Raw genomic sequence first — 144179 nt, 5'->3', positions numbered from 1 at the left:
GCGCTTCCTGCTTCCTTGCTGTGTTTTTCTCCATATTTTCCTATTTTCAGAAGTAATTTTTCAAGCAACAGTGTCTGAGCTCATTATTTACAGACAAGTCAGAAGAACAAAAGTTCCATTTTTTCTTTGTGATGTTCATATTTTTAAGATTAGTGCTACATATTCAAGAATAGGGAAAGTTCCTGTTGGCAACCAAAAGACACAGATGAGAAAATAGCTCCTCAGGTTTTAGAACACATATGCTGTCAAAATTGTTCTACAGAAAATGACTGGAAATGAGTTTTAGGAGTGTGTTATCTGAGTTTAAGAGCTGGCATGCCTATGTTGTGTGAGTAGCATCAGAGGCTGGGAGTGCTGGCAGCAGACCACTGACCGGGAGCTCAGTGGAGCAGTGAGCAGCGGAGACGCACTGAGCAAGGCCAGTGGAACACATGAACGGAGCTTCTAACATGTGTACAGATGACAAAAATGAGCAGTGGATCCAGGTTGGAGCTAAACCCAAATGCCATGCTACATATGTTCCTGCAGTCTTGCCTTCCACCCCCCAGCATGACCCCTTCATCAACTGCTAATGCAAATGCTCAAGCAAACACCACTACTCAGAGACTGCAGTACAAAACAAGATCACTCCATTTGCAGAACAGATTTGAACCACTGCAAAGTCTTAGTGTGGATCCTCACAAAGGCATTGAAATTAACCCTGAAAGAACAGTAAATGCCAGCCAGCCTCAGCGCCCCAGCAAATTATTAGGGCCTCAGTCTGTGGACATAGCAGGCACCCTCATTATGCTGGATGACTCAATGGCATAAAATATAAGAAATTCATAGTTCCATGTAGGACATTACAGTCTCTGAGTTAAATGAAAAGCTGCCAAAAATGCTGGCTGACTACACAACAGTGAATCGGATTATTGTGCATGTCGGCAAGAATGACATGAGAAACCAGGAGTTAAAAATACATTCTTCAAAAATACCTCTTCAACACAATTAACAAGCTCAATGTTCAAACATTTTTCAGTGGTCCTTTGCCTACATGGAGAACAAATATATTCCCAGGGCTACTTGGATCAAATATTTGGTGAGACAAAAGATTTAGCTCAACCAGCCCCAACTCTATTGACAACTTTAACCTTTTTTTGGGGAAGAGAGAATTTTTTAGACAAGATGGACTGCACGCAAACAAAAAGGGTAGCAAAACTCTGACAGAGAACTTAATTTTCTCAATGCACAATTTATCCACCTTCATTAGTGGTGAAGCATTGGCACAAACACCCAAGGACTCCTTTGCATCAATGGATTTTCTCACTCCAGAGCCACAACATCTTCCACATCTTGATTGTGGGTGTCCTGACAGAGCTGCAGACCTTGAATGAGAGCCATGATGATGGCTGCTTAGGAGCTTCCAGGGACACCACAACCATGTGAGGACTCTATACTGTCCACTCCAGCCTCACCCCACCTGAACCTCTCAGCAACAATGAAGAAGCTGCTATCAGCTAGGATGAGGCTGTCAATTTACATGTCAGCCAGCTCTCATCTACAGTGTAAAATCAGCCCAGCTCCTCCTGTCCCCTCATCAAATTAATTTACTTATATAGCGCTTTTTACAACAGATGTCACAAAGCAGCTTTACAAATGTTTGATGGTCTACTGCAATCCCCCAGACCATAACTTACTAAGCATCAAGTTCCTCCACCTTCTGTAGCTCAAAGAAAGATACAAGCTCCTCAACCACTGGAAAGACAGCTTCACTCTCTACCCCATCACCAACAAGAGTCCCACCAAACCCTCCAGAGTACAGAGATGATGTCAGCAGTACATATTTTTGAAAGGAAACTTGGAAGCAGCATGCCAGTTATCTCTTCCATTCCAGTGCTTATCAGAAATAGAAAACACAGAGTACATATCTGCTACTGTAAATGTGTCCAACCTGCAGTATGTAAGACATGAGTCATAGATTTTGGAGGAAAGAACAATTTACTAGAATTTGTGAATACAAATGGCCCCTGAATTAGTGTCAACTGAAGTTAATGAGTTTACATTCTTTTTTAGCATTAAAATTGTCAATTTTAGACAAGTCTGTCTTTATCTACCAATGAGCCTATCCATCACCTTGTAAAGTTATCATGAAAATGTTCCAGTTTATTGCTGTTAACAATCATTAAATTATCTACTTGTATGTACTCATGTAGCAATTGCTGCTATTTATATATCATCATGTCAAGATGGAGCCTAGATGCAATTAAACGTGAACCGTTCAAACAAAATTGACTCAATTGCTCCGATCAGATAAAATGTTTTGAAACCCAGGTTTTACATGTGTTCTGACTTGAAACATGATATGTTACTTATTTTATGGGATCTGAAAGCTCAGTTTAAAGCTAATTATATTCACTCACTAACAAATACTTATGTCTGTGCATAAACCTATGACTTCTTACTAAGACAGTTCCCAAATAGCAATATCAAAAACTATATTTGCAGTTAAAAATCTGTTAATTTGAGTATTTTGTAACATACACAAACACAAAATTCATGTAATCAGAATAACTGTATAAACAGAAGTAGCATTGGTGCAAGTTGCTTGGCAAAAGTTTTCTCTCACGTTCTCATTGGCTGTTACTCATTGCTGCTTTTATTTCTTGTTGTGGCGCTAGTCAGGCCAAGCTTGGGCATGATTCATTTCAAATGAATTTCAAATGTTTGAACATGTTGTAGGGTCTGCAACACCTTGCAGAACGGGAAAATTGCATTGCTGAACCATTTTCCGTGACAGCAAAATTGGGGGAAAATTGTGTAGTGCGCACACTACAACAAATGACTTGTCAAGTGATTTCACTGTTGCAGACAAATTTCCCCAAGTCCTAAGAGTAGGTAGTGCTAGAAATGTGCGTTACTGTCACCTCGATTGTTTGGTGGATGATAATAATAGCTGTCAATTGTCTCTTTTCCTTGTCTTGACATTCTGATAAAATCAGGTATGTTTAGTATTATTATGAGTTTTTAGTCTTTGCACTCACAAAGCTTCATAAATGGCCATTTTTGTACTATGTATTTATTAATTGGGGGGGGGGGTTCTTTTGAGAACAAATCACTACATGGACAAGGGCAGCTGTGATCAAAAGCTATAAAGTGGGCTCAAACCCAGAACAGCTAAGTAATGACACCAACAGCCTACCAGGTGAGCAACCACACTAACAATGGTAGGCCCATGTGCAGAACAGTTAGATGTTGGATCGGGTAAAACAAAAGGAAAAAACTAAACACCATGCCAAGCATGGAAAAAGGGAGAACAAAGGACACCATGGGAAGAAATGGCAACCCCGATGCACTGGGGAAAACCAAACTAAAACTTCCCAAACAAAACCAGAAAATGGGGAGGAACTTGAATGGCTAAGGGAAGCCTCGGGAAAGAGACAGACTTGAGAGGGAAAAAGCAGAGCGTGCACTCCAAGTCCTGATTAACCCTTTCAGTCCGGCCATTGGATTGGGGGGTGGAAGCCAGAGGACAAGCTAGCTTCTGCCCCACACCGACAGAAGGCCCCCCAGAACCGCCTGGTGAATTGAGGCCCACGGTCTGACATGATGTCGCTAGGCAGCCCATGAAGATGGACTACCTGGGTAAGCAATAACTTAACTGTCTCCTTTGCAGATGGCAGTTTAGGCAGTGCAAAGAAGTGGCCAGCCTTGGAGAACCTGTCCACAACCACGGAAATCACCGTGTAATAAAGTCAAGTGACAGGTGAGACCAAGGGTGAGAAGGCACAGCCAGTGGGGCCAGCAGACCTTTTCTTGGGGTTCTTGCACTGAGTGCAGGTGCGACAGGAGTTCACAAACACTCGGATGTCGGGTTCCATGCGGGGCCACCAAAACCGCCAATGGAGAAACTCAAGCATCCGTGTGACTCTTGGGTGCGCTGAAATAAGGGATGCATGTCCCCACTTGAGGACCTGAGCTCTAACCACCTTAGGCACATACATCCATCCCAGCGGGCCTCCACCCAGGTCTGGTCCAGTAAGGAGAGCCTGAGGTACTGCCTCCTCAATCCTCCACTGGATTGGTGCTATGATGTGGTCCCCAAGGATAACGGTCGAGGGTGGAGCAGAAGGCAGCGAAGATTCCCACTGGCGGGAGAGGGCATCCAGTTTAATGTTCATAGTGCCCAGCCAGTATGATATGGTCAAATCAAACCGGGTAAAGAACAGTCTCCATCTGGCCTGGTGCGGATTAAGTCACTTGGCCTGCTGTATGTAAGACAAGTTCTTGTGGTGTGTCCAGACCAGGCAGGGGTGTTTTTTCCCCCTCCAGTCAGTGCCTCCATTCCTCAAGTACAAGCTTGACTGCCAGTAATTCACAGTTGCCCACATCGTAGTTCCATTCTGCTGGGGACAGACGTTGAGAGAAGTAGGCACAGGGATGCAGTTTTTTGTCCGCTCCAGACCATTGGGATAGAACTGTACCAACACCCACCTCAACGACAAATGGAAGCTCGGCATCAGGGAGCTGCAGAATATGGCCCTTGATCAGATGGTGTTTCAGTTCAATCAAACGCATGCTGGGCTTCGGTGGATCAACAGAACCGACCCAACACCTTCCTGATCAATGCGATCAGTGGGGCTACAACTGCGCTAAAAGTTCTTAACAAACCTGCAATAAAAATTCGTGAAGCCCAGGAAGCGTTGGGCCAGACGCACCAAGGTGGGTCTAGGCAAGTTCTCTACAGCCCACACCTTGGCGGGGTCCATGCACAATTTATTGTGGGAGATGACAAATCCCAAAAAGGAGGTGGTACGGGCATGGAAAACAGACTTCTCCAGCTTGAAAAAGAGGTGGTTCTCGAGCAGAAGCTGGAGGACCCACCTAACTTGGTTGACATCTGTCATCCAAGTCGACAAACCTGTATCTGTCAAGGGTCTCCCTTAGGACCTCGTTGATGCACCGCTGGAAGACGGCAGGTGTGTTCATCAACCCAAACAGCATAACCAGGTATTTGTAGTGTCCAGAGGGGGTGAGGAACGTCATCTTCCATTCGTCTCCCTCTTGGATTCTCACTAGGATGTAGGCACTGTGCAGGTCCAATTTGGTAAAAATGGAGGCCTGCTACAGTGCCTCAAATGCTGAGGTCATGAGGGACAACAGATAACAGTCCTTGACAGTCACCTTGTTAAAGCCACGATAGCCTATACAGGGGCATAACTCACCATCTTTCTTCCTGACAAAAAAAACCCTGTACCAGCCAGGGAAGCAGATGGCCAGATGAATCTTAGGGCTAAGGTTACCTGGATATATTTCTCCATTGCCTGACATTCAGGACAGCCTCTAGGGGGACTGGAGCCCGGGAGGAGGTTTATGGCCATGTCGTATGACCGGTTGGGGGGCAATAGTTGGGCTTCCCTAAGGTCCCAGTATTCCTGGGGGGCTCAAGACAGATCCAGACCACCGGGATTGTAACCAGCCCCAGACTGGGGTTTGGGTGGTTGCAGACAGGAGGTCTGACATGTCGAACCCCATGACAGCACCGACTGGCTCAGCTGGTCTACCTGAGGATTATGTTGCTGAAGCCAGTGGTACCCCAAAATGAGTTGCAAGACGGGTGCATGGATAATGAACAGTACAACATGTTTGGTGTGTGCTCCGACTCGCAATGTGACTGAATGGGTCTGATGACTAACAACCCCTGGCTCAAGGGACCAGCTATCAATGGTAGCAATGGGTAGGGGTTCGCCAAGTGGGACCAGTGGCAGACCTAACTTGTTGGCCAACCCAGTGTCGAGAAAATTGCCTACTTCCCCAGAGTCCACAAATGCCTGTAGACGTATTTCAGCTGTTCCCCAAGCCATTGTGGTGCTGAGGAACAACCCCTGAGCTCTGGTTGGGTCCATTTTTTTCCTGGAGATGACCCGAGCTTCCGCAGTACAGACACCTCCCTTCCCACATCCGAGCGTCGTGATCACTTCAGGAAAGGTGGGTGTGTCCAAGCTGCATTGGCTGGGACTCCCCCATGCACATGAACAGGGCTAAGGATGCATGGAGCTCCACAAGAGCCTCAACTGATCTCTGGTCCCTGTGTTCTGCGCCTCTGCAGCATGCGATTGTCAGATCGATCAGGTCATTGAGAGAGTTGGGAGTAACTTTCAGGGCTTTGTTGAGGCCCTGGTGGAAAGCTGTGAGGTTCCATCCACTCTGCCACCACCACAGTGCAGAATTCGATGGCATAATCAGCCACTGCTCTTTTTCGATTCTGTTGTAGTAGAACCTATGTCAGTTTGGTGCTCCCAGAATGGGGTGGCCCATGCCAGAGCCCGCCCAGTCAGAAAGGAGATGATGTACGCCACTTTGTGGGGAACCAAGATGGCTGCTGCTTGAAAGCCAGTGAGCATTGAAGGAAGAACCCCCTACAACTTTCTGCCTTAGCCTAGCAGATAGCCTAGGGCATCGGTTTGATGCTGTTTGGCGAAATTCATACAACCATAAGAATGATTTTACCAATACGTTTGGACATCATGGAAAGGAAGAGGCTTATTTTAGCTGAAGTTTGTGGAGTTGTTTGGGTGCTGCTAGCTTGGTGTGGTGTAGTGGCTCTCCGGAGCTCTCTGTAATAAAGGCGCAATTAATTGTGTACCCGAGTGTGTTTGAGGATTGTGTTTCTTCTCCCCACATACACGAACACCTGGAGTAGGGTTGAAACTCCGCAACACCAAAAAACCCAAAGGCATTTAATGTTTTTTTTGACATTTTCTTCTGTATTAGATGAGCTCAAATGGAACCTAAATGATGGACAAATAAGCCTGGATGTGAATGGATGTCTAATCCCAAGTGTCTACTCCAATTTGAATCCTGAATGATCATTGTGCAATGTATACAATTTCAGATACCTAGTTTTAAAGTGAACAAGTACAAATCATTCAAAAATGATCTTAAAACTGCTGGTGCGTAAAGGTTAACAACAGAAAACGTCAAGCACCACCAGGCTTTAAAGCAACAAATCTGCTCTTCTAATCAGCATGACAGAGTTATATCAGCTGCCTTGTCCTCATTAACACTTTCTCTTGTGCTAACGAGATCACTGAAATGATGTTAGCAGGCCATTTTGTGGCAGGGTTGAAATGCAGGGATTAAGTTCATTTTTATAGGAAGCAATAACACTGCAAATAATTGCAATTCATCTGATCACCCTTCACAATCTAGAGTTAATGCAAATTACCACCATAAAAACTGAAGCAGCAAACTTTCTGAAAACTAAAATTTGTGCTAGTCTCAAAACTTGGCCACAGCTTCCTATAGGGTATATAGAAATACCTACTGTTATCAGCAAAGCAGTGACACAGCCATATCAGTCAAGTTCCCTGGAGGTTTTGCTCTCATACAATATATTAATTCAAGAACAAGGGGCCAAACAGACACCATGTGCTTATTATAGCTTTTGATTTGGCGCTGTGGCACAGGACTTGCTAGTCGGTCTGCAGCATGTGCTGCCTTAATAGTACAAGCTGACTCTCAATTACTACTTGACCGCCCCAATGTCTGGCATCCTTTTCATGCATTATATTTCAAGTTTGGTTTATTCGTCACATACATAGTCATACACAGTATAACTCGCAATGAAATGGTGGAGAGTGCTCTGTCCAAACTGAGGAAAAGAAAACAGGTGTGCATAGAGAAATATAGATATTCTATATATGTACAAAATATATTAACAAATGTATGTACAATATATGTATATTATGATTATATACATAATGTACAATGTATATGGTTGTGTATATATGTACACAATCTACAGAATGTACAGATCCATATTTACTACTGTCCGCCACATTACATATACTACTCCAGCAACCCAGGCATAGGAAATATTTCTGTTAAGATGTATATAGACCTTAAAGGTCTCTTTGTATTGATCTAAGCTTTACACTATTTGGGGTGCTTAGTGAATCATAAGCACATAGGTTTATGTAGGCAAAAGGGTAGCAAACAATAAAAAGCAAACAACTTCTTTGCACTTTCACCTTTTCAATATTGTGCTTAGTGCATTTGTCTTCAATATAATTCAGGTAAAGCAAAAAATATATTTCCTATACATCAGCGTCCATCACTGGGGCTGGTTGCACCAATAAGTTTTAACTAAGATTTGCTAAACTGGTCATAACTAAGACCATTTTTCAAAGAGAAGTTTATGCATGTTGCATCAAAAAAGCTTACAACTAGGCACAACTACACTCTATCTTCAGATTTCAGTGTGCATTGTTTTGTTTTTTTCTCTTGAATTATCATCTGGTTGGTTAAGGTGGACTCTGAGTTTATTTATTTTTTCCTTAGATTCTGTTAAATTCAAGGCTTGTTTTCTGAATCTAGTTGCTTGTTTGCTGTTAGCTATAATTATTCACTGCAGATGTAGTTTTGCCTTGGCATTAGGTGTGAATTGGGGGGAGGGGGCAGGCTCAGCACTTAGTGAACTGTTAAATTAGGATGACTCCGCTACTCTGCCACAAGGGCACTGACTTCCAAGAATTGCATTACCCACCCACCCAGTCTCATCTGTATCTCATTATCCAATCCTATCCTATAACCCTTTTTGCCCGTACCCCTTTGGCTTTGCTTTCCTTACTGGATTGACTTTGGTTAATTACTACAACTTGGATTGCCCTTATTGGAATAAAATACTTAGTTTTACTCAATTTTAAAATACTCTGTTTTATTCAATTTTGTCCCTGTTTAGCAAACATCACAGAAGGCTTTGCCAATCATTGAGTCAGCGGGTACAGGTCTTTGTCTGGACAAATAGCTCAGGGCCAGCTGTTAGGTCAGCATCATCAGTGACTGGAAACCTTGAGTAACATGGTAGAAGAGCTTACAAGGCAAACACAGCAACTCGGTGCCCATGGTAACAGAGTTACTGCATCATTTGGCTACACTAACTAGCAGCGAGGTAGAAATTTCCAGTGCATTCATGCTTCCTCCATCTGCAGTCAGTAGCTCTATTTTTTTGTCTTGCTCTACTCAAGACACCATGGGGCTCCTGCAGGCTGTAAAAGATTTTTGTTACAGACAGAAGGCAAGAATACTGTTCTAACCATGCTAGACCATTTTTCTAAGGCAGTGAGATTTGTATCGTTATCTTCTCTCTGTTTTGCCTTTGAGACAGCAGAAATCATGTTCTGGTATGTGTTCAGGATTTATGAAATATCTGAGAATATTGTCAGACCGAGGACCTGAATTCACATCCCAGGTATGGAGAGCTTTCATGGAGTAGCTGGGTGTAAATATCAGCTTGACTTCTAGTTATCACCCACAAAGAAATGGTCAGGTAGAATGAGTGAACCAGGAACTGGGAAAGTTTAAGATTATACTGCAAAGATCAGGAATGGTTTAAGTATATAATATGGGCAAATATGGAACAAAACTCCATCGTACATTTTGCTACTGGATTAATGCCATTTCATTGCATCCTAGGCTACCAACCACCATTTGTGCCTTGGAATCCTGAGCCCTCACCATCACTGACAGTGGATGAATGGATGAGAGTGAACAGGTATGGGAGAACATGCACCAAGAAATCCACCAAGCCATATTTCCTTTCCAGTGTCAGGCCAACTGAAGAAGAGCATCTGCATTGATGTATTCACCAGGAGACAGAGTATGGTTATCCATCAGGAATATGTGCCTTAAAGGTAGCCATAAGTTACAACAACCTAGGCCCTTTCTTAGTTGAATGGAAGAGAAGTTATTTACCATCTAAAGTTACACAGTTCATATCGCATTTCACTATTTCATGTGTCACTTTTGAAGCCTATGTTGCAGAACCATTAATGGCTCCTGTATCTGAGAATGCTCCCCCACTTCTAAGTATTGATGGTTCCCCAGCTTGCACCATAAGAGCGATACTGGATTCCAGGAGACAGTATCTTGTTGCCATATCTCATAGATTGGGAGGGTTATGGACCCAAGGAGAGATGCTGGGTCCCCAGAAGGGATGTGTTGGACCCTTCAATGCTCCTGAACTTTCATACCTCTCATCATGATAGACATGTTCCTTGACCCAGGGGTTGTACTGCATTTGATTCTATTTTCACCAAATGTTGCAATATGTAATCACCTGTAGAGGTTTTATTTATATAGCACCTTTCACAGACTTAAGGTATGTTTTAAGTTGTAATTTGAAGAGCGTAGATAGAGAGATTGACATAAAGTGTTCCATAATTTTGGGGCCATGATGCTAAAGGATCTGCCTCCTACAGAGACCAATCTAAACTTATGGATGGAAAGGAGATCTACATCAAAAGACTGAAGTGTATGGGTAGGGCAGTATGAGTGTATTAGTATCAGCTTCATGGGGAGAGCAAGACCGTGCAGAGCTTTGAATGTAAGGAGGAGTATTTTAAACTGAATGTGTTCAGGGATGGGGAGCCAGTGTAACTTATGTACACTAGGGGTGATGTGGGCTGTTTTCCTAATATGAAGGAGGATTCTCATGGCTGAATTTTGTACTGAAGTGATATTGAAGTGAGCAGATGATTTAGTTTGCGTATCATCAGCATAGCGGTGGAAACTACCACAGTGTCTACATATGTCTCATAGAGGTAGCACATATACATACATTATTTATATATATATGAAAAAAGCAAGGCCCCAGAACAGATGCTTGTGGGACACCATAGCTAACCTTGTTGTATGCTGAGAAGTCTCCATTTGTTATCTAGCTGGGTGCTACCAGTTTAAGATTTTAAACCAGGAAATGGCAATTCTCCTAATCCCAACATTGTTGAGTCTATCTAGTAAAATGTTGTGCTCTATAGTGTCAAATGCCGCACTCAGATCAAGCAATATAAGCCAAGACATAACCCTGGTGAGAAGCCAACAACAGGATCTAATAAATGGAAGGTTTGAGATCAGCCGGTAGTTTGACATGGTTATAGGTTATATTTTTTGACAGGTCTCTGATAACTGCTAATTTGAATGATTTAGGAATGTAGCCAAGGTTCAAGTTTATTAAATTTACTAAGGTTCAATTACTTCAGGTAGAATTTCCTTAAAGTGTGTGGGCAGTGAATCTAGTAAGCAAGAGGATTTTGAGATCAAGTTTAACTTCATTTACCTGATGCATTTTTCCAAAGCAATTTACAATTATGACTGAGTACAACTTGAGGGTCTTGCTCAGGGGCCCAACAGTGGTAACTTGGCAGTGGTGGGGCTTGAACCAGCAAGCTTCTGATTACACATTAATCAAGTACCTTAACCATTGAGCTACTACTGCCCTAACTTTGCAATATTTGCAAAGCAATAGCACTTAAAAAAGAGTGTTAAGTGCTTTTCTATACATGAGAAGGCTCTCCTTCCATATAAGCTTAGTGTGGTGCCATTTCCATTCTATTTTTCAAGTGTTTTGTTTTAAATTGTGAATGTGGTCATTATACCACATTCATTATACTAATTTTTGTGTCCCTAATTATCTTCTTTTTTTTAATTCTTAAGTGCGGCAATATCATTGGATGTTCAGCAGAATAGCAATTCTACGTATTCAGTCAATTGATCAAGTTCCGTGGGTTTTGAGGGTATCCTAGTCACAAATGATAAGTCTGGTAGATTCACATTAAATCTAGGTGCAGTGGCTGACCTGATCATACATCTTGTATGATAGCGAGGTGAGATTACTATATTGTGGCTCATGCATAGTTCAAATGAAATTAGGGAATGGTCTGAGATGGCATCCCACTGGGTTGGTGTTCTCTGTCAACACTGTATGTCAGTACTACAATCATGGCCAAAAGTTGAGACTAGCACAAATTTTGGTTTTCACAAAGTTTGCTGCTTCAGTTTTTATGGTGGCAATTTGCATTAACTCTAGATTGTGAAGTGATCAGATGAATTGCAATTAATTGCAAAGCCATTCCTTGCCATGAAAATTAACTTAATCACAAAATTACTGCATTTCAGCCCTGCCACAAAATGGCCTGCTAACATCATTTCAGTGATGATCTTATTAGCTCAGTAAAAAGTGTTAACAAGGACAAGGCAGCTGATATCACTGTTATGCTGATTAGAAGAGCAGACTGGTAGTGGCGCTTGAAGTTTTCTTTTGTTAACCATGTTTACCTCCAAAGTAACATGTGCTGTCATCATTGCACTGCATTGCATTGCATCTAAAGGGCATTGCAGCTTGTAAGATGGCACCTAAATCAACCATTTATCAAATCTTCAAGGAGAGAGCTTCAATTGCAGTGAAGAAGGCTTCAGGGCACCCAAGAAAGTCTACATGCAGCTACAACATCGGGTCACCACCAGTGCAGAGCTTGCTCCAGAATGGCAGAAGGCAGGTGTGATTGCATCTGCATGCACGGTGAAGTGAAGGCTTTTGGAGGATAGCTTGGTGTCAACTTTTGGGTCCATGACCAGGAAACTCTCCAGATCTCAATCCCATTGAGAACCTGTGGTCAGTCCTCAAAAAGAGGGGGGACAAACAAAAACACAGAAACTCTGATCAACTCCAAGCACTGAATAGGCAAGAATGGGTTGTCAATAAAAAGTTAAAAACGTATGAAATGCTTAAAATTGTACTTCATTATAGTGCATATTAACATATGCAAAGGCATTGTGTTTGTCTCTCATTCTGTCCATTTGTAGTAAAGGAAGCACAGCCATTGGTCAACCTGAAGTGGGGACATGATCTGGAGCCAGTGGACAGGGTGTTGGTAAACATTAAACTAAAGGATTGCGTAGAGCTAAGGTAGTGTGGATCGTACTAGAGGTTACAGCTGTAAAGGTGTCGGGGCAAGATTTGTGGATCCATATTAGCCATACCAAAAAGACTCCCCTATCAGGGGAGGGAGGAGACAGGGAACCATATAGACTGACATAAAAGCCAGAAGTAACTAGGTTGCCCGGGAAACGGGGAACGCTCCGGTCTGTGGACATGACAGTAACTCACCCCACATGTTATAGTTTAAATGACATGTATTTCTCATAACCAAATATCACTACCTATTTGTTTTATTCCCCTTTCTTTTCTTTTTCATTCTTTTTTTTACATGCCAAAGCCTGAGATGAGAAAAAGGCATGAATATGCATATGCAAACCTGAGAACGATCTATTCCACTCCCCAAGTAAGAGTTATAAACATCAATGCTCAGGAACAAAGGGTCAGACAAATAAAAAGTTTTTTAGGTGGTTAAACATGAAGAAAGTTGAATCCAGAAAAGGCGAGAAGAATTAAGTACTTAGTATCGTGTCTATTTTATGTTCATCTTATGTCTATTGTGTTAGTCTGTCTTAAACCATTTAATTTGTTTTCCACTATTCTGTCAAGATTACCCTAACCCTAACCTTTTGAATTTTTGTTTTGCATCGTTGGTAAAGATAAAATGAATCCTGTTTGGCCAACAGTAACTGGTACTAATTAGCCATCCTTCTTTCTACAAACTATGTCTAGGATACACTCTCGAATTGACACCTGCGAAGTCAAGGAATCATCCATCTTAGCTCTACATTCTTGATGATGCTCAGGCTTGCCAATTTGCGACAACTTTTGGTACCAGGTCTTTGGCAGAACACTGGAATATTAAGGATTAGGTGTATTTCCATCCTACCATAGCTAAACTTCAGTGATCCCTTTTGTGCAGATGGACCGGCCAAATTAACAAGTGTCCTTGGAAATTGACAGAAGGGCTATATTTGTTCCATTTGTATGCTATCTCGGGGTGTCTACAGTAAGTTGCATCTCCTAGATATAATCCTGTTCAGGGTTTCTCACCTTGTTAGTTGATACAATAATAGGAATAGGAATATCCTGCTCTTTTAGGCATCCCTCGAGTAGTGACTTTCACAGCTAGCTCTGTTAACTTTTTGGGATAGGCTTGTCTTATTTAGAACCCTAGCTAAACAGTTCTCTGGCTTGTGCAAAAGTTCTTCCTTCTCATCCCAGTTCTTGTTTTTGTTGGTGGTTTATAATTATTTGATTCATTTTCTTTATCTCCTCTGCCCCCGTTCTTTTCTCATTTAGTTGTCACTCAGTAGGTATTCTGTATACCTGAGCCAAGACAGTCATAGTAGTCTATAGCACCTGTTTCACAATGTCAATAATTTGTATATACATTGTTCAATAAACATTTATTCAACAAGTTGGTTGTCGTGGCAAATATATTTGAAGCAATGGTATTCAGTCACTGCACAAGATATGAACTAATTTAGGTATGAGACTAATATAATGTTAATAAGCCATCGATACCTCACCATTGATAGTTGATGTATTTTCCTTATTTTAGAGTGGTGCCCTTTTTCAATAATTTATCATTTTTTGTTTGCTACACATGGTCTCCAGTATTTGGTATGCATTGTGTGATGGTGTGCCAATCTTGCCAGTAGACAGACAATACAGAAAGTGTTATGACATTGCATCATTTGTCATTGGCATGAACTTTATTTTGCAGATTTATTTTGCAAAATATTTATTTATTTTGCAGATTGTTTACATGCAAAAAAACTATATGACACATAAGAAGAAAGGGCAAAGCAGAAAGCATCAGATCCCATTTAAGTATCTATAAAAGCAAAAATATTTTCTTTTTTTAAATGTTCATTGCACCAATTAAAGTATATGGTAGAAAAAACAAAAAGAAGTCATTGATGTCCTACACTTCTGCATCCTGATGTGCTATGAGCTTGTTTTACGGAACGCTGGGAGAGTAATATTTTCCCAAAGGCATCATTTTTTTTCCTTTCTTTGACACATTGGAGTAGCAATATATAGACTTTATTGCTGAATATTATTCTCTGGTTCATTTATGTTATCAATTCAAGATTATATTATACCTTTAAAGTTGAATGTATCTTCATACCTAAAATCACTTCTAAACACATGCAGCACCTAATACGTGCCTGTATAATCATTTTGTTACATATTTAGCTTGTTTTTGCAAACAAGGAGGGAATTATGGACAGGTTTGATGTGTATCAAATAAGAGAATACAGGATTCTAGTGATGTGTTACATTATGCCCACTATCTCCACAGTGCTAAATTGATACTTTCCATTACAGTGATAATTTTGTTCCACAGCCTACTTTGCCTACTTACATTACACCAAGCTCTAAACAGTTTTTTGTTTTTTGTTTTTTGGCTATTTTATGGCTGTTGTAATAACAGTTGTGTCACCTGTTAGATAGTGTTCTACTCCTCTAAGCATTTAATGCTATAGAGCACTATAGTCACAATTATCATGATCCTTGTCCTTAAACTAAGATATCAAAGATGTCTGGCAGCCAGAGATGTTACAAACCATGTTATTATTTTTTGGAGACTCTTTTGGGCTGCTCCAATATGCTCCAATATGTCACTGAGATGTAAATACTAACAAAATTGGTCTTATTTTGATCAAAATATTACAAAATTATTTTTTTATTATTCTTTTTGGATGTACATTAAAACAGTTGACATGTTATACCTTTTCAAAAATTGTTAAACTAGATTGTGAGAGAAAAACTACTAATTTTGATTATTATATGACTTAATACTATGACAATATGTCAACTATATGATTAGCATATTGTGGACATATTTTTAATTGACTTTTTTGCTCCTCTAGGATCCATTGAGATTGTTAAATCTCTCAGTAAACCAGACCTTGGAGTTTTTTGTTCAGGGCCAATATGGCCAGTATCCTTGCTACAAAATGGATATTCTCCCATTCTTTCAATGCAATGTGCATATCTTACTTTTCTGAGTGAGATATTATAGCAGAATATAAGGAACACTTATTTTTTCCAAAGCCAAAGTGGATTACTCGAAAATACTTAAACACTGTAATGATGCCACAATCTTATGAAAATAAGTTCTGCCAATTTTAATAGTATGTGTATCACATGCTTAAAATCATATCATGAATGTTGCTCTTCCTGAGATTTTAAACTGAGAAAACAAGAGGTAATTTTGCCAGGAAAATGTGGGCTTCAAGTTGAAAGAGGGTCTTCAAAGATGATTGATTTTCCAGCATAAGAGGTTGGGTTGCACAGTTACAAACTATGGGGTTTGTGCAGCTAATTACAGTTATACCTTGTTTGTCTCCCTTCAGCAGTCTGTGGAAACATAAAAGAACACAAAGAAAAAAAGTACATACAATTTGCAATATACATGAAATGCATGATAAACATTTGTTTCTTTGTTTTTTACTTTTTTATTTATTTTTAATTTTATTCTGTAACTTTTTTAAATGGAAAATTACATTATCTAGATTTATATTTATGTACATTTTATACATTATACATTAGATTTATATACATTTATATCATAAAAAATCTATGTGATCGATGTGTGCGTCCCTTTTCATTTTATTGCTTGCAAAATGCACAGTCTCTGGAAGTGTTTTCCGGAAATGGCAAGGACTGGTGGCAAAAAAAGAATCAGTCAAAACATGGGTGAAGTTCAAAAACATCTTCCTCCAGGTCTTGATATTCTACAATTATGAGGCAGAAGGCAGAAGACACCTTCAAAAGATGATATGAGGAGTTTGTGAGAGTAAAGGGGGCATTTCTGAGAGAGAAGCTATTCTGAGCAACTGTGATCCCCAACTCACAAGCTACATGAAAGGGAATGTGGGTAAGTAGATATGTTAACTAAAAGCCAGACACTACTTGTACAAAGCCAACCAAGGGAAAAATGCCAAAAGACCCACTTGTAAGCCCAACACATGGTCCAAACAGTGCCTCAACAAGAAGAACAGCTCATTTTACCTCCTGTAATTCTTGCACTGCAGCCATCAGCAGTGCTGGACACAAGAATCACCTATTCCCTCATTCATGAGACCAATTGAATCCAAGTAAAGAAAAATGGTGAGAACTGGAGGTATAGTTACAGATGGACCTGGACAATCAGACAAGTGATTAAGGGCAAAGTGGAAACTGTCTGGCTACCTACCAGACTTTGAGATCTAAGTCTCATCTCATAGTCTCATAATGGCTAACCAATATTTTCCCTATTATTATCAGCATTGAGTTTTTATCCACAACTAACTTTGAATTTTCTGGATGAAATTCACTCCATACCCTCTTGTGCCAACGGCTCTGGCAATAATTTACAAATATATCTCTAACTATCCCAAAACATCACTTCATTTGGTAACACTGAGCTGCACAGTTAGCAATTAGTGGCAGAACCACAAATCTAACACCACAAACAAGCAATGTTGATAATAAATAAACTATTTGGAACAGTGGCCCATTAAAAAAAAAAAAAAAAAATATATATATATATATATATATATATATATATATATATATATATATATATATATATATATATATATATATATATATATATATATATATATAATGTTATGGTTTATTTGAGGAAAACTATCATGCATTGTCAATAATTACAAATTAATTTTATAATTGCACATAAATAACTTTACCACAGTCTTCTGCAATCCAATCCCTATACTTCCTGCAGAATGTCAGTCTGTCCTTGATGTTTTTCTTGGAGAGAACTGGTTTCTTTTCTGCCCTTTTGACACTAAGCCATCCTCCAAAAGCTTTCACCTCACTGTGCATGCAGATGCACTCACACCTGCCTTCTGCCATTCCTGAGCAAGCTCTGCACTGGTGGTGTCCTGATCCTGTAGCTGCAACTTGCTCTTTAGGAGATGGCCCTGGCACTTGCTTGACTTTCTTGGTTGCTCTGAAGCCTTCTTCAATGCAATTGAACCTCTCTCCTTGAAGTTCTTGATGATTCAATATATGGTTGAATTAAATCAGCTGCCTTGACCTCGTTAATTCTTTCTACTGAGCTAACTAGAAGATAACTGAAATTATTTTAGCAGGCCGTTTTGTGATGGCTAAAATGCAGTGGCTGGAATGCCGAAGGCCAATAGTTTAAAATGGCATCGTCCCTCCACTACTTCCAGCTGGGTAAATAACATGGAAAAAAAAAATCCAGAAATAACAAAGTAACATTTTAACACTTGATTTTTAAAATCTGATAATGGTTAAAATAATAATAGACATACAATTAGAACACTTAATTTAAGTCAATATTCACTTTTAAAACAACCCCCTCTTTAGCAATTGTTATCTGTAACATAGGAGAGGTGAAGAGCAAACACACTTGCGAAGTGATGACACTACTAACTAGGGAAGTCAAAATGACCAAGATGGATTGAATAGAATAAATAAATAATAAGTTTAATAACTAGGATAAATTTAAGAAGTAGGCAACAAAGGAAATAAACACTTAGGAAAGACTAACAGAGAATAACAATGAGGTATGAAACTAGGACAAGTGGGGAATACACAGAACTGGGCTTCATAAAAAAAAAACAATCATTAACCAAGACAAAAGACACAGGTAATTAGAACTGAAAGGGAAACCAGACAACAATTGTGTATATGAAAAGGGGAAGAAAAACGTAAACAGAAACGAAGCGACGGGAGAGTACCTGATGCAGAAAGAGAGCGGAATAAAACACAGGGAAAACAACATAGACGAAAACACAGAGAAAGTACAACAGACGAGTGAACAGCAGAAAACTAGTGAACATGAACAGGAAAAGCAACACAGACAGGGGTAACAACTTGGAACACGAGGAAAAAGTACATAGGAAAAAGAGAGCTCAAGCAGGATATAACGAAACAATGACCAGCAAACAGAAGACAAAGAGACAGCGTTTAAATAGACACTCTAATGAAAGATAAATGAGGATCAGCAGATAAGTGAGAAAACAAGGCAGTGATTAGGTTGCCAGGGAAACGGGGGACTCTACGGTCTGCAGGCATGACATTATCGATAAATTCAGCCACAATGATATAAATCAGACAAACGCTTTAAAACATCACAACAACAATGAATAACTACTGACGCTAAAAATTGTTTTAAACCACAATGCATGTTTGAAAACATACTTGCTTCATGACAAAAACAATAGTTTAAAGCTATTGTTAAGTAAAACTATTAAACATTTAGCTAAGAAGGTGAAGCAGGGCTGAAAATGATATCTTTTAGAATCCAGTTAATTTTTTTTTTGCTTATCTAGATGGACATAACTAGCTTTACAAGTCAGAAAAGGGGTCGCTAGCTAGGTGGCTTGGTTGACAGACCAGTAAAAAGATGACATCTTCCAACATCACTTCAGCTAAGTTGTATAAAAGTGTTGGCATTTATTTCTTACAGAATGAATAGGTTTTCCCAGTAAAACATAAATATATAACAGTAATAATTCAGACTAGGTTTCTCCTTTGTAAAACTGAATATATGATGATCTCTCTTGATGTCTTGTGTCTTCTATGGGTGTGACCCATAAGCTAGAGGAGTGGCTCTCACAGATCCCAGGTATGACAACATCAATATCAGTCTAGAAGAGTGCAATCCTGGGAACAAAGAAAATACTGCACCACACTCTCAAATTCCCAGCACCCGGTAAAAGACTGAGGAAAAAAGATATGACCACCCACTAGAAGGATAAGATAGGCATGTATATACGCATATATGAGGTTTAATAAATGTAACAAATGTGCTGGATATTTCAATCTCTCTTCTCTTTCTTTGTATACTTGCCTGCACTAGGAACCCTCTGTGCAAAATTCCCAAGGTGCAGGCTTTGCAAAACCTAGTTCTATTCATGGTGTGCCTTATAATGATAGCTTCCTGAAGCATGTGTCTCTTAGAATGAGTGTAGGGTTAACTGCAGGCACCTACTGAAAGATGTATTTCCTTTTTCAGATCAGAAAATTAATGATACTATGTCTATTGAGATTCAACTGTTTGTTTCCATAAGAGGAATGCACTTGCCCATGTTTATCTTTGTGAAGTGAAAGGGTGTGTTTCTGCATCATGGACTCATATATGTAATGAGACTTTATCTGAATCCATTAGAAGTAAGGGGAATTTTCAAAGTCAGAGATATAAATATCTGTAATTTAAGATAAAGGTAATGTTTTAGTGATAGTTTTCCCTTCCCTTTTCATATATACAATGTTACTATTTTAAATTGGATATATGATAAACTTACAACCTGCTTGTGTCACGGTACGGCCCCTCTCCCCTCAAGTGTGTGTGTGTGTGTGTGTGTGTGTGTGTGTGTGTGTGTCTGTATTGCCATGCCCTCTCGTGTCGTTCACCTGATCCTTGTTATGTGTAATTGTTTTGCGTGTATATACACTTCGTGTCATATCGTTGAAGTTGTCAGTGTTTGACCCACGTATTGTGTTTGTGTGTGTTGAGTCGTGCATGTTACATTGATACTGAAACATATGTTTTTGTTTAACGTGCCTTGTTCCTGCATCCTCCTTAACCCGTAAAACATTACAGCTTGATAATAAAAGCTGGAAATCAGTGAGTGTCAAGACATAAATATAGAATAGCAGCTTACAATTAAATATGAAGGTTTTTAAAATTTAGAAATTGTTTTGTTCAAGAAAATCATGATTTGACTAAACTCAACTGTGAGTTTTTACTTTATTTTCTCTAAACATCAAATATCTTGTAGCTTTTATGTGTTTCACCTACTCTAGTCATATAATACTCCTTTATTGATAAGTGAATATTTTCAATAAGAACAAAATTAATCCATTTTATTCTGTCTTTTTCACAACCACTCATATGGCATATGTGGAATGTCAGGACTTTCATTACAATATGGCCTGGGGCTATATGGCAGGATTTGTGACTGGCATCAAATACCTTTCTTGCTTTATGTTCCCTACCTTCAGTAAATGCACAGGAAGTTATGGCCGTTGTAAACAGATTTCTTCTTTTCATGACATTCTCTTCATCACCAGTAATTAATAATTTATCACTGGCTTATTATCTCAAAGGAACCACGGCATTGACTTATGGCTTTAAATGGGAGCAAGAATAAGGGCACGCCATATGCTCTTTGAGGGTTTATTTTTTATTTTTTTATTTTTTTATTTGAAAGATATTCTATATGAAGTATAAGTTAACAGTCTACAAAAACTACTAATATGTTCAAGAGGGTTAAGTGAACAAGAATAAGAAGAAAGTATGCTCTTTTGCCATTTTTCTTTCAGCATATTTTCTTCAAATGTTTTTATAGAGCACATCTTAAGTAATAAGTTATTTCCTGTAAGTGGTAGAAAAGCAACCCACATAAATAGAAGTCTTTTGTTGTGTTTTTATAAAGATATTCATATCCTATCTGTTAGTACAAAAACTAATGTAGTGCAGTGATAACTATTGCCACCTGAATGTGACACAACTTAATGCAGTGATTTTGTACAGCTGACTAATGAGTGTTTGCAGGTACAAAGACTTTGCCCTGTGGACAGGCAGACAAGCATGCAGGACCAGGAGAGTTCAATGACTTCACAAGGTAGCCAAATCATGCTTGAGGTCTCCCAACTGTTATCTATATTATGTCTTGGTTCTTTGAAATGAAATGTTTTGAAATAAGCATGTTGATCCATGTTCACCAAGAAATAAAGAAAAAAAATCAATATCACATGAAAAGTGTGATGAAACCTTGATGAATGATTGGACTGGAGAGTACCATATGACCCAAAGATGGCAGTTTACTGACTCTACTGTTTGTTTGCTTGTTTGTTTACTTGCTTGTTGTTTGCTGGTAAAATCTTTGTTAAATATGGAAGTAAATTGTATTGCTTTTAGTCAGTGGTTAACGATAAAGTAAGTGCTTGCCAGATAGCAAGCATCCAAGGGTCTATTTTAGTAGTATAATTGTTAATTACAATGGTTAATTATAGACTTATCACAGGCCATAGAAAGGCCATTACCATCTATATGGAAACATTAAATAAACTAACTGTGTTTATCATTTATGTCACGGAACGCTCCCCTTCCATTGGTCATGTGGTATGGCCCGCCGTGTGATGTTGGAGTTCTTCGTTGACTGTGTTGTTAGTAAACACGCCTATGTTGTTTAGCATACACTCGCATCGGCTTAGTCTTGTCACGTTTGTATGTTTTTAAACCCTTGCCAGTGTATGCATTATTGTTGGTTATTGATCATGTTCACGTTCACAGTTTGTGTTATACGTGAATGCCGTTGTCTGTACTGTATGTTAATAAACATTTGTCTCCGTTGAGTGAGTCTGTACGTCCTGCTCCTTGCCCTGCAGCACTTGGGCCATTACAATTTAGACTTTGACATGATTCCATGTATTGTTTTAACACCATATATTAGGTAGTGAATATGTAAAGGCACCTCATCGTGTTGATATTGAAAATTTGAATATAAATCCACTCAAGCGCAATTATGGGAATCCATCCAAGTATCTCTGAAAAACTTAAATAAGCCTAAAAGTACAAGTAGATTTGGGCTTCTCAAACTGGAAAAAATCAACAAGGTAAAGTTCAGCCCCAGGAAAGTTTGCATAGTCTATCTGATCAGTTCACACCTATATAACAGTGAATCCTGGAAAAAAATAGCCTGGTGTGTTCCAGAGATTTGCTATTGAAGTATATTAGGCTGACTGCTTTTAACAAAAAGTCTATCACTATTAATGGTACATATGATGTGCTGTTACACTTGTCAGAGATGGAAATCATATGTAGAAATTATCCACAGGCAGCCTCACTGGTCTTTTACTCATCAAAAATACATCAAAAATTATTTTTCCAATGTGTACATTGATATGCAGTCATCCCCATCTTTCTATGTCTTCATAAAGTAATAAAGGTCATTGTTCGAAATCCAAAATGCGTGAGGTATGATGTGTGAGCATTAGAAGGTACATTTAATCAGCAAAGGAGAGTTTTCTTATAATCATAATTAGATTTGTGGGCTTTTGGTTGTAGAGAGGAAAACAAGTGTTAAGAGGCAACAATCTAGCTTCCTCAAGGGATTAACAATTTCTACTGTTTCCCTGGTGATGGAGAGAAGGCTGCATTTCCTCTGTCACATAAACCTTATTTACCATCACAGCTGTTCAATTTTGCACCACCTACTCTTATTCTCCCATTAGGTATGTATACCCTGAAAACCAAAAAGTTCCTTTACATTCATTCTTCTGCCAGCACATTAGACAATTGGTTTGCTGATCAGAAATCATGCAGTTATATGCAAAATCAAGTTTTTCTCTATACAATCAGTACAGGTAATAAATAAATAAATAAATAAATATAACAAGTTATTTGTTCTTTTTGTTTTGTTGTTGGTGTTGTTGTTGTTGTTTTTCTTTTGACCAACATACATGCTGTACATATATGTATACTAACGTAATTATGGGTCATATAATTATAGAACCTAAACGTATTACAAAAATTTATTGAATTTGTCTGTTGTTTTAACACTGAAAACATTATCATTCATTCCTCCTTTGTTCTGTATTACAATTCCTATCATTTCAAAGTACCAGTGTGTCAAGGACTGCTGATGCTTAAGATGAACATCATGCGACTGAAATGGTGTATAACTGCATAAATGGAGCCAGCATGGAGCAGGGAAGAGGACACCTTTAAAAAGCTACAAAGCCACCCAAGCACTTCTTCTCAATTTCAGTCCCCTGTGTAAAGTAGACCTGTACAAAGTGCCAATGCATTTTGTGCAATGGATACTTTTAAAAATCACTGGCCCTTTTACACTGGCTCCTTGACTAATTTTAGATAACTATTAACTGTACACAAAGAAATTAGATCATCCTAGGTATCGGTGCAACTCAAACTGGATAATATAATAGTGATATCCTGGAAAGCAAGTAAAGATGTTATTTTATTTGTTCAATAATAAACAAAAAGGGAAAAATAACACATCGGTCAGATAATATATCCTATAATTTATTTGATATTGCCATGATATAGTGAATAATAAATGCACATTTACAGTATTTCTTGTCATCTTACTTGATATAGGGCTGTTGGATGATATATTGCTTTGCTTGAAAAATTAGTTATTGGTTGAAGCAAGATATAGTATTATAATTGCTGATATGTGTTTGAAATTCACTGTTTCTTTTTATTTCTTTTTCTTTTTTAAGTTTGTGTGATCAGCCAGAAGTATGAGACATCTAGATTACAAGCCTGAAGTCACAAAAGGTCTGACTATAAATTAATTTTATAATAAGTGACATGTTGAATTAAAAGGCCCAATTGTGGAAAAGCAGGACAAAGAATTTCTAACATGAGAAAGGATTTAGCACTTAATAAAAACATTGACACCACACACAGGATAGTAGGTGGTAGTGACTGACTTCAACTATAGCTTAAGAACCATTATGGTATAGAGTGCTATACAATTATGTCTGCAACTACTTCTGTCCATGTAACTGCTTTGTGAAAACAGCCCTTTAATGTAAAGAATACATCATTTAAATGGCTACTTCAGAACAAATAGAGATGAATACAGTACCACAGTCAGGATATAGAAGAAGAGAGCATTAAAGGATTGTGCTTGATCGGATATATTGATGATGGTGCCCAGGAGGTGATTCACAACCTTATCACTTACTTGAAACCCATGGAATGTGAAAGAGAACATTTAGACATTAAAATAAGGTAGCTGTTGATTTGTAGCCCATTATAAAGACAATCAAAAGGTTAAACATGTGATTATGTGTAAATAATATTAATAAGGTTTTTGTCATATTAATATGTACCACCATGTGAATATGAAGAACTATTTATAAAAAGTGAGAGAAATGTTTCAAATAGAAGTTTTGATGAGTCAGAAGATCCTCTGGCCCTCCAGGCCAAACAGAGAGCATAATTTGTATTCTACTCATCAGAAAGATAACATCTTTTTGCCTTGAAGTGAAATTTTCTGTGTAGTGCTTTACTGTACAATAATTCAAGAAATCTTAAATACACTACATCAACTTTGTTCCTCCAGGTTATACCATTATCATATGATTCTAGAATGAATGAGTCTATCAAATAGATAAGCAATATGGCAGACAATAATCCAGTGGAAACTTACTACCATTAATATGAATATATGAAAAATATTAATGAATTTAAATATACTGTTTTTGGTCATAGTTTCTTGACCCTGTTCATGTCCAGACATAAAATTAATTATTTATTTTACGATATGACTCTAAACAAAAAAATAATAAAAACAATTAAAGACTCCAAAAATTATAATTAGTGCAATACTAAGCTTTTTCTATGTCTGGCAACCCATATGTAATGTATGAATAACTCCAAACAATAAATCAATATTTTATTTTAAACATGTTTAAGAAAACCCTATATAATGTTTCTGGAAACTGGAAAGTTAGCATGGAAAGATATGTGTTTTGATCAGTATTTCTTAAGAAAACGTGTTCAAGTTTGCTTATATTAATATCTACAGATATTAATATGTGTATTGATTCACACATATGAAAGCTAGATTTACACACTTTATGAGGACATACCCTCAGAAAATGTCATTATAAAGGCATTAAAGGTCATTATCTTTGCCTTCCCTATATAGACTTTAATTGTAGTATTAAGGAGATATGCTTCATTGCATTTAGGTAATATCCATGAGCTTTTTCCCTCTACTTGTGACTGATATAGTCATTAATAACACATTACAGCATAATGACTCAAATTACAGCTATGTCACATATTCAGTAACATGGGACATTTGAATTGTTAGTTGTTACATGGTCTTTTCAAATTTTATTTTAGCACATTTCACCTACTTTCCTTTATATGAAAATGGAATGAATGTGATAATGTATATATATTTATTTGTTTGTGCTAATGATAGCGGAGAGTGGTAGATGTAAAACATTGCGAATTTTCTGGAGCTATTCTTGGAAGCAAAATTAGTTGACTTCCCTTATTATATTTTCTAAGATGTTGATACTTTGGTAATTGTGCTCTCACAGGTGCAAGCAAACTATGTCAAACCTAATATCAGTTACAGACTTGGAAGAGTATAAATCCATGAAGGAAAAAGGGATGGCAGATTTTCCTCAGTCTCTGCTCCATCTTGTTAATTGAACTTTTATTGTTTGCCTGTTTCTTATGCACAAAGCTGTGGTTGACTTCAGAATGCCCAGTAACAAATACAATACACTGAATTCCAATGATTATGTGGAAACCTGGATACTTATTGTATTTCCAGGCCTCTAAAGGCAATCAAGCTATATGAAGGCAGACATGTCCCCAATAAATGCTTTTTGTGGTAAGAACAAACAAAGCAACAAAAATAGATAGAGGTGGAATGTGAGGAAGACTGCACGGAGGGCAATTTTAGAGTTGTTTCTGGATTTTAGAAGTGTAAAATATTTGCTGCTATGTAATTTGGGGCATAAAGGATATAAGACACAGCTTTTAGATTTGATACACAATTGATACACAAATTGTCTTGGGACCTTTGTTTTTTTTATGCAATTAATAGTACATATAAATGAAAGTGATGTATTGTGTAGCATTATCTAATAAACGATATGTACAATTATGTATGTGTCCAGTCATGTGCATATGTTCAAGGTAGCATTTTGTTTTTCAGTATCTGAAGAAGTAAGGGTATAATTACATTTTAGTCTTTGCCACTGGTACAGTAAAGCGTGTTTTTTTTTTTTTGTTTTTTTTTTAATTTTAACTATACATTTGATTCTTCACTCACAGTGGCATTTGGGAAATTACAGGTCGTAACCCTCTTTGTGCTCAGTGAATTACGATGTCACACAGCAATCTTCTAGTACTTTCCAGTGAGGAATATTAGTAGTGGCACCATCACTAGAAGAAAGGCAGAGGTCACCTTTAATACTGTGCAACAAAAGACCATCCTTATATGTCCGACAAGCTATTGAGTTGGGTTCAGGAGCACAGAAGACTAAGACCAAAGAAAATTCCTTTCATGTTCATGTGATTGAATTCCTTTACGTGTCAGTGATTGAATCAAGCAAAAGGAGATTGGAGATTTTTCCTGTAGCAAAACATGCCTTAATTTGATAAGGTTTACAACTGAGTATGCTTATGAAATATGTCAGTTCACATATTACATTTACAGTTTCACCACATTTAGATTTTAGAATGACTTCAGCTGGCCAATAGCCTGATTTGTGAACTAATCATGAACTTCAAAACTTAATCAAAACTTTAATCTGTTTAAATAAAACTCTAAAGGACAAATGGCTTCTGAAGGCTGCAGACTTTTTCAACCTTACTCATAAAGAGGGAAAAAAAAGCATTTTTTCACAAAGCAATATTCACATCACACAATCTGTGTGGCTGACACCATTAAATAAGTTCATGCAGTTTGGCAGGCAAAACTAGATGTAATGGTGAGCGGTAAGGAGGCGGATGCATATGCGGAGAAGAGCGAGATTTATTATGGACAAATCCAAAATCAGTCATTAGGGCAGTCCAGGGTCATAGAGCCAACACGGAGAGCATGGGGATACATGATTAAATAAAACACATGAAGGCAAACAGGGGAAGCAGGCTATAACAAAGGCTAGGATAAAAATAAAGGCATGGAGTACAAAGAAACACAACCAATCGAATAAACAATGAACAGCCAAGACACAGGGAACACAACAGGGTACAAATACATGAACTTAACAAGATGGAAACAAGGGACTAGTGTAAGCACTCAAACGAGGGGCGGAGAAAACTAAACTATGGCATTGAACTAAAATACACAAGATAGGGAAAACACAGAACACGGAAGCTGGGCAGGACTAATCATGACACAGGACAAGAATCTACTCCTTCCTGCCCTTCTGCTGTAGTCTCTTACCTTATCAAACTGTTACTGCACTAGATTTACATTCCTGATTAAAAAAAGCCTCTAATTTGTGTTCTCTTGCCACTGCTTCAACATATTTCTAGTCATTACCAAATATATCAGTTCATACTTTATGTATAAATATTCCCGTGTTTGTGTTAGCAATGATAGACACAGTAATATATTGTGGTGCAGCTCACTGCATAAGATTTTAAAAACCCTTTATGCTGTGACTGTAGTTATTTATTTATTTGTTTACTTCATCACAACATAAGCTTCTGTAAATGTAAAAAACCCATTACTAAGTACTGTAATATCAAGATTACAATTTAGAATGCACCCTTATCTTGTTTCCTATACCAGGTCAGACACAGTCTGACAAGTGTTTCAGTTTATCAGGAGACACGGATATACTGTACAGACTTCTGAGTCTGCCCCTCAACACTAAGCAGCATTCTAGAAGAGTCACCTGACAGTTAAACGAATGCTCCCTTGCTCCTTGTAGGCACTGGGCTCATGTGAGTTGATGACTCACATCAATGTAGACCACTAGGACTGTCAGCACTAATTGAAACACCAGGAACCAAATACATTAACTGCCCTCCACAATAAATAGCAGAATCTGTTTTTTAACTGACAATGTTTAGCTAAAAAGACATCCCTCTGCATAGTAACCCTCAATGACTCTCTAGAAATGCAATTTCCTTTCTGATTTGATAGAACAAGCCAATCCATTATTTAATTGCCATTATTTGTTCTGACAGGTGCACATGCAGAAGCGCCACTTATTGCATTTTCTATTTCACTTACATGATTAAATTTTGTAATGTGTGGCTAAAAAGACTAGCAGCACAAAACACATTTTCATTTCTTGTTTTAAGCGAGAAGTATAAACATGCATATATTTGTAATGCAACTGAGCTTTCTTTTGTTTAATTACTCATCATATAGTGACTATTACTACAAAATGGTTACATTTAAATGACAGCCAATAGTGGCTAACAAGAAATAGTAGACGCCTGTAAATTCTGAGATTTATGAATTAAACAATGCTCATGTTTGTTTATTTTTTCTAAAAAGACTGAAAGTAGATTACCAGCTTTTATATCATATCCTGTCCCCCACAGTGAAAAAACAATGATAACAACTCATTAATTTTGAATCACTTTTTCTTAGTGGATTTTCTTACAATCTGTTGCCTTTCATATTACATTTATCCTTAACATAGGTGCAAGGAAAAGATATTATCTATAAAAACATGAAGCAGGAGGGGGTGAACACATTTTGGAGGGATCCAAGAGTGATCATGCATGTGCAGCCAGAGACATGTTGGCAACATCATATCAGTATCTCACTCGGGCAGCATTTAAGCTTGCCAGTGACCAACAGCTGAGCAGCTTTCTGAAGGGGCTGTCAGAAAGCCATCAGTAAGGCTGACTCCACTGGCATACCTGTCAGTGGCTTGGCATGATCAGCACACACCACACTAACAAGGGCGACCCTGTGGTTCTGACATTGCCCTGCTACCACGGCGCATGCAGTCATAATCTGTGAGCACCATCGCAGAGGCAGCCTGCAGTTTTCAGAGGGCGTGCAGCAAGGAGAGGTCATTGTGGTGCGTCCTTCAAAGAGCTCCTCACAGGCCCCCTATCCTGCGCCTCTGCTCCCAGAGCTGGGAGCTTGCTGCACATTTTTACCAACAATTTACACACCCTAGAAGGAGTGGTTGTGTAAGGGCATGGATCCAGGGTGCAAACTTTGAGGAACCAGGTCATATATGAGAGACCCAGTGCTCTTGTACTCAGTAAATGACTGTGAAAAAGTGGCATCCTCACTAATTATACTTCCTCAGCCCTACTAATTAAACAAGTCACCATCATGTTGCTCTCTGAAAAATCATGTTGGCTTGTATTAATGTTTTGACATTTCAGTGAAATGAGTTTAACATAATGTAGCCATGGAAAATGGCAGCCTAGATGATCAGTGTTATATTTAAGATCATTCCTCAGTTCAAAAGTGAGGGGACATCCTATTATTTTCTAATCCCCTAGTTTTTGAAGAAAAACAGTAATGACAGTCAGTTAATGTTTGATAAGTAAATCACTGTGTTTCTTACATCTGTTTCTTATATGGGGCAGTGGTTATGGTACTTGACTAGTAATCAGAAGGTTGCTGGTTCAAACTCCCCTGCCATGTTATTACTTGTAGGCCCCTGAGCAAGACCCTTAACCCTCAATTGCTCAAATAGTTTTCAGTAATAATTGTAAATTGCTTTGGAAAAAAGAGTCAGCTAAATTCTGTAAGTGTAACTCATACCAGCCCACTCTCCCACCTTATTTCCTAATCTATTTGATTCATGAAGATGCCAGATAAGGTTTTTGAACTAGTTTAAAATGGCAAAAATGAAATATGAAGATAATTTAAATAATAGCCATTGGCAAAAGCTGAAAAACCCAGAGAAGAGCCACAGGCCATTGTTATAGAGACTACAGGCTACATATCTAATATCAAAGGCTTTCTAAGTGTGCCTGTGCAAACTATTATTAAAATGGTTTAGCTTTGCAATAGATTTGATAGTGATAATATATCATTCATTTATTCTTTTCAGCATGATTTTATGCACTGTAAAAAAGTAATCTAAATTGTTATTCTAAACCTTTTAGCTGAATTACCATTTTGATAAAATGCTGAGTTAACACATAAAAGCGGCTTTAATGTTTCTTGCCATTAGCACAAAGTATCTAAACAAACTGAGAAAGCTTGACATTTCTTACATTTTTTATTTCTATACGTTTTTAAGACTATTGTGCACACAGTTTTTTTTAAATAAGGAACATATTTGAAAGAGCAGACTTCTCTCATTGAGCAACTATAAAAGCATGTTGTATTTTTTTAAAATAATTCAATTTTATTATTTTTTCAAGAATTCTTCAAATAAAATGTACTAATCAAATACCCTTGAAGGAAATCATAGCAACAAGTAAATTTTGCATACTATTTTACAATACATAGATGCTAATAGAAGTGTAAAAGGATGTTTAATGCATAAGTTTAATTTAAATGCACTGTAAATGCTCTAAATTAACTGTAAATGCTCTACATAAAAAAGAAGAAACAAATTCAATGGGCCTAATACTATAGATGAGTTTATTTTAGAAGTCTTACCTAAACATTAAGGTAAAAGAAATCAGATATTTACATGATATATTATAAAGTTTAAAAGGAAGATTAACTCCAACTCCAACTCCAATGCTGCTTTCTGGCACATGGAAGACATTTAAATACCAATATAAATGCAGCTGTGTTTTATTTATAAGCCCTAAATTTACATTCTGATAAGTACACATGAATATTCACAATGATTCATAATTCTCAATGTTTTAATTTTTTTTAGTAGTTTGAATATCAAAATAAAATAAATAAATAATATTACAACTTCAAAAAAACATTTTCACACTAAAAATTAGGCCTATAGTTGACCCAAAGGCATTTGCAGCCAGTTGCTTTGTTGTCTTAATTTATTTTTTTTATAGTGTGGGCTGCAAAATGATAAAATAAACATATGTTCTTACAGATTAAATAGCTGTTTCCCTCTAATTTGTGAACAAATCTTATCTTGAATCAGACCTTTAGTTCCTGGAGGTTGAAATTCATGACAGGTTGTAGGCAGTAAAGAGAGACAGGGTTGAACAGGGTATTATTATCAATATAATATTGATGGTGTTGATAAAATACCCCTAATCTAGCACAAACTGACTGGACACTCTTTGAATAAATATGAGGTCCTCATTCCAACAGGCTTTTCCTACAAAAGCCTGATTTGCAATCAGTAAATCTATTGGCACTTGCTTTCTATTCATGGCGATCAGTAAGGCAGCACAGAATGTTTGACATGTTGGGGGTAGATGTAATAATTTGTTTCAACTGGTCTGGAAAAAGTGAAGTGTTGACTAACAGACTTTGCAGCAAAGTTTAAATCTAAGAGTTGATGACTAGTTGAGGGCTCAAGTAGTTCCAAAATAATGAATCATTAGGAAACATCAGGTGTGAGTGTGATCTGTATAAAGTAATAGACTGTTGCCCTCTATTGGTAGGAATTCAGCCTACATTTGAGGCATGTCCATTTGAATTAGTTGGGGGAAAATAGCAACAAAAATCAATAAAGAAATAAATCCTAATCACAACAATAGCTATTGTTGTGTTATTTTACATGTACATATGGTGTTTATGTTTTTAGAGCTTAATAGAGCTTCCACAGAGCTATAGGCAATTGTACTGTTTAAAGCTGATATTTCCTTATTACGCCCCATGATAATGTCACTGAGTAAAACAAAATTGTGAATGGATAATTGTACAATTATATAAATTGTACTGTAACCTCAATTGTTTTCTTGTGCTTGACTATAAATGTTGTGATGCCTAGATGCTGCGAAAGCTGTGAGTGTGAGGATCTCCTATTAAAATATCTGAAAGCACTTCCCTCCACTTTGGCAGATTCTCTCTGTGCTGTTGAGGTTTTAGAGGAACAGGTTTGCCTGGACTCTCCATCTAAGGCTTTTCTTAATGTAGTTTGGTGGGATAATTGGATAACACAGGTTTATCCTCTGCAAGCACTTTGTATGAGCAATCCAATTTCACATTCTCCTGAAAGGAAAGTCATTATTCCTCACCAAAGGGCAATGCTGTAGTCACCCTTGCACAAAAGCAGCTTGACGTTTTCCATAAATCCTATCAACGCTTAACCTTGTTATCAGCCAATCTGTGCTATTGCTGTATAATTTTAGATTTTGTCCCATCTCCATTGTGTTATTCATCTAAAGAAATACAGGCCTCTATATTTATAGTTTAGAGCATTCAGTAAATGGTTATCTGCGGTAAAGCCCTGTGCAAAGATTTTTGTCAGGAGAGTTCAGTGGAATAAGACAATTATAACAATAATTATAATCCTAACCTTGAACCCAGTGTTTACAAAATTTAGCATATGAAACATTTATCTATAAAGCCTCACACCTTGTAATGGAAAGGCTCATGTTAAGCCTTCAGATCAAATATCTCTGAAACATGTATGAAGCTTGGAGCCATTGAAACTAGAATGGGATAGTTTGCAGTATGCTAGTTGTAAGCACCTGAGATACTGGACAGATCCTCAGCCAACCAGCCTGCTGACCAATTGCTGGAGTTCTCGTGGTGCAAAATGTTTAGTAAATGTTTCAGAAACACATTGGCTACTCTGTGTGTTTTATTTGCTGATGGCTCCAAATTTAAATGATTCCCAACAGCTTGCACCTTTGACATTTAAGGCTTTTTCAAAACCATGATCTGTGGTTCTGCTTTATTACCTACCTTATTCCAGAAAACCACAAAATCATCTTACTATTTCATCACAGTTAAAGCAAATGCTACTTAAGTAAATATGACTAATATTAATATGGTTAGAATATTAAGAAAATTTAATTTATAGAGAAAGCAAAAAATAATGACTAAATAAAAGCCATGCTACAGCATTATCCACTGGAGAAAACTAGGCCTTTAAGACTGTGATACCTGTGCAACATTGGTTTTATGAGTGGTGAAATTTCCATTCATGCTAGTAAGCAAGGTACTGTACAACAGTAAATGTTTCTCTTGAATTAGTTTTGCTGTAGTTTAAATCACTCCTAATGTACACTAACTTGCACCTTAGATACATTGTTGGAGTAAGCAGTAGATTTTTGCAATGTGCATTTCTATACAATGTATTTAAGAATGTATTAACTTACTTCTTTACTCTGGTCTGTGTTTTCCTAACTCAAGATTTATTCATGTTGTTTTGATAAAGCTCTGCTAAATTTACATAACTTTGATATGACACATAAGGAGAATTAACAAAAACCTGCACTAACATTCTTGAACATAATTTTCCATGTGGATGTTGTTCCAAGCTTTGACTAAATGGAGACACTTAAGGTGATTAGAATTTGGAGGCATTTGATTAAATTCAGCATAATCTGACACAGGAAACTCCACTATTTATGTTTTATCTGAAGATCCCTATCATACTGTGCAGGCATCAAACTAGATGCTTGAAATTTGCCTTGTAGTTACTTAGCAAACTGAGAATTTTCTAATTAGGGAAATGAGCATGCTATTTGTCAGTCCAGGATCACTTCCTCATGCTCAACCACAGGTGCTGCATTGTCTATTTGTTTTATCTCCACCACCTGGAGATCCCAGCTCCTCTGTTTATCGGATGGTTCTCTTGACTGAATAATTGTTTAAAAGAGCTAACTATTTCCCATGTGTATCAAGCCTTATTGTGTGGTCTAGTATGAGTAGACTTCATTAGATAATACTAGCAAGAAGTCTGATAGCAGACACAATATTTTTCAGTACTGTCATAAGCAACACAATCTCAGACATCATGTACTGCAGCACTGAGTTTCTGGCCAGTGAAATTGCCATTATTTTTTAAATAAACAATTTTGCATCAACCTTCCAATGATCAGGGTTGCCAGTTCTGTGACACATGCCTCTCACCTTTCTTGGTAAAATGTTCATTTTGGTGAAAATAACACAAGTGGTATGGGAAATCAAAATGGGCCCCAACATTCCTATTTATGGTCCATCAGATATCAGAATCTAAGATGCGGCATCTCCAGGGTTAGTATTATCACAGTGAAGTCACTTTTGCTCTTGAAGAGATTTGCAAGTAAAATGGTAGATAAATAAATCAATGAATATTTAAATAGTGCAACTTTAAAATAAGTTGTAACAAGGCTTGAATAGGCTCAAGTGTTCCTGTGCTTCTTTGGATATTTGAATGCATGCTCTTAAGCCTTTTATTTATCAGGTCTGTATGTCCTGTGTAGAATATAAGCATATAATTATGTGTTTGTGAGTGTTTTGACTGCTAATTAACCCACTGTCAGGAGATGCTGTGCTGAACTGGTTGTGATAATATGACCATGCATCAGACAGATGAAAACCTAAAATGGGCAAGGTACAAATGTACATTTTTTGTAAGCAGTGTTCAGTCTAATGTTTTTGTGTTGCAGCTCAAGTTGGAACCATTTCCAGATACCTGCTGAATGCAAGGTAGCTGCAGAATGTAAGCTGTCATTGTGAATTCTACATGGCATATTTCATACATAGTTTTGCCCAATTTATAGCAAGCAAATCTGTGCTTTTTTATATCTGGAAAAAAACTCAAAGGTGCCTACCATTTAGTCTACTGTTAATTATCATCTTCACATTTGATCTTTATTACAACAGCTCTATCTGTTTTGCCCATTTATTTCTTGTAATTCCTTGGGAGATCGACCTGCTGGAGATGTAGGTTTAAACATATTAAAAATGGATTAGAAGTATCTGAAATCCTGGAAAAGATATGTGCTCTGTAACCTCTCCAGTCTTCAGGTCTTTAGGGATGGGGTAATGATTCCAAGCTCTAAATTCTAGTTTTTATCCAGTGCATTAGTTGCTGAAGAATAGTATCAAACTGAACTGCCACCTCAACTCTTCAACCTGTCACCTTACACTTTGAAATTAAGCTTTGCTCACCTTAATCTGTACACATTTTCTGCTCCTTTGCCAATGTTTAGCTGTTAAAGTATATTACCAGCCATCAACTTGCAGTCTGTAATACATGTAAAGTAGCAGTCCACCCACCCCATTACCTAATGTGATCATTGTATTCCATTACTGTGGATAAATTCCTAACTGGGAGTAACATACATTTTTTATTTAAGTAAAGATAGCATGCATAGTAAACCAGTATCATCTGAAGGCTGTAAAATTATGCTCAGGAATCAACAAAGTGTTTGATGGGAGGCCAGAGTGAAATAAAATCCTTGATGTTGGGTTCAGAGTTATTATTATTATTAGTCATTTGAAACAAATTAGAACTAGTGCACTTGGTCCAGTTAATTTGTTGAATATCAGTTGAATATCAGAAGTTTACTATGAATATCAGTTAAATATCAAATGTTTACTATGCAGGTATTCTGCTCCATTTTATATATATATATATATATATATTTTTTCATATGATTATAAATTTAACAATGTGCCTGCAGTTAAGACAGGTATTGATTTGATGGTAGACTTCCATAAACCTGTCTTTTCTAATTAAACAGATGGTTTTGACAAAGAAATTAATGAATACATAATTACTGGCAGATTAGTCTGCTACCTTTTTTTCTGTGCCCAAAGAGTGGAACAAATACAATTTGATTGCTTTTTAAAAAGCTGTATATCTGTGAATTAGCTATCAGACCTGTGCCTGTCTTTTTTTCTAGGACAGTTAATCAATCTGCCACACTTAGGTTAGGTTTTTTTGGATGTATATGGGCATAACAAATGGTTCTATAAGTAAGCATCTGACCTGGCTCTCTATTTTAATTAGTAAAAAAAAAAAAACAGACAAAAAAAAACAAGACAATGCAAAAGACTGTTCAATTCACTGCATAGATTTCACTGGTGAGAATATTTTCTCTTTATATACAGGAGTTTGCTTGAGTGCATCCCATTTTCAGAGAGATATCATTGTTAATGCATGGCAGAAATAAACGGACTCACCACAATCTCTCCTGGGACAAGGCTAATTACGTGTTCAGAATCTATAGCATGGTTCCGTGGGCTTTTATGCTCTCATCACTTTCAATCCACTGAATAGGACTGGACATATCCCAAGAACAACCTCTAGTCATGGTTCTCTTATAAAAACAGGTCACCACAAGTTCACAGAAAGTAGAATGATTCTAATTATTGGGGTACCAATGTACGCAGAATGCTTAATAGATCCCAATCCCCTGACCCACTGTAGTGAGTCCGTGCAGTTTTCAATAGAAAGGCCGACATGTTTCCCACTTAGACAGAGTTCTCTGACTGAAATAGAACCCCCTGGGTGGAAAACACTGTGGTGCAAGTTTGCACAGCCGAAGTCATCAGGGCAGCAAAAAATGCAAGGCCTCCCAAAGTCCCACAAGCAATGTGTGGACAAACCCAAGGATAAATCTTTGTTATTCCACTGGAGACGCACATGGGTAAAGTATATTTAGGGATACTTCTTGGTATGTGAAAATTGTGTGTACTCTGATTACCTGTCTTGGGCAATAATATTCCTATTTAAGTAATATCAATTGATTTTTGTAACGTGCGGCCCGAGTGCCGAAGGGCGTGCAGAATGACACAGACTCTCTCTACGTATGAGACATTTAATAACATAAAACATCAATGACTACGGGGCACTCACGTGTAACACAAACAATGTGAAGAGTAATGCAGACTACATGGACACCGACGATGACTAACATTAACAATTATTGACATTAACATTAACACAAGTTAGACTAACAGTTATGAATGCTATCTTTAAACACCACCACACAAACAACATGCTACTTCAACAATGACCAACACACTGCACACTTTGATGAGGGTTTATATACATTTAGACAAGACGAGGTGCAGGTGTGTGCAGGCATGGCCACAAACACAGATCCTACCACTGCATGTGGCAGGCCAAACCACGTGACTCATGGGAGGCGAGCGTTCCGTGACAGTTTTGGTGAGTTCACTGTTTGACAGCTGTGGAAGTCTAAAAATATGTTGAAATCATGTAATCAAGCATTACCCAGAACATGTGTAATTAACATTTTATGATGTGCTCCCAGAATACTGTTATCATGTTGCTTTATTAAAGGTATGTGATGGGCATGTGAAAATGCAAAGCAGACATGACTGAACAACTGAACATACATAAGAAATCACTAATTGATTCAGGGGGACTCTGCTTTTTATGAAAATTTTACATGACTTGTTTCATAATAACAGCACACAGTCCTCTTAAAGGTAATATTAGCTTTTCCTTCACCAAAATGAAAAGGAACAATAAACATACTCTGACAATGGCTGATAGTACTGTTAGCAATCAAGCACTACAATAGATAATGAAATCTGCTCTAACTGCAGTGTCTCTAATAATGGTTTGACCTTCACTCGTGTTCATCTTCAAGTGCAGATTCAGTCATGAAACACACAAAAAAGACAATATGATTTATTGTAATGGTGTATAGTTTTTGTCAATTGCTGAAGACGTTTAAATGAAGTCTACATGGCTAAAACAATATCCTAAATGATTAAAGCAATGAGATTCTTTGCAGGAATCATGTTTTTGATACTCAAATGTAAAATTAAAGAGAGACTAGAATACAGTTCTTGATTGTAAATACAGTTATCATCTGTATATAGACAGAAGAAAAACAAAAGGTTTAGAGTATCAGGGTCCTAATTTGATAATAGGTTGTGAGCTGGGTATTGGATACAATATTAGAGAGGTTAAAGGGCAGTGTAGGAGTAGTAGTCTTCTACCATATTTTTCATTATCTTCAGCACTGATAAATTGTGCTCAAAGATGGCGAGGTTGGCTATGGCAATCAAAAAGATCTATCAATAAAGAGCAGCCAGATCACTGAAGGCTTTATGAGTTAATAGCATTGTAGGCAAAACAGCTTTGTACTGGGAGTTAGTGCAAGATAACTACAAGAAGGAAAACATATTTAGATGTTCTAGTGAGATTTCTTATGATTATAAGAGCATGCACTAATTCGCTGTATCTGGACATTTAACTTTTGCTTAGTTCCTTTCATGTGCATTGTGTAGGAGGTTGGAATGAAAAAAAATCATACTTAATCATATAAATATATAATCAAGGTTGCTTTCTTTGTGCATTTGTTGCATTTTTGATCCTCCATGCGTCATCCTTAATTGAGGAACAAATATTAAAATTTTGCAAGAGGACTTTGCCCCTACTAAATAAGGTACATTAGGCTGGTAGAGTTAGGTGCAAATTAGTGTCTTCTTTTATCAGGAAAATAAAAGAACTCTTCCTGCTCAGTGCCACATAGCATTCTACATTGCTTAACAATATCGAACAGAAACCTTTAGAAATAGTAGAGCACTGCAGTCAAGAGATAAAAATTAATAGTGACATTGAGGTCTTAGATGGCTTCAAACAACAGAGCAATCAGATGCTAGCATATTTCTAGAGGCAGTGGAAGCTAACATTGGAAGAAAATCTTTTCATTCAGACCATGGGATTTTTCCTCTAGGGGACTAATACAGAAAAAGAAGCTGGCAACAGCCCTTATTACAGTAGAAGATTAGAGTACAACATACTTTTATATCCCTCAAGAGGTCATTATTAACATTTGCAGAATGACAGTGAATAAAGCAAAGGAGAGCTAAATAAAGCATATGCTTGCAGATATATGCTCTGAGCCTATCTAGGAGATTATAATCTTTGATATCAAAAGCAGCATTTAAATATAATAATGTAAAGAGAGCAACAATTAAGGACAGTAGTTAAGCCGTTCAACTCCTGTTATCTTAGGACTGTTATGATGAGTGAATCCAACCTGAAATATATTATTTCAGCAAGAAAAATAGTACAGTAGCAGAGCATTTAGGACTTTAGGAATCATTAGAAAAGGGACAGTGATTTGACATTTCACTAGGATCAGGGTTTGTCTCCTTGAGATAAGGATTTATAATGTCTATTTATTTGTGTTAGTCTTGGCTAAATAATCACATTGTTATATTTAATAAGGGTTTCTAATTACTGCTCAAAACTGATAATGTAGGTTGGCAAGTATACATAAAGTTGGCTGAGGTAGTGATATTGTAAAATGATCGTGTCCTATATTATCAACACATATGCTCCACCTCAGTCATATAAGAGAAAGGTTGTAAAGTAATGTGTATAGTGACAGTAAGGAAGTTACAATCATTAGAACCAAAATGTTATTTTAAACACCTGAGTTATGATGCTTACTCTTTTCAAGGAATGGCCAAGGATTTTTACACTCTTGTAGTTCACGGAGTATTTTTTTCCTCTGTAAGTTTTGGCAATTATATATTATATATTTGAAATTTAACAAGCTTTCGAATTAAAAAAAAACACAGAATAATAATGTAGTGAGAGGGGCACTCTTCCAAGTATTCAAAGCATTGGTGTGTGTGTTGTGTGTGTGTGTGTGTGTGTGTGTGTGTGTGTGTGTGTGTGTGTGTGTGAAAGGAACTTATGCTTGAGTTCTGTTAATATGTTCAGAATACGAATTTGCTTGTGTGCACTGAAGTAATCAAGAAACAATTGTAATGTGCAACATGCATCAACCTGGCTCATTCAAAGTCTAGAAAAGACTCTAACACATGTGAATTATAAAGTATCTTTGAATGTGCCCTACATATTCCCTTGTCAGTATCCCTGAGGCAGTGGTACAGAACTGCTCAGACATGTGCTATACACACTTTAGAGACAAGCATGGCGGGTCTTGCGTTACTGTCAGAGGATTGACGTGGCGTTTACCATATTTCTGAATTCAGTATTTTGGTCATGGGAAGCTAAAGGGGAGGCTGATTCTCTGATTGACAAGCTACTATACAAAACAGAAATTTGAAGGGAGTATTTCATATTCATGGCTTGATTTAAATTCTGAGCTGAATGTGTGATTCCTCCCAAATACTCTCATCTGTGATGTCTCTGCATCCTATTTGTCTAAGACTTGAAATAGTACTTAAATGACTTCCAATTTAAATTTAGTCACTCATCCCCAAAATTTCTGTAAGTCTTTTTTTTTTTTTTATGTACCACATAGCAGCTTTACAAATATATGTAATGATCTCATCAGAAAAGTATTCACATAGCATCAGTCTTGCTTAAACCCTTCACACCATACAACTATATTGGAAGTTTGTGCAATCTGGGATCTAGTATTAACAAAAATAGCTGTTTTTATCGCCTTTTGATTTTTTGTTCTTTTTCCCCTCCTCCATTGAAACATAAAGAGTTAAATAGTAGTAATAGTCTGGTTTTGATTCTAGCCTTATCAAACAATCAGGAAAGAGCAGGCTAAGCCTGGTAGACTAAATCACTTCCCCCTACATGTGTGTGAGCTTGCATAATTTCTGCCAAAGACCATTTGTAATCTGACAAGCAATAATGAATTCTGGTAGACTTATTACCCTGAGAGATAAACTTTAATCAAGATCTGTTTCCTTCCCCCTATTTGAACATGCCCCAGCATAACTGACATTGTAAGCATCAGCTTGAAAGAAAATAGCAAATGTGAAAGGCATTTAGAATTTGTCACTTAAATATGAAGGGCAGGCTAATATCATTACCTGTAAAATTGCTTGAAATTTGTCATTTGTCCTGCCTTAAAATCAATAGTTGTTTAAGAGGTACTTATATATTCGTGATGAGTCAAGGTTTGTCTTAGTTTTTCAACACTAAATAACATCAGTAACATAGACCCTGTTACTCTCAGGTTCAATTGTGAGAACACTATCTAAGAACACATGTATTAATTCTAGCAAACAGCTTTTATTGCCTGTGCTAAATGAGCTGCAATGACACAGTTTAATTCAATTAATTTATTCTGAATTGTACCTCATTATGTATACTTAGCCAAACTAATTTGATAATAAATCAGATTTTGACCAACTCTGGTAACCAGTGGAATAATGCATATTTTCTGTCAATTGAGTGGTCAAATATAAAGCACCCCAGTAGACAAGGAGACTGTGACTGCATCCATACAGCCTGGATGCAAATACTTTGGTCTATATGAATAGCTTGACTGACTAGCCTTTTATGAGCAGTTTAATTTCCAGAGAGTAACAAGAATTATATAACTATTATTGTGGTGCCTGTTTAAACACAAGTTATACAGAGCAAGTAATAATAAACCTATGGCAGGAGTGAGTGGTGAAGCCCTTTCAAAGCCTTTACTGTCATCAGCATTATAGCATGGATCTCATCACTGTACAGTTTCTCTCCTCTGCACTCTAAGACAAAATAAATCTGTTGTCTATGTGGGTCAGAGCACTGTGGGTCTTGTGAAAAATAAATCACACCTCACTTTCTAATCCCAGCTGTCTAAGGCATGTTGTGTACCTCTGTGCTTGTTAACTCATCACATTTTTCATGATGTATGGTACATCATGTTAAATATGCCTTCCCCTTTTGCTGAAAGGCACTAGTGAGCATGCTGACAAACCTTACAACTTTGCATCTGGCAAACATGAATCAGCTTCCACTGGTCATGGTATGTAAGTGGATCAATTGTTAGTGCCATGAAGACATGCACATGCACAGTATAGCATTTTTCTTTTATTATTATTGTGGTTGATTGTTTTCAATTTTTCCCAAATGCATATTGTTTATTAAACAAACAATAAAGACAATTGGCACTCACATGCAACATCAACAGTTAACACGATTACAAATAAGCACGGATATGAACGTGGGCAATGACTGACAACTAAGCACACTCCTAGTGGTTCCAATATAGACAGACACAACCAGGTGCAGGTGTGTGCTAGACAATATATGTGTGGTTACAAACGAGACAGACAATGAACTCCCACTATACCACATGACCAGTGGGGAGGGGAGCATTCTGTGACAAAAATGATTGCACAGTAATGTAAATCAATGGGAAATTACTCAAAGCATGAGTTTATATATTATTATTATTTTTATATATAATTATATATATATATATATATATATATATATATATAATAGAAACATTTCAGGGGCCACGACACTAAAACGCCCGCCACCACAGGAAGCGAGTCTAGTTGAAGGAACATTTGTATGTGGGGGAATGTATGAATGAAAGATTTGAACTAAGTAGGGGGTGGAATGTGAAGTCTTTAAGGTAGTTAATAGTAGTTTGAATTGTGTATGTGAAATGAATGGGCAACCATTGTAAATAATGTAAGATGTGAATGATATGCTCTAAAGGTTTGGTATGAGTGAGAGTCCTGGTGGCCAATTTTTGAATATACTGTAGTCTGTTTGTGGTTTTTGCAGGGACATTGAAAAGGGAACTACAATAATTCAGTTGAGAAGTAATGAAAACATGGACAAGTGTTTCTGCATCTGAGCATATGGCAGAGATGTGCAATATTGCAAGGATGAAAATAATGCAGTTTTAGGTGTAATAGTGACAACACACAAGATTGACTCTCAACAAAATTACAAACAGACTGTGAATGTTTACATACAATTACACAATATCTATATTAAAGACAAAGATGCAACTTAAGAGAACTTAAGAGAACATCAGTTCAGCTCTCTTCAGTATTAGCATGTAACTTGAGAGATTTAGCAACCATCCGATTCTTTAACTCAGAAGTGCATTTAAAGTGAGGACTGTGTGGTAGATCAGAGATGGATGAGGTGTGAACATAAATCTGGTTGTCATCAGCATATCAATGAAATCTAAGCCCATGCTTAGACCAAGAGGGAGTTTATAAATTATTAAGAGCCAAGGACTAAAACCTGAGGCACTCTCTGACTAACAAGGGCTGGCAAAGATTTGTGTGTAAACCTATATGCTGTCTGTCAGTAAGGCAGAGCGTATCCCTTTGGAGAGCTGGAAAAAGAGAGGAAACAGAAGCATGCAGTAACTGACAGTATCAAAACCAGCACTAAATTCCACAAAGAGCAATTCATACACAATACACCTGATTATAAGTAATCATTAGCCTGCAAAATATGCACCAGAGCTGCACAGACATTACTATCATGCTAGAATACTGGTACTGTGATTATTAGTTATAATTAACAATGCCATGCTAAATTAAAACTATAAAACTACATTCTCATTCATTTCTCAGACTGAGAATGTGACTAATCAAAGGGATCAAGCAACAATAAGAAATACAGTATGCTTGATGTGTTCCAATGTTTCATTGTGTCCCAGTGATAAAATAGTGAACATCGTCTTGTACCCATGCTATATCTTGTTATGTTAGAGTAGGCAATGCAAAGTCCATTTATATGTAATATCACATGTTTTTCCATGTGACCATTGTTTTTATAGGCTCTATTCAAACTTGTTACTCTCCTGGTAACAGCCTTCTGAATTTGCTGCATACAGATGGCTATTAAACTCCAAAAAACTAATCTGTGTTAAGATATCTAATCATTCAGGAGGACAGCCTCACTTGTCCTTGCATGTAAGCAGTTCTACTACACCACAAGGTTGAAACTGTATAAGGAAAACTGAATCTTTACACAACAACTTGCTAATTTAAAATCTCAAACCTTACCATAAGTGCTGGACCACTATGAGAACAATAAATAGCTAATTCATTAATATCATTAATAATAACTCACCTTGTAGTATGCTATAAAGACTGTGGCCTCTTGTTTTGCTACATCCTGTATAAATGTAAATTTGTTAGTTTTAATATTGTACTTGCTCTCATGTTTTCATCAGAAGGAAGCCAATTGCTGATGTTCATTGAAGGTCATACTGAGTAGGGCAAAGAGGAACCGATGCTTTTCAGGCAAAACATCGTTTTTGCCACTACATTTTATTATATGATGAATAAGACAGTGGCAGTATATCTGTAGAGGCAACTTTGCAATTCTTGGAACTGTAGGGGTCTGAAATAAAGTCTCTGTGGCTGTTGCTGCACTTCATCTCCAGACTGTCAGATCAACAGAGAAATGCCATTGGATGGCTCATACTTATTATGCCCAAATGCTTTTGGAAATAAGACCCCGGCTGTTTTTCTCAATTTGCAGCCTTAAGTCAGCAATTTGAAAAGATAAAAGCTGAAAGTGGAATCAAAGTACTCTTCAATCTGTCTTTCATGTGACCTTGGTTCAGTGGACAGAAAATATTCATTCTTTTTTTCACTCCCTGAATTACTGTACATTACTTTAGATGACTCAGATCACTTTAGTTCTTTGTCTGTGGATATATTATGGGCTGGCCATTAATTTGTAATCATTTTTGAAGTACTAAATGCTGTTTTCCATTTCAGTTGTGAACAAGTCAGATTGTTAGCATATTGAAAGGCTTGTTGGTTGAGTCAATAATTAAATTTTATAATTAACACAGTGTCACAGAGTGTTCATTACCAGTAAGTGACCTTTTGTAAGGGAGCCCAATCTGAGACCACCACAAAGCAGATTAGCAGTATCCTGGAGGTCCTGGCACTTTCCAGGGGAATTAACTGAAGCAAGGGCTTCAATTGGGTTCTTTAACTCTAATCCTGGAGTGTCACAGCACTGTGCAGTCTAGTATTTTCCCTACTGTAACATACCTGAAGTCAGTATCTAATATGTGCAGTACCACAAACCCTCAAGATCAAAGTTTAAAAATTTTACTTTAAAAGCAACTCAGGATCAATCAGTGCACTTCTTTATGAGATCCAGGACCTCTAGTTATAGGCACATATTTTAACCAAAACTGTGTGCTGATTTATTATTATAATAACTACTCTTTGGATGACAATGACCATAACTGCTTATCATTGGTAGTGTCTGATTAACTAATTTAGTATATTTATCTTATTCCTGCTAATCCAACTTGTCCTCCTCTTTTTGTCATTTCTTTGCAGAGCTTTCAGAATTCATGTGGTATTGTAAAATATCAAATTTGATGCAAGAGTATGCAATGCTACTCATGTCATCCATGCATGATTTCAAGGAACTGAAACGCCAACAGGGTATTGCATACATAGGCCTATAGATTAAAAACAAACACAATCATCTTGGAAGTTTGCTTAAACATTTAGAATGGAAAGCAGACATCTAACTACTTGACGCTGAGCATACATATAATATTGTATTTGTTTTGTCAGCTCAAGAATTTTTTTTATAGAATAAGCTTTAGAGACCTTTTTTACTCCATCCTAATTTGGAGACTAAAGACGATTCAGAGCATCCTTGTAGCTTGTCTTATGCATTTCATATGTCTGACTAGGAAAGCATAGCTGATCCTTTGTTACTGAAGCAATTCAAAGTGCAGGCAAGGTCTTTGGGGGAAAGGGCAAGGCAGCAGCGGGTGGGGGCAAGAAAGATAAGAGGCTGACAGCAGAGAGTGTATGGCAGCAGCAACAGAGAGGAAAGCTGTCAAAAATTAATATTGGAAGAAGAAAGTGCTATAAAACAAAGTGCACCTTTATGATTAGCATTATTTCACACACGGATCAAACCTCACTGTGCTGTGATATTTTAGCATCTCTACCTAAATTTCTCTCTCTGGCTATCTAGATTGTAATACCTCAGAAAAACTAGTGGATGCTAAAGCAGAAGGTATTGTTGACATAGACTATATGTCTATATGTATATAAAGAGACTGACCCACAAACAAGAACCACACATAAAAAGCAGTAGAAATGGTGCAGCACAAACTCAATAGGAAGATGTATGGGTTCGCCACTAACACATAAACGTTAAACAAACACACTAATGATGAGTAAACAAGGCACAGGTGTTAATAACCAGGCAAAGCAGCGAACTGGAAATGCACTTTTGGGGCCAAACATAAGTTGCATGATGAAGCAGGATAACCCATTAAAGGGATAGTGTGAATAGGAATATAGGATCCACTGTTATAGGATGCATATCTCTGTACATTTTGTGTTTCTCCAAACCTAACATGCCTGATTCAGCTCCTCAGCTGTTTAACAAACTTTCCAAGAGCCAAACACCAAATAGAGAAGTACATTGGGTCATTAGCACTAGGAGGTGCTGTTTTATATAGGATTATGTTAGATTGTGTGTTACCACAACTTTCTTATTAGATAGCCAATAAGCACATATATACGACACGTGATAAATTGCAGTAAGCAAGCTCATGAGGTAGGAGACCAAGCAATGTTTAGAACTTCATGACCTTACAATCTTGATGATTGAAAACCTTGTAAAATTGTGCTGAAAAAATAAAAACAAATTACCAAAACTTAGACCTAAACTACTAGATATTAACACATGACTAAATTAGACTACAGGGACTTCATTATTTGCTTGCTCTAGATACAAAAAAATAAGAATGATTAAAAAGAAATATTTTAGTAATTAAATAAACATGTCACTCAAATCTGAATTGCTGATGCAAAGCATACTTAGAAACATTAAAAGAATTCCCATTAAATGTGGAATGATGCATTTATTTCCTTTACCAATAATGTTATCATGCTTTAGCTCCCAGATAAAAACCTGTCTGAAAAAAAAAAAAAAAAAAAAAAAAAAACAGATGGGTGTTATTTAAGTGTTAACTTAAGAGGATGAAGTCTAGGTATTGTGTTTCATTAATAAATAAGGCTCATTTTTTTCTGACATTGAATATGCAAAAGAAACACTAACATTGTGATTAAGTAGTCTTGCCAGACAATCCTTTATTAAAAAGAAGGCAGATTCTCTCTGTTCATTTTCACAGTAAAAGTCTATGTGTTTGAGGAGCTCAAGATTGCTATAGTCAAGAAGCCAGAAAATAATCCAGAAATGTTGGATTAGTTTAATACATTAAACATATATTCTTTTTACAGAACAAAGTCCTATTCTCTCTCACTTTAAAAACTAAAAGGTTGGATTTGCATTTTTAATGGTCAGAATGCAATTGAATGGCTATTATTTAGATACTGTTGAACTCAGGTGTCATAATTAGTTCCTCCCAGCTTCCATGTTCCATGTTTTCCCTGTCTTGTGTATTTTATTTCCATTCCATAGTTTCGTTTTCTTCGCCCCTCCACATCTTCCACATCTGTCACTCGTTTCTAGATTGTTAAATTCATGAATTTAAATGCTGTCATGTTCCCTGTGTCTTGGCTGTCCATTGTTTGGTAGAATGTTTGTTTGGATATTTCTTTGGATGTTTGCTGGTTTGGATGTTAGAAAGCCCATCATTTTTTTGAAGCCTGTGTTTGTTAGCCCGTGTGATTCTAGCCATTTGTTTTTCCTTACCTCAGTGTGTTTTTTCCTAGTTTCTTTGTTATAGCCTGCTTTCCCTGTTTGCTTTCATGCGCTTTTGTTTTTTTTATCATGTATTCTCGAAATCTCTATGTTGGTAATATGACCCTGGACTATTCTGCCGACTACGATTCTGGATTTGCCCCTAATAAATATCACTCTTCTCCGCACATGTCCGCCTCCTTACTGCTCACTGTTACATCACCCTAAAAGGGTGATAGACACTTGCAAAGTATATGTAATCCTTTTAAAATTTACTTTAAGGTGCTTGACTGACTAGTAATTACAAGGTTGCCAGTTCAATCCCCACCACTGCGAAGTTGCCACTGTTGGGCCCCTGAGCAAGGCCCTTAACTCTCAATTGCTCAAGACATTTTCAGTCATAATTGTAAGTTGCTTTGACTAAAAGCGTCAGGTAAATTTAGGCAGCAGCATTTGCCTTTTCACTTTACTTTGGAGTGTATTTTTTTTAAATTGGTTCAAAAAAATAAGGTATTGTTTATTTTCCAATGCCTTCTCTGCTTAATACACATACATAGAAACTGCAAGTGAATTATCACTGCAAGTCAAAGCTGTTTATTTTCCAATCTTTGCTCCAAATAAGGCCATGCATTTAGGAATTGGTTTTGTTGTGTTAAACTACCATGCAAACAACTTTGTGATGTCACAAAGTTCTTAATATGAACGTTTGTCTTTTCTCTAATCCTCTCGAATGTGATTTGATCTGTGGCCCCACAGATCTACACCGTTATGAAAAGATCTGACAATATTCTGTGACTTCACCTTTCCCATGAACACTTCATCTTGTAGATCATCCACAATGTCATATGTATTTATAGTCCTTATTATGTCAATGTTGAGTATGTTCAGTATCAAAATGTTGAATGTGTTTGTTGACAGTGCTTAGCAACCTTGTCTGTTTTCTTTTTTGCCTAGATCTTTGTTTTCTTGAACTCTGTGTTCTTGGTTTATTTTCACAATTTTTCTCTGTCACTTGACTTAGTTAGAGATCTCTTATTAACCTGCCTGTTCAGAATATGATTTTCATAAATGCCCCAGTAAAGTATGCATGCATCTATATTCAGTAAAGTATGCACACACCTATATTCAGTTGCCTCTAGTTTAATTTAAATACACCTTCCCATCAAATTATTAATTATATCAAAAGAAGACCTCAAATTACAAAAATAATGTAACAATATGATAACCATCCTATAACAATATTGGATACTTTTGATAGATATAAATTCAGAGCTCTTCTGCATTTTAAGTGAAAATATACAGTGGTGTGAAAAAGTGTTTGCCCCCTTCCCGATATCCTTTTTTTTTTTTGCATGTTTGTCACACTTAAATGTTTCAGATCATCAAACAAATTTAAATATTAGACAAAGATAACACAAGTAAACATAAAATGCAGTTTTTAAATGAAGGTTTTTATTATTAAGGGGTAAAAAAATCCAAACCTAAATGGCCCCGTGTGAAAAAGTGATTACCCCCCCCCCCCCCCCCAATTACTGCCACACCTGTTCTCAATCAAGAAATCACTTAAATAGGACCTGCCTGACAAAGTGAAGTAGACCAAAATATCCTCAAAAGCTAGACATTATGCTGCGATCCAAAGAAATTCAGGTGCAAATGAGATACAAAGTAATTGAGATCTATCAGTCTGAAAAAGGTTATAAAAACATTTCTAAAGCTTTGGGACTTCAGTGAACCACAGTGAGAGCCATTATCCACAAATGGCAAAAACATGGAACAGTGGTGAACCTTCCCAGGAGTGGTTGGCCGATCAAAATTACCTCAAGAGCGCATCGACAACTCATCCAAGAGGTCACAAAAGACCCCACAACAACATTCAGAGAACTGCAGGCCTCACTTGCCTCAGTTAAGGTCAGTGTTCATGACTCCACCATAAGAAAGAGACCTGAAAAAAATAGCCTGCATGGCAGAGTTGCACTGCTGAGCAAAAAGAACATAAAGGCTTATCTCAATTTTGCTAGAAAAGATATTGATGATCCCCAAGACTTTTGGGAAAATTCTCTGTGGACTGATGAGACAAAAGTTGAACTATTTGGAAGGTGTATGTCCCATTACATCTAGTATAAAAGTAACACAGCATTTCAGAAAAGGAATATCATACCAACAGTAAAATATGGTGGTAGTAGTGTGATGGTCTGGGGTTGTTTTGCTGCTTCAGGACCTGGAAGACTTGCTGTGGTAAATGGAACCATGAATTCTGCTGTCTACCAAAAAATCCTGATGGAGCTGAAGTGCACTTGGGTTCTGCAGCAGGACAATGATCCAAAACACACCATCAAGTCCACCTCTGAATGGCTTAAGAAAAACTAAATGAAGACTTTGGAGTGGCCTAGTCAAAGTTCTGACCTAAATCTGATTGAGATGCTGTGGCATGACCTTAAAAAGGCGGTTCATGCTCGAAAACCCTTCATTGTGGCCAAATTACAACAATTCTGCAAAGATGAGTGGACCAGAATTCCTCCACAGCACTGTAAAAGACTCATTGCCAGTTATCACAAACATTTAATTGCAGTTGTTGCTGCTAAGGGTGGCCCAACCAGTTATTAGGTTTAGGGGGCAATCACTTGTAGGTTTGGATTTTTTTTCCGCTTAATAATAAAAACCTTCATTTAAAAACTGCATTTTGTGTTTACTTATGTTATCTTTGTGTAATATTTGATGATTTTAAACATTTAAGTGTGACAAACATGCAAAAAAAAAGATATTAGGAAGGGGGCAAACACTTTTTCACACCACTGTAAATTGAGGGCCTTTTATTGGAATAACATTTTATCAGCTAAATCTCTACTTTCATGCAAGTACAGGATTTGTTTACCCACCATTACCACTATGAGAGAGATTATTCAATTGATTATTCAATTAACTCTTAACATTACCTTGCCTTGCTTTTGGAATGGTATGGCACAAATATGGTAAGCAGTGGTATATGATATGCAGATACATAAGACTGTTTATAATGCTTCACATGTAGCAATATACAAAGTTACTTGCCAGAAAGACAATGCATGTTGTGCAGTGGACAATATCAATAATATAGCAGTGAAATTTAAACTGGTCATAGGGCCAGAAGCACATATGCAGTCTCTGAATGTCTTCAAGAGAATTTCAGGTCCTCTTCACATTCAGCCTGTATAGTCCTCTTTTGTGCCTTTCTTGAATCTTAATTAACATTTGCAAACCTATAAATATATTTGTCAAAACAATTTGCACAAACAGCACCACACAATGGATGAACTGCAAAAGCCAGTAACTTGTTCAAACTCCTTAGTTTACAATACAAATTTATGTCAATGAATATGTCAGTGTCATCAGAATGAAAAATCCTTGTATAATGTACTCTGTAAGTGTTTTCTGATGGCTGGGATTTTGATGACAGTGGTTGAAAATGCCCAATGCTGCAATTTTTCTGTGTCTCATGTATCAATTTAAACAGTACAGTTACACAGTATTATGTAGAATATATGTAGAGGACTGACTGCAAGATATTGGACAGGATTCAAATTTAAGCGTTTACTGTTTTACTATAATTTGTTTACAGGTCATGTCATTGTGATGAAAAGTAAGGCTGGGCCATTGTATAGCATTCTTCTTCATACACATATTCCCCTCCATACATACATTCCTCTTCATTCATACGCTCCCATTCATAAATTAAAGTCAACATTCACCTAAGAGCAGTTCATCAGATCAATACATCAGTATATACAAAAATGTACATTTGCCAAAAAAAAGGTTATGACAACTGGCAACACTTTTGGATAATTTGTGCAATGAACTAATGCCTAGATGGTTTGTGGGTTAAGACTATTCAACAGAGAACATCAACATGAGATAAGCCACTGATAATGTAAGAAACAGCAGACAATTCTACATAATCATTTGCATAAACTTTCCAAACTTTCTTTTCTATGCTCCCCTATTTCTCTAAGTAACCAAGTCTGTTTTTAAGTTGTGTGTTTCTTGATGAAAATGTAACTGCTTTATTACATCAATTGTAAGTATAATTGTACATATATATTTATTATTTATCAGAACATGTGCACTCTATATCTAAATATGTGGGGACCAAATGGCTCAGGTGAATTAAGGTAACTGACCCCACCTGTTATAGTTTAAAAGACGTATGTCTCATAACCAAATATTACTACCTATTTGTTTTATTCCCCTCTTTCTTTTCTTTTTCATATTTTTTTAATCCACCAAAGCCAGAGATGAGAAAAAGTGGCATAAATATGCATGACAGAACCTGAGAACTGTTTCTCCCTCTTCCTGGTCAGGGTATAAACATCAATGCTCAGGAAAAAAGAGACAGATAAATAAGGAGTTTTTAGGTGGTTAAACATGAGGAAAGTTTGATCCAGAAAAGAAGTTACAACCTCTCACAAGAAGAATTACATACTTAGCATCGTGTCTTATTTTATGTTCATCTTACATCTATTATGTTAGTTTGTCATTTCATTTGTTTTCCACTATTCTGTCAAGATAGTCGAATTTTTGTTTTGCATCATTGGTAAATTTAGAATTAATCCTATATTAATCCTGGCCAATAGTAATTAGTACTAATTAGCCATCCTTCTTTCTACAAACTATATCTAGGATATTCTCTTGAACTGACATCTGCGAAGTCAAGGAATTGTCCATCTGATCTCTGGCTACACTCTCATTGAAGCTCAGGCTTTCTGATTCAGGACAACCAGGTCATTGGCAGCGCACTGGAATATTCAGGATCAGGTGTAGTTCCAGGCTACCATGGCTACACCTAAACTTCAGTGACCCCTCTTGTGCAGACGGACGGGCCAAATTGACAATTGTACCTGGAATCTGACATAAGAGCTATATTTGTTACATTCATATGCTATCTCAGGGTGTCTATAGCGAATTGCATTTCCTAGATATAATCCTGTTCACATTCATATTTCCTCTCTTCATTAGACAATACATTTAATAGGAATAGGAATCTCCTGCTCTTTTAGGCATCCCTCCAGTAGTGACTTTCACCGCTAGCTCTGTTAACTTTTTGAGATAGGCTAGTCTTAGTTAGCACCCTAGCTAACAGTTCTCTGACTTGTGCAAAAGTTATTCCCTCTGATCCCAGTTCTTGTTTTTGTTGGTGGTTTATTATTATTATTTGATTTATTTTCTTTGTGTCCTCTCCCCCATTCTTTTCTCATTCAGTTATCACTTGTTAGGCATTCTATACACCTGAGCCAAGTCCGTCATAGTAGTCTATAGTACCCGTTTCACAGCATCAATAATTTGTTTATTCATTGATCAATAAACTTCCCATTTATTCAACTAGTTGGTTGTCATGGCAAATATAGTTGAAGCAATGGTACTCGGTCACTGCACAAGATATGAACTAATTTATGAATGAGACATAATGTTAATAAATCTATGGTACTTCACCATCATTATTTGATGTGTTTTCCCTATATTTTAGGGTGGTCCACCTTTTCAATAATTCATAAAATTATGTGTTTTTGCATACACATAAATCCCATAGTAACTTTTGGCTGATGCATGCAAAAAAATTCCATGTCTGTCATAGATTTAAGGCCAGTTTGAAATTCTTAGCTGAAGGAGTAAACGGTCTTGTCACAGGAAAGCAAAATAGATTACTGAGGGTGTGTTTGGATCTTTGTGATGTGACAAGGCTGTAAGGTGACAGTGCATGTGTCACATCATCACACCGGAGGGAGTGAAGCCTGATGGCACAAAGGTCAAAGTGATCAACAATATGGCATCACTTGAGGACAAGAAGTGGCTACAGAGGTTGTTAGGTATGACAAGGTATTTAGCACAATACATTGCAAACAAAGCCACTATAACAACTCCACTCAGACAGATTCTCAGAAAAGATTCAAAATGGCAGCAGAACCATCAGTATAATGCATCTCTGTGAAGTCTGAAGGCTGCTCTCAGTCAAGCTCCTGTCTTCAAATTCTATGATCATGACAAGTCTCTAAAAATGTAAGCAGAAGCATCTGGAGATGGGTTGGCAGAATTTTCTGCAAGGGGGTAACTGGCTGTGCTATATCTTCCAAGCACTCTCTAAAACAACATAGTTACTCTCAGATTGAGCAAGAGCACTTGGTAATAATATTCAAAGCAAAGTAGTTTCATCACTATATATATCAGAAGTCAGTAAGTATCAGAAGTTTTCAATCTGACCACAAGCCTCTTGAGACCATTTTACCAAAGCAAATGAGCAAAACTCCAGCAAGATTACAGCAGACGCTCCCTCAGCTGCATTGCTATGACTTAACAATTGCCTACACACCTGGCTCATATATGCATATTACAGGGCAACAGTAACAGAGAAGGCCAGTCATGTATGCAAATACATTGTCCACATAGATTGTGTACACACTGGGAGCAACAGATGCTCTGAGCTCAGACATGATCCAGACAATAATGTAGCTTTGACAGAAACCTAAGCCAGTACTGGCCAATGAATCATATTGTTAGTGTCAAAAAGAGGGTAATTATCCCTCAAAGTCTCAGGTCAGTCATTCTGTAGAAGTTACACTGAACTCACTTAGTTGTCTGACAAATGAAGACTCAGGCCAAAATACTGTTATAGTGGCAGAGAATGGAATGTGATATAGAGCAGATGGTGGAAAAGTGTATGATATGGCAGCAGTTTCTGCCACAATATCAGACATCTCTCAGGTCACACAATGGCTAAAAGTAGTGGACATGTTTCAGATTCATTCAGGACATTCCTACCTGCTAGTGATAGACTACCAAATATACAGAGGTTCTCAATATACAGGATAAAACATATTATCAGGCCATTCATAAAAAAAGTCTGTGTTTGCCTGACATTGAATTTTCAAAGCGTAAGTGAGTATGTTTTTCACCTTTATTTAGTTAAAAAAAATGCAGAGATTTGCAGCTTCATTTGGGATTAAACTCATACATTCAAGCCCTGGATATACATGGTCCAATGGACTTGCTAAACAGATCATGTAGATTGTGAGGCATGCTTAAGAAGGCACTACAAACAATAACAGAACCACACTTAACTCTTCTGCCATCAAGAAACATGCCAGTGATGGGTTTAGATGCTTCACAAGTGCAGCTGTTAATAGAACATGTCAGTAGGCCATGCTCTAGTGCACCATTGCAACCGCTTATTCCACAGAATGTTCACAGCAGACTAAAGCATCGACTGTAGTCTCTGCAGGAGCAATACTACATGTGAAGACCAAAACAAACACCTAAATTTCTACCCGATGCTAAAGTTCACATGCAGACAAGGCCTGGAAATCAGATCACCATTAAATACCATGCATTAACATTATCAGGACATGTCTTTAAGAAGAACAGATGTCATCTGAGGAAGGGTTACCCAAGCTTGTTCAAAGACACAGTCTGTGACTGGTCTGAGGTCCAATCATACCAGAAATCCACCTCTGGAGACCTGCCCCTGTTGGCTTTCCTGTAAGGCACATACACTACATCAAGAACTAACAATGTATGGAAGAGCTATACTGGTAAGCTTTGTTCATAAACCTGGTACTCTGGCAGCCCATTTTCTCATTTTCTTCCTCCTTTTCTTTCTCTATCTATCTATCTATCTATCTATCTATCTATCTATCTATCTATCTATCTATCTATCTATCTATCTATCTATCTATCTATCTATCTATCTATCTATCTATCTATCTATCTATCTATCTATCACACACAGAGAGAGAGAGAGAGAGAGAGAGAGAGACATGCAAAATGGGTACTATGAGAGAGTACTTTAGGTTTATGAAATATGTTATTGGAGATAAAGGACTCTTAAGGACATCTACTGACATATAATTATCATCACGGAGAGTGACATGAGGAGTGTGTTTAAAAGGGTGAATACCAGGAAGGCGGCGGGACTAGACAGTAGAGTCCTCAAAGCCTGTGCAGATCAGCTAGCCCCAGTATTCACAGACATCTTCAACCTCTCCTTGACGCTCGGTATTGTCCCATCCGGCTTCAAACGATCCACCATCGTCCCCATGCCAAAGAAGCCTCGACCCTCTGGCCTCAATAATTACCACTCTGTTGCCCTCAAATCAGTCATGATGAAGTGCTTTGAAAAGCTAGTCAGAGACTTCATCACCTCTTCACTGCCAGCCTCCATGGACCCACTGCAATTTGCATACCACCACAACTGCTACACTGATGATGCAATTGCACATCTGCTCCACACTACACTGACCCACCTGGACAAAGGGAGGGGTAATTATGTTAAAATGCTGTTTGTCGACTACAGTTCAGCATTTAACACTATCATCCCCTCCCGACTCACTACTAAGTTGGAGGATCTAGGACTGCATCCATCCCTGTGCGACTGGATCTCCAACTTCCTAACAGACAGACCACAATCAGTACGGGTGGGCAACTGTGTCTCATCCACCCTCACCCTCAACACTGGAGCTCCTCAGGGTTGTGTCCTAAGCCCCCTGCTCTACTCACTGTACACCTACGACTGCACGTCCACTTAAAGCTCCAGCATCATTGTCAAGTTTTCTGACAATACCTTCATCATGGGCCTGATCTCGGACAACGATGAGAGGGCCTACCTGGAGGAGATTAAACACCTAGAAAACTGGTGCCCTAAATGACAAAGGAGCTGATTGTGGCCTGCAGCAAGAAGCAGGAGCGGCATTACCAACCTGTGAGGATCAATGAAACCACGGTGGAGAGAGTAGACAGTTTTAGGTACCTTGGAGTTCACATCTCACAGGACCTGTCCTGGTCCCACCACACCAATTCCCTGGCAAAGAAGGCTCGTCAGTGTCTTTACCACCTCAGATGCCTAAGAGACTTCAGACTGTCCTCCAAGGTACTGCGGAACTTCTACACGTGCACTATCGAGAGCATCCTGAAGGGGAATATCACAGTCTGGTTTGGGAACAGCACCAAGCGGGACAGACAAGCACTCCAGACATCATTCACTCAGAACTTGGTCTGACCTGCAGACCATCTATTACAAGCGTTGCCAGACCAAGGCTAGGAGGATTGTGAAGGACCCTACCCATCCCAACAATAGGCTCTTCTCTCTGTTGAGGTCAGGGAAGCGCTTTCGCTCCCTGAAGAACAATACAGAGAGACTGAAGAGGAGTTTTTTTCCCACAGGCCATTCGGGCCCTGAATCAGGGTAACTGACAAACTGTGGGGACCACCACCATGATGTCAATAAAATCGTGACTGTAAATTGTATATTGGAATTGTACATTGTGCACATACACATATATTCATATATACATTGTGTATATATTCATATTATACATATATTGCGCATACATTATAATTTTGTATATATATATATATATATATATATATATATATATATATATATATATATATATATATATATATATATATTTATTTATTTATTTTTTTATACATCCCTGTATCTTTCCTCAGTTCAGACAGAGCAGTCTCAAAAACCATTTCACTGCGAGTTATACCATGTATGACTATATATGTGACAAATAAACTTGAAACTTGAAACTTGAAAACTTATCTGAGGACAACCAATGTTAAAGCTCAGCACTGTTAAGTGTGGACATTTTTCTTGAGAGACATCATCAAAACAAAGCAAATACTGAATTCTTAATTTTTCATTACAAATGGTAGCTGCATCTAGTATATTTGAGTAATTGTGTGTTTGATTGATTTACTGGGTTTGTTAGAGTGGTTGTTCATGCCTGTGCAATTTTCGCAAGACTTTGTTAACTACATTTTAGAACAGCAGCAAAGATTCAGTGATATATCTCTTAAGATTAAAAAAGCAGCTACAGTGTTTAATCCCTCCAACCCCCCCTCCCACATATTCTGCAGATAGATAGATAGATAGATAGATAGATAGATAGATAGATAGATAGATAGATAGATAGATAGATAGATAGATAGATAGATAGATAGATAGATAGATAGATAGATAGATAGATGCATACATACATACATACATACATACATACATACTAGTATTAGTCATTGAAAACAGTATTAGGAGTACAAGGCAATGATATGCATAGCATATCCATTCTGCTTTTTTCATCTAGATATGGGAAATAGTCATTGCCCCCTCCTCTGGATTCATTTTCAGGGTTTTGGAAGTTAGGTAGTTGCATTTATAAAGACTGCACAGTGATTTCATCATACCTTTAGCTCTCCATATGTGACAAGACATTCCATTCCAGGTTGTCTGACCAAGTTTCAAGAGAGTCGAAAAAGGTGAAGCGGACTGTTGGAGAAAGAAAAATGGAAAGCCTTCTATTTAACACATTCATATTTTAAGAGATTTCAGCAGCACCTTTCAGCACAGGTCTGTTCAAAACCTATTTCTATAATGTTGCTTTTCCAGACATGTTATTCATCTGTGGGTCTTTTGTGAAAAGTTGTGAAAAGTTTTCTTTTGTGAAAAGTTGCATTTATATGTTCATATGCAATGTGCAGTACAAGTGGTACAAATGGCAAGGACCTCAGTAAGTTCCACAGTTTTGGACTTTCTCTAAATTAAGTCATCTTTGCATATATTTTGCTTCTATGTCTTTAAAATATTATTACAATAGAATTTTTACAATATATTGGTTCATTATATGGACTGTATGGAAAATATCTAATTATATATAACCATATAGTTTTCTGTGTAATTTTGTAGTTTTCAGGCATTGTTCTACTTTGATACTATGATATATGCTATGAAAAAAAGCAGCATGTACATGAACTGATCTGCTTTGTATACTTTTTAGGGCTTACTGCAAAGACCATACCTTCTACACTTTAGTCTTATTATTCATGCTGAATATCTCTGAGCGCAAGACTCATGTTTGAATCTCCATTACTGTTAAAAAAATCAATACTTGACGTACAAATGTCATATGAAGTGCCAGTGCAATTTGTTATTTGCAAGACTGGGGTCATACAGGCTTATTATGATGTAGGAAAGAGATGAGGGGAACATGGGAACACACCTTGAGGTTAAGTACCTTACTCAAGGGTGTTAAAGCAAGGGTCAGAGAAAAGCCAGGAACTCACAGCTTTTTGCTGCTAAGTGTTGTGCCCTGTCTGGATTGAAACTAGTTCCTAGTGTATAACTTCTAACCCACTTAGCTTCTCCAGTGATTCTGCTGCCCTACTGTTATAGGAATTGCAAGCTTAAAGGCAAGCTTAAAGGTAACAAAAATTAGCCCTCTAGTGACCTTTGACCATTTTGACCTTTGAGAACAGAAAGCAGCAATAAGTTTGATAATTATTTGTCAGATGTTGATGTACATGTGGTTGTAGGAGTGGGTTGCACTAGAAAAGTTTGCATGTGCATATGTGAGCGTGCACTCATGTTTATGTGTTTGTGTGTGTGCATGCATGTGTGTGTGTGTGTGTGTGTGTGTGTGTGTGTTTATATGGGCCTGTCATGTACATCTCTAAGGTAATATCTCTAAGGTAATTTGCAATGATATTTTTACCACAAGAAAATGATCCTGCCCCTGAGAATCTATCACCTTACAAATTACATCACACTTAGGGCCATATTTACCAAATCAATTCTCTGAACAATATCCACAGTTTCTAGAGATTATGTCACTTTGATTCAAGTGCATTCTGACACTGTCTCCTGTGCTAATCTTAGAGTTAGTTGAGCCAGCCATGGGACCAGACATTTTCTCTTCTCACTTATTAATAATCCATTGCAGAAGTCTAATCCTTTCATTATCCAACACAACAAAAGTACAAACAAAGTAAATATAATCAATTAACATTGTGCTAAAACAACATGCTATAGGAATCATGATAGTAATTTCTCAAATTAGTAGCAAAGTCTTCTGAAATTACTTGTGCAATTTCAATATAACAGCCCTAATTCTGAAATGAAGGAAGTCCAATCTAGGTTAATATTTAATTAAAACCAGTAAATATTAATGTCTTTAGGGTGATAGTGCTTTGGAGAGAAATGCGAGACAGTGTGGAAGGGGCTCACTGCAACTCAGGTGCTGCCAAAGTAACGATTGTACCGGTGGGTAAGGGTAGGATTCGTGAAAGCCTGCATGCTGTTTAGGTGTGATTAACATTTTAGTGTTTCAGATCCAAGTTTAGTAGGTCCAGTGATCCTCAGGATTTGGAGTTCAATGGGGCCATTTACAAATTAGCCTTGATGACTGTCATTTTGGCTAGCACCTGTGAATTACAGTAGCTTTAAAAATGTGGATGTATAGCACACTTTTCTGTATTTTTAGCTTCAAGTATTATGCAGCTGTTTATTCTGAACCATACAGTGGCAGCTGGATTCATGTGCTTACAGCTTTGCTCTGTTATTTGAAATAGGTTTCAGACATACAGCTATGTTACAAAGTGAGTGAGAGGGATATTTCAAATAAATTGCACAATGAATGGAAAATGTTCCATTCAGTAATATGTACTGGAAGCCAGTATTTATTGTGGCAGGTCTGTCATTAGTTGCTTGGAGAGATAAGCAGGCTTTTTTGTGTGCAAATCGCATTTGTTTGGGTTTGAGGATATTCCATGAATCTACATTCAGTGCCCTTCCTTTAAGATAAAACAAATATTGCAGCAAGCTGTCAGCACAAGCTCGCTGGCAGAGGAATTAAGAGGCACAGCTCTGTCACTCGCACTGCACTTTCTCTGACCATTCACTCCATGCAAGGTGAGCTGCATGCTGCTTAAATTTGATAGAAGGCAAGCAAGAGAATATGTATGCAGGGGTGAGTGAGGAAATTATCTGCAGGGGACATAGCGAATTATGTCCACATAGCGAATTATGATGGCCAAAGTGATTTTGCTTATTGTAATCAGAGAAATGCAGGGATATCATAGTGGGTGGTTCACTTCAAACATAGAGAAAATATTGTGGGGAGAGGGGGAGGCATCATTGTGGCAGTGTCCTATTTCCTCTGTTACACTTTTGCATGGAGGCAGACTGGTCTTCCTTAACATATGTAATATTTCACTATGATAAACAGAACATACTCCACTCACTTTCCACCCTTTGTGCGACATGCCACCCAAGAGGGGGCTAGTGCCTGGTGATTTACAGATAATAAAACTAGTCAGAGATGACAGCCAGAGACAGGCTGTAACCACAGACAGGTTGTATTAAATGAGAGCAGCCAATACATTTCATCATGATAATATGAATTATTCCCTTTCTGTGTAATAAAGGAGCTGCCTGCAGTGATTTAACAGCTGCCAGTCAGGAAATCATGAACTTTGGCTCATTGGTGGTGAGCTGGCTTGGAAGAAATGAATATGTATAAACTCTTAGTAACAGCACAGATATCTATACAGAAAAATGCACTGAATAGGTTTGGAGTTTTATCAGATAACCTTTAGCTCTCTATATGTGCCCCTTTTTCAATTAACTTTCTAGGTATCCAAGGACTAACTCACCTTTTCTCCATATACTGAATGCATATTACTAAGAATACATCTGGCTTTCACAGACTGCGAAAAGAAAAGATCTGTAAACAGCAACACAATGTTAATCATTGGATCAGCCAAACTTCTGAAGCATCATTCAGGCATCCAAAAACACATATGCCTCACTTCTATCACTCTGTGGGTTGGTTTTTATTGTCGCAGCCAGCACTTTTTATCGTCATTTCAGCTGTCACATTCAGTGCATATTCAGTGATTGCTCATGCAACCACTTTTTCCTGCCTTTCTCTGGAATGCCCAAGGGAAACTAAGCAAATAAAAATGAGCTTGTAAGCTTCCTTATAGTAGTTTGAGTGCTTTTACAGTTAGAACAAATGGGGTGAAGTTAGTTACAACTTTCAGAAACAACAGATACAGAATCTTAAAAGAAAGAGATTCATAATAGATTTCTCCTTTTGTAACATACGAAGGATTCGGCCCTTTCTCTCGCAGGAGCCCAGGTGCTTGTGCAGTCTCTTGTAATCTCAAAGCTAGACTACTGGAGCTCGCTTGATGGTCTTCCTCTAAGAGCCATCAGACCTCTACAACTTGTCCAGAATGCAACAGCATGACTGGTCTTCAATATTCCGAAGTTCACACGTCACTCCACTGCTGTGCTCCCTTCAATGGCTTCCAGTAGCTTCATGCATCAGATTTAAAACCTGGATGTTTGCCTATAAAGCCAAAAATGGACCAGCCCCTCTGTACATGATGTCAATGGTCAAAGCCTGATTTGTACCTCAAGTCCTTCGAATGTCATGTATGGCTCAGCTTGAAATATCATGCTTCAAAACTCATGGAAGACAAGCATTGAGGCTATTCTCTGTCCTGGCTCCCAGATGGTGGAATGAACATCCGGACTTGCTGACCGAAAAGCAGAGACCTTTGCAGTCTTCAAAAGTAGAATGATGACCCATCTATTTATAGAATATATATATATATATATATATATATATATATATATATATATATATATATATATATATATATATATATATATATATCACTGACCCTATGTTGACTAACAGAAATTAGTACTTATTGTAGGGTATTGCTTATTTTGATGTTGACTGCTCCTTTGTTGCACTTATTGTTGTCTAAGATAGAGCTTATGTATTTTGCACTTCTAGGCATCAGCATCCCTGTATGTCAACAGTATTATAGTTCATTAGTATATTGGTATATTAACCTACTGTACTGGCTAGGATGTATTCTAAATGTAAGTAATGTAAGTAAGTAAATGACACGGCACTTTTATCTCTCTGGAAAAGAGCATCTGCTAAATGCGTAAATGTAAATGTAAATAATAGATCACTGAGACAATTATCTTAGTTGACCATTTAGTAAAGTTAGCTATGTTTGTATATGCTAGGGAATGGTATGGTTGATGGTGGTTGCTATGATAATGGTGTATTTTGGTTGCTATGATTCTGGTCTAAATTGCCCAAATTGTAGCTGATTAATTTAAGTGGAATGTCATATGTCTCATGTCATAACACATCACATTATGTGGCATTAAATAAAAGAATTCCACATAATTTTGTATGATCTTTCCCCTACATTCGGAGAAAAAATGACAGTAACGCTTTAGGATTGTGTGTCTTGATTGTACGGTTATTAAAACATGAATAAATAGAAATTTTCATGGTTGGCCCTTCCGAGCATCCCTGTCTCCATGGTTTTCCTGTCTCATGTTATTGTTTCATTTTCTCCATTCCTGTTACAGTCCTTATTTTGGTTTCGCTGTTTTCATTAGTTATTTCATTGTTAGCCCTTATCAGTCTGTGTATTTAAACCCTGTGTTTTTCCCTGTTAATTTGCTGGTCTTTGAGATTCCTAGTCTTCGTTTGCTAGTCCATGCCTATGTTTGCGCTATGTAGCTGTTTGTTCCCTCCTCTGTTTTCTGCTACCTGTAATTCTGTACATAGTATGTTTTCTGCTGTGTTCCTTATTGTAGCCTTTTCCACCCCCTGCTGTTGTGTGTGTTTTTGTCTCTTTGTCATGTATTCCCAAACTCAATATGTTGGCTCATTGATCCTGGACCATACTAATGATTCTGAATATGTATTTGCCCTTGACAATCTCGCTCTTCTCAGCATATCATCACCGTCTTGCGATCGATCCACATTACAAAAATAAACATTCTAGATTTTATCTATTCATCTGTCAAAAATTGTGGTCACATAGGTGCTGAATGGTATTCTGTGAAGAACCAGCACCATTGGACTCCACACTTCTGTAGTTTTGCCAGTCAATTAAACTATAATAATCTCAATGTGCCCTTCATGATGACATCAAAGTTCATGGCTCCTTCACTTGTTTGTCTCTAATTGTGTATAGCATGTTGGAGGATCATCTTGCATCATTACAGTTATATACAGGACCTTCACTTGACCTTTGACCTTTGTGTATGTGATCAAGCAGTCAGAGACCCATTTGTCTAATGAATACTGACTCATGTTAGGTAATGAATGCTAACTCATCTTAGGTAAGACTGTAAGCTAAGACTTATGGTGCAATTGGGCACAAGGGCTACTGTGGCTAAGAAGTTCGTCAGTTAATAATATGATAATACTACACCATAATATTCATGTCCTGTCACATTTCATAGCTGCAGCATAAAATGTGAAGCAAGATTGTTTGATATAATTCAGAGATTTCCAAAGAACAGTGATATGTTTAGAAAATTTCACCAATCTTTGTAACAGTCTGGACTGAAGCTGGAACAGTATGGTAGCTGGGCTATATTTTTTATTCTTGTCTCCTGGATATCATTATTCTAGTCAAGAGTCTAAACTTTTGAAGAAAAAAAAATCTGAACCCAAGTAGAAAAATTGAATGCATCCATAAACAAATAGCACCATCTTCTGAATACTAAAAACAGCTGCAACTGAGTAGGACTTTCTTTTTAAATTTGTTATTCTGTATATTAATATGCAGTAAGATGTTGTGCCAACATGTAAAAATTGTCATGTCTGCTATGAAACTTCCTGATACATTTCTTCTCTACTGGGAATCTTATTTTCAACCAACAAACATCAACCTTATCATTTTATCTCCTGAAATATTGACAGATTATGGAGGTGGACAGATAAGATTAATTTCTTTTTAATTAAGTTGAAAACCTAATGAATTGAAGACCTACTGTTATCTGCTTTCTTTCTTCCTTCTTAAAGTGACAGATGATATTATCTGTGTTGCTGCTGTAATCAGAAAGGCCATAGGTGAGTCAGGATAGACTGCCAGGCTGTAGCTGTCATAATCTATCTCTCCTTTCTTGCTGCCTGTGGTGTTTCAGCTGGGAGCACCCAGGCAAGGACATAAGCCCTCGCAGGGGCAACCTCCCCAATCAGAGGGGGATTGTAGCACATGTTGCTTCTGATAAACCACTGTTATCAATCTCATGGATGCACAGCGAATCAGCAGAGCACAAGCCTTTGAAAATTAAGTCCTGTCCCTGACATGCCAACCAATGATTATGCAGTCAGCAATGCCTATGTCAAGCTACAGCATCAAGGCAGTAAGAGCAACAGTTTGTCAGTTCTACACTATTAATTAACCATGGACAAGGAGTTAGCTGAAATGAGATCACTAAGATGAACAGCTTTCATATTGATGGGTAATGGGTAAGATCATGGTCGATTTGTTGTTTATTTTAGTTAAAAATAGTGTACAGAGACCATGCTATCCACTTTTATATTTTTCAGAAATAAATATACAGAAATATATTGTTTGTTTTGGCAGTTTGTGTTAATTTAATACAGTCTTATTGAATATAATTGCTATTGCAATGGTGGGGCTTGAACAGTTGTATGCTTTTTCAAATGATCAGCATGATCATTTTGCATGGGGAGCTTTTCAATGATCTGTTCAATAGCATGAAATAATATTCAGAGGCCTGTATTGTTGCCTGATGTGGATTATACCAATAATTAGCTAAAGAAGATAATTAATCCAAAAGAGTTCTGAGTTGTTGTTTTCATCAATGTATACTTCATGTCAATCTGTATATAAAAGTCATTCTTATTATACAGATTTTATTCTTGCCCCCTAAAATGTTCAAAAGGTACTTGTGAGTCTTGGTATCTGCTCACTTATTCCCTGCAATAAAATATCAATCAAATGCTTTTCCACTTCACTGGGCTAATTTCAGGCTCCTGAATGGTTTTTGGTTTTGCTCCATTAACTTTTACTGCGGACAACCTCAAGGAGGTTCTTACATGCAGTTGCTATAGTATTTGACCAGATTTTAGTATATAAGCATATTTAAGAGAAGCTTGATTAACTGACACCGAAATGTCCTGCATGAATAGGGATTAATAACTACACCACCACCAAAAACGCTACACCTTTTCTCTCTGAAGTCCTTATATTTTTAGTAAGAGGTTATGCCAACTGGTTGAAACCTGTTCATATCATACTCTAGACATTCATTCCTTGCAACTTTGATACAAAAGTTGTTATTTCAGTTTTCTGAGAAGTACAAACCTAAGTGATTCTCCACTTACATTACCTGTGTACTCATCAGACAATGGTAACAAACAGTAGCCTGACAAGTCTCACACCCTTTCAGTTCACCTAATACAGTCACACCAGCAGATTTAATTATAGCTCTCCCCATAGACTTAGTATGAGTGGCCTGGTACCTCTCCAGTTAAACTCCATTGATTTTCCATAACAGTATGAAGAACACTGCTCAATGGTGGGGATTAATGAATTGCATCTTCAGAGTCAGTTTAGCATCCTTAATGAAGCTAGATGAATGTCCCCAAAAGCCTAGCTAGGTATGAATTTGGTTTAGATGTGTTGCTGTTTATTGGATAAAATTACAAGTAGTTCATCAATTATTAAATCATGCTTTTGTTCATCAAGTAAAATCAAGGAAGAAGCCATAAACTTGAAAGTATAATATCCCTTATTTTTCCCTTCATCTTTTCAGTCACTTTAAGGTTAAGGTTTTAAATTAAATATAAGTGACATATTAGTCCGTAACACTCAGGAGCAAATAGGCAAACTCAGGAGCAAACTTGTGAATAAAACGTATACTATTATTACTTAATAAAGCAAATGCCTGGGTCATTGGCCTATTTTAAATTATGTCTGACTGCTATGGTTTTTGTATTCATTATTCTGAAATTCAGTCTCATAGCAACTGTTTATGCACTGTAGAAGCTTCCACTACAAAAAAAAAAAAGCATACTGGCATCTGTCAGCTTCAGCCATGTTATCATGGTCAAAAAGCTAATTTTATGATAAATTCATGAAGCATTGATTACAGGTCTAAAAAATAGAATTAAACCTTTAATTATTTTGTGTCTGACATTCTGCTAATATGCTATGTCATCCTGCTTTCCCTAATAGAAAGTCCTATCCATGATGTGCAAGGCAATTATCAATGAATAGGGACAGCATCCACAGTTTAAGACATCTATGACATTCTCTGTTTGCATCTCTGGAACATTTTTTAACATTCAGTTCTGTTTGGATCAACACATGCTACACACTAGACATGGCCTTTATTTGCTTACACCGTATGCTGGAAAATGGGTTGCCTCTGCCAGCTTCAGCTTTTAATGAGGGGCTGAAGAGGCTGAAGCATTGTGGTTCCAGTCTTTGTGGTATCAATTATTTCAAAGGTTCACACTCAAAGTGTGTACCACATTTCAGTTCCACCAGGTGAACATTGACTCAGGAATAGTTATTTGTAAAACTCTCACTACAGTGTCTGCTATTTGCTGCCCTTTGAAGGTTTTATTTGCTTGAATAAATCTCTTTGAGATAACTCCTGGTTATCATGTTTGTTGAGATACAATAGATTGTACATTGTTCAAATTTTCTTTTTGGTTCAAGCTGAAAAAATTAAACAATGCTTCATGAAACAATAGAAATTGTTCTAATAGGCACTTCAAAATTGCTGTTCAGTACAAATTCAGTTCCAAAATCTAATACACCAATCCACTGATAAATCACATTGACAAATCACTTTTGAATAATTTTATTAAGAATTAGAATTAGATAGTACAATTAGAACTTACAAATGCCTGTCACTATTTCAGATGAACTGGTCTTCCATTATAAGGTGGATAAGACACTTACTGAAGTTTTACATTATGTGTGTTGTTTTTGTATTGCATTTTATATTATTCACATAACAGGAAGCTGAAACTGATTCTAAAACACAAAGATGGCTCTGCAATTTGATACTATAATGTGAAGAAGAGAACATAGCAGCACCGTGGAGTTGGGCTCTCCCATCATCAAAACAAACAAACAAGAAAACACACACAAACAAACAAACAAACAAGATATTTAGTAGAGACAGTGTTTGTCTCAGCTCACTGATATTTAAATATCACCACTGGATGCTAACTTTGTGGCTGAAATAAAAAGGGGTAACTCTTAATACATACTACATAACACATAAAAAGGAATTTTGTTGCCATTTATATGTCAGAAAAAAATCATTTCTTTTAATAACAGGTTCAGTATTCATCCTTCAATGGTGAGATTTAGGATTTAGGTGTTTAAGATTAGATCCAACTGACACACCATAGTGTATAGCCAAATCCAACATTTAATTTCTAAAAAATATAATAATACATAAAACTGATATTTACTATTATTTACTTACCAAAAGAAATCAATACAGGCAGGATATAAAGTTTATTTTCATCACAGATTTTTTACCTATAATATTTTATTTTATTTTTAAATTCATTACTCTGAGTATTACATTCTCAGTATTATATTCTCATTATATTTGTTAAACAAAAATGCATAATAAACAATAATAACTTACATGATACAACAAATAGATATAATATATGTTTATAATATATAACTGTGCTTTAATGAATTAGTCTTCAAAATCATCTGTCCAACCATCTCAAAATGTCCATTTTAAACACTAACCTTTATCCACAATTTAATACATGCAGTTCTAACAAAGTAATTTCATGGTCACAGAGACCACATACTCAAAACATGTTATTAGATATCATAGTGTGCATAATATAATATATAACATAATTAGGCATACATACTAAAAATCTTCAGCTCAGAGTGACATAATCAAGTCTTTCCTCACTTCTTTTAGTCATACTTTTTAGAGTATTGGATCCTATTACTACCCACTCTCTTTGCCCACAAAAGCTTTAAAGGGGGTTTTAGACAGGTAAAAAAAAAAGAAAAAAAAGATATTTACTTGCACTTATACTTAATATTTTTCATTGCTGACAAATTAGGTGTTACAACACAAATCTGTTCTTTAAGCTACACAAGCTGGATCAGGATTGAAACCCATCATAAGGACACAGAAACAGGACTCTTCTCCTTCCATTACACAGCATACACATAGACAGAAGTGTACATTCACTTTCTGTCCAGCCCATCTTGATGAGTGTTCATAAAACGCGAGCCTCAGGGCACCTACACTGGCACTCTGAACTTTCACTTGGATTCTTGGCTGGCTTTAAAACATGCAACATTTAGGTCAGAACCAGAAAAATAAATCTATCAAGTCTGTGTCAGAGCGCAACATTGATAAACGACCTGGTCTGGTGAGCTGCATTGGCCCTTTGACAGTAGGCCATTAATAAACAGATTGTACGATCCTCTCCTCTGTGTGCCATCATGAGGTGGTACCTCTAGATTCTGTCCATGCCACTGATAATAAACACTCATAAGCCTAATGATGCCTGATTACTGCAGCAATCTTTGCCTCATTAAGCTGATTAGCTTCAATGCTGTAACTGGGAAGATGCCTGTTTAATAACACTTAGGGAGAGCAGACACCTTGCTGAGAGAAAACAAAAAAGAGATCCTTTTACCTTATCAAGCCAGTCGAACATACTGCCTCATGCATAAATTCTTAAAGCTCTTCAATGGAAAATTCAGTCTCATCATAAATAGGAAGAAAATGAAAAACTCCCAGGTTAGATATTTTTAAATTCCCATGTCTAGTCTCCTTCAATATCAAGGGCATGTCACACACTCTGTCATCTTGTCCATGTCATGGTACAGCCCCTCCTCCCAAACGTTTCTTTGTGTGCGTGTGTGTTCGTCAGTGTGGCCACGCCCCCCCCCTTTTCATTAGTGTGCATGTATAAAAGTCTAGCGTCTTTGTGTTAATGTTGTCGGTGTTTGAATATGATAGCCTACAAGCTACCTTATGAGTGTTCTGTGTAACTCATCCCCGCATCCTGCTTAGCCTCCTAGTGTTACAGTCCATTGATCTGGTAGCCGTTTTGAATTTATAACCCTTGTGCTAGAAAAATGTCCTTCAATGTCAAATGGGCCTTGTGTGTCTTCAAACAAATCAAGGGAACAGGCAGAGTCAGTGACCCCAATAATTTAGCACAGCACTCTGGATGTTGCTGGATGCTAGGAGAGTACACAAGCTCGCCAAACAGAGCTCTGCCTCCCTTGCTTTATTACAGGTTGGTGACCCACATTGGAGCCTGCTGATAGCAGGGGTGCTTAAAGCTTGCAGGGGTTACACCAATGACACCGGCATCTTCACCTGTAACAAAGCATGCAAACTCCAGTTTCCTTGGAAGCGCTCCAGTTTCCTTTGAAAACAGAAGTTCCTATTTATTCGTATTTATTTATTCCTCTTTATAAATTTAAAGGTTTTAATTAAAATCCTCAAATCATGGCTGATTGCTATGCTTCCTGGAAACCTTGTCATTTCCCTGAAATATTCTACATGCTACACAGGAAGTATACAATTACATAGTGTTTCTTTACAGTTAATGTAACAACATAATACAACAGGTTGCATACTTTGTATTAGAATAATTTTTGAACAATGTGTTAGGCTACACAAAAAGCTACACAAAATGAACATTATGTACTGCTCATTGGCTGCTATCGCAAGTTTCAAATATTGGAGAGAAGGGATGTCAGTTCTGTTACAATATGAATGGACCAGTTGAAGGAGCTGACGCAGCTATATTCAAGTAGTGTCAGTGATCTACAAGACAGGATGACAACTGTTCACAATTACCTCAACAAGATGTAGGGTGAAAAGTGGCACTCTGCCTATGCACGAGTCCTCAGTGAGAAAGCCAGAAGCACCAACTGTTTCACTATTCCATATGCAAACTTACTGGAATGGCTTTCTGCACTTGTTGGCCAACTGGATGATGAGATGAGGGCACATCGCACTGTGGACTATCATCTGATGTCTGGATTTAGGTGACAAGCAAGCTATGCTCTTAGCAGTGGGAGAAGTGGACTGTAGCAACACATGATGAAGACTCTCTCTAGTCTCACAAGGTTTTCTACAGGGAATTCATTCCAGAGGTTCTACTGATGCCATAGCAAATTATCCATTACTGACACTATGCACAGAAGAGTCATAAAAGGATGTGGAGAGCATTAAAGCTGAGTTAGCTTGATCTAAGTTTAGCAGGAGTTTTATATGAAAGAGGTTCATTGTCCATGTACTCTTACATTTATTTGGTATGTTGTGAATGATAACCACCTAGTAACATTAAAATAATAATAACTGATGTTGCTATTTGCCTTTTACCTTCCTAAACTCCTTTTTTATTATTTAGTTATTAATCTTAAAGAATTTTACCCAGTAACTAATGTGAATTATTCAGTAACCATACTGTAAATAATATGAAAAATATGTGGCTACATACTGAATATATGAATATACTGGGTCCTGTAAGGGGTTAGCTATGATTGATGTTATTACTGGAGAAACAACAACAACAACAACAACAACAACAACAATGATAATAATAATAATAATAATAATAATAATAATAATAATAATAATAATAATACAGTTAATGTATTTACTGGTTTTATCAAACCTAATATCATTTTATGATAGAAATAGCATAATAAAACACAAGCACACTCACAATAAATAAATAAAAAAGGTTGTTAACTTTCTATTTCTTTCACAACAACACAACAAAGCCTTGAATGAATAATTGTTTAGGGCAATGTTTCTCAGTTCTTCCCTCTGGGACCTTGGGAAGTCCTCTTTTCCACTCTGTTCCAGAAACTAGCACTATAGAAGGTACTCAGTGTTCTTGATTGCTTGCTTCAAGAATGTTGGAAGCTTGGATAGAGAAAAAAAATGGTGTCAAAAGAAGCCCTCATTCAGAGGAATCAGGTGGATGGTACAGTATTGTCTTGGTGTATTGGTGTAATGGTTGTCTTGCAGTGTTAATGTCCACCTGTAGGGATAAGCAGCTGTTCTTGTTCCCCAAGTGACGCTAACTTGTTTTTTGTTTGGTTTCTTTTAGTGTAAGTTTTAGACATAATTTTATTCTTTTGTGAAGATATAAAACTATTTACAGCAGAAGTTTCTTTTCCACAAAAGTACATGTCCAAGTGGAATGCTTTGATTAAAAAAAATTGGGTCTCTTTAGATTGTTTAGGCTAGGTTTGTTCTGAAGATGCTCTTTCTAAAATATTATTATAATGTGCTATAATGGGGATCTGCATTAAAATTGCTGTAATCCAGTGCGATTGAGAGGTGGATGCAAAACTAAGAGGAGCAAGATTTATTCAAGGCAAATCTATAATCATAATCCAGAACACGATCCATAGTCAAAGGGCAAAGACAGTCCATAACAGAAACACTACCAGAATGTAACATAAACAGGGAACTAAACAAGGAAACAAGGTAGACAAAGAAAAGACACAAGTTTGAATAGCACAATATATTGCTTACAATTAGACAATGACCAACAACTAGGAAAGGAAACACAGGGTTTAATTACAAGAAGGCTAGGAACAGTTAGAATTCAGTTGGAACTGTTGGAACTATGGGGAGGATACTAAAAAAAATGAAAGGAAAACCAGTAGCAAGGAAAAACAAAGACGTGAGAGTGGTAATCTAGGAGTTTCCAATGATAGCAGATGGGAGTCGTGACAATTGTTGAAAAAGGTCTGACTTGCTTTACTACAACACCACAAACACCAACAAACATATTTTTAATCTGCTGGTCCTATCAAAGAAAGACACTTTTTTAATGGGTCTTGCAAACATATTAGACTAATAGATATCCTGTGTACATATTACATTCATATGAATATATGTACAACATATTATTGATGTTATTATATCTATTTTTCAATATCAAGTGGTAACCTAGGTATTTTACATGACTATTGAACCTTTGTCCATTGAGAAAAACTGATGCTGCTTCAAGTAAACCCCTATAGCAATTGACTATCACTATTCATTCCAGCATCTTCTTGTATTAAAATGAGCATTGTGAATCACTTTGTTACATTGCCTATTATGTTCCAAACATGTACAGTGACTTTGTTCAGAGTAGCCTTCAGTGTAGCACAGTGCTGCATTGCTGCTGAGTGTCAGCCATTGTGAACCCCAGAATGGAACACCAGAGCTGCATTTCCATGTCTTTTATATTTAAATTTGCATCTCCACTATGTGACATCCATGAAAAGCTTCTGCATATACCTTTATGCAAAGATGTATTATCCAATCTTTATAACTTTATCTTTATCTTTATTTCACAGAGTATAGCTGCTGCAGTGTGGGAGGCTAAATCGTGGCCCTGTTTCTGCTTGGGAGAGGCATAGGGAAATACATTATTTCATCCCCTTCACAAAACAAACACTCCTACATCCCAGTGTAGTGCTCTCAAAATGCTTCCATGTATATAACGTTATTGCAGTTGGTGGAATATCCCAAACCTCCTTGTCTGTCCTAAACTGTCTGTAAGCATATTACAGTTGTAATGTCTGATGTGATAGGTTTTCAGTTTACAGTTTTGCCCAAAATTTCTTTTTGGATAATTTCAACTCTCTATCTCTCACAACAAAATCATTGTTGCTTACTATGTTTACTATATGGTAACCAAAACCACACTGAAATGTGAAACAATTATTGTGCTTCATGTGTAACCAGGAGAAAAGAAAAAAAAAACTTGTCAGGTCATAAGGAATGATGAATGGCTTACTTTCAAGTGAGATCCCACTCGATTTGGGCACATAAGAGTGCATATAATAGATTCTCAAATTTGTGTATAAAGCCCAGTTAGGTTCAAGCCCAAGTCAGGATTTGTTCCTTTCTCTCTTAGTCTCACTTATCCAGTTATAGCATTCATCCAAAGCAATTTTCCTCCATTTTTTCTATATTTGTTCAGTGAATTAGGGTTGATAGTATCCAAATGAAATTATTTTCTTTGAATCGCATGGTTCTGAAAGGCACCATTGTGCCACATAGTGACTTGGGCCAAAGGCATTGCCAGAGTCATTGATAACACTCCGTGCTTTGCATTTGCTGAAGTTTGGAAAGCAATACAGTCTATGCATAAAAGAAAAAAGGGATTTAAATATGTGAGCTAGCATTGATCTAGGACCCCTTTGGTTATCGTTCCCAATAGGGGAAAAAGCTTAATAGAGGAATGTACTGTCAGCTCCAGCACAACTGCAAGGAAAGATTATCCAGACAAAGCTAGCCAGCTGTTTGAAAGTTGCAATATTACAGCAAACATCTACAGTGCGGGGCTTTAGTAACTCTTAATTTGCTGTGTCCAGAATGCATGACCAGTGTAAAAGGTTAATAGCTGGGTTGGTTTCTGCAAGAGTGAAGCCTGATTAGAAATAAATACATAATTAGTACCTATAAAGAGAATAATTATTGTGACCCCTGTAGAGAATGATGTCTCTGTGACAGATCAGTGGAATTATTTTTATTTGTGTTTGTCACATGCCTATATAGCTGGCTCTTAACAGATGAACAGTAAACTATATGGATGTCATTTGAGACTAATGCGTCCACATATGCATCATTTCCACAAAAGCTAAAAAGGGAGTATTTCAATGTGCAGAACATTTTTATCATTGAGTCTTTGACACATACATTAAAACACTTTGCTGCAACGTGTAATTTGCAACAGTGCAGACAAATGTATTTGTAATCTTATACAAATGAAAGACTTCAAATGTTGAATGCTTTTGCATCATCCTTTTTAAAAATATACTGTCATTGTGAAAACGTAGTTCAGATTAGATCCATTGTGCTTGGCAGCAATGATCAATGGCTTCAGTTAAATGCAATGAGCTTCATTGAGTTGGGCTGACCAAGGGTATTCACTATGCATGCATAGAAAGACATCTGTCAAACTCTGTACTTTTAATAGTCTTTCTTTAGCTCTTGTTTAGATCACTAGGAATCAAAGCAGTATTGAAAAATTTATAAAGAGGTTCTTTTTCACAATGTTATAGACTGCTTACAGTACCAACACATTACATTCCATGTAGATTTTATATTCACTATTAAAGTTGGTATAGCAAAGGTTAAAGCAACCTTTGATTCCCACACATGAATGTTGTTCATGTCTGAGCCCCATCAGAAACCAAATTCTCATCTATCAAGCTGTGTTTTCTATGGTAATATTTTGATTCTCACAGCTGCAGTTTGTCTCTGTATAGGATGACACCACAGTGCATATTATTGGCTGTCAGATAATCACCTCTCTCTGCTGTCTGCTAGTATGCTACAAAAACACCTGTGTCTTAACGCACAGCCAAGATAAACCCCAACCCCTCTGTATATGACATTGTCACTGGTAGTCAGACTAATCTCCTTCCCAAAGTTAAAAGAGAATTTAACTGTTGCCTACCTACTAGGAAGCTGATGCAATTTATTGCTCCCTATGATAGCTAATGGGGAAAACTCTTTAAACTTCCTATCTTATAATAAGCTTGTCAGCTTATCATATTATGCTTGTGAGCTTATCATATTAGCATTTAAATATTTTCTGGATTTTAAAAATAATTTCAAAGGAAAGTACAGCTATTGACTTCATGTGCTTAAGAAAGAACAGGGAAACTCAATGTGATTGGGGCACTTTGACGCATTTATTTATTCAATTTAATAAACCTTATTTACTTCCATTTGTCAGGCTATTGTAAAGGCATCATGCTCTGAGATGTGTGTTCTCTCATAGCTGTACAATTCATCAGTACAAATCTCCAGTACCATAACACTTCACATTAGTTTTGCTATAGTGCAAACTGTATGAGCAGCAATAACTGAAGCTATATATCTTGGTAACTGCTGTATTTTAAATAAGCAAAAACAAACATCTACTATACACTTCATCAGACTCTTGAGCTGTGCATACCAGGGTCAGTGTGCTTAAGTGCTCTAGTCATTCAAAAGCATGTTTTGATGTATATTTTTACTGTGATTACACCTCTTTCTCAGTGCCTTCATATCGGTTTTTAAAATAAGCAATTATTTTGGCTTAAAATATATTTATGAGAGCCCAATTTATTACCTCATGGTACCAACTACTATTATTCCTGTATATTATTTATTTTAATTTTGTTTCTTTTCTTGAAGTAGTACATAAATGTGACTGGCAGTCAGTTAGCCATTGCTGGGCTATGTGCTTATAGAGTAGCTATTTTGTCTCACTAAAGTAACGCACTGGCCCGAGTGCCAAAGGGAGAGGGGCAGGATGCACAAGCTCCAGCTACGTGGACGAACATTTATTAACACATAAAGACAACGGCACTCACATGTATTACAAATGAGGAACATGAACATGAAACGGTTAACATTAAACAAACGTGATAAACACGGATGCATCTAACAATGAAGAGAATAACTTTTAACATCACCATTCACATTAACACATTACGTCAACAATGACCAACACTCTGCACACTTTGACACGGGTTTATGTACATTTAGACAAACAAGGTGCAGATGTGTGCAGGTGTGGTTACAAACAACCCTCCCACTGCACGTGGTGGACCAAACCACATGGTTGCGAGAGGCGAGCATCTACACTTTCCTCATTAGAGGAAAGCACAGCATATATCATATTCCTTCACTTGTATGTTGTTATGGTTGTTTATAGTTTTACAATTTTGTGTGTTGGTGTATAGCTGCTGTAGAAATACAGAAGAATGTGATCTTTGTTGATGTTTGTTAAGTTCCACATACACTCCAGCTATACATGGGATAATTGATGCTATTCCATCACTTTGTTCTTCTCCATCTTGTCAGTCTGGTGTTATTTCTGGACACTGATGCTGTTTTGACAAACACCCTGTCTGGGTAAGCACAAGCTTTCAAAGCTTTGAGATGTTTGTACTCCTTGTCCCTGGCCTCAGAGCTGGTGTGTCCCCTCTCTGTCCAGTGGCACTGTTTTAATCACCCCTAGCTTATATTTCAGTGGATGGTGGGAGTCACATAGTAAATACTGAGCAGTACGGGTGTTTCTTGCAGACTTCAGTAACAAAGTTACCACCTTCTTTTGTACAATGCAGCATGCAAAAAGCCCACCAATTATTGCCTCTGGATGTTAATGACTATCATATGACCTTAGGTTTCTTGACATTATGGAGAGTTTAATTATCTAGGAATTTTTCATCATTCCATTGAAATAATAAAGAGGTAATATGTAATTGTGTCCACTTTTCACATATGCATATTAATAAATGTAACTGTAATAATAATTATAATAATTTTCTTTTGGTTATTGAGAGTTAACTGAATAACATCATGCCTCAGTGTATTTGTTCTGGCTTAGCTGACTGGAATTTTGAAGAATCTCAATGTTTGTCCTTAAGCAGTCAGTTTGGTGTACATTCACTTACTACTTTCCTGAGCTAGTAGTTTTTTGACTGAAAGGTATATAATGTACACTCTTTTCAAACTCTTTGTAAGCACATTAACACTGCCATGTTATATTTTATTATATTTTGCCTTTGACAATACTTCTACACATGCTTCCACACATGCTGCATTAACAGTTGAAATTAAACAACAATATAATGTAGATATCAGCTTAATATTGCTGTTATTGCTCCTGGAAGAAGGTTCTCTTCTTAACTTCTATAATAATAACAGAAACTCTAAAATTGATACAGACGCTAACCATATCACAAAGTAAGGACTTTGATGTGCAGAGGTTGTGTGGTGTGTGAGATATAAAGTTACAGAACAGGACCACCAGTAGAGAGAAGCAGGTCTGGGGGCAATGAGAAATTTGCTTGGCATCATATGATAAACCACAGCATAAAAATCAGACCCTGGGACAGTAAGACACATACCATTTTACATACAGAATGAAAAAAAATATTATTAATATTGACCTGCATTTATGACAAGCATATCCTTTGCCCAAATAGAGATGCTAAGATCAGGAATTAATGGTCCTTCTGGAGAGTTCCGGCATTAAACAAGTGAGCAATTGTGAGACTGACAGAGATTATGAAATAAAAGGAATTATAGTCATTGTAATAGAACAATAATTTCCTGCACACTAAAGTATTAATGTAATAGATTAAAATAGGCCTATCCATTAGAGCACTGATTCTTCATTTAATCTTTGTGGGAAGGAAATAAGATTCATAATCCTTTGATTTGCTAGGAAATGGGAAGTGGAGTAATATCTTTTAATAACCAGGCTCCCCTTGACAGTCAAGTCGTTTAGTCCCAAGAACAAAGTATACGGTGGAAAGGAGGGACCACTTACCCACCATCATACTATCAACAATTGCACTACATTTGTAAGTGCAGTTCTTTAGTATACTAAGAACAATAATATTACACAAGCATACACTTGCTCGAAATCTGAGGTACATATAAAAGTTTAAATTGAAAATGATGTCTCAAATATCCAATACTAACTTTAGAAACACATACTTAACAACAAAATAGAAAATATGGCCAACATTGAGTTGCCAAAGTTGCTAGAAACAAAGTTGAATAGCAGAGAACAGACCAAATGATAGAGACATCAGACAGAAAAGGAAGATATTAATTGGGTCTTTTGCATGACCACTGCTTAAGGCCTTCTCTAAGCTCTGATAAACCAGATCAGATGTGGGAAAAGGCAAGAAGACTAAACAGAGGTCTATTTTTTCCCCTCAGTTTTTGTGCTTATATGTGTTCATATCAGTTAGCATTTCTGATATAAGTTCCATTCTAAATATATCTAATCTTCTTATTAAAACTTGATTGAGCCTATGTAAACAAACTTCTGTATTCAAGTAAAGCTACTGGTTATATTATTGTGGCATTGGACCAAGCGATACCATTTTAATGCCAAACGCAAGGTTTATTTAAGATGGACCAGAGCAACAGAAAATATTGCAGACTAAAGGGGGAAACAGGGGTGTACACTCAGACATGGCACTCAGACATGAAGATGTTAACATTCTGAAAAATGCTAGTCAAACTAAAGGGAAGACTAAATTAAATAAACACATATACCACAAAAAGGTTGCTAGAGCAACATTAAACATTACATTTTAAACTAATTTACAATATGCAGAGAGGCACACAGCATTCTGGGAGTCTAGGAGTCTTTTTCTCATTGCAGCTGATATTTTATGGTATATAACATACCCCCCCAACCCGCTTTTCTTGACCGTTGATGGCTGATGGTCTGACTTCTTTTGTCTATTGATAGTTTTTATTTTAGAAGCTTAGTCATCAATGTTAGTTTTAAATATGCTTTAAAATATTTTTAAATATTATGTTTTTACATATTCTGGTATTTGAAGGTATAATAAACACATTAGTAGATACAGTGTATTTGGCTTGTTATTTGACATTATCACTGAACAGATTGCGGTAGATATTTGAAGAATTAATTTCTTTTTGATAACCAAGCTACCACTCTCCAAATATCTGAGGACATTTCTACATATTGCATTCCAGTCAGTCATTGTGAATTATCCATAAGATAGCTTCTGGTGTGCATTGGCATCTCTAAATATTTGAAAGACAAGGCAGATGTGAAATTGAGAAATTAGTATTTATTTAACATCTCAGCTCTCTATATGTTGGTAGGAATTGCACACAGACAGAAAGATATCTCATTAAATCACTCTTTGTCTGAGAAATGCAGGTGTGTTTGTCTGTGTGTGTGTGTGTGTGAGAGAGAGAGAGAGAGAGAGAGAGAGAGAGAGAGAGAGAGAGAGAGAGAGAGAGAGAGAGAAAGTGAGAGTGAGAGCATGTGTACATGTAGTCTCACGCACACAATGTATGTGTTGATTTGAGGGTAGGTGTTCTCAAAATATGCTATTCAGCATGTACTGTGTATTATGTCAGAATTTAAACATTTAAAGACACATCATTGTATTTTATCTTTGCTAATAAATAATTATAGCAATATTTTTCCACCTATGAGACTTGAATTTGTGATCTTGCACCATCTAAAAGCAATTGTCTTTGTCCAACATGTTCAAAACCACTCCCAATTACGTCTGAAATGAGCATGATTCCTTGAATGCTAATTAAGTTCATCACAAGATCTGTATAGCTTGTGGTTAAGCCCTAAGAGCCTTTTCACAGTAAATAATATGTAGTTCACTTCACTTTCAGAGCACCATTCTTTCAATATTATCAGAATTAATGAAAATGAAAATTGTCCATGAAACATATTCCTCTGTAATCTGAAGGATAATTTCAATAACAATGATAACAATAAAATTCTAGAAAACGTGGTGTGACTAGCGAATGTAATAGTAAAGCGCTTCAAATCTAAAACCACAGTACACAGGTTCAAATTCCCTAATGCACTGAAGGTATACAATTAAATGTCAGAAGCCTAACAGCAGGCTTAGATGGTACTGACCTTTCTTTGTCTTCTGCCATTGCAACCATGTTCCTAAGATGAGAAGAAAATATTATATACCATTAGTTTCTGTCTATGGATGGGCATTTACAATTCTTCAGTGTCACAGTGAATGGATTTAAAAATCCCTTACAAAGACAGGCTGAAGAACCCTAAAATTGTTCTCCCTTTAACTTTTGCTTTAAAAGGTGCTATAAAATATTATTCAGGTAAATATTTTTTTTTAATTTTAAATATCCCATTCTTTCTGACAGTAGTTGGTGCAAATATTAGTTCAGACTGGTTTATGAACTGAGACCACCTCCATGTTCTTGCTAAAATCCTTGGGGCTTTCAAAACATTAATCCCTTGTCCAAACACATGGTACGGGTGTCAAGACATAAGTGGAGACATAATGGATTAGTCTACCTTTTCTTTTCTACTCAGCACATGAAAAACAGGAAAGGAAGCACAGGAAAATGGTGGAAGCATGATCATTAAAAACCACCAAATCAAAGGATGTTTGTAATTAATTCCAGTGAATAAGACTCTTGCTAGGTCTGTGAATATCTTCCTGCCTCACTTTCTTCCCTCTGAAGACTAAGATAATGCTTTGATTTTAATGTAGATAAAGAAATGTTATTGTACTGTTTAAAATAGTACAAAGGTCAGGTCTGTAACACTGATACAACAGCTAATAATGGGACATATCTGATACATTCTAAATTAGACTCCAGTTTCTTACTACATTTATGCATGAAAAGCCAGTCTTCATTAGATAATATGTGCTAAGGTCAAGAGTAATTGTTTTGTAAAACTTGTTTTTATACATGTTATAGGGAGTCCTCAGAACAGAAGAGAGCAGAAAAAAACATTGTGTGGTGCATCAATATATCTCACACAGTCTTACCATAACAATGCTGCAATGCCTTAGGGTGTCATATGTGATTACTGTTCCCATAGTAAACAAAAGCGACACTAATTCCTCTGTTCAGACTACAGCACAGATTTGAAGATGTAGTGTATGGTGATAACAGCATTTTGGTTTAAGCAGAATAAGGTGAGCGTAATATAGATTTTGAAATGAGAACAGTTTTCCTAAATAGATCAAATGCAATATCTTACATAAGTGGGTAAACAATCAAGTATGTCATGTCATCATGAAAGGATCAGACATGTATTCAAATTGAAATGACACACAAGGATCTCAAAGCCTAGTGACATTTAGGAACCTTTGTTTTTATGGAAACGCTTTGCAAGTGTTCTTACGGTACCCCAGGGGAAATATTTATGAGACTCATGATAAGTGCAGAGTAGAATAAGAACAGAACTGTTGTGTAAAAGTTTTCCATACATGTGTTTATTCATAATGTAAAGCCAGCCGTCCGTCCGCCCACTCGCCTGCCTGTCCGTCTGTCTGTCCATCAGTTAAATTTATCACTTGTTCATATTTAAATAACATCACTTCACTTAAAGCCTACAAAGCCCAGACATAACCAATGTAGTAGAAGCTGCAGCACGCTCTTGCAATTACGTCTAAGGTACCCTAACACCCCTTATCAAGATGCTCATGAATATCAGTTGCTGCCCTGTGGAATGACCAGACTCTCACCCCTGGGACAGCTTATCACACCCACACTGAGAGGCCTTGTTTTATGAATACCAGAACACCTTTGGCTCTGCTAAAAGGGAACTCCCTTGCCTTATCAGGTCTTCACACCACTCTGTAAGGAAGGTTTATTACCCTGCCAAGACACATGAACCAAATTTTACGACCCCAGCCCTGGACTCAGGTCTACAAAGGCATAAAACATCTCATGGAATTTAGGGATGACTTCACAACCTGAAATACTTAGATCAAGAAAAATTTATAAAGACCATATTCCTGAAGGAATACTGTAATTTGATGTCTACCTTCTGAAAGGTCTTCTCGCAAGCATCGCAACAAGACCATGATCATGTACAGAGTACAATCAATTGCTTTCTTTTTGTTGCCACCCTTTTTAACAAGGGTGTATTTCCGACAGATTGTTGGGACAATGGATCCATGGCGCCCCTCAGCGACTATAACAGACTTCCCATCTGGACTTGTTAACTACATATGGCCAACAATGTATTGTTATATACAGAACAGGCTCAATACGCTCAATTTGGGATGAAGTCTCACTAAGCTATCATCACTGAACTTATGAAATCCACTCTCTCTATATTTATGTTAACTTTCTTATGTCTGGTTATTTCAATCAGCCATTTAACCATTATATTCATGCCTTAACCCTATTATTCTAGTGTTTGCACATTAACATTTATACATGTATTATTTAATTACTACCTTCTCATCACAGTTTAACACATTATTTGTGTATAGTAATCATGCTTTCTAACTTTCTGTATATCTCTCATCTGTGTTCCTCTAGCTCTCTCCATAACCACCTTTGTTTATAGGTGGTGTGTTTCTAGAAAAAGGTAACTGCTTTCTTATATATAACTGTTTGCTTTATATAACTTATTAAATCATCTGCAGTCTATATCTAAATATGTGGACCAAATGGCTAAAGTGACTTAAGGTAACTGACCCCACCTGTTATAGTTTAAAAGACGTATGTCTCATAACCAAATATTACTACCTATTTGTTTTATTCCCCTCTTTCTTTTCTTTTTCATATTTTTTTTATCCACCAAAGCCAGAGATGAGAAAAAGAGGCATAAATATGTATGAGAGAACCTGAGAACTGTTTCTCCCTCTTCCTAGTCAGGGTTATAAACATCAATGCTCAGGAACAAAGAGACAGATAAATAAGGAGTTTTTAGGTGGTTAAACATGAGGAAAGTTGGATCCAGAAAAGAAGTTAGAACCTCTCACATGAAGAATTAAGTACTTAGCATCGTGTCTTATTTTATATTTTATAGTTTAAAAGACATATGTCTCGTAACCAAATATCACTATTTATTTTATTCCCCACTTTTGATTCTTTTTTTTTTGTTAAAATTCTTTTTTTCTTTTTATTTTTACCCACCAAAGCTGTAGACAAGACAAAAAGGCATGAGCGAAATTGAGAATTATTTATTCCCTTCCTTGAGTAAAGGTTATAAACATCAATGCTCAGGAACAAAGATTCAGAATAAGGAGTTTTTAGGTGGATAACAGGAGGAAAGTTAGATCCAGAAAAGAAGTTAGAACCACTCATGAGAAAAATTTTGTATTTAGCATGCTGTCTTATTTTATGTTCGTTTTATATCTAATGTGTTAGTCAGGCTCGCCAATTTGGGACAACCTTTGGCATGGGATCGTTGGCAGTGCACTAGAATATTCAGGATCAGGAGTATTTCCAGCCTACCATTGCCACACCTAAACATCAGTTTGAACATGAATGGCCTGGCTAAATTGATGATTGTCCCTCAAAATTGAAGTAAGAGCTATAGTCTTTCCATTCACATGCTTGAGGTGTCTACAGCGAGTTGCATTTCCTAGAGATAATCCTGTTCAGGTTATTATTTACTCCCCTCATTAGTAAATACAATAATAGCAATAGAAATCTCCTCCACATGAGTGTGTTCCATTGGATCGTCTGGACAGCGCGAAGAGTGCAAGGGAGCATCTATTTGTCTTCAGGTGTCAGGTCAGCGTGCCAGATGCCAGATGTCTTTCATCCAACTGCCCGAATGACAGTGAGAATAGCATCCTTTCTGTGAAAATGTCCGATCACTCTTAAAAAAGTTCGCTCTTCCTTGTAGTTGTTGGCATCCAGTGACGGTAAAGAGACCAGGGTTCTTAGGCCAAGGAATTGGACCTTCACATCTGGCTCTAGTGAGTCACATAGGCCTTTGTGGGCAGACCTTTTCCAAAATTAGAGTGGGTTCTTTACCAGCAGTGTATTGGAATTCCATTCTCGACCAGACAGGGGTGTTCAATATGAGCCTTGATGTGTCACTTCTGATGAATACACACTAATGAAAGGAAATGAGAAAGATAATAACAAAAGAAACAAGGACATCAAATTAAAATATAGTAAAATAAGTATTTCTAGCCACTTAGTGAGAGGTTGTTTAAGAAACGAAAAGAAGGGAAAAAAAGTCTTTGTCTTCGCTGAAGTTCTGTGGGGGGTTGTCCCCCCATTTCAGTTGCAGTTTGCACCTCAGACCAGACTCAACAGTTGTCTTTTGGAAGAAACAAGGCCTGCCTAGGTCAGGCATATTCAATAACCTCTGTTCATGATTGGGGGGCAAGAATTTAAGAGATATAGGTGTCATGATCAGTCCCTCCCAGCTTCCGTGTTCCATGTTTTCCCTGTCTTGTGTTTTTTAGTTCTGTTCCATAGTTTCGTTTTCTCCTCCCCTTGTTTGATTTTCAACACCTGTCCCTCGTTTAGTTGATTGTATTTAAGCCCTGCCTTGTTCCCTTAGTTTTGGGCTGTTCACTGAATGTTTATTTCATATGGTTATGATCCTTTGTACTCTGTCCCTTTGTTTATCCTAGCTTTCGTATTTCTTAGCCCCGAGTTTTTCCTAGCGTCTTTTGTTTTAGCCTGCTTCCTCTTTGCCTTTGTATGTTTTTGTTTGTTAATCATGTATCACTGTATTCTCCGTGTTGGTAATATGACCCTGGACTGTTATAATGACTCTGATTTGCCCATAATAAATCTCGCTCCTCTCCGCACATGCATCCACCTCCTGACCGCTCAACGTTACAATAGGAATCGAGAAATACATAGGATCCACCATGAATCAATTATAAAGGAATAAAGCAATAAAGGAATTTTTTTAATAATAAATAAAATAACACATTCCTATCAATTTCAGCCTTCTGGTCTTTAAATGGGGTTAGAACAATTGGATAATCATTACAATGTATGAGTTTAGCATATACATTTTCTGACACATAAATGATATTTGAATGCAATTTTATAAGGATCTGTTGGATCACACAGTAAATGTCATTGCTGATATTTTCATGTCATTGATATTTTATATATCAGATAATATGTTCCTCTTGTATACCCCACTTACTTTCTCACACTCTCTCAACCTGTCATTGATATTTTACATATCAAATAATATGTTTCTCTTGTACACCCCACTTACTTTCTCACACTCTCTCAACCTTTCTCTCTCTCCCTTTCATGCACTCTCACTCATCCCCTTTCTCTTGCTAGCTCGATTCTCTGCTTGTCTATCTCTTCCTCTTTCTCTCTCTCTGTCTTTCCTTTCATAATGTCCAACAGAAGTTTTTCACAGGAAGCTCACTGAGACTTGAGACATTCCTAACTGGTTACAAGCACTCTTTGGATATGAAAGTGCCTACTAAGTCAGGTGTGCATGCCAGAGGTGATTATCCACTCATAGTGCAGGCATGGATGTTGGAAGCCAAGCAGAACTAACAATACTGCTGATCTCTGTGGGCCAATTAGCCTTTCAAGTTTTCATGTAAAATAGCTGCATGGAGTTGGGGCGGGTGTGGGGGGTGCTAAAAGGACCCGGTGGAAGGAACGGCCAGGCAGAACAGTGGGCTCTCTGGAAAATCATTTTGACTAGTGCTGCCTTCTCTTTTTCAAACACCTCTTTTTTCCCACTTATAGCTCATGAAGAGATGTCAGAAATATGAGGTGGTCAACATGCATCATGAATCTGAAGAAACAATTAATCTCATATTTAATTTGAAGTGATTTCAACATGAGTTTGTTTATTTATTTATCCATGTATTTTTATAATTATTGTTGTTGTTATTCAAGTTTACATCTTGTAATTTCTTGTTTATTGGTGAGCATATGGTGACTGTAGGTGAATGTATATAAGGTTAATGCTGTTTATTTTACTTTGATTGGATAAGTTACCTTTTACCCAAGGAGGACCTGGTTGAGGTGCTTTCATAAATAACCTGCTGACCTGTGTTGTTCAGCATGCATATGTGAGTGCAGGAAGTGAGGTAATGGTGGTTTTAGTCATTAATTCACAGGCTCTATCACTGAGGATAGGACACCTGTTCATTCTATCCTCTGTGACGCACTCAGTTATAAACGAAGGTTTATTCAACACTGTGTGAGTTTGGAATGTATGCATTTGTGCGTTGCACACTTTGCAGAGGATGAGTGGTGAATCACACTGAAACTCATGGGTTGGCATGCACAGACTTCAAATAAAATGTGTGATTTTTTTTTTTTTTTTGCAGTACTGTTGTTTTGGATTGCTTTGGCAGATGGGGAATCTAAAAACAAGCCACTGTAGGCAGATTGTTGAGGAGCTGGTATTGCTCAGTATGTTATCCAAACCTTAGTCATACTTTCCATCCTGTCTCTTTACTCTTATGCAGACCACAATCATTAGGGAAAAAAAGATTTTGTCACTGTATATCTGTTGCAATATTAAAAACTCTAAAGTGGCAATGATTTAGCAAATGAAAACCTCCACAAAAACAATTAACAACTACAGCAACAAGCATTATATTAACATTCTATGTATTATGAAAAACACTTGCATTTCATCAGAATGTTTGAATATTCACCCTTGACTCCTTCCATATTTCTGCAAATTACAGAACAATATGTGTATAATAATAGTACTCTGTCAAGCAAAATGATATCTGAAGTGCAGTGTCATGAGGTATGGATACACAACATTTACTCAAAGCAATTTCACTGCTCACAATTGCTGCCACATGAATTGATAGACTCTATTAAAAGAGATGGAGGAGCCTTGGGTCTTAGTGTAACTTGTGTCATTAATCCATATAGTTCCTCTATCAAAGTGTTTTGGCAGAGTAGACAATTGATTCTTTTTTAAACAGTTTAGTCCCAATTCCAGGCTGTACAATGGAAAAGCACTTCAATAAAGATACTTTGTATAGATTGGAGAGGCCAGCTAATAAAATACTATTAATCTTACCTAAAAATAAAATAATTCTAATTGTACCTTATGCAATATTGAATATGTACTGCATCTGTTTGTGTTCATTGTTTTTGATTGTCAGTTATGTTTCTGTTCTTACCTGTTTCTTATATTCACTTACCTATTCACTTACCTATAGAAAGTTTCAATTAGTTTCAATTATTTGTAATTTTCTTTGATTGCTGGGGGAGGGAAGTTGAACAATTGTACTATAAGCCTCTTACAGCCTGAAAATGGGGACTGGAATATGCATGTATCTGTCTTCTTTGTGTGGGTCTGTGGGAGAAAGAATGACATGGCCATGCTTTGATCAAGCGCTCAGCCATCAGGTTTTTGTCTTGAAGACTTCCATCTTTGAAAGGGACACTCAGCCCGCAAGCATATGGCCTGCATTAGCAATGTAGATCCAACAAAGAGGATATTATTCAGGATTTTGAATCTCATCATTTTTATTTATTTATTTATTCATTTATTTACCCAACTATTCATCACTACTTTAATGCCTTTTCTATTTGCTTGTTTAGCTTTGAAATTAAAGTTTTATAGCATATCAATTGGGAAGAACTAAAAAGTAATAAATAAATAATAAATAGATGAAATAGTAATAAATAAGAGTTATTTTAAAAAGAAGTTTAGAAAATATTGGATCAGATTACTTTGTATTTCAGTTAATGGGTGTATAGTTGTATATATACTTATATATTTCATTGTACCTCAGTGAAGCCAGCAGAAAATCTCTGCAGTGAACAGCTGACCTTTCTGAACACAGAATATGATGGACACAGTGTTTTTGGCCCTTGTTCAAGCTTTGCCAGACTTGTTATATTTATTATTCTAGTTTCATCAGGTTTCAGGCCTTTCACAAATCCTTCTGTCATGTGGAAATGTGCCTCATAAAATCTGCAAATCGGAAGTCATATTGATTGTTCTAAATGTTAATGTACTCTGAGCACAGACATCAAATATGTCCTTATTCAACTAGCAATAAAGTATGCAATATTGTAATGATATTTACCAGCAACTCTTCTGCTTGTGTTCCTCTGGGCTCAAAGCTTTGTGTAGCCTGGTCTTGGACTTCTATTGATTCTTCTGGGGAAGACTCACAAGAGAATATCAGCACAGATGTCAGCAGAGTTCTCTTGATATATCTGATCTTTAAGGGCAGTAACAATGCCAACAGTGCCCCTTCAATACATTCAGTTTTCCACACTGAAGGGGTGTTTCTCACTTGCTTTTAATTCCTCTGCCTTGGGGAGAGTTTGGCTGGAACATTTGCTTCAACATTGCATCCATTTCTGCTATAATCAGATGATCATGGAAAATAGCCAAACAGCAACACCAAAAAGTTTATCTTTACTTTTCAAGTTCCACATTTTGCTCTCTTGTAAGGTGTGTTTAGATTTTTTTTGTCTACCAGGGTACAAAGGATGACATTAAGCAAAATTAAACCAAAATAAACAAACAAACACAAATAAATAAATAAATACCATTGTATTCTATTGCAAAAATGACAACAAAGAGTCCTCAGATGTCCAATCGTTCGCAGACATATGGGTCCACTTAAGCTTTCACTCAGCATGTCTAAAACTGCTCACTAACAGCAATGATGTCCAAAATGATAACTGATTTGTTAGGTATCATATTCACTGCATCACTTTAACAACTTTAACAACATGCTTTTGAAAAAGAGTAACTAGAAATTTTGCCTTCACACACAAGTTTAGCCAACATCTTTATAGCAGAAAACTAACAAAAATGTTCATATTACAGTGTTTTAAAATTTGAAACACTGAAAACTGTTTCATAAAGGTCAGAGAAACTTTAGGAAACTGAAATCATTGCTGCTAGTGAAAATCCTGTTAAAAGCTGCTGGTAAAAAGCCTGTGGTGACAGAACAAATAATAAGATTTTACATCCTTTATATTACACCCATGATGATGAGTCTTTTAAAGTACAAGACTGAGAAAACAGGGAAAATAAATTCTGGGAACTTTAAAGTTGAACTTCTTTACACCAAGTATCACATAATAATATTATCCATAATCAAGGTACAGTCATTTGAAAGTTGTTTTAAATAGTTTCACAGTGTGTGGTTTTTTAGGATTTCTTTTGCCAAAATATTATAAGTTAATGTTATTTGGGAAAACATCTCTAAAAGGTATAGAGCATTTGTAAAAAAGCTGCAATGAAAAGATTGTCTCCCATAATTGCTTTGTTAAAAGCAGTTGCTTTGTGTATACTTGAGCAATTAAGCAGTTGGAATTTTATATTATACAAGTGAAAATTAAGAAAGAGCACATCTGTGTGTCCCTTAGGTTTAGTCATTAAAAAGCCCATTATTTTTTAAATTACTTTTTCAATCTTTCAGCCCCTTTAATCCGGATGTATTTCCCAATAGGCAGTTTCTGTTCCTGTGTTTTTTAAATGACTCCTGTTGGAAACTTAGAACATTTTTGACATCTGATTGTCCACACCAGCTGCGTTTCCACAGCCAAAACCCATTTCTAAGACAAACAAGGATTTTATAGATTGGGAGGTGACTAAAAACAGTGCAAATAGCTATGCCGGTGTTCTGTGGATAAATCATCAAGGGCTGCATCATCTTCAAGGTGTCTCCCAACTTTCTGCTCAAAACTCACCTCTCGGAGACTGCAGGCTCAAGGCATCACGGTTCAGTTTGCTTCATGATTAACCTAGCCAATTCTGCATACATTACACAGTGATTAGCCTGTCTTGAGACCTGATTGAAGCTCTGTGAAGTGCACAGTGCATCACAGAGGTATACTCTCACTAAACCCTGGGTAGGGCATACTGGCATTTTTTATAAGATTATCTTTTAGCATGGAATTGTTGTTGTTCTTCTTCTTCTTTTTAATAATAATAATAATAATAATAATTTCCCACATATTGCATATGGCCTAGTACACGTGAATAAATTTGAAAACACCATCTTTATGTTTTGGTAAGTCTAAAGTCTTCAGAGTGTTTTTCAAAAGACTCTGAGTTGTGGCAGTCACATGGCATTTATTAGTCACCATGTTTGTTTCACCTAACCATACCAAAATGTGAAAACAGCATTATCAGATGAGTCAAAAATGTGATTTGGTGGTCAGAAATGCTATTTGAATGTGGATGAAAAGGCAAAATGATCAAGAAAATATGCTTTTTTCAAATTTTCACGTTAATATCAACTAGTTCTATGTCACATATGCATTCAGAACTCCACCTCCCTTGAGTAGAGACACCTGTTCTCAATTACCACTGTATTGTTATTATCATGTGTAGGCTATAAATACTTCCTGGTTTTGCGTGTGTCTGTGGATTATCATTTATACATGTGTGCATTTGTGTGCTGTATAGAGTCTGTGTGATGACAGTCCAGTGGACTACATTTCCATGCCTCTCTAATCTCACACACCTGATTCAACTTACCAGCTAATTATCATGTCCTTCATGAGATGGGTTAGATGTGTTAGCCAAGGATAAACACATCTAACCCAGAAGAAAAATACCAAACATGAGGCCCAAGGAATAGGATTGGGAACCACTAATCAGTGTATTTGAACAGCTGCCTGTGAGTCCAGACTTCACTTAGCGTATGTTTGTCATTTTGTAAGGCTTGAGCTGAATGGTAATTAATATTGTGATATACTCCAACTCAGTTTTGGAAGAATGTTTTAGATGATTGTTTTTTAGTATATAGATAAGCTCTGGTACACTGAGGAGGTTATGCTAATATGGATAGTACAATTATTTTATATTGATAAATTTAAAATATTCCCTAGAAGTATGTTACTGCACAGACAGTTTGCTGCTATTTAAGTATCACTACCCACTCATGATTAGTTATTCAGCATTTGTTGTCTCATGATGTCTGGTCAATATAATTATTGGATATTGGGTGGTATCTAAAGATTGTAAAGCTCTGGACCACACATTGGTCCAAGGTTTATGCACTGTATTACAATACTGTCAGGACAGTGTACTCATCAGGTTATCATAAAGATAAATACAACAATATGCTTATTCATTTATGTCTGATTGTGTTCATGAAGTAATATTCACATTTTAAAATTATAGTATTTTGCAAAGATTTGGCCTTCAGTTAGTAACTGAAACCATTGTTACCCACCATTGCAGAGCAGTCAAAATCTCTCATTCACTTCTGAATTAGGAAACAGAAACCGCAATAATATCTATTTTCTTTATGCTAGCTTGTTTCCAGCATGAGATCTATAGTTTGCGAGTAAGATTCTGTTTTGTCTCCTAGAAAGCTAAGCTTGTAGACACAACAGTTGCTGCTTGAATTGATGTGTGAAACTGCATTCACACGTTTTATCACACTGTGACAGGCTCATGCTGAAACCCAGCAATTCAGGTTTAATGGTTGCCATGTCAACAATGGATTTATGGTTTTATCCCTGCCCCATGGGGTGCCTACCTCAAACAAAATAAAGATCACTTATTGTGGATGAATAGGTTACTAAGCAGGAAAGTTGATTGATGTGCAAAAGCAGAGGAAAACCAACATGTATGGTAATTGGAAGTGCAAAAACATCAGACCACTTCAGTGTTACCTCTTTGACAACAAATAATTGACCTTGGAAGTGACTTTGGTTTGTTGTCTGGAAATGTGAGGCATAAAAACTTTAATAAAGCTGAATTTCAACAGAACCCACCAATGAGCAGGGGCATGTCATCTGAAATAATTAAACATCTAGTGCCCCAAACCCTTAATTAGCTTGTCTTATTATGTTGATTAATTTATCCTTGTCTTCAATTAATAGGAACAACAAAAAGAAAAATTGACAATATTTATTTTTTAGCAAAAATACATAAATCTGACATAAAGAATTCTTATATTAGCATTTCAGGTATGTTTCAGTGATTTGTCAGTTATTTAATGCTAGTTTCCTGACAGGTCATCTTGGTTTGAGACAGATTTCTGTGCCATGACAAAGGCTATTGTCGCTGCTTGTGACATCTTTATGACACACTTGTCTCATTTCTGTTGGGCCCATATGACGGCACAACAGATTTGAGTACCAAGCTATGTAGTGCTGCTCCAGTGTCTTGAGATGCCCATTTATAATATAGACTGTAAATCCTCTGCAATACAGAATATCAATCACTCTGCTGATTCTAGAGTGTTCAGTATGTTTGGGTTGTAGCTTAGTATGAACTATAAATCAAGTATTGTTTAAATTTAATATGCAGACTACATTATTTTAATCAAGAAGGAATCTTCTTATAGAACTGAATATAAGAACTGATCAATTCAACCTATATATATAACAGCAGGATTTTTGTCTCCTGGCAAGGCTTCTTCCACAAGTCTCAAAACCAAAACCAAACTCCAGCAAGGAAGGACATTCATTTATTGCAAGGCCTTTCCTGTTTCATATTGCCTCTTCAGAGAAGATTTTCAAAGTTGAGGATAATGTGCTCAGTACCCTTAAAAAATTTTCAGAGTACAAAATATATTACATAAAATATTTACTCCAGTCTCTCTTATTCTGGTCTGCAACAGTGGTGCATCAGCTTTCATCCACTGTGGATTTTGACAGTGGTTGCTTTTAGGAAGCTATGGCAAGAGATAAGAGAAAGCTTTAACCAGCTTGCCTCCCCATGATAAATCTTTATCATTTTAGATGGTCTAACCTAAGAGGCATGCGCCAGCGGGGGGTGTTCATTAATACAGCTTTAAAACCTTCTGCCTCATACCTCCTATTTTCTTGATGCCTATGACCTTTCTAGACTTGCTGTTACAGGGCTCTCTTTGCCAATCTTTGAATAGAGAGAATTGAAAGGTTGGAGATGTGACATGGGTTTTGTGTGACCTGAAAAGTGACACATACAGATCTATCCTAGTGATGTCACCATCAGACTAAAAGGACAGAGAGGAACTGGTCTTCAAAAACTACACCTAATCTCAGTAATTGATAAACTGTGGCAACATGAGCAAATAGATTCTGTTGTAAATAATAGGTTTTACATTTTGCTTTCAGCTCTAAGAAAAGCACCATTTCAGCATTTCTACTTATGCTGTCTTATAATGACAGTTGTAGTGCTGCACAATGAATTCTAATTATGTATATATTTTTATATTTAGGAAATTCAACTCAGTGTTGAGCACTAATTACATTTTAAAATGTTGATTGTGTCAACATACCCTGACAGCTTAAAACATTTCAACATATATCTAATGTATTCTTGCCTGGCAGGATTTCTTTCACTGAAAGCTGGTACTTGTAAGTAAAGAATTATAAAATTTAAATTATATCAGAAGTATTTTAAATGAGATTTTGTAATAGTCACAACTCCTCCATGTACTACAGATTTAGGGGAAGAAAAGTAGCCCAAAACTAAAAGTCTAGTTTTTGTCCTTGGGTTGTGTTGTCAAAAGCATTGCATTTGACATAACCTGCTCAAAAGTTAAGCCTAGAGGGTTAGATGCATAATGGAGTTGCATTTACTTTATCAAGGACAGGTGTATATATCTCTTGGCCCAAAATACACATCTAATGCCACCACATGAATATTTCCACTGGAGTCTAAGATGAAAGGTCAGTCAAAATGAAAAATGTCAGTTCCTATTTTTCCTTGATGTTTGATACAGAGATCACAAATCGTTTGATTTTAGTCCATCATTCACAGTTGTTTTCAAAGACTTTCCTCTGCTATTTTCAAAATGCCCTTAAACTGCCTCATCATTTTTAAGGCATTTGGCACCACCTGATCAGTGATTTTCATGGTACAGACATTTATGTACAATGGTAAAATGTAGGTAGATTATGAGAACTTAAAATATTAGTACACAGTGAGCTAATGGTAAACCTGGCAATAGACCTGTTTACTGCAAAAACTTATTGCTCATTTTTGTGTTGTGACTTTCACTTTTGCATTGACCACCAGGTTTATAAAAACTACAATAGAGAAGATTTGAAAACAAAATTGCATAGGACCATTAGCCTATCATATTGCAAAAACCTAACCTTTTTTTAACCTGACCTAGTAGTGACATAGATGTAGTGACATAGATGCAGCCCCCTTTTCAGTGTTCCTGTGACGAGTGCCCAAGTGCTGCGCGGTGGCACTCACACATAACATAAACAGTGAACACTAATACTGACGCTGAACAAATGGCACAAACAAGGTAACGTGAACAGGGGCAATGACCAACAACCAAGTACATGCCTACAGCGGTTTAAATACAGACAACATAAGACTAAACAAGGTGCCGGCGTGTGCTAAACATCATGGGTGTGGTTACAAATGAGACAAACAATTAACTCCCACTGCACACGGCGGGCCATACCACGTGACAGTGAGAGGGGCAGTTCCTTACCGTTCCTTAACTATATTGAGTGCATTCATCAATCAATTAGCCTCAAGGCAAATAAATAATTCTTTATGCATGAAACAATAATCTATGAAGGGTGAAACTCTTTTTAAAATATGTCCATGGGGTATACATTCTGGCAAGAGACAAATAGTAGGGATGAGAGACGAGCAGACTGCCCTGAAGCACAAGCTTCTGTTTATCCTATCACCATTGTACCTGCTATATCCCCTGTTCTGTCCATAACTGATATGGATAAGTCAATTAAAATAATTGTCTCCAATGACTTCTGGCAGTAAATCTAAGCTTGCAAATTGCATCTCTGTAGAAATCTTCTATGCAAAAAAATATATTTCTAGGGACTACTTATTGATTTAAACTGATGAAATTAAAAAGCAGTCACTTGGATATATACATTTAAGACATTTATATATTTATGTATTAACATACTATTACCCTCAGTTCACAGAGAAAAATGGACCATTGTATTTAAAATAGTGAAGATCTGAGCCAATGTCTTGAAGCAGGAACATGCATCCCCCTGAGTGTTTAGGTTAATAGGATGACCCATTCCATCTCAATTAAAGATTTTAAGAACTGCATTTCCCTGAGTGTAAAAACATGGATATCTATTACAGATTGGAACTCCAAGGGGATTGTTCTTGCTAATTGATGGTAAGAGACTTGGAGAAAGATGTAAACTTAGTTAGAAGATTAGGGTCATTTGCTTTACTGCAATTGACATGAGATGGCAACTGTTATGCTGTGCCTTCTTCTCAATTAACCCCAGAGGTTTGTTAACTTTTTAGGACAGGAAGAGGTTTGAAAGTTTTTAAGTAACTTTAGACAGTGAGTAATGAGCACCAATATGCTCCTGTGGTATTTTAAGAGTCAGTTTTAAGATTTAATGCTGGTCCATGCTGCAGTGCCACTGACTGTATCTTGTTATGTATTATCAGTGTAAGGCACTAGTCAATGTTCAAATGAAAGAGGAGGGGTGGTACATAAATGCAATAATGTAGTTTTATATCCAATCACTATTGTCCTTCCAACTCTTTATTTTGTGATAATCACTGCATTCATGTATCACTTGGTGATTACTGCATATATAAGAAAACACAAAAGAAATATCAATATTTTCTCAATTACTGACAGAGTATTGATTAATTTTGTGGTGTTCTTTCCATGGTAGTCAACCTTTCAAGCCTTGACTTTAATTCAGAGTCATTTCAAATCCCTGTCAGCCCTAGCTTTATTGTTCAATTACTGTGGTTAATGTAACCCTCTGTAATACTCTTGGTATGAATACAGCTGCCTGAACATCTGGTACTAATAACATAATTGGTCTTGGAGTCATACATTTCATCTAGAAATTCTGAAGAAAATGGGTCTTAATTGTGTTAATTCAGACAAGTCATATGATAATTATTCAAAATCTCTTGTGTTTTTTTTTTCTTCACATTTAAAAGGAACAACTGTGTTTGGAAACCAGATGAATTTGATTTTTATCAGTTTGACACAATGCAGTGGAAACTACCTCTGGATATTGCTTATAACCAAAACCAATTAGGTATAACGATTTTGTTTTATTTTGCTCATTTTTCATGAAGAACTATAAGGATATGGAACAAAGAAGCCGAAATGGACAACCAGTTGTCCTGTTGTACTCCAACCACATGCAATATCTCTTGCAAAGCAGAACAGCACCAAGCAGAAGCTTAATTTCCCTGGGCAGCACTGACTGTCCTTCTCCACAGATACAAGCAACATTGTGGTTCCATCATGTTGATTTAGTGCAGAATCTCTTCTCACCATCTGTATTGTTCCTCCAGCATAAAGAAAATGGGAAGGAGAATGGAGGACAGGAAGTCTACAGAGAGAGGACACATTATTTCCAAATTTGCTGTTAACCTCATGTTGCTGTTAGTGAGAGATGCTCTCTGCAACACATATGGTTGTAGGATGATTCTTTGCTTAGAAGCTTACTGTTTTTCCTGTTTGCTCCCACTCAGTAAACACTAGTTGGAACAGATGTGAGATGTTACTAGGCAGATCCACTTAAAGCCTTTAAGAGTCTACTTATAGTCACCACATAGTGGCTGTCAATGCACATGGATGTATCGAGAGAGACAGATTTTGTCTGTTTCTCACTGCTGTCATAAGCTGGGGTAGGGGAGAGGTCAAGGGGTTAGGGATTTTTATATTTACGTCTAGGTCCCTCTAGCAAGTCAAGTAAGAGAATGCAGTCTCACAGAATCAATTAAGTGGCTGGCAGGTAATAAATTAATTTCCAAGGGACTTAACTAATATAATCAATTCCCATGGATCTAATTGTATTCTCCCTCCTATGCAAATATCAAATGGCAAAGAGGAATTGCAATGTTCTCTGACTTCATCTATGAAATAAAAACAGAGCATAATTAGATTTTAATCAGGGGGCCTATGGGCTTTGTCTTTTTTTTTTCTTGCATTTGCTTCCCTAGTGTTTCTTTTTCGGCCAATGTGACTATTATTCAACTAAAAGGAGATCTCTGATAGCCTACATCTGCTGCTTCTAATAGTTATGTCACCTGTGGCGTATGCTGTTGTTTAACTGCAATACCTCCAATGGCATAAGTGTGCATGTCATTTATTCAGCATTACACTGTTTTCAGCACAATACTATGGTCATTTATCATGGAGAAATGGAATATGGTGTCAAAAGCTCAGGATTAAAATCGATAGTGTGCCTGTAAGTCCTAACTCTTATATGTATCGAGATGTATTGAGTCAGCATCTGTATCTCTCTGCAGCTTACTACTCAAAATTCAGTGAAGTGCAGAGTGTGGCTTGGCTTTCTTAAGGACTGAAAACTGGGAGACAATGACATTGTTCTAGAAGGATCTTCCAGAACTTCTAAATGGTTTCACCTGCAACTGGTGGGAGTTTGCACTTTCCCTTGCCTTCCCTTCTGTATTTTTACAATCCTTCAATTTAATCCTGATAGAATCATGATGTTCATTTATGAAACTTATAGATAACTCACTTTTGAATTTAAAAGGAATCCTTTGAAAACCAAACAAAGCAACAGCATATTGTCACATTTGCCCCTCCCTTGCATCGCCGTTCCCATGGCAACACTTCATGATTTTGTTTCCTCATGCTTCCTTGTTGTGGTTTCTGTCAGTTCTGCCCCCTGGTTAGTATCTTGACCTGTTATTCCTATCACCTGTATCTTGTTTGTACTCATTAGTCTCTGTATATAAGCCCCATGTGTTCAGTTTGTCTTTCTGAAGTCTCATCAACTCTTGTTTTGTTTCTGAGCCATTGGCTATTGTCTGTTTATTCTGGTTTATTGGCTCTCCGTCTGTTCTTTAGATTACCCTCTTTGCCTGTTTCCTGCCTGTTTTGGTTGCTTTGTGGACTGCTTTTCTGGATATACTACCTTGGCTTGTACTTTGGATTACATCTGTGGACTACGCATGTTCTCTAATAAACTGTATTCACTATACTGTGTGCATCTCTGCTTGTGCTTGGAATGTAACAGAAGACTTCATCTATAATTGAATTGGATTGCAGCACAGAGATCTAGAGGACATTATAAGGGAGCATCCAACCTCCTTGCTCTTCCTAATGGGACTACAGAGGAGAAACGACTCAGAAAGTTAGCAGCACATCAACTGGCAGATACCCTGGGCTGGCTTTATGAACGTAATATCTGCAGACACTAAGGCCTTGTTAGAGTTATACGGTGAGGTTCTGTGGTGGACAATCTCTGCTCAGCGTCTAGGTGAGCTCCCTCCTACAGAGACTGAAATTGTTCAGACTATGTCCAGCTGTGAAAGGCACAAGAGAAAGAAATTGATAAGCCAGCCTGAGTCGACTCCTAAGTTGACAGTGTCCTCTGTTTCCCTAGCTGAGTCCTAGCCTGATCCTGTCCCCAACTCAACATTCTGACCTCTTAAGTGCAGACAACCATGTATTTTGGGGGGGCTCTATGCTCTATGTACCCACCTCAGGCCCACAGGGCCCAGCAGGCCTTGCCCATTGATCATGTGGGGAGGACTAGGGTCCTGAGCGACTGCACAGGGGCTTCATTTTCTCAGTGTTCCTCTGTGTTACAGGCTCCAGACCATGGTGGGGAATGTGATGTCTCAGGGACACACAGTCCTCATCCAGGTGCACTCAGGGGTGCACAAGCCACTTCTGGTGTGCTCTTGGACACTCAGGTTGCATCCGGCACGCTCGGGGACGAACAGGCTGCATCTGCAGTGCCACATGATATGCCAGCAGCAACAGCAGCCACATCCCTGGACCGCTGCTGAACGACACTGCACCCCTAGATCCATTTCCTGCCACAGATGTGCCTCCAGACCCTGACTTGGAATGAGCAGGACATCCTCCGGACCAGCCACCGTAGAATGAAGCTGCCCAGCTTGTTCCTGTTCCCAGCATGGAAGAAACCTGTTCAGTCTGCTCCTGTTTCCGGCATGAAGGACACTGCCCAGACAGTTCCTGTCTCCAGTGTAGAGGACAACACCCTGCCATTTCATGTCTCCAGTGTAGTGGACAACACCCTGCCAGTTCCTGTCTCCAGTGTGGAGGAATCCACTTTGCCTGCCCCCACGCCTCATATCAGACCAATCCCAGTGGCTGTACCTTGAGGCTCACTACTTTTTGTGGGCGTCCCATGATGCTCAGGAGTCCTGTGGCCACAGCTCACAACCATGCATTTACTCCTAAGACTATGCCCTGTGTTTCCATAATCACTCCTGTACCCCTTCTGGCTGCTAAGTCAGGACTTGTGCCTACCCCAATGTTCCTCCCATCACCCGTTCCTGATATCATGTTAATGTCTGTAATTCAAATCTGTAATTCAAGTCTCAGTTCTTGTGCTTTTGCCTGTGTCTTTTCCATTGTCTTCCTCTGTTTCCATACCTGTGCTCTTGACTGTATCTTTTCCTGTCTGTGTTCCAGCCCCAGTATCATTTGTACAGTCACTGATCTGTTTGGTTTTACAGCGCTCTTTTGTGTTCATGTTTCCAGTGTCTGTACCTGTTTAGTCTTGGTTCTTGGTTTTTTGTTAGTTTTTGTTTTGCACATCGGGAGCCGCACATTAAGGGGAGGGTTCTACCATGTTCACCCCTTCCTAGTGTTGCAGTTCCCAGCAACGCTACCATGTTCTTTTACTTCTTGATTTTGTTTCCTCGTGCTTCCTTGTTTTGGTTTCTATCGGTTCCACCCATGGTTAGTATCTCCACCTGTCATTGCTATCTATCTATCTATCTATCTATCTATCTATCTATCTATCTATCTATATAAACCCTACAGTAAAAATTTGGAAAAATTTACATAGATCAATTATCACTTTTGCAAGTTTCATAATAACTAGATTACAGAATACAACTCATAAAAACTAGAGTACAAGTCACCCGTTCAGATATAAAGCTATCTTGTTGAAGATATGTGACCTCAAGCTTGAGGCTATGATTTACCAAAAACTCCCTCCAACAGCACATTAAATGCCTTACATCCTTACATTAATCACCTCTGATACCTGAGCTTGACATGCACACATTAGAGCAATCTGTTTACTCCTTACATCAATCATCACTTACTCTCAGAGCCATGCAACTGAAATTCAAAAAGCTTTTCATTTAAATCATGTTAAGAAAAAATTAATGAATGAAAGGGAATCAAATGAACAATGCTACTTATGATTCACTACCACAAAATCTTAGTGACAGATTGCTGAAAAAGATGTGAAGGCACTGTATTTCCGAATAAAAATGACATTTGTCCTTGAAGTTAGGCATGTATATTTTATTTCACGTCTCTTTCCTCAGATATATAGGCTTTGAGGCAAGAGCTGCATGGTGAAGACCTTTTAACTGTCTTTTTAGCTGAATTCTCGAGCCCTTCTGATTCAATACACCCACTCGTTTGAAAAGCTTATGCTAGTCCTCCAGTGCAGTGTAAGAGGTCCCTCACTGTTGGAATTATAGTGTTCCCCTCAGATGGTAGATGGTCACTCAGATGAGAGCAGGCTTTGATGGAGGCAGCAGATGTTGCCTTACTTTTGCAATAGATCTCCTTCTGCACTTCCCGGAGTTCTCACATGCAGGACTTTCGACCTTTTGACAAGCACTTTCACTTGTCTCTGCTATCAGCTTAAGACTGGAATTTTGAAGCTCTTAAGTGCTGAAAACAGGAGTTAACGCACACTCAATTATTATCTCTCTGTCTCTGTATCTCTCTCTCTCTCTCTCTCTATTTCTCTGACACACACACACACACACACACACGTCTTTGTGTACCTCCTAATGTAGGAAAGTCCTTAAACCTCTAGCTGGGAAGGGGACTGCACTCTGCCATTTTAGTGGCAGTCTGTTACACTAGGCAGGCAGGCCCCCTCAAGGTGCCACATTTTATCCTCACACCTTCTTATTTGATTCCTGCTTGCCTGGCTGACAAACTAGCATATTTTTTACTATATTTTCACTCTCAACAGAGATTAGCCTCTACCTTTCCTTCTTTTGGTGGAACTCAGTCACCATGTCTAAATATTAAAGTCTAAATATTAAATATTAAATGAAGTGCTGTTCAAAGAATTAGTTTGCTCAGTAAATAAATCAAAGAAATCAAACCAGAACATTTAAAAGGATGGGATGATGACTGCTCACATCTAGCCAGGAGCCATTTGTGTGATGATAAAAGTTTTGAGGAGGCCTTAAAAGAAGTATCCCACAGGATATAAGATGTCGATGGACCACTGAAGAACAGTCCAGTAATCTCATCTTCCCTCCCTTGAATCACAATGTCCACATCATATGGTCCAGTGATTGAACATGAGAAATCATGTGGATTTGATGTGCCGAGGTTGGATATTGAACTGGATGGCCAAGTAGGTCACACCTAGTATAAAACTATGGCAGAATTGTTTCTGCTGCTCCAATACCCAAGTGTAGTGGTAGCTTGCCGTGTGCAAAGCTCATTTGGTGGAACTGCGCACTGGGTCAGTAGTTTGAGGTTAGCACATATATTGACTCTACCCCAATGTCAGAGTTGGCAGGCAGAAGGTATATACAAGCTCCATAGTGAAAGCAGTCTTCAACAGAGCATGAAAAAGGAGAAGATCTCTCCCCGCCTCTTTTTTCCTGTTTAAACGCAGCCCGCACCTGCTTCTTTGCCTGGTATTGACTTGCAGAATTAACATATTAATTGTTTACTAGCATCCTCATGTTGCTTTTATGAGTGTTGCCAGGGAGGCAGTGGGGTGGTTCAGTGCATGCATGTTAGGCGGCATATGTGTCCTCATCCACACTTGTTAGGGTGCGCAATCAGAGCGGCTTTGGAACTTTACAAGAAGTCATTAGCAGTCGAGGCTATTGTGCAGCCGTTCTGATTTAAAAGGTGCTCCACAACAGCTTGTGTGGTGAGGGCTGATTGAACTGGAGCACTTGAAAGGGGGAGAGAGACGTCAGGTTCGCTGCATCCTGTCGCGGCCCATCTGCCTCCTCCCCTGCTCTCACAGCCTGCCTCCTTTGTAAGAAAGGAGGGTTTTGAACATCAAAGCCCAGGCATGCTACCTAGGAGACGGAAACAATTAGTAAGGGATTTGGTGAAAGGTGTATGGTGAAGTTCAGAAGAGCTAAAACTAAAGATGGCCTGAGCCTGTTCGCTCATGTAGAGGTTTCAGGGTTTCCTCAAATGCTCTGAAAGTGGAGTACAGGTAGAAGCCTACATGGGAACAGATGATTGTTTGGTTCAATATGGTAAGATCTTACAGAGGGGATGTGTGGGTGCTTGAATTTCAGTTTTGTATTTCCCACAGATTACACCATATCTTGGTTGAGATCTAATTACCCTGTATCCATTGGGGATTTTAAATTAGCATTTTATACATAGCAGCTCGTCTGAATTAAACTGTAACACTGGTGCATTAGTCTGAATCAGATGACTGATGCCACAGGTATGCTATGTAATTCCACATTATTTTTTAGATACTAGGATATCCCCAGAGCTACCTTGCTGAAGGCCATGGGATGCAGCTTGTTATAGATACCTCTGGGCAGTTAAGTGTCAGCTGATTTTTTTAGAGAAATATTCCTAACAACTCCTGAAATATTTTCTCCTCTACATTCCTGATAATTAGGGTAATTTACCCATTTATATCCAAATATATACATGTGGAAACATAGGCAAAAGTATAGGAATCCTCATTAGGTTTATAAATATACAATATTCATCACTGTTGCTTAAAGTCCATGTAGCGTGTGTGTACATTCTCACATTCCCTTTAGACCATTTTTTGTGCTAAAGAGTTGACTGCATCTGTCTGGTGGCCATATTTAACTTGGCTGGTATCTAACACCAAAAGAAACAGCACTCAGGAATGCCTACAGATATTTAGATTACACAAGCAATAGAAAGCACCCATATTTTTAATTTCATGGGGAAATGAGGAAAGCAGATTAGAAATGGATCTGAATAATTAAATCTAATTATCTGACTAAAAGAAATAACTGAGCAGGGCAATAATTGTGGTGTGCCTCCCATTAAATCATCATGCATTTTCTCATGAGGTTTAATTTATTGCCTTCTATTACTTAGATCATTTTAAGGGGTATGGAGATGGTGTTTAAGACAAGTTTAACTTAAGTATGAAGGTATCTACAGGTGTGTTAGATGGGATTAGATACCTCAATCACTCAGTGGACTGCAATTTAACCTCACGGATGTCAGCATCCCTTCTCCCATAGCACTGGTAAACCAACTTGTGTATCCTTTTTCAATTAGCCCTAGAAAGAAAGGCTGATCCCTTCACTAAAGCCTACTGACTGCTTTATGACAAACATCAGTACCACTGCAGTAAGTCTTGTCAGTCTGACTGCATGTACATCTGTAGCAACAAGCAGGCATGTGCAGTACAAGGCTTATTACCAACGTCTAACATTTTTCACTTTCTGTGTGGCGAGAATGCATGAGCTTGCAGGATAATAGATGACATGGAAGGGTCACTCTCCAAAAAAGTACCAAAGAAGGCATTGAGACCTTTAGGCTTTTGAGCAGAGGCAGATCAATCCTGAGAGAAGCCCAGTGCAGGGACCACTTCAAAGGGGTGTGAATCCACTAGTAGGAAATGCCAAGCTTTAGAGAGCTTGGAGGGGTGATCTAGTCATTTGCAGGGGACCAAAGTGGAAAAAACTGAGTGAGGCCACCTGAACAGAACAAAGGTTCAGTGTGGCCACGAGCCACTGCATGCTTCTCCATAAACACCCATCCTCATGCCCGATACACCCCATCCACTCTGACAAACATCTCTGTGCCATGCAAATGAAAGAAGGCAATTTATAGACACAACATTGCTAAATGACAGTGATAATATGCAAGTTAATTTGCTGTTGATGTCCAGTAAATTGAAGCTCCTGTGCTAATATGTGGCATGTGTTTACTGTTGCAATATATTACATGTTTTGTGTGACATTTACTAGAGGCAGTGAGGCTCGGAGGAGACATTGTGATGTGCCTAGTGAGCTTGCACTCCCAAAATATCCATTTGGGGCTTGTTTTATGCTTTTTGGGATTTTACAGCCCATCACCCAGGGTTTCACTCATCTGTAAGCACTAACTGCATTACATACATTTGCAAGAACAGCAAGCAAATGCATTCTGGTGTTGAAGACTATATGCATCAATATGATGTAAGCTGAACTACCCCACAATCCAAAAACTGAGTTAATGCTCCTTGTAACTCTAGGCATGGATAACCTTGCTTAAATGAAGGAAAAAGAAAAAGGAAAAAAAAAAAGTTGCCTTAGACAGATCAGTATGTACACATGCATGCTACCACAGAGAGATTAAAACCAGTGTCTGCTTGCTTGCTGTTATGTTGTTACATTTTATCACAAGCTGTCATCTTTATATTAAAGCAAGATGTCATTTTGTCATTGCCTGGTGCCCTCCATTCTAAAAATAAAAGGTCCATTGCTTAATGGGAGTCTGCTAGCCACGCTTGCTCCTCCATCAGCTTATTATGCAGTAATAAATAAAACACTCTGTCAGTGGGACTTGCAGTCGAGGCAAATCAGGGAAGTTACTTAGGAAATACATCCCCATAATCTTCCCTACAAAGTCATCTTAACTTGTTTTTTCCACATCTACAAGTCCCTAAACCTAATGTTTCCTGACTGATAGATGGCTAATTTAGGCCTCATATATAGCCCACCTACCTCTTAGTCAGTGTTAATAGCATAGACCCTGCATGTTGCAATGCTGCCCCCAAGTGTATGTGCCCACAAGCCCGCTCACCCTCTCGGTACGGAGCTCCTAGAGCAGACATAAACCAGAAGCTCCTCCACTATATGCAGTCTTCTGATTCATGCCTTTTCAAGTTTGCCCTCACAAGCGTTTAAGGCCTATGGTCGTTTGACACACCATGTTTTCTATGAGTGTTTGTGTGCATTGAAAAAAAAAGAGAAAGGGAAGAAAAACTAGAGCACTGCCAGGCATCACAGGCTGAGTGGATGTATAATATATGTGCTTTGGCACCTGACTCAGCATGCCAATGATTTTTGTTTCCTTGGCTGTGCACCAGGCAACAGTCTAATACTGTGCCATCTCCCCTGCTCTTCACAGCACACTGCCACTAAGTGTGGTGCATGCCAAATTGCTCTTCCTCCCTCTCGCAGTCCACAGCGGTCTCAGGGTGGACCATGAATGCCACAGATATAACAAACACCATCATTGGTTTGGTTTTGTGAGGCATGACTCCATAGAGGGCAACACACTGTAGGTGAGGACAAAGTCCTGAAGCAGTGATCGGGCTTGGAATGTGGAATGTAGAATGTGTCGCAACAATCTTTTATTTTCAGATAAACAATTTTTTAAGGAGCTCCTCTTTGGAATATTTACTTGGCTGTTGTTCACAGTTTAAGATACATTCCCCCATTTGCCTGTCCACACACAGTATGCGCATGAACTCACGGCAGTGGCTGGCTATGCTTGGTGGCACTAGGTTCAAAATAGAGTTGGAATTGTGCTGCTCTGCTCAGTGACTCTGAGAACCAACCATTAGTAGCATGCTGGGGCTGCTGCTCCGGGCTGTAGCTAGTATTCCCAAGTAAGGGCTGAACAGCCCGTGACTACATAGCATCTGGCTGGCTGCTCAATGGCTGCAGCTATTCAGCAGCCCCCAAACATGACCAGTTTGATGTTACTGTCAAGGGTTGATCGCCCTTTCTGGCTCTGGCCATTTGGTCAACAGAGGTGCTGCGGATAGGTTTCAAAAGACCAGGTGGATTCTTGCATAGCACTCCCTGGAAATATAGAAAATGTTTTATGGCTCAGGTTCCCAATCCTCCTGATTAGTGCCAATCTCCTGACATCGACTTATATGGAGACTGAGCTTAGCATGTGTGCTAACCTCAATGTTCATCATCCCTATGACAGTTTCCAGAGATATGTGGATCTTTTCCCTGCTTCTAGGGACCCTGGTCAGAGGAGCCATGCAAAGTCATCCTACTACAGAGGAAAATTTGAATCATCAGCATCTGATCTACACAAGCTCTTCACTATTTTTTTCTTCTCTCCTTAACCCTTCCCCTCCTTCCTCATCTCTTACTCCTGAGGATTTCACCACCTACTTTGAGGAGAATGTTGCAGTGATCTGCCAGTCCTTTTCCTCTGTTCCCACTCTTCCAACCAATGTTCATTTACCTACATCCAACTCTCTGGCTTCTTTTTCTCCTCTCTCCTCAGATGAAATTCATCAACTCCTGTCTTCCAGCAATCTGACTACCTGTCTGCTGAATCCCATTCTTCCCATTCTGTTCCAGATGATCTCAAGAGATCTGCTTCCTTTTATCTCTGTCATCATCAACAACTCCTTATCCTCTGGAAATGTACCAACTGCGTTCAAAACTGCCGGGCTGGTACCAATCCTCAAGAAAGCCACAATCGACGGCTCCAACATAACCAATTACAGACCAATATCACTTCTCTCTTTCTTTTCAAAAACCCTTGAATAAGCAGTTTACAATCAATTATCTCAATTAAATTAACAATCAATTAAAACCAGCTTCATGATCCCAATCAGTCTGCAATCCCAAACAGCCCTCATAGCAGTGATGGAGAAAATTCATGCTGCAAAAGCTGACAAATTGTCACCTGTCTTGATTCTTCTGGACCTTTCGGCAGCATTTGACACAGTACACCAGAACATTCTCCCCTATTCTCTCCAACCTTGGTGTGACTGGCTCTGCATGGAAATGGTTTCAGTCGTCTCTGGAGGGATGGTCCTATCAGATAACATGGAGAGAATCTACATCCAAACCATGCAGACTCACCACCAGTGTTTCACAGGGCTCAGTATAGGCCTTCTTCTCTTCTCTTTGTATACTTTTTGTGATGTAATCTTCTCCTACTACTGCTATGCTGATGACAGCCAATTATTTCTTTCTTTTCCATCCTCCAACATGCAGGTCTCCAGATGTATCTCAGCATGCTTGACTGACATTGTGTCATGGATGACAATGCACAACTTGAAACTCAATCCCAGTAAAACTGAGCTTCTGTATATTCCAGGAACTCTGAACTCTTACCATGACCTCACAGTGTCCTCCACGAACTCACTGGTATCACCATCTGAAGCTGCTTATAGCCTGGGCATAACTTTGGACAACCAGTTGTCATTCTCAATTTATGCTTCAAATCTGACCTGGTCTTGCACATTTCTCCTTTGTAACATACGAAGGATTCAGTCCTTCCTCTCACAGGAACTTGTCCAGAATGCAGCAGCACGACTGGTCTTCAATCTTCCGAAGTTCACACGTCATTCTACTGCTGCACTCCCTTCTTTGGTTTCCAGTAGCTGCACCCATCAGATTTAAATCCTTGATGCTTGCCTACAAAGCCAAAAATGGACCAGCCCCTCCATACATGATGTCTATGCTCAAATCACGATCCATACCTCGAGTACTTCTAATCTCAAGTATGGCTCGGCTTGAAATACCATGCTTCAAATCTCATGGAAGACCAGCATCAATTCTCTGACCTAGCTCCAAGATGGTGGAACAAACTTCTGCTTGCTGTCCAGACAGCAGAGACCTTGCAGTCTTCCAATGCAGACTGAAGACTCACCTATTTGCGGAATATTTAAATGACCACTGACCCTTTTCCTTTGTTGACTAACTGAAACTAGTATTTATGGTAGGGTATTGTTTACTACACTGATGTTGACTGCTCCTTGTTTATTGCACTATGAGATAGATCTTATATATTTTGCACTTCTAGGCATCAGCACTGATCCTTGTATTTTAACATTGGTTTATTGGACTCTAACCTACTGTACTGGCTAGGATGTATTCTATAAGCAAATGACAAAGCACTTTTGTAAGTCGCTCTGGATAAGTGTGTCTGCTAAATGCCATGAATGTAAAAGTAAATGAAATGTAAATGCAATTCCCCTACCCACAACCATGGCTAAAATACATTATAATTGTGAGTGTCATTTTATCCCGAACAGGCATTAAAAGTAGAAAGTCCAGATATTATATATATATATATATATATATATATATATATATATATATATATATATATATATATATATATATATATATATATATATATATATATATGTATGTTCTGTAATTTGTGACTAGTTGGGCATTACAGTGTTCTCTAGTCCTTTGAACTGTAGAAACAAGGCATAGTCCAGTTTCTGAACCATATTAACAAAGGCATTAATCTGCTGCAAATTGCAGTCTTTAAATCTTGCCTTTCCACCAGACTGGGTGTGTTATTAGTGTGATATTGGGAACATCTCTTTGGCTTTCCTGTTTAGCCTTGCTGACTCGTGGCAAAGTTTATAGAGGCTCAGGCTTTGCTTCTGCCTCATACTGTGAATGCCAGTGTAAATACTCCCCCACATTTCTCATTGCTGGCGAGCCAGAGCAGTAAAACGTTCAGATTGATAGAGCAATATCCAATTCCTCCCCTGAGCCGGAGGGCAAACCCCTAGGATGCACGACCAGATACTGTCCTCCCTTTGACTCTGCATTAAAAATAAACTTTAGCAAAACATTGGCTCATCAGCAGCTGCATAACACTCCCCCCACCCCCATTTTATCACCAGGGCTCCAAAGAAGAACAATTAACAGCTCGCCATGAGGCTAGCGCAGAACTGAATCACCCTGTGAGCACAGCCCTCCAGGCCAGTACTAATGTGTCTCCCAGAGCACATGGTTCCATAAATTACTAACAGCATGAGCAGGCAGATACAAATAAAGGTGATTTAGCCCAAAGAGATGCTGAGGGATGGCTCTCATTAGCCTGGAGTGGAGACACAAGTCCGAACTTAAGGGAGAGAAATTCCCTCCCATTAGCACAATGGCAGCGTGTGTATTGATAGGTTTTTAATAAGACACTGCATTAATGGTTCTCATGAATAAGTGGGTTTTATAGTGTTGGGGACAGGCAATGGGAGGGGGCTCTACATATGGAGAAAAGAGACCACCGCAAAATGATCAAGCCAAGGATGGTAACTTTGGCATTACTGTTATAAATGTGTTTGAGTAAAACAAACAAACATTTTTTAATCCATAAATTACTGACAGCTTTTATCCCAAATTCTAAATAACAGTATTGTTATTTAGAACATTTTATTTGCAGAACATGATAACTGGTCAAAATGCCAAAAGGTGCAATGTATATTGGAAGGACTGCCACATATGCAGCTCAGCTGTAATCTTTAGAATGAAGCTATATGCTGAAGTTGCCAGGCACAGAGCTTTGTGGTGGCTGCAAGTGGCACAGAGTGCCATGGATCAGCACAAATAGGGCAGAGATAAAAGCTATCTGTATGAAACTGAATGACACCACTGTAGGTAGAAATTAATTTTAGAGGCTCAATTTCCTCCCCAATTCAATTTTTAATCCCACACTACTTTTCCTCTGCCTGGAGATGTTCTTACTGAAAAATTGGCTGCAAGTTAAGTAAACGAAGACATTTTAATCAGCCCTCCTTTTCCCCTCCTTCTTTCTCCCCAGAGTCCCTGGGATCTTTCTATTAACAGAATTGTTAAGGGATCAAATTAGTGTTTTTTTAAATAGGCTGACAACTCTATTGTCTCAGTTACACATATATTAAAGATGTAAGACCATGAGCTTTTCGACTTTGGGCTGAGCACTACAAAATAATAAATATAAAATAATAAATCTCAACACCTTTACCTGTAAAAATTGAACAATTAAGTGTATTGGACTGCCAATAACTTGCTATATGGGCAATATAGCTATTCAGACATATCTTGCCCATGTACAAAGCACTTTTTAACATTCTGGCATATAATATCATGTATCTTTTGTCATTTGATGAATTGTTGCATAATCTTTTTTGTCATGAATTGGGTTTTCTGTTTGAATTTAACGTAGCCGCCCAGTTTGTAATGACAGGCAGGAGAGCTGAGAGCTGCCTAGTTTGGAGTTTTCTATAATGAATTTTCAAGGTGAGGGTCATTTCAAATGCTCAGCTGTGAGGAAAGGTACAGCCATTGCAAGAACAATCATAACTCAGGTTGAATGATTTAAAACTCTAAATGAGGGCAAAAGACCATACAAATGTATAATCTTCATTAGAGATCAAAATTCTGATTCATAATAATTTTCTCATGTTTAAATTTGATTTATATTAGAAAAAAATCAATTGCATGATGAAGTGTGGTGCCTGTCGATAAATTCCTTTATTTTAGTAGACTTAAAAGAAAGTTTTAATACAGTAATAATTAGAAAAAGAAAATTACTGTTACCAGGCTTGGTAAATACAATTCGTCTGGATTTGTGATGGCAATGTGCAATGCATTTTCATGTATAATAATATTCCTAACCCCTGTTTTTGTACACATTACATATTTAGAGTAAAATTACAGGATATATTGATGTTACTTGTTTTATCACAGGCTTGTTCTTTCCTTCCCAGTGAACAGTTGGCTGGAAAGGGTTGGTAATGTATGCACTTTCATCATAATGATCCTAATGGAAGCGGTAACCTCTGTCAGTTAATCACCTGACAGCATGAGAGGAGGGGAGCTCCTTTTCCTTTAAAAAAAAAATTTGCTTTATTTTGACAAGTGCAGGAAAGAGAGTTCCTCCTGCAGCATACCAATGCCAAGCTCCATCATGACCTAACCCTTCCAACAGGAGATATGTTATGGGGGAGGGGATTTATTACTGGCACATTTCCTCTTTTGGGCTTTGAACCACTATTTGTTATCAAAATAAATGAGAAGTGAAAATGAATGGTAGGAGACCAAGGTGCCTGTAAGTGAAAAGGCTCGGTAATGAGCTTCTGTTGTCTACCAGTCACATGTTGGTGCTCCTCGGACTGCATGAAAAAGCGTATAATTTCATAAAGAATTTTGGAGTCATCCCCACTCCAAAACACCTGTGGAGACTCCAAACCATGCAGCAGTGTGGTCTTAACATTGTTTGGGTGAATTTGAGAAAGGCACACACATCTGAATAGCCAGAGTAGCCCACAGACAGTTTGTATATTGATCTAATACATTTTCCATTTCACATCTTCCATTACAGAAGACTCCTAAATCTTTAACCGGGTCTATTTTCATAGTCTCAAAGTTATACCAGTTTTTTTTCTTTTTGATCAAAGTAAAGCAAGACTGAATCCATTTTAAACTTTGCAAATGAAGCTTGTCAGACTGCTTTTCATGGGATCTGACCTAAATGAACTATAACTGATCTCACACAAAACACCGTCCCCACACACCAGTGCTAAAATTATGCCCCAGCCTTATTTCTGACACATTTTTTTTTCTATACTCACAACCTTTTGTCCTTGAAAATAGTGCATTAAATTTTTAAAAGCTACCTAATTGCAGACAATAGAGACAAATCCTATTTAGAGACAGCAGCTTTTTATTTTCCATCTACTGTATAGATATTGGTGAATAATCCTATCACACCAGAAAGCTTCTTTTCATTTACTGTAAAGTACATGGTTGTCAGGACTACACATGGCAAACAAGTGAAGCCCAAAATGAAGCAAACCAATCAGTTTGAAAAATCTGTTTTCCCTACTCTCTTTCCTTCTCTCTCACTTTTGCCCTCTCTATCAGACGTGGATGCCTGATAACCAGGCTCGCACTCTGCCTCCACTCCGGAATGTCTGCAGTGTGGCGATAAGCAAATCAATATCCTGTCACTTCTCATTTCTACTTGCCCAATTCTAGTCTCTGTACCTTGCACAAGGTGACAAGGCCTTCGTTGCGGTATGGTATTTTTTTTCTTTTTTTTAAAAATATTCTTCAGCTTACAGTGGTTGATGCATTGGACCTGCAAGCAGAGACTCCATGGAGCGATGCTAGTGGATGGAGATGTTGAAGAGTGTGCATATCATATGGTTACAGTTAGCTCACACACTGGTAAAAGAGGAGATTTCAGTCTTCATTCAAGTGACCCCTTCACACATTCAGAGCCCAGGTAAAATGCATATTATATGTAGCAACTGTAAGTGTCTAGCTTATCACTGTAAATTTTCATTTTCCTCTGACATACCCTAAAGCAATTTCACACTTCCACACTATGATCTTTATTATGGTGAATTTCTCGCTCCTGATTATTAATATGACCTCTTCTTGCTTACATTATGATGGACAGAGAAATCCTAATGTTATCAATCTTTAATACTTAAACATTAATGCTTAGTTGATCAATATATCGGACAGTAACATTTCTGTGCCTACATTTCTTTCTTTTTAAAAATAAACATATTAGTGTGTTAAAATACACATACACACACACACACACACCTATATATATATATATATATATATATATATATATATATATATATATATATATATATATATATATATATATATATATATATATATATATATATATATATGTGCTGAATGAAGGTAAAACCAAATACTGTGAGTTCTATAGCCTCATAATGCAAGATAGCTACTATATATATGTGTGTGGAATTGATTGTTGTGGCTCTAGGGAAAACGCAAGTCTTAATACTGGCCTCTTCTAGAAAGCACCAAAGCTAAAACAGACAGAGAACACTTGTTTCTCTCTTAAATCCATAGATCAGAGCCAATACCTGAAGGTTAAGCATGTCAATCCAGGGCATGCTTAACAGCTGAGCCAAGCTAATACAAAGAATGACACACCACTCTGCTGAAAATTCTTCTTATTTGTGTGTGTTGATTACTTCATTTTCTTTCCCTAGTGCAATGCTGCCATACATGCAACTGTGGGTAAAGTCCTAAATATTACAATAAATATTGTATATTGATATTAAAGAGTCCATAATGGATAAAGTATAACAATTATATATATGGTAAATATTAAGAAATTCCTTCCAATTCACAGTTACACCTGAACATTTGTCCACTGAATTAAAAATGTTATCCATACTATCCATATGTGTTACTTCTCTGAAATTAAGATCGAGTCCAATAGTGGTTTGCCTGAATATGCAGTGCCCAAGGCAATGTCAAATAATACTATTCCCCAGTAAGATTGGCAAGGCCTCCAAGGGATGTTAGCCTGAAACAATGCATTCTGGGTATATTTTTCAGAGGCTTGGGACTCATGAATGAACTGAAGAACTAGGAATGAAATGTCACTCCACAGAATGTCTCAAATTCTTAACTTGAAAATGTCACTCATGAAGCTTTCCTAATGAAAAATGGATGATCTTGACTGCCTCCTACACAGTTATGCACTCTAGTCAATGTGTCGTCCGAGATTGCTGTTTATCTCCACACAGACACACACCCTTAGCCTGCTTTACATAAAGAACTGCATACAACAGACAAAAAATGTGGGGCAGACATGCTTGAGCTGTATTTATAAAAATCACACTGCAAACAGACACAGATTGAGAGTCAGGCTGAAATTTTGGGTGAACATCTGCGACAGAAGGGTCACTGATTGAATGAAATCACCATGAGTACAAATTTAAGTGCTTAATGGAATTCTTGGATAGGGCAGGCTTTGATTACTGAAGAGACCAATGCACAAATAGGCTCATATTCACATTATTACTGAGACAAGAGAAATGTTTAATATCTGTGGCTCATGCTGAACTGTATAACACTCAGTAGTTCCTATCAGTCAGTTAAAAACTAAAAAGACTGTAATATTTTGGTGGCTTGGAGCAATCTTATCTAAGGCCTTGGTTCAATCCTTATAGACAATAGACTTCCATATCTGTGCAGAAGTCAAAGAGTCAGACCTTGCCTTTACTTTTGTATGACTGTGACCACAGGGCCTAATGTCTTACTAATTGTTTCAACTTTTCAAGTCATTGAATATTGCAATTGTTTCTTTTGTTCACTTTCTAATTGCACCCAAAGGGAAAATTAAGTATTAACAATACATGAATAGTAGCTTTCATTCAATTTCATTCGATGTATACCTGAAAGGAAGAATCAATGAAATTAAATCAGTCTTAGGTTACATTTTAAATGAAACAGCTGGATGTTATGCCATTCCTTTGTGGCCTCCATCATAATTACTATGTTGCTAAAACATTATAATGGCTTGTTAATTTGCTGGTACAATGCAGAAAATAGATACAAAAAAAACCAGAAAAGAGATATTAAAAAATATATAGATTTTACATAAAGGTGTATGGAAAAATTTTATTATTGTCAGTAACACCCACACAGGATGTAAATTCTAGAGTCACACACACCCCTTCAAGGATAATGCTGTTCCAGTCAGAGGGAGGTTTGAAGGTAATATTTTGATTGCTTTATTATTTTATTGAATGGTTGATGGTTGGTAGAGATTGACTGTTATTTGATTGCTAGGAATAAAAGACAAAATACTTTTTATTATGGTTAATTAACGTTCTTCATGGTTAAGAGAGAGAGCATTTAAAGAAGCTTGAGGTTTCTGCTCAATTTGCATAATGAGGAAATTAAACGCTCAGATTAATCACTTCATCTCAGGTCAGTCATTTCAACCTCTGTCTGCATTTTTGCATATCCTCCTCAATCCACACTATTGGCAATCAGTGGTTTAAACACCACTGCAAGACTTTTGAGCTGAAAACTATTTAATGTATTGCTTTATCTGCTGTCACCTTGGCAGTTGAAAAATGGATGTTTGTGCAGTCAGCCCACATTTGATGTATCTCCTCCGCTAAGGTGTAATTTATGAACATGCTTCAGGATTCTTATGTCACTGTGCATCAAATCGGACACCCTTCTGCCAGAGGGGGAGACCTGCTCTGTTTAAAATAATGCTGGCATTCTATGAAGTATGACAAGAGAAGTCTCATTTTATTTTCTCAATTATGTCCATCAGCTACATACTAATCTGTAAAATATTTTTTGTGAACTGTTGTTTGAATCCATTACACATAAATATCATCAAGTAAATAGAGAAGCGAAGCTCAGTGTAACCGGTTCCCCTTAACACCAAGTACAAACAATGAGCAAGTATCACTGAGTTAAGAGTAACTGAATGAAAACTCAACAATGGAGTGTGGAGAAATACTGCACTTTATAAACTGCTAAAGACTGGCGATCATTGACAAATGTAGAACACATACAATGGTGTCCAAGAGATCAATTTTTCATTCAGCAACTAAATTTAATTAGCTGATTACTTCTGAGACAACAGGACAGCTGGGGATTGTATTCATATTGATCTTTTGTGCCCCTGTGGGTGTCCATTAAACCACATCCAACAAATTAAAGGGAAGGAAATTTTAAATGTGTTTTTGAAAGTGGGGGCTTTGCACCTAATTTTACTGCATATGCACAAACACATAGGCTCACACATTATTACACATGTAAATGTTCACATTCTCATGGGTGGGCAAGCAAACACACATTCACCTCACTTGGTGTGCTTTCTATAAATAGACTGTAGGGCACTGAAGAACCTCAATTTGCCACACACACTTCTATCACAATTATCCCTCAGTTTATTTTGGTTAAGCAATCAAGTAGAGGGAATAGATTCCACAGCCCATTCAGCACTGGTTAATAAGAACCAGAATACTTATTAGTAGCTACCAATCAACTTGATCAAAAGAGAATATGAATTTGGGTTGGTTAGTTTAGGAAAGTCTGTGCTTTTTCACTGTATTGAATGAATGAATGATAGAGTTATGTCTGTGCCAGTTTATGAATGCTTGTCTTTCATGCTTAGTTGAATGTGATCATTTTCCCATTCATGGAGTAAATAGCTGCAGAACTCTGTATCACTCTTTTTCTAATGCTGGTGGGTCCTTACTTTTGTATGACATTTGCTTTTTCTCTGAGCTCTGCGTAAATTAGATGTTCTCTATTGTACACACCATCTACTAGATTTTTTTTACCCTTCTTAGATGTCAGAGAGCTGTGGAGTGCAGAAACCTGTTTTTATTTGCTGGCCTAAAGCTACTACTGGATGTGAAAACTGTAGGCAACACCTTTGCTGGGCCAAGGTGAAGAGGGCTGATTTGAGAGAGACATAGAGAAGAGATTCAGAGACTCCAGGTCACATGAAGACATGGAGATAGGGCCTGTGATATTCTCTCACTGGATGACAATGACCTTCCACTGCACTGGATGAACCCAAGAACCGAGACATAATGTGGGCGAACCCTTCCCTAAGCAGTCCTTCGCCTCACACTCTACTAACAGTAATAAAACAATTCTAGTCTATATAGCAAAGAGCTCCCAGGGGATTAACACACACACACACACACACACACACACACACACACAATAACACAGACTACTGCACATAGAAGGACACACTCAAACTGTAAAAGAAGTCCACCTCTCACATATAACCTTCTCAACAATCTGAGCTAAAAAAAAAATTGGTGCTTCAGTGTTATAATGTGTAGTCCTTGGTGAGGGCCTGATGGACAACCAAGAGGAAGAAACTACACAGTGGTATACACAATTCACTTTGTATAATCCTTTAGTAACTCCAGAAAGTGTTAAGATGTGGTACTAGAGAAGTATGCCACTGTGATAATATCAGCCAGCAGAGCCAATTTAATGCTAGTATCCAACAACAGGATCCTTTGAAGTTCACTAACCCCACCAATGAATTCAGGTGGAAGACCACTGCTGGAGAGAACTACCTACTAAGTTTTTAAGCCTTTTGCTTACCTCTAAAGCAAAATCACTGGGCCTGTGATTGCTCAGGCATTAATCCTTGATATAGTCTCTTTAGAATTGCAACTCACTTCAGATATTTGTCCTATTATTTCTAATTTATAGTTATAATAATAACTATAGACTATATAATAGACTATAATTTATAATCTAATTTATTTATGTTTATAACAATATTGTGTGGTCTGTTTCTGAGACTCAAAAGATGCATTAATCCCAAATGAACAACAAATTCCAAAAGAAAAAAATATCACAGGACATAAGGACTTAAGGACTTAAGGACTTAAGAACATATGGATTTAAGCACACAATGATTTTATGTTCAATCAGAAATTGACCAATAAAAATTTAATATGTAACATCAATGTGGTTTGGGGGTTTCTTGAATTGGATGGAGTGGTGTTACAGAGATAATAGGTGGGTGTGTGCATGCTGAATGAAGCTTAGAAGCTTAGCTTTTTTTTCTTCGAATGGACTCAGGGAAATGAGCTCTTTGATGCTTTTTGGTCTTTCTGGAGTGGAGGCATTCAAAAGATGAGAGTGCATTGGGCTCGGCTGTTGCTAATTAAGACTTAAAAAGAAAAAGAGGCTGTCGTCTTCGATTCCAGGTTGTTCTCAGAAAGAGTGAGAATGCATTTGACTTGTTTTCCCATTGGACTGCATAAAACAACAGAACTTTGATTCGCTGCATCTGTTATTCTCTTAGCATCTGCATTTTTGTGTTTTTTATGTATATAAACCACATAGACTAATGGAGATTAATTTATTCTTCCCTTATAGTGTCTATACAAGAGGTATTTTATAAAAAGTTTAACATTTATTTTTTCCATGTTTTTGATTAATCTTTATGCTTTCTGAAAGAACCTGAGTCAAGGTTCCACTGTAATGATGAATTAAAGGGAACAATTTGAATATAGTCAGTCAGAAGTTGATGAAGTGAACTTGAAAATGTCTTTTGAAATGGCTCGATTCACCACCTGTTAGTCAGAGCCCAGCCACTTCAATATTCTTTCCTGTGGATACATGGAATGGTTTGTGGACCACAGTGAAAAGAGCATGGTCTTCAGCTTGGCATCTGACCTTGGGGCTCTTGAGGTTCAACTGAGGGCATGAATAAGTGATTTTCTCTCTCTCTTTCTCATTCTCTGATCTGTTCAGAAAGCAGCTCTGGCTGTGCTATGCCTTTCAGGCTCAACACTCCTTTGTTGAACATAACACTGCTGTTTTTTCTCATCTAATGATGATTTATTTAGCCTTTGAACTAACGTTAAATAACATTTTTTTCTTTTATATACCAGAAATATAAATCTTCCATGTTCCCCTAATCTTCTCCCCGGATATTGGGGAAGTGAGGTCAGATTCTCATATTCTGCATGTCGGTTTTAATAGGCTATTAATGAAGACACATGCAGGATCCTGCGGTTAATAAGATGAGTGTCAGGTCTCCCCTTCCTGCAGGAGACATGGTGAAGAAGCACTGACTGTGATGCTATTTCCCCATCACTGCCTAACCCAAGAGGATGTAGGGAGCAGTGGGGGGGCAGAGGCATCAACGTAGAATTAATCCTCATTACAGAGCCAGATGAGCCAGTAAATCACAGCTCTCTACACCAGCACCCTTCACCCATCATCACTCAGAATATCTCGGTTAGTATGCGTTCATACGCTCTGACCTATAAAACCACACTGCCTACCCCACCAACCAACACATTGCATTTGAGCAGCGAGGATGTGCGTCCAAAGCACGGCTCAGATGCCACAATCGATTGCACAGTTAGTGTGTGCAGCAAAACCCTTGTGATGCTGCATAGAGAAAGCATAGCATTACACAGGCAAAGAGGGTGAGGAGAGTCCAGGAGCTCCCCCACACCATTTTTGTTGCAGGTCAGGACTTCTGCAGGAGGCTGGAGAGACACTGCCGAAGGCGTTGGCCTGATTTGTCCTGGCCTACCCCCTACCCTTGGCTAAGCAGGTGACATCCCACCGTGCCCGTTTACAAATGGCGTGTTGCGACACCTTGACACAGTCACGCATCCCCACTGAAAAATGATGTCTCAGTCCATTACATCCCCGCAGTGCAGACCGTCTGCGTCATTAGATGCCGCACCGCACCGCACCGTGCCATGTTACTGCAAGCTCCATTGCCGTTTATTTCACAATCGGCCAGATGAGACGCTTGATATTAACAATCTTCTCCCTGATGTATGCCCCTCTACAATAACCACAAGCATTGGCCACCATGTCCATTTGTTAGCGGGTTCCGTTTCAGATGGCATTTAATGAGGAGAGGCCTCCAGACAGGTAATTCCACTCATGGCTTTCATTTGTTATTTACCATTGCAGATGAATATCTGCCTGCAAGCTCGCTGGCCCCGTTCACCAGCACGTTGCCAATTACTTCTCAGTTCACCTGAATGACCTCATGGCTGGGCTGGGGATAAGGATGAGATGGAGTGCTCAGTCCACTGGGAGCAGGAGGCATTGGAGCCATCTGTTGCCACTCTGTTGCCAGCCAAGAGCAAGCACTGGCTCAGTCAGGACCACTCAAGTGACGTCATGAGCCTAAGTGCCCACACAGGATTATCCCTCAACTCAGCTCCTCTTTTTGATCTTCTCAGCTGCCAGTCTCTAAAGTAAGGTGAAACGAGAAGGTATGCTGGCCCAAAAGATGGCAACAGCGTCACTTTGCTATGTAGCTCAGTGAAGGCACATAAATTATGGCTGTGCTCGGTTTGCTGTTCTTTCACGGATCCTGGGGCTGAAGCCCACATGAGCCGACTAGCAGAACAAATAATCAGCCCGGTGCCAGGAGCAGTCGCCAGGGCTGGGCTTTTTTTGGGGACTTTGACAGTTGTTAAAAAGTCCTGCAGATAATGATATTAGCGCACTTGATTCTCAGCGCAGTGGGTGGAAGTGAAAGCACTGGCAAGGGCCCTGCAGACCATGTGGAAGAGACACACAGGCAATTAAACTAGCGAGCACAAGTGTGCCACACGCAACCTGGTGCCCGAGGCCTCCCTTTCTCTCTGCGGTCAGATGAGAGAGATCTGTGAAGCTTGGATAGGTCACAGAGATCAGGCTGGATTTACTGTCTTAGTCCTGCGGCTTTCTCTGCATGGCTTTCTGCGTGGGTATCCATGGGTGCAGCTCAAGCCTCTCTCTCACTCTCTCTCTCTCTCTCTCTCTCTCTCTCTCTCTCTCTCTCTCTCTCTCTCTCGCTCTTTCCCTATCAACTACAGACCTCATCAGCTAGTGCAGGATAAGAAACTGGACCATGAGGATAGAGTGCCACTGGACGCACAGCATGTGTGCCTGTTAAGGAAAAAAAGTTTCTGAGTTTAAGAGTAACTGGGTTTAAGAAAGATCTTTGACAGAACTTCAGAGCACTAACATAGAGGGTTAGTGATGGTGGAGGGGGGAGAGTTTTGTTTAGGAGTTATAGATACTGGGAGAAATCAACCCACTGGAGTATGACCTTGGCTGACAGCAGAGCAGCTATTGTGCTCATATCTGGGTCTACTTGGCCTGTGAAAATTCAAGTTTCCTAGTACAGTTAATAAAAGAAGCCTCTAGAATCCTGTGTTTTGAATTTCATGCTCTTGAACACTATTGATTTAGAGTTCATCATTTGGTATATTTATTGTATTTTTTTCTAAATCAACCTACTGAAACACTAAGCAAAGAATGATTGTTTTTTTATTTATCAGGTTAGCAGTTTGAGTGAAATTTATGACACCTGATAGTAGACATGGCAAACCAAATTTAGAAACTTAAATGTGTCTTCAACAAAATGGAAAACATTATGAATAGACTTGTAATGTTTTTTTGTTTTTTTTTTACTGAAATGTGGAATAAGCCAAGTAATTACAGTGGATTTTTCCATAACTTTAGACAACACTTTTCTGGATCCATAAATGAGTGTTTGGATATCCATTGACAACTCCTTAAGTATGCAATTAGTACAGCCCAAAGGTAAGATTATGTGGAGACCGTAAATATACTTCAATATCATATAGAAATTTGTTTCAGCCATTACACTGAGGAAATTGTCATTAAAATAACAAAAAGAGAGGACCTTGAATGTATGCTACAGTTGCTCCTTGTGTAAATCTTTTTCTGTATTGTTTCACAATTGTTTATTACAATTGATTTTTGTGTTTTACTATTGTTATTTATTGTTGTAATTAATTATATACCCAAATCAGCCTACAGGCCTCATGGATGACTTGTAAAAATGCCAAAATAGGAAGACCCAGTATGCATGTGTATGGATTTAGATGTTAAATTGCAAGCAGATCATAAAATGCAGGCAGGCTTTTGTCATTCCTGTGGATGGTAATGTAAGGTTACTTACTCTAAGTCATAGGATTCACTCTAATTTAACACAACCGTAACCAGCACACCCCAACCGGCATAGCTGAGAACAATTATCCACAGTAGCACATGTGAACAGGGCCTATAGATTTGTGATGATGAGACTTTCATCATGGCCTCATTCTAATGTAAAAAGAGGTGGCTAGCATGCTGTCCCTACCTGCCCCCACTGAAGGTCAGCACTGATCCAGCAGTGAGCAAACCCAAGCAAACTCCACTCTTTGTCAAAGCAGAAATGCAGGTAGCCATTGTCCTTGCTACTTTGTATCGATAGATATAAACTCTCTCCTAGACTTCATTTGTTCTTGCAGCCATTAATCCACAGCTAGCCATCTTCCATCCTAGAGCTTAGTGGTCTCTTTTCTCTCTTTCCTGGTTGGAGATCAGCAACGCAACAGGGGGCAGAGGATCTTCTGGAATACCAATTGGCCTCGCTGGAGGGGGTGGAGCACAGGATCTTGATTATAGATTTTGTATGAAATGTGTGTGTGTGTGTGTGTGTGTGTGTGAGAGAGAGAGAGAGAGAGAGAGATTGAGAGAGCGATTGAGAGAGATTGTGTGTGTTTCTGCATGCCTGCTCAGACAACAGCTATAAAAAAGTCATGTGTGGTATGTGAAGTTGTCACCACCAGGCAGGCATCTAAAAAATACATACATTGGCTCAATATTTCAGTCCAATTCTGTCCCATTACATTTATTAGAATTATTCCTGCAACTGAATGTGATGATATAGTTCAGTTTGTCTATAAGGTTATTTATTTGTAGCTATACTAAATAAATAAATAAATAAATAAATAAATAGTGTAAAACTTTATGTGAATACATCTTTTTTACCATTATTAAGTTTACTCAACAGAAAAACCAGACCTTTTTTCACAATACTGCAATTGTCAAATAGCAATTTGGACATTTGAATCAACAGACATTAAAACCAGGTGATTCACTTGAATGCACTCGTACATTAATCTTAACACAACAAAAGAGTGGCTTTCTCAATCATTGGACCTTATTTCAATGCTTTTGAGTGAGGCCATCTTATGGAAGGCCTTGAATTTCGTTCCCAAGACAACAGAGGTTTCTCTCTCTCTCTCTCTCTCTTTCTCTCTCTCTCTCTCTCTCTTTCTCTCTCTCTCTCTCTCTCTCTCTCTCTGGTTTGCTAGAATAGCTTTGTTACTATACTCATTGGGCTTCTAGCACAGAGAAAGGGTGATGCTATGCAAGAGCTTCTGTACTGACTCTAATGCAATGGTGCAAGTTTGATAAAGCTCTGCTAGCCTTGCGTGGGCACAAGGGCAGTGGTCAGGCTATGGGACAGCACTAACGGATCAGTGCCGATCACTGTAGCTTTCCCCTGTCACTCACTAAGTAACATTTTTTTCCTTTGCCTGATTAGTCAACCACTGCAGCAGACTGTAAGGTCTTACATTCAAAACAGCAACAGTGCCCTCTATTGGTCATATCTACTGTGAGACCCATGTCTTTATAGCTACTAAAGAATTGCAACTGTAAAGCCTTTTCTTTTTTTAAGTGGTCATTCTTTTTTATTTATTAATATGTTTTTTGGCTGAAATAAAAAAAAGTTTGAACTTCTTTCACCAGTGAAGTCTGACATGTCTTTGGATGCCTTTACAGGAGTGTGTGTGTGTGTGTGTGTGTGTGTGTGTGTGTGTGTGTGTGTGTGTGTCTGTGTGTGTGTGTGTGTGTGTGTGTGTGTGTGTGTTTGTGTGTGAGACAGAGAGAGAGACATGAGAGACAGAATCAGTTCCACTCTGGACTCACTGCCACTCTGAACTCGTTACTCACACATGCATCCTTTGAGAAGTGCAGCAGGTTTGCTGGGAGATGGTACTGCTGGGAGAACTGAGCTTTATGGCTGTCTAGGGAGGCAGGTAATTGCCGGTTATGATGACCAGGAACGACAGAGGAAGCTGGGACAGCCCCCGATATTCTGAGCGAGGAGTAATGATTAAAAGGCACGTGAAACTATATCTGAGCTGCTTGCACTTCCAGAGGAAGATGACTTGTGGAGCAGGGACCCAGCCAGGCACTGAAGGATGAATTCACACAATGAGCTCATGTGGCAGTGGAATAAAACACCTGAACTCAAGATGTCAGGGTCACTGTTCAGACATTGCGACTTCAAGGCACAGGAGGTGAAATGCAGAGTGACCGGTGGCCATATAAATTATGAGGTGCAGTGAAATACAGCTGACATGACCAGTTCAAATGTAATCAATTACACATACATAGCACCTATAATAATCTCATAGAGGAGAGCCATTTAATGGATGATTGTGGTAGCAACAGACAATTTAATGGATATATTAATTTAATTTAATCACAGGATGGAAAGGCATTTTGCAGAATTTAAATAATTCAAGTTTGGGGGGGGGGGTGACTGTAATGATATGCAGAATTACAATACATCAAAAGGTCTTTTTATACCCATTTTACTATTTCACTCAAGTCAAATGTGTCCACCATGTAGCTACAGCAGTTAGTTCTGTTTCTCTCGCTCCCTAGATAATTGTTAATTCTTGTAATCATTCTGCAATTCATTATGTGGCATTTTTAATTAGAACACAAAATGTCAGCATCTCTCTTACAAAAGATTAATGGGATTTGGAAAATTTTGTGTCCTCTAGTTCCCCAGAAGCTGTCCTAATTCCAATAGTAATTCATATTGTCTTTGATTGTGAAGTAGGTTGTGGCTTTGAGTGAGGCTTACACATGCCTTCTTCCCCCCAACCTCTGTGGGGAAGAGCTTTTAAACAGTGGTCTTGAAGCGTGAAGAAGACAAACTAAACCGTAACATATCACAAAAGGGGAGGAGACACATTCCCCACTATATTCTAATAAAGCAAAAACATGTGGCAGGGACGTCAATAGTGCATCCACCCTACTCAGCTGCTGAGACAGACACATCCAACAGGCGAATCTGAATATGGACATACGTTCTCCTGTCTCTACTGGCAAAAGTGAGAGGCTGTAAATATACTCAATGTCCTTTAAATGTAGCTGACTTCACAGCTACTTGTGCTCTACCAGGATCAAAAATGGCACCCTGAATGGCATCTCTTCCAGTCCATTAACACATGGACTCAAGCCTTGTGAAGATCTGAGGAAAATCACTGTTGGTAGCGAGATGCTTGTCAAAGCTGTGTCTCTGAGTCTCTGTCGGTCCATAAATACTATATGGAGCTGGGTGTGCCATGACTATCCCTCACAGTAATGGGGGCGGGAGGCCATAGCTGAGCTCAGAGTGGAGCGAGTCTTCTGAGTGAGTGCACAGGAGTACGTGGAGCTTTACGGTTGGCCGTGGCCATAATCAGGCCTGCTGATGCAGGTGATGAACAGCTTCCTCTAATAGCTTTTGTGAGTTCACCGCTAGCCTGCCCACGCTGCTGGCATTTATCTCGCCCTCTCCCAAGAGGTTGCAAATGTTTCTAAATTAATAAGCAGTCAGAAAGCTGTCCAAGACATGGCGGAGGACAGACAATGTGAGCCTGCATGTGTGTGTTTGTGTGTGTGTATGTGTTTGCGTGTGTGTGTGTGTGTGTGTTCTTTCCCTCCCTCCCTCTGTGCACAGAGGTTCTGGACGCCACCATGCTCCAGGTGTTTGGGGGTAGGCAGACAGAGGAAAGATGAAAAGCCTCTGGAAGCAGCATGTGGCCATGCATTTTTATGGGATGCCCTCATCGTGCCTTGATACTGCACTTGGCCTATTGCTTTTGGCAATGACAATTCTTGCCCTGCCTTGCCAGTACCACCATAAGACCAGAGTCTCTTACATGCACATACAGCACAAATTACTTTTGTGCTTTCAGGAGCTATAAAAATGGTAACATGTTAAATTTGTTTTTAGGAACTTTTCTCTACATTTATGGATTAATATGCACAAGATGTCAAATCTGTATCTATGGTCATTGTTAGGTACTTTATTAAAACATACAGAAGAAACCTGGTGTCCAAGCAACATAACTATTGTTATGAATGGTAGATGAAGAAAGGAGTTTTTATGACATACTATAAACCATGATAATGCACTTCCAAAAATGTTGAAATTCTTTGAAGAAAATACTTTCCTGGATCCTTAAGGGGGGTTCTAAAAAGTTACATCATAATAGGTATCATAACTGACATCAAGCAGACTGGCACCATAGACTTCATGCATCAAATGTTCAGAGCACATCTGTTGAGGAGGAGTAAAAATGATTTATTTATTTATTAAACCCAATTAAAACTTTAGGAACAAGAATATTTCAGTGAGAATATGAATATTAAATAGGAATGCTATACAGTAAAACTGTTTAGTCATGCAAGTATGCTCACCTTAAATCATACAAGGCATTCACAAGTCTACTGTGAATAAAAAGGGAAAGACGCACACCCTTGTCATCTGCTGAATATTTTCAACCCTCCTAGCATTATGGGGGGAAAAGAGGAAAAAACCTTCTCATCTTAGACTTTTCCCTTTCTTCTCTCCAAGCAATAAATGTGATTTTAAGTTTCTTTTCAGAACTATGTCTCTGAAACAGGACTGCGTTTGGTTGTCGGCCACACTGAAGCACACTCTCACAATCGATTAGCTTCACTAGCTACTGTGCTTGAGCAGGGTGTTGTGGGGATGGCTTAGTGCCTGCTGAGACTGGAGTATGTGGCATTTGTCGAGTTCAGGAGGGAATGACATACTGTATTGTTTGGAAATATGTGTTTAGGCACAGTCAGAAAAGAGCCATATCTCTGAGATAGGAATAAATTGGTGGAAAGCACCAGCACAGAAAAGAATACAAGGAAAGTGAAGGAAATGAGTAGGTATAGTAGCTATGCACATACACATACATAGTAGCTATACACACACACACAGACACACACACACACAGACACACACACACACAAATTATTTTACTTTAGAGCCTTATGGGGAATTTATTTAGAATTCACATCAATCCACCATATTTGGTATCTACTGTTTGCAGACAAATAGGAAAGCATGAGATAATGCAGACAGAGATTAAGAGATACATCAAAGGATAGAAAAATTATGTCCAATAAATCTATTAGCTTTTGAAAAAAGCCCTTTAAGGGACATGTGTCTTCACTTTAAAGTGAACTAAGTTTGATTTGAAAGTCATTACTTAATTAAATAGATTGGCATCAAAAATGGTCTCAGGAGAGAATGAATAAAAAAAATGTGCATCAGTTAAGGCAAGAAAAAAAAATGGTATTCCCCTCATGGCATTCACTCTATGAAAGGAGAGCACAAATGTGACTTACAACCCAGCATGTCTGATTAGAGTGCTACAAAAACTGTTAATAACATAGCTGACAGTTTGGCAGCTTGCCACCCATTGCCAAATAATCAGTATTACATCTTGACACATGAAGAGTGATGCTTTTCCTCCCACAGCTAATAAACTCTGTTTTACATCTAACTGACCCATGCACATCGCAAGCACTTGGCCCTACCTCCGTACCCCTGGAAACAGATGGGAAGGACACATCATCAATGAGAGTAGAGAAGCATGTACTTATGTTTACAAATGCCTCCTACACGATTCCTTTTTTACGTTGCCATTTGCACTAACTTGAGCCATCATGCTTTATTAATCTCTGTGGGCTGTTTGTCACTGCTACTCAACCACATGCCCCCCCCCCCCCCCCCAGCCGTGTGGCAGGAACCACTATGGGTTGCCGTGGTGGTACGGTGATGTGGTACATTTGTCATGTGGCCACAACCGAACGTGCGTGAGAAGCTTAAGATGATTTATAGGGCTTATTTCTGAAAGTAGTAAAGTGAAATTAATCACGCGCACACCTGACGCTGCTGCTCAGCTGTGATAAATGACAAGCTGTCAGCGGCAGACAGTGTCCCATCCATGAAGCCACTGCTGGTGTGCTCTCTCCTCAGATAGGCTGACCCGGGGTACACCCCTGCCAGATGCCTCTCCGGATGCTCATGGGGAACATGAGCTGCCCCGATGTCTCCCCAACCCCCCGGCTCATTGCATAGATGGACCCTAATGAGCAGAACTCAAATTGGTATTGGACAATCCAACCCTCCACCTCCAGCTGAGAAGTTCGCTGTCCTGTCAGCATTAGCTCTTCATCCCCCTGACAGCTGCAGAGAGTTTCTTGGTGACTCTTAGCACTGGAAAACAAAAGACAACTTATTTCTTTGACTGTAAAGAGTAGCCTTTTTCTTATGATAGCAGTATATATATTTGGTCTAATTGAATGGGTAGCAATAGATCAAATATGGCTGATCTTTCAAAGCACAAAAACTCTACAATTCCTTGCACATTAATGTCAGCAGTGACTTGGAAAGCTTTGCTGTATTCTCCAGACTTACTTCTCACTGCAAATCAGGGAGATTACTGCTTCACTTGTAATGTAGACATTCGTGTTCTTTGATTGAAAATCCCTATTTTTCTCATGGTTATATGTGAACATTTCTCATGTAAAAATTATGGTAAACCCATCGGAACCAGCAAAACAATTATTGTTTCCTTCTACCATGAAAATAAATGATTTTCACCCTTGACAACAGGATAATTAATAGTGATGTTTAGTAGGTTCATTTCAACGCACCTCTTAATCTAATTTTGTTTCCACTCTGTGATTTGTAAATTACTTCAGAATGAAACACCATTTACCACCGTCCCAGTGCGTGACAATGGCTATTTTTCTTCCTGCATAAATCTCTCTACTCTCCTTCTCTCCCTCACTCCTTCTCTCTCACCTCTCCTCTCCATCTCTCCTTCCCCCCTTCCCCTGACTCTCTTTATCTCTCCATCCACAAATTCATGTGCTATAACGACTATGTCCTTGCATATTATGTACAATTACAAAATTGTGTTCAAAAACATTTAAAGATAATTGTACAGGCACTGATCTAAAATGTCATTATAGCAAATGCCTTGTCTGCAATCCATTACTGGCTACTAAATGTTAAGCATTTACATTTGCAAAGAATTGCACTGACCTTTAAAAATAAAAAAGTGATGATAAGATGCTTATGTTCTTTAAAAGAATCATTTATTCATATTCCAACAAACAGCAATTATGCAGGTATCTGTGGTGTCCAATGTTCTACAAATCACAAGTGAGAGTACAAGTTGTTCTTTCTATTTCATATCAGATCCCAGGATTGTGAGTTTTATTGACTGTACCTTACCATTCATTAACAATTTATTACCCACGCTCCAAAATGAAAGATAAAGAGAAAGCTACAGAGGAAAAATATACTTTTCTGCAACTTTGTTATAATATTTTGCATAAATGTGCATAAGTTCTACACTGTTGTAATAGTAGCCTTGATATCATAAATGCAAAGAAATATGCATTAAATGCAATTACAGTTGGATCATTCACAGAGCCTGAGACCCTGTGAATCTTTGTCTGTTCTGGTTCATATCTAGTCATCAGTTGTCATTGCAGCAGGTTCGTTTAACACTGTGTCGGCTCTGAAGAGAGATGTCTTCCCAGGGGACCTGACATAATGCTTTGTGTGGGACTAATTTTTGGTGATTCTGCCACCCTGAGAATTGGATGTGGTTGGCCAGAAAACAGCGTGCAATGCAATAAATAGAGCAGAGCAGCATTGTACTGTTTTACTGAAATAAGTAACTGCTTATGTCCCTTATTGATGGTGAAAAACAAAAGCATAATGGGTAAAGCAGAGGTCTAGCCATACTCTCCCATACTCTCACATACTCTACCAGACTCTCCCATACTCTCCTATATTCTCCCAGCCTCTTTAGAAATTTCTTCATTCAGCAGCCCAATGTAGTCTTGATGCATTGGTTTGTTTTTGATGGATTGTTTCTTTATTTTAAAAAAACTTTATAAACAAATATTCATTTGTAGATTCAGTTATCTCAATTCTCTCAGAGGTAAAAAAAATAATAATAATAACACCCGATCTAAATCAAATTTCCGCTCAGATTTTTTTTTTAGAGGATTTGGCATAAGATCAACGTTTGGGGGAGAAAGTGCAGAAAAAATATACAGGCTTTAACCAACAGCTAGTAGTATTTGCCTTCTTCCTGGAGATTAACGTACTGATGGCTGAGTGTGAACACATACCTTGTCACCATGCCAGCCGGTCCCTGACCCACTGCCCACCTCTCTCCACATTTGGAAGACTGTCATTTCACGGATGTCATACCTGACAGATGCATGCTAATAAAATCTCCAAGGTAAAAGAAGATAAAATTAGCAGCCCCAATGGACAGACTGGGAATCTATTTATTTCAGCTGTGGTTTGACAGGGGTGGGCCGGTGCCACTCTCGTTCATGTCAGCAATGTGGTGGTGACTAATTTCATTGTGACTCTCTTATCTACACGTTTAAAGCTATTCGTTTTCTGCTACTATCGCCAACGACCGTCTTCCATCTTCTCCAGTCAACACAGCTGCTGTGAAAGTTTCTACGGGCCCACTGGGCTAGATTAGTCTCCCTAATAAACCATTATTTAAGTAGGGCACTGCTGTGGCAGGGAGGGGGCGTATAAATACAGTGGTGGCACAGTGATTGATTGGGTCCTCGTTGACAGCTTGCACTAGGCTTTTTCATATTATCCAGTAACAGCAATACCATCAAATCAATGTATTCGAGAAAATTCTCTCTGGAGCCAGTGGGAGCTGGCGAGGATGAGATGAAGATGAAGAGGGAGAAAACAGAAAATGAAAGAAAAAAAACAAAAGAAATAAACAAAAGAAAAGAACGTAAGAGAAGGGGACCTGTGGCATGGTGGGGCCTCAGAGCTAGCAAGCCACTTATTGATTATCACAACAGTGCTGTAAAACAAGCTCCAGCGCTTGTGTGTCTATTGTAAATGACAGCACTGGGAATGTTTTGTTGTTCTCTGTTTTCTATGATTGGGTTTTGGGGTCAGGGCTAGCGGACGGAGAGCCTCTCTTCTTGAAGAGAGGCGTCTCAATCGAGCAATGACTCAGACAGGTCAGAGAGGTGAGAGAGCATGGGCGTGGGTGTCCACCGAGCTGGAGAGCCAGGAGCTGCATCACAGGGACTCTCACACAGCCAGAGGGTGTGTGTGCCGAGCACAAACTAAAAGCCAGCAAGATGTGTGGTCCCCATATGAAAGGAGTGATTTGCTCTGTCATGAAAATATATCCCCCCACCCCTCCCCCATATCACAGGAGGAAAGGAAAATGGCTTTGCATATCCATTAAAGTTTTTTTTTTTATTACTGTTGCATCTTCCTGGTAATATTATGAAGTGGCTCCTTCACTGCCTGAGAAAACTCATAGGTCAGCATCAAGAGAGTGATTTCTGATTAGACACAAGAACTGGCAAGTATTTTATATGCAATTATTAAGGGTTTTTTATTGGAACCTCTTGCTGGAGTACAGGGGAGTGAATTCTGAAACAGAGAGAGATAGAGAATATGTGAAAGGCCACAGAATCGTCTTAGTACTGTCTGTAAGGCAAAAACTCAATGGAACCAAAAGTTAAGCTACAAACTAATTGCACACTGATGCTTTATTCATTTAATAACTTGATTCTGCCATTGAAATATAATCTGATTGATTTGCAGGGGTTCATCTTGTATTATCATCTTGTATTTTACGTTTCCCAAAGCTCTGTCATCACAGGAGGCTTTCAACTGCAACTCCACATCTGTCTGCTTATATGACTTTAGAGAATCCAAGATGCTATGGGGAACTGGTGCCTGTGTCAGCGAGGGCTCCCAGTGCAGTGCTAGAGAACCTCCTACAGTGGCTTATAATTGCCACAGTGATTATCCATCCACAGTAATGTGCAGGCCTGGACAAAGCTTATTATGGCTTCTCTCAATGCAATATCTATTCATGGCTTGTTTTAATGATAGCTTTTCTCCAGGGCCCTTTTAGAGGTGATTTACATAGTGTTCAGTGTGTGCCACACTAATGGGCACCACCAAACACCTCCAACTTCAGATTAGAACAGCAGCACCTCATTTAAGGCCCTAGCTGCTCGACCCCTGCAACATACTGATGCTTTTGTGTTTTGACATTAGACAAGCAATTACCGCACATTTGAATGAGACATCTTCGGCGAGCAAGCGGGGGGCTGTGACTGAAACCGGCATTTTCTTCACTGTGGCTCTCCCCTAATCACCCCACTCACCCACATTTTATTCAACCACCGCCAGTTTTAGCTCGCCTCACCTCGGGCCTTGTCGGCTCACCGCCGGAGCTTTTGGACAGTAAGACTCAGCGGAGAACACGTTAACGCTTCACCAGATCTACACAGGGGGAAGCTGGCAGATAATAATGGGTGGAACGCAGGAGCCATGCATGTCGGGCGAAAGAATAATTGCTGCTCTTTCAACAGTACACTCCTAATTGGCCTCGCCATGGTCGGCAGAACTTCGAGTCAGAGATGGGCTGGCACACGTGCCACACCAAGCCCAGCCGGGTCCCTGCCAGCGCTGCCTGCCGAACTGCAGATGAGCGCAAGCAACCCCTCCTCCAGAAAGATACCATTTCGAGGGCCTTGGTCTCTGCTTGGCTCATCCACTCTCTTTGCCCACTTGCTGAAGGAGCCAACATAGAAGTGACCACTCTGTCAATAAGCAGGGGGAGGTCTCTACTAGCACTGGAAAGCCCTCTCAGTGCCCTCAGTGTATCTACCAACTTTATGGGACAAATTACAGAAGAAATGCCTTCAGAGACCTCCAGCCCTGTTGCAACATTTAACTTTTTTTTTCTTTCTTTTTTTAGATTGAATTTGCCATGCAGCAAACAACATGCACAAAGCCTCTTAGAGAGCTGCGGGCAGAGCACTGTACAGATGACTGCTCACATTCCCCTTATTGCTGTTTTATGACAAGGTGATTACGTTCGCCTCTGCGCTGTGTCAGACAGGCTCTGACGCTGCTCGCACAGCTGGGGTTCTGATCCAGCATGCTCCAGTCCCTGAGCACCTCACCCATCAGATCAGGCTTAGAGGACTGAAGACTCGATATGAAGGGGAACAGATTATGTTGTGTCACTATCTAGCCATATCCCTTCCAAATCCCCCTTCATCACACCTATCGAGTCTCATATATCATACTATTTCCATTAGTCTTATCTGTCCTGCTCTTGGAGAAAGCTTTCTCTTGGATGTACTACACTATCTGCTGTAAGTAAAGCATCTCAAATAAGCAACTGCCTGCTTTACATAAAGCATTTCAATTTAGAAATTCTAAAAATGCTGTTTCTACTTTTATTAAGATAATTAATGGTCTGTTTTTTAATGCTTTATATATCTGCATATTTTCCTCTATAAATATTTTTTAAGCCACAAATAGTCACTGCAGTTTATGAATTCATCGCCATGCTCTCTTCATAGCTGTGACAAATCTTTTAAGAGTTCTCCATGTCTTATTCTGTGTTTGGAAACCAAATTCCAGCTTTGACTCACCAGTGGGACTCCATTGGCACTACAGCACACTGTGTGTTTGAAGCTCGTTGGACAAATCGTTAGGTCCTTACTCTGTCCTTGCAATGCCCAGTCCAATAACACCAACACAGGCAACAGAGGGGGAACAGCAAATATGTCATGGTAACAATCATCTGCTTGGCAGCAGACCCAGAACTCTCCTCAAGGAGCTTGGTACAATAAGTGGGTCTGGCATCAGACAGGATAAAACCAACATGGCAAAAAATGAGTGTGGAGAGGAAAAAAGCAACACAGAAGCTAAAGAGCCCTCTACACAAATAAAGCAAAGTCATATAGACTAGCCAGTCTAGCTACACCACAAGAACAAATAAGATGGTAAGGGTGAAAAGTGTAAGATGTACGAAAGTATGTTGTTTGTGTGGTGTGAATACATTCATATACACACACACACACACACACACACACACACACACACACACACACACAGGTCTCTGTAGTAAAACAGTCAGCAAAATTGTCACCTTTGTGTGTGCTCAGATACTGCAAAATGTAATTGGAGAAAAAACCTGAAAAAGTCCACAGTTTGCAGCAGGAAATTGGTACATGGGAGGAAACAGCTGTGTCTTTTCCCACTGACCAGATTTGAATAGTTTATATAACCATCCATTTGTGGATGCAACTAATTCAAAGTGTAAATTAGGTTTGGACCTGATGACATGGCAAAACAATGACTATACTTTCAAAGAGGGAATGTTGGAAGATAATTAAATTCAATTTTTTTTAAAACAGATTGGCTTAAATGTAATTTCTAGGTAGGATACAATGAGCTCAAGTGGAACAGAAAAATAGTTTCAGGTTTTGGTGTCAGCCAGTTATTTATTTTTAAAGTTCACTCACTTCTCACTTCTTATCCTATATAAAAAGTGCAGCCCTTACATCTTTAAGTGTAAGATAAAATTGTGGTTCCCTGCAGTAAAGCAAGGAGCTAGCAATAGCAAGGTTGAGGTTTGATTCCCAGGGAGCACAGCAGATAAGTATTCATCTTCCTATCCTGTAAGTTGCTGTGGTTAAGGGTATCTTGACAAATGTACTAAATGTAATGTAAATGTTATTGCATAAGAAGTTGTATATTACAGAATTTGTGTTCCATATTTTGGATGGTCATATAAAGATCTCTAATCATCAAGGCTTGTGGAAATAGCAAGATAAGACAGAGACTGTGCTCCTTAAAGCTTTGACAGTTTTAGTGAGAGGGAGACTGCTGATGTCATAACCTGGGTGTTATTTGTCTGACGCACAGTGTGTGTGAAATTCACACTTTTGCCTCCAGAATTCTCAGCACGGCCTGATTCAGCTCAGTACAGCAAGAGCTGGACTGTGAAACTAAAATAACAGTCCCACAAATACATTTCACCAGTTCACATCATGTAAGTGTTGTGCACCTGTGGTAAAACCTGTTTGAAATGTATTTTCAGTGTGTATTTTTATTATGAACATGCATTATAGGTAAAGGACCAGTAGCATCTTCAGCTGCCATTCATACAGAATTTCCCATGGCAACAAACACATTACACAGGAAAATCACTAGTGTTGAATTAACACCGGCAGGATTTACATAAAAACAGTGACACCTCAAGAGCACATAGCAAGGGTTAACTTCATGTTGATTTCATGTTGTGCTGTTCTTCAAATTGAGTCTAGCACATTCTCAGGATCATGCTCTATCTGCGACAACATTTTCATAAATCCAGCTCAGAAACTGAGCATGTAACAAATGTGCATCCCCCACATACATTTTTTGCTTGTGTGTTGATACTGTGATGCTCACATCACCCTCTTGGTTGGCTTATATTATTTTCATATGCAAACTAAATTCCTAGGATACTCTTTGCAGCCCACGGCTCAGACCGCTTCCTTTTGTCCTCTCTCATGTACTCTCTCTCTCTCTCTCTGTATGTGTGTGTGTGTGTCTGTGTGTGTCTGTGTGTGTGTGTGTGTGTGTGTGTGTGTGTGTGTGTGTGTGTGTGTGTATGCGTCAGTGCATGCACGTGTGTGTGTGAGCATTTTACAATGTACTCAAATTAGATTAATCAGGATTCTGTGGAGGATGATTAACAACTGGCCAGTCATGAAAATCAATCACCTTCATAAGATCTTCCAGGTGAGCATTTTCTCAACAAGAAACAGATTCCCTGGCAAGTGTACAAAGGAAAATAAATACTGTAACCTAATAGTGTCTCACTAACAAATATATCATCCAAGAAATAATGGTATAGGAATAATAATTATTGCAGTGAGAGTTGTTGTGGCTTGGGTTTGTTGAAGAAATTGTGTATATTAAGGCACTTATCTATAGAAATGGACTGAATTCTTTTGGTGGTCGAATAAAGGAACTCTGATGATCCAGACAAGAGCAGCATACATCTTAAAGGTCTAAGATTTACAGTGGTTTGAAAGGTCACTGTCTGCGTCTCGCAGGCAGCTGGGACTTGTAAACCGCGCTTCTTATCAAATGTTAATGCTGCCAGACCCACATTGCTTCAGGGACAAGGGGAGGGAGGCAGCCTGTGTCTGTCAGGTCTTAAGGTCCCATAGAAACAAGTAATTCAATTTGCATGCAAAAACTGGGTGACAATTGCATCCTGCCTCATGGAGAATCAAACAGAGTGCCTTTGTACTGCAGGCAATGTGGGAAAGAATGTAAGATCTCGGCAGGAAGTGTCTCTTTGTGCAAGTGTCAACACGGTGCTGCAGCTTTTGCAGGCAGAAGCTCAAGGCTCATGGGTTTTACCATACATAATTGGCCTCTCTCTGGGAACAGCTCCTGCAGCTTGCACCCACCCATTCAGGTCAGCCAGGTAAAGCCATTGCAGGTCTAAAGTCCCCCACTTCACAATGGGCATATGATGAAGACTCATGATGAGGAAATGAAATGTTATCCTGTCTCCACACAAACATACACATTTTATATCAAAAGTGTTTAAACATTTTAACTGATTTTGATTTTTGTAACTGATAAGTTAAACTAGTATACATAGTATACATGCATTAGATAATATATAACAATTCAGCATTAGTATTAGTATACTATTAATTAGCATTGTGGTAGTTCATACTACTCACCTAAGAGATAATCTGTTATCCCCATTTTCTTGTGCTGATAATTTAGTGTAAGAGTTAGTGAAGAACAGCCTGTCAGAAGTCTTCACAGAGCTAATGATCTGCTGCATCAAGCATACAGTGTAAGGGGATAAAAATAAGCATGAATATAAATCTGATTGTCCTTGAAATGAGTAATGAGAGCAATTTGTTGCAGGCCAGTATTAATACAGATATTTTGCACAAATACACCGTAAATTAATAGGGTGCCCCAGTTTATATATATATATATATATATATATATATATATATATATATATATATATATATATATATATATATATATATATATATATATATATATATATGTATCCAGATATAAAGAATAGTCATTGTATCAGTGTTAATTATACATGGTGTGTGGGTTGTCCAAACAAAATTGAGGCATACAATCCAGACTGCCAGAAACTGCTGTAAATCCACAGGCGTTTCATTCTGGTGTTGTACACAATTGCCCTAAATGCAATGCAGTGTTTTTCCCTTCAAAAAGGAGGACTGTGCCAGTTGGAGGACAAAAAGACACCCCCACAGCCCATTTAGCAGGTCACACTGCCCCCTGTTGGCTGCTAACTGCATGTGCAGCATGTGAGAAAGTGGCTCTGCCTTATTCACGACATACCTCATTTCTAAAGGCCACACAAATCCTCAGAAATATGAAGGTGAGTCATAATAAGCCAAAAGAGCTACATTCATTTAGCCACAAACAAGGCTAACACAGGGGTTGCGGCATGAAAATGTCAGGCAGGCTGCCCAATGGGAGGTTCAGAAATCGATCCTGCACCTTATATGGTTATGATTTTGGACGTTTTGACAGTAACCTTGCCTCAAGACAAAGCTTTTGCCTTTAAAATATTTATCAAGGATTTCACAAAAGAAACGACACAAAAGTTCATGTAGCAAATAGAAGAGTGGAAGCTAAATGGGTGCAGTAGACGTGTATAGATTTCCTGTCAGGACACTGGTGTAATACCAAAGGTTGGGAGAGCAGATCCTGCCCTGTGCACTATGTAGATGAGCATCTTGGCCGTAATTGAAAGCTAGCTAATGCAAAAAAGCTGAAATGCACTCTGCAAGAGTGATTTTAGATCTGACAGGAATCCAAGAAGAAATCCAACAGTACTTTGAATAACCTTTGTTGAACCACTGATAGACGCTGATAGTGGAGAAACAAGGCAAATGAGAAAAAGCAATGAATGCAATGCATAACGTGGCGGGTGTCGGGAATCGATGTACCTTATTTTGTTTACTAGTATCAACTCCCATACCCAATTGGTACTGTCTGGGAAAATAAATGCTCCACAAGCACAGATGCGGACGGGTGTCAGTGGTATTAACTGGGAGACTTTTCAAATTGTATTCTCAAAGGTCAAGCTCCCTTTTCTGGCATGCTTGCCTGTCACCTCAGCTTTATGCATGGAGCCCCACCTATTGATCCTCCTCAGCACCACGTAGTCCTGCGTAGCTCTCCAGCTGAATCACAGTGAGCCGTCATTAAGGATCCGCTCCAGGCTACAGGGCAGATCGACTGATGGGGTGCAGGGTGAGAGAGCCCAGGGAGTGGACCATGGGGGGAAGGAGGCATTATCTACCCTATGAACACTGCACAGTTTGCAAACCGGACAAGAGAGCCTTTATTTGCACAAGGCTGCTGTTAGCAGCTAAAAGCCGAGAGCAGGCGGTCCACTTTTCTCCCTTGTTAAGCCAAGGCCAAATCACCAGCCCCCGCAGTGTGTTTTCTCAACAAAGCGGCATGAGGCAGCTGCAGACGTGATGGCTTAATGTTCCCCAGAAGACATTACTGCCTCAAAAGGAAGACTGGCCCTTTCTGTTGCACAAACCTGATTCCCTTTCTCTTGGCAAATAGAGCATCGCAAAAAGCTCAGCACTCTGTATTTTGACAGAGCTCTCTAAACTTCTTCTGTAATATTCTCGGCTTTTTCCCTCGACCTTACTGGAATACATTTTCTTTACAGTGATGTATCAAAAGGTCTGTTAAGCAGTTAAATGTCAGGTTTATTTAGCAAATCCTATCAATAAAAGCACTATTGATGTCTGAGCTTTAGTTCGCTTGCTCTATCTTCTGGTGGGGGAATTAATCATGCTCTTGGAATTCATGTAGCCTCCATAGATCACTGCAGGCTCTGTTTGGAGATGCAAATGACCACTGCCTTTGTGTTGAATTAGCGCCCCTGGGTTCTCGATTTGTGAAAGGACTAATGTCGGTCAGAGCTTTAATTAGCAATCAATTGCACCACCATTGTGTAGGACACAGAACAGTTGAAGACTTCCTAATAGAAGAAACTGGATCTCATTAATTTTCTGTTGTGTGGAGAACTGGGTTGATAAAGTAAAAATAGAGCAAGTAGGTCTACCATAAATCTGTCACGTTACGGCCCCACCCCCTCCTCAAACATCTTGGTGTGTGTGTGTTCGTCCGTGTTGCCACGCCCTCTCGTGTCGTCCACCTGTTTTGCATTATGTGTAATCGTCTTTAGTGTATATATGTCTCCTGTGTCGTAGTGTGTGTGTTGGTGTTTAAGGTTTACAGAGCATGAGAGTTGTGTTTTATGTATGTATGTATGTATGTATGTATGTATGTATGTATGTATGTATGTATGTATGTATGTATGTATATATGTGTGTGTGTGTGTGTGTGTGTGTAATAAACATATGTTCTATCGTGCCTCTTCCCCGCATCCTGTTTACTTCAAGACGCTACAGAAACATCAGCCGAAGAAGGATGCCTGGGAAGGGTAAGAAGAAGTGGAAGAAGGGGAGAAGACACACTTCCCCAGTTCATGCATGCAATTCCGCTGTGTTCTTGGGTACCCTCCTGACTCCCGCAATAAGGGAGCGTGGTCCTGGTGGAGGAGTCACAAGGGACTACATCCGACTACCATGACTGGTATAATGATTTCCAATCCTCAGAGTCGGACACCGCAGACTTCTCTCGTACCGTGATGAGACCATCAGTGATCCTGGCCTCGCTCCATGGGTCTGCAGCAGGGGAGGGACCTGCTGGAGGGTTTTACGAATAGCTGCATAGCTATGAGGACCGATACTCAGAGGCGGAATTTGCTGGGTCCTGCATGGACCTGACAGAGGGATACGCAAAGTATGGAGAGAGAGGGGAGTGCAGTGACATCATTCTGGAGTCGGACAGAGGGTCCGATCGTGAGGAGGACCCATCGATGGAGGTGGAGGAGGTACCTCAGGGGGATCCTTCCTCTCAGAGTGACATCACAGGCTCCAAGCAGGACGAGCCCCCAGCACCCAAGGCTCCACCTAAGGCTCTGCCCAGGGCACGCCGCTCTAGTGCAAGTAAGCAGCCTCGGGTGACTGCCGGAGAGGCAGCGTCAGTGGCAGAGGACGACCTCCAGAGCGCAGGCGCCTACGCCTAAGCCTCGGGGAGGCAAAACAGCAGCAGCACCGGGTATTGCCCCGCAAACAGGCAACACAGCCGGTGCACTTCCCTTCACGCATGCCCAAGGGTCAGGAAAGCCGCCGCCAATGGAGCCAGCGACGAACACTCCCCCCCAGGCTGATTGGCCTCTGACCCAGCCGACAGCTGGGGTCCCCCCACTATTTAATTTGTGTGAGGTAGTGCCTGTTTCCATCACCGTGTCTGTCCCCATTACGTTAAATGTGCCTGTCACTTTGTTCCCCTCTGTTTGTATGTCAATCCCCATCAGTGTGTGCGTTCCTGTGTCTGTCGTCGTGTTAGTCCCAGTGTTCCCCCCCATGCTCCTGCTCACGCTAGTCCATGGTGGACTGTCCAGTTTTCTGGCCTCACCATTTGCCGTTGGTCTTGGGTCCACAGCCCGTTAGGCTGGCGCGCCGGGAGTCGCACCCTTGATGGGGGGGGGTTCTGTCATATTACGGCCCCGCCCCTTCCTCAAACGTCTTGGTGATTTGTGTGTGTGTGTTCTTCCGTTTTGCCACGCCCTCTCATGTCATCCACCTGTTTTGCGTTATGTGTAATCGTCTTTAGTGTATATATGTCTCCTGTGTCGTAGTGTGTGTGTTGGTGTTTAAGGTGTACAGAGCGTGAGTGTTATGTTTTATGTATCATTCATGTGTGTAATAAACGTATGTTCAATTGTGCCCCTTCCCTGCATCCTGTTTACCTCGAGACATTACAAACTCCCATTGTAGCAATCCAAAATGACAGCTGCATTGCTGTTTGCAGTGAACAGACATATTCAGATATATATGGGTTAGAGAGGCCAGCCACCCACAATATAAAAGCAGCTTAACAATTTAGTAATTAAATCCCAACTTCCTGTATTTAAATACATCTGTACACTTGGTGGCCCAATTCTGTAGTATTAATTGCAGTAAAACAGTATTAGATATATTTTATATATATACAGCTCTGGAAAAAAATAAGAGACCACTCTAGTTTTTTCTTAAATCAGCATCTCTACATGTACAGCAGCCATTCTGTAACGAAGCTGGCCCGAGTGCCACAGGCCGCGGGGCAGGACGCACAGACTTCCGCGGCGGTGAAACACGTTTATTAACAAGAAACATATATGGCACTCACACATAACACTTAGAGTAAATATGACTATACATTTAACATTAAACGAAGATGTATACAAATTAACGGCAACTACACAAACCAACGTTACTGCTACAGAGCTAGGAGTTAACACACATGTAGCAACAATGACCAACAAAAGGAGCACACACAGACAGGGGTTTAAATAGACACATTAAGACTTAACAATAAACCCTGTGCACGTGTATGCAATCCCGAAGGGACGTGGTTACAAAACAGATATTCAGAGTACATATGTGGATCCCCCTGCACACAACGGGCCTTACCACGTGACTTATGGGGGAGGAGCAGTTCATGACACATTCCATTTAAGTATTTGTTGGATTCCTTCACAGACACACCTCATTCTACTTAATGAGATGCTGATTAGGTGATCACCTGAACAAAATCCTATTCTAACGAGCAATAGTGTAAAAACCACTGCTGCTGTCATCACTATTCTCTTGTTGTAGAACCAGCTGGATGGGAAAAGCAGTGCTAGGACTACCCAAAAAGTAAGTGTAGCAAAAATACATCTATGGACCATGCCAAAAGAGTTGAAAAGAAAAGCTCTTAATGAGGAAAACAAGGGTTCAATTGTAGCTTTACTGGCAGAGGGATACATTGAGAGTCAGGTTGCTTCCATCTTGAAAATTTCAAAAACTGCAGTTCCTAAGAACAAGGTCAAGCAGTAAACATATGGGACAACAAAGCAACAGACTGGCGGAGGTTGAAAACGACTCTCTAATGACTGTGATGATCACCACCTCATTCGAATGTCACTTAACCGTAAGATGACATCAAGTGACCTACAAAAAGAATGGCATACAGCATCTTGGGTTAATTGCACAGCGAGGACGGTTCGAAACAGGCTTCTGGAGATAGGGCTGAAGCTATGCAAAGCTAGAAAAAAGTCCTTCATCAATGAGAAGCAAAGCAGAGCCAGACTGAAGTTTGCAAAAGACCATAAGGATTGGACCATAGAGGACTAGAGTAAGATCATCTTCTCTGATGAGTGCAATTTTCAGCTTTGTCCAACACCTGGTCATGTAATGGTTAGACAGAGATCTGGAGAGGCCTACAAGCCAGAGTGTCTCGCACCCACTGTGAAATTTGGCACAGGATCTGTGATGATCTGGGGGTGTTTCAGCAAAGCTGGAATCGGGCAGATTTCTCTTTGTGGAGAACACATGAATCAAGCCATTTACAAAACTGTGCCGGAAGAAAACTTGTTTCCTTCTGCTCTGACAATGTTCCCCAACTCTGATAATTGTTTTTTTCAACAGGACAACACTCCATGTCACACAGCCAGGTCAATCAAAGTGTGGATGAGGGACCACCAGATCAAGACCCTATCATGGCCAGCCCAATCTCCAGACCTGAACCCCATTGAAAACCTCTGGAATGTGATCAAGAGGAAGATGGATGGTCAAAAGCCATCAAAGCCATCAAAGCTGAGCTCCTGGAATTTCTGTGCCAGGAGTGGCATAAAGTTACCCAACATCAATGTGAAAGACTGGTGGAAAGCGTGCCATGACATATGAAAGCTGTAATTATAAATCAGGGTTATCCCACCAAATATTGATTTCTGGACTCATCCTAAGTTGAAATATTAGTACCATGTTGTTTATAAATGAATATGAGCTTGTTTTCTTTGCATTATTTGTGGTCTGAAATTTCTGTAACTGTTTTGTTATTTTCATTAAAAAAATATAATTAAATTAAATTTAAAAAAAACAGATGCTCTAAAATACTATATGTTTCTCTGGAATTTAGAAGAAATGTTGCCAGCACTTTATAGAATAAAGCAAAACTGCTCAGCCTGGTCACAAACACATACTCATCAACTGTAAAACTAGAGAAACTGATCATTTTGTAGTGATCTTTTTTTTTTTCATTGTAGTGATCTCATTTTTTCTAACCCATGTGTTGATGCAAAGTTAAAGTCTTGCCCATCTGTTGATGAAACGTTAATGTCTAGTCTATCTGTTGGTGTAAAGTTAAAATCTATCCCATCTATTGCAATACTCAATTACTCTAGCCCAGTTTCAGCTATCAGTTTCTGACTACAATACAGCTGTTGGGTGCGAGACCACTCTCAAGCAGGTCCATCTCCATCTGTCAAATAATGTTCACCAGCACCATAATGTCTAGTGTTAGAATGAGACTAAACAGAAGTCAAACTGGATCCACAAAGGCTCATTGTGTGGATGCAACTAATTGCTCCAGTTTTTTTAAGTACCTGAATATTGAGCAAAACTGGAAACAAGTTAATAACAATGAATGAGTTTGCAATATAAATAAATAAGGCATCATATGATACCAGGAGAGGTGTGCAATATCCCCAAAGCAAGCAGCATGGTAGGGAGTTAAGAGGATCAGCTCAATTCTGTCAGCAATTTCAACTGTTACAAAACAGTTAATCAAAATTCAGTTAATTAACTAAAATTATTTAAAATGTAAATTACATAGGTGTTACTTTCAATGGACCAAAAAGAATGGCATGAAAATAAAAAGATTTCTAAGCCCTCTTGACACTGGTTCTTCTCCTTTTAATGTTTATGCTGCTTTCTTATGTAAACAAACACTTTTGAATGAAAGCAGAACAGTAGTTGTTTCTGATGAGGTTGTTGCCAAGTGTACCTAATTTTTGTATTTATAGTTCACCATATCTGCATTCACTGATGGAAAAGTGCAAACGTGCATTCAAACATATATTGTAAGTTTATAATTTAGACTTTAAAGGACAAATGATACTTCGTTGAAAAAAGTTGTGCTTTAACCCCATCGTGTGGCTTTACTAAGAATGGCATAACCTAACGGGCTTTATCCTGGTCAGGTTATAGGATAAGTGACATGCATTTGCTCTTACTTGATCTGACTGTACTTAACAGATTTTTTTTTTGTACTAAATAAAGAAAAAATGATTACATTTTCACCCTAATGAGGTCAGTGAATCAAAAATATTACTAAAATAATAAATGACCTGAAAGAATACAACATCCCCCCCCCACTTTCCCCATTGTAAAATGGTGATGTAAACTACTTCTAGAAAAATACAGATTGCATAAGTGACTATACGAATACGAAGTTCAATACGATAACTGAACCAGTATTGCACATTACATTTATCCCGAGCCCAACAAAAACACCACCACCGAGTTGCACCGTCGCTGCACTACCACATAAGGCCGAGTAGTGGCAGCAGAAGACTTCTCAAGAAGTAACGTGACCTACTTTCACTGTCTAGAACATTTTGTTCTGTTCTATTCTTCGCATACACGAGGGCACGGTATAAAGCAAGGTCCAAAGCAAATTACTGACACGCGTTTGATAACATTTTAAATTTTATTAAATCCCAGTTTGTTAAGCAAAAAAAAGTGCTTGGACATGACAAAGCTAATTCCTCTGCAAACATAAGATAAATGTGTCATTAGAATGTGTACAGTCTTCTGTTTTCTGGATGCGTTAGTATTCAGTTATCATATATTATGTTTTGTGCTACTTAAGTATTTCATGGACAGTTCGCGGACATGGTATCTTAGATTTTATTGGATAGGGAACACTGCAAACTTGGGACTTTTTCAAGAATAACCTCCAGATATCTTTCTGTGGTGCATTTCTTTAACTAGTTGTATTGAAGATGTCCTGCATATCAAGTGAGATGTGACAAGAAGTATGGTTTCTCTTCGCACACACGAACCCTCCGTAGAACACTGGAGGTTTGCTGTTGTTGTTTTTGAACGTGCAGAAAAGCAGTGTACTACGAATAGAGCTGTGTGAATGTTCTGCACCACTTCCATCAGACTTTTAACTGTAAGTAATCAATAAGAGCTGTGGCCAACTTGTTTTATAGCCTACCACATATAGGACTGAATACTTCGTAGCCATTCACTGGATTGAACGTCGAGTCTTTCACCTCGACCTTGGTCCAGAGGGAGCATGTGATGTTCCTAACAAGCAGTCTAGTTTGCAGACAAAAGCTTCAAAAGGTTAAGGAAATTAGCTTTTCGGGATGAGTAATTTAGCTTCCGCGCGTGATACTGATGTTACCGATAGCGGGAAATTAGTAAAAGCATGCCAAATGCTAAGTGAGCTCGTGTTGACTATAGGCCATAGTATCCTTAACGTGCCCTGCTCGTCAGGAAGTGGCTGTGCTCACGAATTTGCGTATGTCGCAGAAGTGAAAGCATGAAGGTTCAGCACTGTCACCAGACTGAGGGAAGCAGCTCACCACTGCCTTCAAAATAAACCTCTTTTAAACTTGCTTGGAGTGAATTTATGAATTAGCATACAAAATATTTAGCAAGTCAGTGTGGACCTATGACCTCATTAATTTGTGATGCGAAAAGGAGTTTAGAGAGCCATCATTTAAAAACACCATGTAACATTACTGGGTAAATAACTACATAGTTTTCTGAGCATGAGTCACAGCTGGCTAGTTCTTTTTTTTTTTTTTTTTTTTTTATGGAGTCAAGAGAACATTGTGAAATGGAGTAAACTCAGATTGAATTGGTCTTATGGTGCCAGTTCTATATGCTATTTGCATACACCTGCTAATCTATGATGTTGACTCCACAGACATTTATGATCTAATAAAGTTATTGTACAACAAACTAATAAAATAAGATATTTAAGTGTTGGTTGCACTGTTGGTGAAATGGATATTTTGTGTTACAAGTCTTTATTTTACCTGTAACATTTAATGTTTATTGCTTTTTACATGATTTGTAACTTGATGTGTTTGTATATTGAGTTGGTGTTAATTCCAAAAGTTGAAATTCCTTAGACATAAAGACATAGCAAACACTGATAAAAGATGTAAAGAGAAAGGCAGAGGAAAATTCATATATGGACAGTGGCATTTTAATTTCAAAACAGTCCTAGAAACTGTTGTGGT

The 144179-nt window shown here is 38.3% G+C and overlaps 1 long non-coding RNA gene across 3 annotated transcripts; it reads right to left on the bottom strand.

Moving 5' to 3' along the window:
- Positions 1-66925: 66925 nt before the first annotated feature.
- LOC145651630 (uncharacterized) lies at positions 66926-120534 on the bottom strand. Of its 3 annotated transcripts, XR_014117396.1 has the most exons (4): positions 120344-120534; positions 87341-87414; positions 79465-79497; positions 66926-70940 (listed from the first exon to the last, which is right to left on the bottom strand). It is a non-coding gene; the product is annotated as an uncharacterized LOC145651630 (long non-coding RNA). The 3 variants fall into 3 exon arrangements; XR_014117395.1 differs by lacking the exon at positions 87341-87414; XR_014117394.1 differs by lacking the exon at positions 120344-120534 and having other exon boundaries at positions 87341-90891.
- Between the last annotated feature and the right edge of the window lie 23645 nt (positions 120535-144179).

Source organism: Electrophorus electricus, chromosome 16 (genome assembly GCF_041902795.1).
Source record: "Electrophorus electricus isolate QZ-2024a chromosome 16, ASM4190279v1, whole genome shotgun sequence".
Lineage (NCBI taxonomy): Eukaryota > Metazoa > Chordata > Actinopteri > Gymnotiformes > Gymnotidae > Electrophorus > Electrophorus electricus.
This window is presented reverse-complemented; position numbering and strand designations above follow the sequence as displayed.